This window comes from Pelobates fuscus, chromosome 6 (genome assembly GCF_036172605.1).
Source record: "Pelobates fuscus isolate aPelFus1 chromosome 6, aPelFus1.pri, whole genome shotgun sequence".
Lineage (NCBI taxonomy): Eukaryota > Metazoa > Chordata > Amphibia > Anura > Pelobatidae > Pelobates > Pelobates fuscus.
In genome coordinates this window covers 252,759,836-252,904,014 of record NC_086322.1, presented here as the reverse complement: position 1 = coordinate 252,904,014, position 144,179 = coordinate 252,759,836, and the positions used below count along the sequence as shown (strand labels likewise).

Below are 144,179 nucleotides of genomic sequence, written 5' to 3'. Positions count from 1 at the left end.
TTTTGTCCCACTCTGGGACTGATCTGGACAGGAACAGAGACCATCTGGCCTGGCGATAGTATAGCATCTCAAACGCACTAATATAGGTCAAATTATTGCGATCAGTGAGTACGAGTACTGGTGAGGCCGATCATTTGAGCACGTTCTTTTAATGCTAGAAGTATGGCCAACAGTTCTGAGTGCCATTATCTTAATTCCATTCTGCACCAGCGTGTTTCTTGGAAAAGAAACAGCTAGGATGGAGTGGGCAATATGGAGAGGTATTCTGGGTAATAAATAAATATAAGGCAGGGCCACTATATACATGGAACAGGTCCTCTGTATACATCAATGGTTTGCACAGGAAAGCAGCTAACTCTGGAGCACCGAGAGTTTGCACAGGAAAGCAGCTTGCTCTGGAACACTTAGGGTTTGCACCAGAGAACAGCCTGCTCTGGAACACTGAGAAAAGATGCCACGGGCATTAAGCACCATGGTATATATGTATGGTGGCAATAGAGGTTTAATAGATCCGGTTAATACAATAGGTAAAGTTTAGTGCAAGTTCATGACCCCTGGTCAGGTTGTTGGGCAGAGTGGGACAAGTAGCTGGGCAGATTTGGTGACACAGCTGTTGCTGGGGACAAGAGCTGGCTGAGGATTGGTTGCTGGCCGCGAGCCAGCAAAGCGCGGGAAGCCAGGTAAGCATAAAAGGTGTCAGCACAAGCGCAATCTCTGTCATCTGTTTTTGCAGGACGGGAGAAGCACGGATGGACCCCCAGCACCTCACCTGTTCCAGCCGCAGCAGGTCCTCAGAAGATCTGATGTCCCGTCTGGAAGAAATCCTGCGGTCGCCTGGAGGGAATCCCAGTTGAGAGACTGCTGAATCTTGGCGCCAGGGGCTTCCAACGCTGACAGGGAGCCTCCAGTAGCTACATCCTACCCGGCAGAGTACTTCGGACGTCTGACTGAGGTTCCGGCCAGCGGCACGTCGTACATGGCCATGGTGGGCTCATTATCCACATCTAGGTTGTTGCAGTTGGAAAGAGGCGCACTCATGCGCAGTACAGTCGGGGAAGAACGCCACCTGCTGACAAAAAAGAGTATGCACGCCAGTGAAAAAATTGGTTCCAGAAATTAAAGAAAAAGCTCCTGGAAAGAGGAGAAGATGTAAAAGAAGCCTGCCCTCCTCCCCTGTACCTGTTCTGGGTCAGGGTAGAGTAGAGGGCCGGGCTGAAGACATCCTGGCGAGAATTGAAGAAAGTTTGGATGATGGGAGTGCGTGTCATCGGGACGACATGCCAGTCCTAGAAGAAATGGAGGTGCAAGGCAGAGCTGGTACTTCAGGCGGTGAAAACTCTGCTGAACTGGCTAAAATTAGTGAGGCGTTAGCAGTGGTAACTGGAATGGTGAAGGTCTTTACAGAAAAAAGTCCAGCTCAGGCTTGGGGTAGTAGGAGCATTAGTTCAAAAAAGAAGGATTTATTAACGAATATTGTAAAAAAAGAAGCTCTGCCATGTGAAAGTTCACCGTTTTCACTTAACGGCTCATGTAAAAGAAAAAATTTGGAAAGGGGAATATATTGATTTGCTGTCACTGTTGCCTTCAGCAAAAGATTTTCACAGAGCAAAGAGTGACAAGGATGAGGAAAAGCGTAGATTGATCCCACGTAATTTTAATAATGGCTGCAAGCATTTTGTATTTTCTCATCCATCATGGGAGAAATTATGTAGTGGGCTTTTCCAACATGTGGAAGTGATATTAGAGACATTGAAGAATTTTGGTGGATTGGCTTGGTTTACCTATGATGAACTTTTCAGACAGAAACTGGCTGTCCACTCTTCCCTAAAATGGGGAATGAAGGATGTTGGTCTTTGGCTGAACCTGATGCTGCCTCAAAGATTGTCGGTTAAACCAGCGGCTAATGTTGGCACTTCTAGCACAGTAGGAACAATGAAGAAAGGCCTATGTTGGACATTTAATGAAGGGCATTGTAAATGGCCCAATACGTGCAGGTTTAGGCATGAGTGCTCATACTGTGGTGGAAATCATTCAGCCTTTCGTTGCTTTAAAAGAATTGCGTCAGGATCCAGTCAGGGAAAGGACCATTTTCAAAAAGGCTTGGACTCCAGTGCAGCTGGAAAGGCTGCGTCCTTATCTTCAAGCGTACCCAAACAGGGAGAGAGCGAAGTTATTGCTTCAAGGTTTTAAGATTCCACTGTTTTCTGGTTCAGGTTGTTCAGTTGTTAATAATTTAAAATCCGTTTTGCAGGATGTTGAAACTGTCAGCAGAAAATTGCAAAAGAAGTTAAAATTAGGTAGAATAGCGGGGACTTTTGACCGCCCTCCTTTTGCTAATTTTCTCCTTTCTCCTTTAGGTTTAATTCCTAAAAACGAGCCGGGGTCATTTAGGCTAATTCACCATTTGTCTTACCCTTCTGGTAAGGATACATGCTCAGTGTCCTATGCATATTTTGATGATGCACTCAGATGCATGGGCGTAGGAACCCAAAAAATCTGGGGGGATAGCATTTTTACTCGCCGGGTATATTCTTATTCCGTAAACTAGGAGTTGTTTATCCCATTGTACAGCGCTACAGAATTTGCAGTCGCTATATAAATGATTAAATAATAACATTAAAGGGTCACTACAGGGAAGGGGTTTTACTTACCCTGATACAGCGCCGGGATCCTCCTGATTAGAACCACCCCTACCTCTCCCATGAATAGTAGAACTACCCCTACCCCTTCCATGCACAAAAGAACCCCACCTACCCCTTCCACACATATTAAGCCCCCTACCCCTTCCATGCATATTAGTACCCCCCTAACCCCTTCCATGCATATTAGAACCCACCCTACCCCTTCCACTCATATTAGTACTCCCCTAACCCCTTCCAATAATGTTTCTACCTCCCCCTCCTCCCATCCATATTAGTAGCCCCCCTAAACTCTTCCAATTATTTTTCTACCTACCCCTCTCCCCCTATCCTTATTAGTAGCCCCCCTAACCCTTTCCAATTATTTTTCTGACATGTTAACTAACGCCAGTGCTGGAGTGCTGCCGTGTTTACATTAAAAGGCATGCAGGGACAGGCTATAGACACCATAACCACTACATTAAGCTGCAGTGGTTCTGGGGACTATAGTGTTTCTTTAATGTGAGGTAAATTAGAGATTAGTGCCACGAATAATATGCTAGATTGCCTACTTACAACCAGATGAGGATGATGATGGGCTCTAGCTGCAGTCTGGCTCCACTGGTCTGGTGTAGAACAGGCTCTCTGGAGGCTATTTGTAACTGTAGTCACAAAAATCAATGTTCTGGGAGAACGGGAAGCAGCTCCATTTTTTGGGGGCCCTTTACACAGCTCAATGTCTGGGTCGCAGGGTCCACCTTCATGTTCCACCAATGAGTTTGTTCACAGAGGGTGGAGTGTGTAGGGGATGTCCTGATATGTGTGTAAGGAATGCATTGTGTGAATTTGTGTTTGTATGTGTAAGGGCTGCAAGGTGTGTTTCTGTGTATGTACGGGATGCAGTGTGTGCGTCTGTAAGGGGTGCATTGAGTGTGTGTACGGGGTGCATTGAGTGTGTGTAAGGAATGCATTGTGTGTTTCTGTGTGTGTAAGGGTTGCATAATTGTGTGATTTTGTGTGTGTGTGTGTGTACGGGGTGCATTGAGTGTGTGTAAGGAATGCATTGTGTGTTTCTGTGTGTGTAAGGGTTGCATGATTGTGTGTGTGTGTGTGTGATGGATGTCAATCTCTCTCCCTCCCTTGTCACTCTCTTTCTCCCCCTCCCTCCCTTGTCACTCTTTCTCCCCCTCCCTCCCTCCCTTGTCACTCTTTCTCTTTCTCCCCCTCCATTGTCACTCTTTCTCCCCCTCCATTGTCACTCTCTCCCCCTCCCTCCATTGTCACTCTTTCTCCCCCTCCCTCCCTCCCCACTTTCTTTCTCCCCCTCCTTCCCTCCCTTGTCACTCTCTTTCTCCCCCTCCGTCCCCCCTTGTCACTCTCTTTCTCCCCCTCCCTCCCGCCCCACTCTCTTTCTCCCCCTCCCTCTATTGTCACTCTTTCTCCCCCTCCCTCCCTTGTCACTCTCTTTCTCCCCCTCCCTCCCCACTCTCTTTCTGCCCCTCCATCCCCCCCTTGTCACTCTCTTTCTCCCCCTCCCTCCCTCCCCACTCTTTCTACCCCTCCCTCCCTCCCCACTCTCTTTCTCCCCCTCCCTCCCTTGTCACTCTCTTTCTCCCCCTCCCTCCCTCCCTCCCTCCCTTGTCACTCTCTTTCTCCCCCTCCCTCCCTTCTCACTCTCTTTCTCTCCCTCCCTCCCTTGTCACTCTCTTTCTCCCTCTCCCTCCCTCCCTTGTCACTCTTTTTTCTTCCCCTCCCTCCCTCCCTCCCTCCCTTGTCACTCTCTTTTTTCTCCCCTTCCCTCCCTTGTCACTCTCTTTTTTCTCCCCCTCCCTCCCTTGTCATTTTCTTCCTCGCCCCTCCCCCCCCTCTATTGTAGCGTGGCCGAGCCCTGTATGATCCGCGGGTACAGGGAGATTTTGTTTCCTGTACCCGGCCGGACTAAAAGGAAGTGCACACTCAGTGTGCACTTCCTGTTAGTCCGGTCAGGTACAGGAGACAGATGCTCCCTTTACCCGCGGACCATACAGGGCTCGGCCACGCTACAGTGAGGGAGTGACAGGGGGGAGCGCTGAGCGCTTCCCTCCTGTCAGCCCCTCTCCTCATGCTGCGCCCGGGTGGTGCGCCCTCATGGACGCACCAGCCCGGGCAAAGCTGCAGCCGCCTGAGGCTCTCTGCAGAGCGCTCGGGCGACTGCAGCATGAGGGGGGCCGGCGGAGCTGGGGGGGATTTCAACATAACCTGTGCCCCCCGCATGATTTGTTGGGGGAGATGCGTCCCCCCCCATCCCACCTGGTTCCTACACCCATGGTGATAACTTCACTGGCCACACCTCAGATGGCTGTTAGAGATCCTTCCTGGGTCATGGCTGCCTAAAATGCATCCAAACATTCAGTATCTCCTCCCTCTGCTTGCAGACACTGACCTTTCCTCATAGAGATTCATTGATTCAATTCATCTATATGAGGAGATGCTGATTGGCCAGGGCTGTGCTTGAATTGTGCTGGCTCTGCCCTGATCTGCCTCCTTGTCAGTCTCAGCCATCCCTACGGGGAAGCATTCTGATTGGATCAGGCTACCACTTCTGATGATGTCAGCACACTGCTTGTTTTTCTGAGTCTAACAGCAGGCAGAGTTACAGCTTCAAAGTTGAATACAGTAAGATTTTTACTATATTTATGGAGGCATGAGGGGCCCAGGGGGTTTAGATGGTGGTTTTAACACTATAGGGTCAGGAATACATGTTTGTGTTCCTGACCCTATAGTGATCCGTTAATGTTGAGACCGGTTTATATTCTATTGTACATTATCTGGATGATTTTTTGTTCATTGGTCCTAGTTCCGATTCTAAATGTGTTATGTTGTTAGATTTTTTTCTGTAGTTTAGCCAAATGGTTTGGTATTCTGTTAGCAGTGGAGAAGACAATGGGGCCAGTGACACGTCTTCAATTCTTAGGGATAACAATTGATTCCGTTGCCTTTGAATGTAAACTGTAAAGATTTCTACGCTCAAAGAAAAAAACGGTTTCTTTTTAGCGAGCATAAAAGCAACAGTAAAGCAGTTTCAATCATTGTTAGGCCTATTCGCATTTGCAAGTCGTATTATGCCTATAGGAAGTATTTTTTGTAGGTGAATGGCGCTGGCTTGTGTAAAAAGAAAATCAGTTCACTGTTTCGTAAGGATTTCTGCAGAAATTAAAAAAAGATTTGAAAGTGTGGGATCAATTGTATCAGCAATTTTGGTATGGGGTAAAGAACTGCAGAATAAACAAATTTTGTTCCACTTTGACAATAAGTCAGTGGTACAGGTAATTAATTCTATGCATTCGAAATGTTGCTTTGTTATTAATTTGTTGCAAAATCTAGTGTTGTAATGTTTGAAGCATAATATTTGGTTGAAGGCTGTGCATATTCCGGGTATTGAGAATAAGTTAGCTGATGCTATTTCTCGTTTTCAGCTCAACGCTTTCAGGAGTTTAGTGCCGGAAGCAGAGGAAAAGAGCGTGGAATTGCAAAAATGCCTTTGGCAATTAATATGGGAAGAGCCAGGCAATTTCTCATGAAAGCACTTGCACAGGGCAAGTGGAGTGCATATGTGTCAGCATGGAATGAATGGTATAAATTCCATAAACTAATCCGGGTGGGTCCAGTAGGTGGTTATATAGAAGCTGCCTTCTCTTTTGTGGTTCAATGTATTAAAGGATCACTATAGTGTCAGGAAAACAAAGCGGTTTTCCGGACACTATAGTGCCGTCCCCCTCCCGTGGCGCTGAAGGGGTTAAAACCCCTTCAGTTACTTACTTTAATCCAGTGCCTGGCTCCTCTCCTCCCCCTCCGACGTCAGCTCCCCCGTCCGACGTCACTGGAGCCGAATGCGCATGCGCAGCAAGTGCCGTGCGTGCATTTAAAGTGTCCATAGAAAAGCATTTCTCCGGAAGACAGCCACTAGAGGCTGGATTAACCCCAGATGTAAACATAGCAGTTTCTCTGAAACTGCTATGTTTACATGTGAAGGGTTAAAACCTGAGGGACCTGGCACCCAGACCACTTCATTGAGCTGAAGTGGTCTGGGTGACTATAATGTCCCTTTAACAATGGTATATCAAAAAATGCCATCTCCAGAAGCTTAGCAGGTGTAACATTTTTTTTTGCGGCTTTTAGGTAAACCAGTAGTAGTGAATGCATTTATGATTAAACAGTTGTTAAAAGGTTATTTTAAAAAGGTTCGAATTGCTGACGTTAGGCGGCCCATAACATATTCAGTGTTAGGAGATTTGCTTGATGTTTTAAACACTGTTTGTTATTCAAAATTCAAAGTAATTTTCTTTTCAGCAGCATTTTCTTTAGTTTTTTTTGCAGCACTTAGGATCAGTGAGTTGGTTTCATTTGTCAAGTAGGCAGATGGATTCATTTGACAAGTATCAAAGAAAGCAGAGTTTGCCCAGTGGAGACATTGCGTGCTTATTTAGCTGTCCGCCCTGTGGTGCATGGTCCTCTGCTGGTGCATATCTCAGGCTCTCCTCTAAGACGTTTTCAATTCCAGAGGGTTTTGCAGTTATGTTTTGAAAGACTTAGTTATAAAGGCAAATTTACTACTCACTCCTTCAGAATTGGGGCAGAAACTGAAACAGCAAACTTAGGCTTTGGAGCAGATGCTATTAAATAAATTGTGAGGTGGGAGTCAAACTGTTTTAAGTTATATGTGCGAAATGACATGATGTAATGTTTGCTTTTTCCTCCTTTCACTCTGTTAATATTTTCCTCAGGTATCGTAACAAATGTTTGGGTTATAGGTCATTCCTTTGTTAAATGGGCCATGCTAAGGGCAGGAGCAAGGATATATGAACTGAATTTGGACTTCAATCGTATATTGGAAAGGTGTAGGTGGTCTGCGAATTCACCAATTAATGGAGCTCATATTAGCGTGTGCAGCGACTTGGCGTGCTCCAGATATTTTTTTTTTTGTCAATCTTTCTTTTATTAAGGCATACAAGTTGGGTTACAGAATGGAGAAAGTGAAATATACAAGTGATACACAGTGTAGGGCCGGTACAGCAATAACATTAATGTTGTACATTTCCGCGACATTTATGCCTCATTTTTGTTTTTATGTTGTGTAACGAAAACATATTATATACAGGCTTGAAAAACATGCAATGGTACGTGTGTGACAGTTCCACTATATACCATGTTTTAACATTGCGAGAAAGGCATCAAGCCTTAACTATGAACATGGGGATTATGTTGGTAAGGTCATTCAACATACAGGCATTTTTATATGGAGGGAGGATATGTTAGATATGCGGGACACATTTGGTGTACAGATTAGACGCTAAAGACATGGTTCATCAGGTGAGTTGGGCTCGATGTATGCAATGCAAGAGGTCCGCTTCATGAAGTATTAGGTTAAAATTGCCATGGAAGCATATCATAGAATATTCAAGATGGGTTATTTTTAGGCATTTACACTAAGATCCGAAATGCATTTGTTGATTAACAAATCCAAGGAAAACAAAGCAAAACCAAAATCGAAAGCTCCTTGTAACGCCTTTCTGAATCTTATATGAGGCGCTTGGTTCACATACCTCGCTAAACATATTGCATTTTGGTGGGGCTTACAGAACTGCAGGTTAATATACCAAGCTAAACAATTACTAGGCTAGCATGAGTAGCAAGAGCACCTATGAGGCTAGGTATCGAAATAAAGGGTAAAGATAACATTGTTAAATAAAATATGCTTTTGTAACTGTAGTGGTCACCTCCGTTATCCCGACACTACATTTGAATTAAGGGACTGCACGCGTGTGTGTGCGGATGGTTTGCTAGCATCGTTAGTATAATTTTGAGACGGTACTTGGAGCAAAGCTAAAAGTGTTGTATCAGTAGGAGTGTGTCATCTATGGGCAAGCGTGGCCTGTGCACTTGAGAGGCGCTGAGGTGGGCTCGACAGCCATTGCTCAGTGCCTGCTTGGGGACTTTAGGTGGTGTGCCTCTCTATATGGTAGAACTCATTATGTTAGTACAGGTGTGGAGTATATTATGCATGTAGCCAAGATAGGTAAGCCTGGGTGCCTACTAGCTCTATGGAGCTGGTCGTTACAGTGCCACTAGCCTACCCAGCAATGTGAGCACGTCTGTTAAGGCGATTCCTGTAGTACTCCATTAATGGAGGGACTTGTGGTATACAATTGATGTGTGTCAGTATAGGTGGACTGGTACACGTTGGTTGGGGTTGATTTGCCTCTTACATGTAAGTGGGAGAGAGTGAAAGAATACCAAAAATGTAACAATTAGGAACCCGTTATGTGAGGTCTGGCTGAGTAATGCTAACAGACAGGTTATACATGTAGCTTTCAACAATCTGGCTTGGAGTCTTAGGACTGTGGGTGGTCACATTTTTCGAAGTGTGGCATGCTTAAGAAAAGAAAAGGGAAGAAAAAAACGAGTTCGTATGGAACAGCGTGAAGACGTGCAATGCTGAAGCCATGTGATTGTCAGGGACCAGGAACCAGACAGAGACAGAAGTAGAAGCAAACACACCTTTATTAATAAATAACAAATAATAAACAAAAGCAAAGTCCAGGAATCAAGCAGGGGTCAGTCACCAGAGCGGGTAGTCAGACAAGCCAGGATCAGGAGCACGGAGAGCAGCAGAGTCAGGAACAAGGCCGGAGTCAGGAACCAGGAGCAAACAGGAAACACAGGAACAAGAAGACTTCTGGGAAACAGGAAACCACGCAAGGGCAAGGAGGTTCTGGGCTTAGCTGCTTAAATAGGCAGAACTGATTAGCAGCAGGGTTGATTACTACTCACAGGTGAGTAACCGTGGCAACAAGCAGAAGGAGCTGATAGTAATTGCAACTGAAACTCAATCACTGAAACAGAAAAGGGTTGCTGTTTAAAACAGCAAAGAAACCCTGACAGTGATTAGGTCCAGCAGGGTTGGTGACCAGGCCAGCATGACACGGGTTCGGTGATGCTCTGTCCAAAAGTCCCGGTACCATCGAGCCAACCCTGGGTAGGGTCCCAATATGTGGGAGTTGGTTTCCAGGAAAAAGTCCAGGATAAAAAGGGAAAACTGGTATAAGTCCTCTGCCATATGTGTGCTTGTCCTCGGGACCGATAGTCTCTGTGGTCGCCCATCGCTGTTCAGGTGGTGATGGTGGCGTATGGGTCCGGTGTGAGGCCCTGCGGGATGAACGGGACGGTCTTGGATGGGTCCCAGCTGTGTTGCGGGGATGCTTGGCTCTTCTGGGCTTTTGGTTGGATGGAGTCCAGGGTGAGGCCTAAGGATAATAGAAGTGGTGCTGCATCGCTTAAGTCCCTTATCTGGTGTGAGTCAGGACCCTGGTGGTCCGTGAGTGTGTGAGCTTGTCGCCAGCGGTAGTTGATGCTCTTTTGGCGGAGTAGGGTGGTAAGTGGTTGGAGGGACCGTCTCCAAGCTAAGGTGCCGCTGGAGAGGTCTGCGTAAAAGTTTAGGGTCCTGCCTTCAAACTGTGGAGGCGTCTTGCCCCGCAGGGCATCTAGTATCGCCATTTTGTCTGAATCTTTTCGGAGAACTATTATGGTGTCTCTGGTGGACCCAGTGGGGGCCTTTGGTGACTTGGGGATTCTGAAGCAGTGTTCTGGGTGGATGTGCTCTGCTAGCGCTGGTGGCAGGATCATGGCGAGCAGGCGTTTGATTGTCTGTGGAAGGCCTGCGTCCGTGATGTTCTCTGGGAGCCCCCTGAGCTTAAGGTTATTTCGGCGCCTGGCATCCTCGATGTCGGCCATGCGGTCGTCGTGAGAGCGTTGTTGCAAGCGCAGTTCATGCACCGCGTGTTTGAGCTCCCGTATGTCCTCGGAGTTCGTTTCGGTTCGATTTTCTAGCGTAGTTAGGCAGCTAGACACCCCTTTTAGATCCCCCCTCAGTGCAATGATTTCCTTGTGTATGTCATCGTGATGGTCTGCCAGCATTTGTTTGAGGATCGCTACTGTCACTGGAGTGGAGTCTGGAGAGGCATTGGTCGGTGGTGAGGGCCGTCTGGCTGTGTGGACCGGTAGGTATTCCTCACCTGAGAGATCGTCGGAGAAGTCTGAGCAGCCTCCGTGGAGCGCCGCCATGTTGGCTTCGTTTGCGCCTCAGGCCTGCCGCCACATGTCTCCTATAGTCAGTCCCGGGCTGTTTTTCCCCGGGATTTTCTTGCCGGTTTTGCGACCCATATCGTTGGGGTGTAGGTCTATGACTTTTGCCGTGGTTTGGGTGCCGATTTGTTGGGATTTTGTCCTTTTTCTCTCGTTTGGGCCACGGAGCTCCGGAATAGTGCGACTGTCTGTCTCGGCTGCTAAGCCCCGCCTGTGCTCCAGATATTTTAATAATTTATAGGGGGGGTAATGATATAGGTGTAGTTAAATCCATGCAGTTATTACGTAATGTAAAAACATATTTGTTTGTAATTTAAAAAATTATTTCCTTACACTATAGTTTGGTCAGAGATGGTCCAGCGCTGGCGATGGTTAGTGAACCGAGAGTTAAAAGTGCTGGAAAGGGTGAGTAGAAAGTTGAATATGGCAATGTCAAGATTTTTGCCATGGTTGGGAGGGTTTTCACACAGGCATTGCGAATTAGATCAGAATAAACAGGGCCTTTTTAGCAAAGACCAGGTTCATTTGTCAAATATCGGTCTGGATATTTTTAATCTGTATCTGCAAAACATGATAGAAAGGGCCTTGGTTGTTGGGGGCCCTCAGCTGGGATAGTTCTACCCCAGCTAAGGCGGTGGGGCAAAGTCATCCTCAGGTTCAAGTTCTGAGGAAGGATATGTGTTAAATGGTTGTATATAAAAGGCGGTCAGGTTAACTATGACTGACTGGCAATTAAGTGATGGTGAAAGTGAAAAGTTTTGGAAGTAAAATGAAAAGTTTATGTGAATATGTTACCGTTATCAAGTTATGGTGGTATGCCCCCTGTTCAAGCTTTAATAAACACCACGGCCTAGCCCATTAAAATAAAATAAACTGTGTCTGTGTTTATTGTGTGGTCTGTTATTTATGCGAAATATTGCCTACCATACATAAAGATGCCACAGGCATTAAGCACTGTGGCATATATGCATGGTGGCAATAGAGGGTTAATAGGTCCGGTTAATACAAGAGGTAAAGTTTGGTGCAAGTTCATGACCCCTGGTCAGTTTGTTGGGCCGAGTGGGACAAGTGGCTGGGCAGATTTAGTGACACAACTGTTGCTGGGGACAAGAGCTGGCTGAGGATTGGTTGCTGGCCGTGAGCCAGCAATGCACAGGGAAGCCAGGTAAGCATAAAAAGGTGACAGCGCGAGCGTAATCCCTGTCAGCTGTTTTTTGCAGGACGGGAGAAGCACGGACGGACCCCCAGCACCTCACTTGTTCCAGCCGCAACATGTCCTCAGAAGATCTGATGTCCCGTCTGGAAGAAATCCTGTGTTCGCCTGGAGGGGAATCCTGGTTGAGAGACTGCTTAATCTCGGCGCCGGGGCTTCCAACGCTGACAGGGAGCCTCCGGTAGCAGCATCCTACACGGCAGAGTGCTCCCGACGTCTGACTGAGGTTCCGGCCAGCGGCACATGGTACACAGCCGGAAAGAGGCGCGCTCATGCACGGTACAGCCGGGGAAGAGCGCCACCTGCTGACAAAAAAAAGAGTATGCACGCCGGTGAAAAAACTGGTTCCAGAAATTAGAGAAACAGCTCCTGGAAAGAAGAGAAGATGTAAAAGGTTATCTTTGACTGACTGGCAATTAAGTGATGGTGAAAGTGAAAAGTTTTGGAAGTAAAGTGAAAGGTTTATGTGAATATGTTACCGTTATCAAGTTATGGTGGTATGCCCCCTGTTCAAGCTTTAATAAACACCACGGCCTACCCCATCGAAAAAAAAAAATTGTGTCTGTGTTTATTGTGTGGTCTAAGTTATGTATGCGAAATATTGCCTACCATACATATAACAGGATACCAGCAAGTTCTGGAATACTGAGGGTAACACAGAAAAGCAGCAAGCTCTGGAACACAAAAGGTAACACAGCAGGCAGGGAGCAGACCTAGGGCAACATTAATGAGTTGGCAAACACTAACTAGGAAGGAGATATTTGCAAGGTAGGGCCAGCTGGGAACAGAGTCAGATCTCTGATTAGTCTGGGTGCAACAGCCTATAACAACACCACAGAAACATAGTGGCATTCTGAAGTACTGCCTAGACTGATGAGAGTAAACAGAATCCTGAAACCTCAAAACCACAGGCCCTTATGTTCCCTTGCTTTCGGGTTGTGTAGCACAGAAATGGTAATCCCTCCATACTGAAGCTGCATCCTTAAAGACACTTCAGTATGGCGTAGCATCAGGGTGCGATGTGGTTTTTCTTTTTTGCCGATGACCATGACCCCAATCTTGAATAACCCTTCCCGGGCTGGTTTCGCTTTCTTGGGTGTTTTCATGCCAATCATTTGCTCCCTGGGGGCGGGTCGAAACTATTGGATTCATTTCTTCAGTGACTCCTGCCAAACTTTCTGGAATGGTTTTGTTACTTGCAGTTTTTTTATTTTTTCGCCTTTTTTTCAGGGTATCATCTATTGGAATGCAAGCATACCAATGCGAGTGCAGCATATTGGTCCAATGCTAACTTCTCCTGCTGGCGGAGGAACCAGATTTGTGGGACATTCTTGTCACTAAAAATGAATCTATCAATATCTCCTGCACAGAAGGAGAGGGCAAGAATTGTGAAGCACAATCTAAACTCCTAAACAAATATGACATCTGACCTGTGGGCAGGGCCGCCGCTACTATAAGGTGGAATCAGGGCTGGTGCTTCCATTAGGCCACTTAGGCAGTGGCCTAGGGTGCAAGCTCACTGGGGGCACCGCAGGAGATTCGAGTGTATGAGTGGTACTGCCTGATCGCCGGATGCAGAATAAGCAGCTGGACAGGGAGACGCCCCCCTTCCCCACCCTTCCGAAGCCCTGGTCCGCAGTCACAGGCCGCCCCTGGTGCAGAGTCAGAGGAGGGAGGACTTGGTCTGTACTTCCTGGCCAAGTTCTTGCTCCTCGTACTATATTAGAGTGTTGCCATTGGAAACCGCGGCAACGCTTTAATACAGTTCCTGGCGCTGGCTGGAAGGAGCTGCATTTCCCACCGGACCACCAGGCAACACGGTAAGGTAAAGGAAGGGGGAAGAAACCTTTATTTTTTTTTGTTTCACTAAAAAATATATATTATCCCACTACATCCTCTAAAGCCCACTGCTGCCCCTATCCCCACCATTGTCCCTAACCCTCTATTACAGCTCCTAACCCCCAACTACTTTACCTATCGTTCTAAGTAGACATTCTAAATTAGGTGTCGGGGTGGTCCTTGTTCGGGAGCCGAACAGAACCCGTTAGTATGAGCAGGCAAAACACACGAATACATCACAATTACATATAGAAACATGGGGAAACACAATTAACAAGGGGAAATTGTAGGAATAAACATTGGGAACACCAAATACAAGGCAAAAATTATATGAACACTCAGTGGGCATGGTACTTGGTGGTGGTGGCCCGCCACACTCCCTACTACTGTCTTTTTACACAATTACAGCCCTTATCCCGCACTACTGTACCTATGCATCCACTACAGCCTCTATCCCCCACTATAGCTCCTAACATCCACTACTGCCCCAAACACCCTCTACCATCCTTAACCCTGACAGCTGCCTTTAAACCCTCACTATTGCACCTAAACCCCATCTTCCACTACTTCCAACATTTATTTCCCACACAGCACACATTGCCACACACAACACTCATAGCGGCACAAACTCATTACACACAACTACTCACACTGCTGTCATGACATGGGTGGATGATATGGGTAGGACATTGTGATGTCACAATATGGGGGGTTCAGCAAATATTTGTTTTGCTTAGGGCCGCAAAAATCCTTGCACCTTGCAATTCAGTGCTAGTACTCTCAAAGTGTCAAAGCTACCAGGGGAAGCCCCACTCATGGCACTGCTTGCTGGCCTGCATCAGGGCTTGAAGGCCTGAAACTTTACTTTCTACTGTGGGACTCTGGTTTGCCCCTGGTTGGCATAGGCTGATCTGAAATCCTGGGCTCCATATTGCCCAATCACTACTGAAGATGTTGGGGAGCTAGCTGTTTGATACCCATTACTACTGATGCAGCCTTGTCCTTTATTTTGCTCATCTTATTATCCTCTTGTGTTCTTTTTAGCTTATTGTCATTAGTTACTTTTCACCACAGACGACTAGCTTGGGACCTCCTCGGGAAATTACTCTTTCAGACCCTATGCTGATATATGCTTGTCTTTCTTAAAACAGTGTGCAGATTACTAGGCATGCTAAGATTTAAACATTTTATTTTAAATCTTTCTTTTATTGTGGCACATGCGTTATGGGGTACAGAATAAGAAGAGGAGGCATTGTGGGGTAACACAGGTCAACAATAACAATGGTATGCAATACACTCCTAGAATAGGTCGCTATAAATTTTTTCTTTTTAAGACGTCATGTGTATAACAGAAGCGAATCAAAATAAAGTATAATAAGGAGAACTAGCAATGCGTAACAGTGTTAGAGCAGCTATCCTAGTGCAGGCCCAAGGTTAGCAATAAGTCTATCAGTGTACCTCATCCTAGGTTATGTCAATCAGCTTAAACCTTTGATATATATCAGGTAAGGTAGTTGCCGGACACCTTGTATTGTTAAGAGATAGGAACATAGCTATGGTTTCCTGCGGGTATTAGATCTGGTCACTAAACGCCAAAAGCAGGCTCGAAGTACTAGCGTAAATGGTATGTTTAGGGGAAAAGAATAGCATGTGTACGCTTAGCAGGCAGGTAGGCTACATATATTAACCCTTTCCTAGTATGATTGGAAAAATAGTGAAGCATCTGGCTGTGAATTACTGGTAGTGAGTATCAGAAAAAGCTAGGTTAGACATGCATTGGGCAGTAGGAGTTGTGCCTCTAGTTGAAGCTTTATGGCTGTGCGATCGCTAAATGTGAACATGAGTGAATAGGCGAGGCACAGCAGTCCTGCGCTTTGCTTATTTTAGACATTGCTAGCAAGAGGGAAAGCATAAAACAAAACAGGCTATAGGAACATGCTGTAAGAGCCGCCAGTCCATCATGGCAATGCAGGGCAAGAGCGGAGTAACGAAGTGGCTGTAGTTGTTGGAGGCAACATGGACAGTTCAGGTGTCGGTTATGCATAGTGCAGTCCGTTACCGGGGTTTCTGCGGACAGATCCCGCTGGGCTATCGGTCACCTTCAGCCAATACCTCTGCGGGGAGACGCTGACGTTTGTACCTGAACTATCCCCATTGTTGGGGCGAGGGGCAAGGGGTGTGGAGCCGCCCTCCTGCCCCGGGTCGTTGGTAAGGCCACCACCCGTGATCCACAGACTCGGTGACTCGATGAGGCCGGGTCTACCCCTTCATGGGCGTCCTGGAGAGCCTGGTTGTTCTGTCGCCGCCTGCGGCGGTCAAGCTTCCGGCGGTGTGGTCGGTGCTGCGGAATTAGTCTCCGTGTGGCCTTCGGCCCAGGTAGGCTGCCAATGTGAGTGGTGAGCGCGGCTCTGCGTGAATCGCCCGAGCGCGGCCCCTTCCCGTTCTGCTCCCTCTGCTGTACTGCCCCCTGTTCCGGGGTACGGGGTGTTTGTTTGCTACGTTGCTCCAACTTGTCCCAGAAGCGCTGTAATATGGCGTCTAATTGCGTGGAGTAGTGCTCCGGTAGAGTGAGCTGCTTGTCTGGATCCATAGGGGGGGGAACGGAGGTACAAGCTTGGTCTTTCCGCGGCTGATGGGCACAGGGGAGCGTCCGTCTCCCCCGCGCCTTCCGCGTGTGTAGGCCGCAGATGCCGATGCGGAGAATTCATGCATTTGGGCGACATGTTTGGTGTCCCCCGGTAGGTCCCAGCTTTGTCTGTCTCGTTAGGGACTGAGATTTTCTCGGAACCGCCGTATCGAGCAGATTACCGTCTCAGTTAGTCGCTTGGTGCGGGAGCCCCAGGGAGACACGTCTGCACGGCTCAGCGGTCAGGCCCCGCCCCCAAGATTTAAACATTTGATACTGCTGTTGTCACTATGCAATGTCATGGTTACTGATAAATTGTTATTTGCTTGCACAACAAGATAAAGAATTATAAAAAAAAAACATAAAATATATATATTACATTATAGAGTGTTCCTTTAAAAGGATTAAAGAACTTCTCTATATTCCAATTCAATAACCATATTCAAGCTATGCACTGTCACCCAACATAGGTGCTCCAAAAAACAATTATTTCTAGCGTGTTTAGGTGGTGTAATTAACTTTTCAGATATTTTTAACAAAGTATGTGGAAGGTGGGTGCAAAAAATTACACCACAGCTTGAATATTTAAGCAAAGGTGTTAAGCGTATTTTCAACAGACTTTAAAACATCTGTGTCAGAGCAAACAGAGGACCTATATTTCCAGTGACTTTTTCACCTTTGTCAGATTGTTTAAAGAAACATACTTTGAAGATGAATGTGATCCTTTTTTTCTTGGTTATTCCCCATTACACTATATTATCACCTGTGTTATGATGTTCCAGTTATAACAAAAGGGACGTAGTTTCCATTGAGCCATTTAGGCGATGGCCTATGATGCTCTCACTTGGCAAAGTGGGCACCTGCCTATCCAGGTGTCAGGTGCCAAATCTGCCCGAATCTACTGGTTGGTGGAGAATGGGCAGTGAGGGAGCTATGTACATACTATGCTCCTACTGCACTTCTGTTTCCTGTAGTGTGCCGGCAGCCGGAATATGATGTCACCCCTGCCTCTCCAGCACTACAAGGTGCAGATGGGAGTTGTGCAGGAATAGCATAGAGATCCCAGCTACCCCACTGGATCCCAGGGAGAGGATGCACTCCAGCTCTCCCTGTCACAGGTAGGGAGGCTTGCTGGACCTATTAATGAAGAATCCAATTAGTTCTGCTACGGCACACACAGCACTGGAGGGTAAGAAATAGAAACACTTTCATTTTTTTTCTAATCGCTTTAACCTCTGAAGATAAAACAGCGCCCAGGCATTTCAGATGAAGTTATGAGGGGAATGAGAGAGTTCCTTTGATTTACCTTTGAGGTGAAGATAAACCATTCAAACACAGGTCCCATACTTTGTAAAAGTGGTTACATGTATGTATCATGCACTAGAGCAGTAAACCAATCAATCTCCATCAACTATTTTTTAATTTCCTATACTTTGGCTATAGCCATGTAGAATAATTCAGCTAATTTTAAAATGAAAGGCTGCCTTAGTGGTTATGATGACAAAAATGCTCTGGCACCATTGCAGCATAATCTGTCAAACCATTTTAACACCGTTTCTACACTTGGGTCCTTCCTGGTGCCTGTACTGTACCTGGCCTTTATTTAGTTAGAGAAACCAAAAGTCAGTTTTGTTTAGTGGAAGGATTTGTTTGACTCATTTATTGAATGAGAGCACTCAGTTTATACTTTATATCAAAACAAAAAAAGGACACGTGGAGGGAATGGCCCAACCGAAAATAATGTGTTCGAGGTTCACATCCCCAAAAAAATTAGCCGACTGCATCATGTCACTTCTGAATTTGGACCAGCTGTGTTTTAAAAGTGATATATATGAGTTATGGTAAACCAAACCTCCTTACCTCTTTTTCCCTTGTAAAACAAATTGGTCTAGTTTGGATTGTATGGATTAAGAGTTCTATTATTTTAAATCAAACATGTCAAACTCAAAGGCTAGCACAGGCCAAATAAACAAGGTTGAAGTTTATGCGGGCTGCAAAAAAAACCCCCAAACTTAAATTTTCATAGAAATATAGGTTATACTGAATCCCCCCTCCTCCCTTCTACTTAATCCCAGCACCGCCCTCTACAAAACCCCGGCCCCTGTTTTAAAAAAACAACAACAAAAAAACAAACAAACAATATTAGCCAACAAGCAGACAGCACTCACATTGCCACTGCCTAAAAGTGACTCCGGAGTCAAGCCTCTGGTATAGCCCCAATGGCGCCGTCCGCACCGTGTGCCAAAGCAAATCCTCCCTCTATTCCTTGAGCCCTGTGAAGGTGGAGCACGTTGACGTCACGACTGAATGTGACGTGGCGTTGTGTTCCTCAATGCACCTCCAGGTCCTCCGCTGTCCAGCCGCGGCCATTGCAACACTGACCAACACACACTCACTGACAGACACACGCACTGACAGACACACACACACTGACAGGCACACGCACTGACATACTTAGGCACACTGACAGACACACACTCATTGACAGACACACACACACTCACTGACAGACACACACACACACACACTGACAGACAGACAGACACACACACACATTTACACATTCTTGCACCCACTCACAAATAATTTTATTTATTGCTCCCTATCTTTGAGAGCTGGTGTGGGGCTTCTCTCTGGGGTCAAAATAATGATTTTGATTGAGACAATGAGTCTCAGCCAAGAAATGCTCAATTTGTACTGTTGTATTAAATTGGCAGTAGTTCTTTGAAGGAGAAGTATATAATTTAGATGATTCACATTTGAGATATCACAAGGTATTTTAACTCTTAAATAGATGAGATGATAGGGTTTGAATTTTTATATGCTTGTTTGTAGGGGGAGATCCTGAAGGTTTAGGCTGAGCTATTCTTTTATATTATTTTTACAGTGATTTTTCTCATTGAATGTTTCTAGAAATGTTTGGTGTGTATGGCGATATAAATGTACTTTATTGTCCAATATTTTCATTTTTGGTATTAATAGTTTTACTTGTTTGTAATATAATTTTTATATAGCTCAGTCTACTTACTTTAGATTTCTTATTCTTTCAAATGTAAAAAGTATATATCCTATCATGAAATGTTCATACCTAAAGTGCTTTCAGACAGGGTGGTGCACTTTGTAAATTAGGTTATCTTCTAAAGTCCTGTTTAGTCAATGACTCTCTTTGTAGACCATATGATTTTTTACAGCATCTAAGGTTACATTGCAGTGCTCTGTGATCAATTGAAAATGATTTCACTTATGTGCACATTGTTCTATTAAAAATGAATCACCTTTATAACAATATTAATGAAGAAGATGGAAGCAAAAAATTAAAGGAACACTATTGGGTCAGAAACACAGGCATTTATTCCTGACCCTATAGTGTTAAAAAACACCATCTAGCCACCCTGGCTCCCCTTACCTCCCTAAATATAGTAAAAGCTTACTTTTATTAGTCTGTTGCTGCTGGCTCTGCCCCTGATCTGCCTGCTTGGCTGACATAATCAGAAGTGTTTATCTCAGCTAATCACAATGCATTCCCATAGGAAAGCATTAGATTGGCTGAGACTGTCAAGGAGGCAGATGAGGGGCAGAGCCAGCACAAGCCAAACACAGTCCTGACCAATCGGCATCTCCTCATAGAGCTACATTGAATCAATGCATCTCTATGAGGAAAGTTCAGTGTCTCCATGCAGAGGGTGGACACACTGAATGTCAGTGCTGCACACTGTGAAGCAGTGCCCCAGGAAGCACCTCTAGTAGCCATATGAGGAGTGTCCAATGGAGGTATCCCTAGGCTGTAATGTAAACAATACATTTTCTCTGAAAAGTTGTAGTTGTTCTGGTGACTATACTGTCCCTTCAACACATTTCACACTCTTAAAGTGTAACACCCCTTTTTGTCCATTTTAAATGTTGGTGGTATGCAAAAGTGCTTTCTCAGCAATTGCTACTATTATAAGATATAAACCTCAGAACAATTTGGTCTGTTCCCTGAGTCACAAAATTCAGGCCATAAAGAAAACATTATACCATAATGCAGTGGAAGTAAGTAAATGCAAATTACTCTGCTACATTACCACATATTTTGCCATTCTTTATTTTAGTTGGGCATAGTTTTATACACAGATACAGTCAGGTCCATAAATATTGGGACATCGACACAATTCTAATCTTTTTGGCTCTATACACCACCACAATGGATTTTAAATGAAACAAACAAGATGTGCTTTACCTGCAGACTTTCAGCTTTAATTTGAGGGTATTTACATCCATATCAGGTGAACGGTGCAGGAATTACAACAGTTTGTATATGTGCCTCCCACTTTTCAAGGAAACAGCCGCCTCCAGGCCCCAGTAGAGACTACAATTGAGGGCTAATGGGCCATGGAGGGGGGGGGGGGGGGTCATTTTAGCAGAGACCATCTCATTGTCCTTTAGAGAGTGTGTTAGAAAGAATTTCCTCCAGGTCCCATTAGAGACTACAATGGAGTCTAATGGGGCCTGGAGGGGGGTCTCTCCAACATTCTGGTTCCTATTCACAATATAGCAACACAACATAGCTCGCTGATACCCTGGCCAAGTTGGCTCCTCTTACCTTAATTACTGTTGCTGGCTGGCAGTCTGTGGGCTTGCTGGAAGGCTGTGGGCTTACTGGCTGCGGCTGGCAGGCTGTGGGCTCGCTGGCTACTGCCGGCAGGCTGTGGGCTTGCTGGCTGCGGCTGGCAGGCTGTGGGCTTGCTGGCTGCGGCTGGCAGGCTGTGGCTTGATGGCTGTGGCTTGCTTGCTGGCAGGCTGTGGCTTGCTGGCTGGCAGGCTGTAGCTTGCTGGCTGCGGCTGGCAGGCTGTGGGCTTGCTGGCTGTAAGCCTGTGGCTTGCTGTAGGCCTGTGGGCTGGCTACTGGCCTGTGGGCTAACTGGTGGCCTGTGGGCTGGCTGGCTGGCTACTGGCCAGCCTGTGGGCTGGCTGGTCGGCCTGTAGGCTGGCTGGCTGGCCTGTGGGCTGGCTGGCTTGCTGGCTACTGGGGCACTTGTAGATTATTTAAAGAAATAATCCATGCACAATAACCACTACTGCTCTGTGTAGTGGTTATGGTGCCAGGAGGGCCGGACCCCCCTCCCAGAGTAAGTAGTCAAACCGTTTAAGAACAGTTTGACAACTTACCTGGGGTCTGCTGGGCTATGAGGCTGTAGTAGGGTATAGGAGCAGTAGTGCAATGTGTGAGGGGTGCAGTGTGTGTGAAAGGTTCAGTGTGTGTGAGGGGGTGTAGTGTGTGAATGTGTAGGGTGTGTGGGGCAATGTGTGTATGAGGGGGCTGTGTATGTGTGTGGCAATGTTAGTATGGGGGGCTGTGTGTGTATGGGTGGGCAGTGCATGTGTGTGTGTGTGAGGCAATGTGTGTAAATGTGTATGGTGTGTGTGGGGGCAGTGTGTGTGTATGGGGCTAGAGTTCACTAGGAATCCCTGGTGGCCACAGTGTTGAGAGTGAACTCTAGCCCGTAGCTCCAGGGCTAGAGTTTACTCTCGCAAGAGCCGTAACGTTGCCGTGATAACCGCGGCAACGATCTGTGCTCGCGCAAGAAGGACCCAGAGGAGCTGCAGGCTGAGCTCCCGGGTCCTCTCTTCCTCCCTCCCCTGCCGGCTGCCCGCATGGTGCCTGCGGACAGGGGAGAGGAGGGGAGGGGGGGCAATTGCCCTCGTCTTACTCCCCCCTCACTCTCTTCTTACTCCCCCCTCCCTTTCTTCTTACTCCCCCTCCCTCTCTTCTTACCCCCCTTCCCTCTCTTCTTACTCCCCCCCATCTTCTTACCCCCTTCTTACTACCCCCTCCCTCTCTTCTTACTCCCCCCTCCCTCTCTTCTTACCCCCCTTCTTACTCCCCCCTCCCTCTCTTCTTACTGAAGAATGGCGGGCCCCCCTCCCGGCCGGGACCTCGGACCATGCCCGAAGTGCCCGACCGGTCAGTCCGCCCCTGGCTATATATAGTGTTCCTTTATAATTAAAAGTAGTGAAATTTCAAAAAATAAATTAAAGCCCCTATTGTTAACTTCTAGTTATTTATTGTGTGCAAAAAAAAAACCTTACAAGAGGCAGTTTAGCTTTATAGCTATGAGAACAAAGCTGTACACATGACTGAAAGTGAAATGATCAGTACAAACATGCCTATTGATAACCAGCACATTTTAAAACCTTCACACAGCTTTATAACACTCCCAGTCATTAGACACTACCGAGCGATGACGTCGGCAGCAATGTGTGAATCACATGACCCCTCCCTCCTTCCCCTCACTGCGGCATTCCACTCCACTGGGAATTAGGCACGGTCACGTGACGCTGCTTCGTCGACAGCACCGCCTGCCATCTTAACTGCGGGCGAATGGTGCCTGAGCCATTGTAACACATAAGAAGCAATAAATAGAGAATGCCCAATTGCTATGCTGAATAGCCAGACCGAAGACATGGACATATATAGCGTACTAGCGTGTGTCACAGCGCGTTCCTGGACTAAATGCTGCGTTTATGGTTAGTTTTATGTTAAAATTTAAGGCTGTAGGCTTTGCCCGTTGCCCTCAGTAATAATGGCGAGTGGGCGGTGTCAGCGAGCGTGACGTCAGGGGCTGTGTTAAACTGAAAGGAGACAAGGGGCTGCTGATGCTGTGCTGTGATCTTCAAGGTAATGGGGGTGGAGGGTATCACTTATTACTAAATATATATATATACAGTACAATACAGGGTGACTGTGTGTAAATAATGTCAGAATTAGGGCTCAGCTCTCCTCTCTGGGGCCTGGCTGTCATATAACAAATGGGAATTACATGGCATTACTGTGATAGGAGGCAATGTGTGTTATATATATTGTATCTGTCACTGGTATGCTCCACCAATGGGGTTATTGATATGGATTTAGACATGCTGAAAATAGTCATTACTGTAAGATATATATATATATATATATATATATATATAGTGATTGTTTATGCCAGTATTTATATATAATATCTATCTGGTGCTGAATTGCAGACATGATGGAGTCTTACATTAGTCTGTTTTTATGAATAATATCTGAGTGGTTGGTTGTTGTTTCTTCTTATTTCTTCACCATTTAGGTGTCATATATTACATGGTGGTTAATCTTATGTAAGGGATTATAGAACTGCCATTTTCCAGTGTGTATATATATAGTGTGTGTGCATTATGGCGATTCATTCACTGCAACAAAACAAAATGCTTACTGTTCGTGTTAATTGTATGTGTGTGGGTTATTCACTAATCTCCAATCTGAATGGCAAAATTGAGGCTAAAATAGCCAATTAAATGGATATTTATTTCATTTTTTCCCAATTTTGCTGTGTTTTCATAAATATTGTGATTCAGATTTCAATTGTCTGCTGTTAGCAGTTTAACCCCTTAAGGACCAAACTTCTGGAATAAAAAGGAATCATGACATGTCACACATGTCATGTGTCTTTAAGGGGTTAATGAATAATATATGTACAAAATGTCGAGCATGTCCTAATGAAAATATTTTAGACCGACACTGACAGACTTGTTTGTTGGTGAGAATTGTAAGGGAATTGGTAATTTAATGCCAAAATAGCTGAATCAGCAACATTGTTGATTTGGAGATTTTTTTTTTTTTTTTTTACAGGTTTGACTATTTTGACTCCCCTTTTTCCTGCCCCTTCCCCTGGCCACTAAACTCCCATAAGCAATGTCACCATTAGATGGGCTTTGCAAAATTAAATCAAATTCACTTTGATTTCCTGACAATTCTTAGTTTTAATAACCCTATTTTCTCCTTTGGCATGCTGGTCTTACTGTAGCTGGCCCTGCTTGCATGGCTGACATCATCACCCTTGCCGAACTTGGCCAATCCAATCCTTTCCCATAGGAAAGCATTGGGAGCCCATTTCTCATTCGTGACAGAGCACTGTTCAAATCAGCATCTTCTCATACTGAATCAATGCATCCCTATGAGGAACATTCAGCATCTACATGCAGAGCATGGAGACACTGAACATAGGTCTTGCACACAGTGCATCACTGAAATAGGAAGCACCTTTAGTGGCCGTCTGAGTGACAGCACCTAGAGGTGTTACTTGGCAATAGGTATTGAAAGTTATTTTTAAGGCCAGATACTGATACCAAACTCATAACTGGTACATCTATTCTTCTTCCTTTCCCTGCCTTTTACCTGTGGCCAGGGAGGGGGACATTACCCTCCCTGGTGGTCTTGTGACTTTGTGCAGGCTGCCAGGGCGTTTCCACATTAAAGATGGACGTCTTGACCTAAAGGTTTTTTTTAACTATTCATTTTTATTTTTTATAAATTTTAGATAATGATTAAAATGCTCTATATAATAATGGCTTGAATGCCGTTCCTTGGCTGCAGCATGCCTACTAGTTTCTGATTGGTATATGAGTAAAATTACTTTTAACTGACACAATAGGATTTCTGACATAGTAAAGCAACACAATTACGAACATTTGTAATATTTTTTTTACTTTAATGTTCTAAAATTACTTCTACATTTTTTTAGAGAAATAGATGTAAGATTTGATTTGGTCGTAATGTAAGACACCCACCCTGTATTGACGAGTTTAATAGCTTACCCTGGGACCCAGAACATGCTATCTTCATTTTCCGGCAGGTCCTCTGTCCAACTCTCGCAAGCCTGCAACGCTTTGATGGCCGAGGACTTGTGAAAGCTAGAGAGAGTAGGCTGCCTGCTTTGTCAGCTATATTGGCATCATTATAGGCTGATACCAATATTTGCCATAATGCTCAACATCAGCTGATAATATTGGCCAGACCAATAATCTGTCGATTCCTACTAGGCAGTAATGGAGCATGCCTTTTCTCTGGAATAGCTTGCAAAAGCCGCACCTCTCCTGTCTCAAGCCTTTGCAAGAAATCCTCTTCTATCCAGCCCAGACTTTCTGTGGCTGTCCAATTTTAAATTTCCCAATGCAGCTCAATAAAAAGTCTTTGCAAAGCAGGTGCTCTGTGCAATTTCCTGCCTCTTGAGTTTAGCTCTACTGAGTTAAGCAACCTGGAAGTAACAGGACCGGTTGTCTGTATGTCTCCTGGAGGGGGAGCGGGGTTAAAAGTGCCAATTTCTATTGCAACTGTCAGTTTTTGTGTAGAAAAAAAACTCTCTTTACTTGTAAAGTGTGTGTCAGCATGATGAAGTGACCATTTAACAAACCAGAAAAGATGGAGTATCACAGGAAAATGCAAAATATTGACCAAAATAGCCAAATTTAAAACAATTGTTCAACTTCATTTATTTTTATATTTAGTTTGGTTATTTTATTTTGGAATCAAATTACATTTGCCTTGTCAATTCTCAACAATTCAGCTCAATGAGTGCTTCCCATTGTTTTAAAAAGGAACTGATCTAAAAAGGAGGCATGATCTAATTTTATCTTATTTTTTAAAATTATATTTCCATCTTGCTTAAATGGTTACTCCAGTTTCTTAATTCACTTTATTTTTCATTTAAGTGTGTGTGTATATATATGACTGTATCCTTGTAGTCAGGCTGTAGCTTAATCCAAATGGCGGGTGCCAGTCCCAGAGGCATAAAAATGCATACAAAATTGGAAGTAGGAAAAATCTTTATTGGTTTACCATAAGGATCATTGTGATCAACGTTTCAGTCCCCAACTAGTACTTTCATCAGGATTATATATCTCTTTAGGTCTCCCTCCCTAGTTTGTCGCATGTATATCCTTTAAAAAATACTATAAAATCTATTTGAAATGCAGTGTCAGGCCAAGTTCTCCCCGATCGGTTTCACTCATTTGCCGTTATCACGCAACCTCATCTTCCGGGTCATCCTCCAATCAAATGCTTCTAATAGAGAAGCTTTGCCTTCAGTGTATGTGTGTCGAGCGCCACTAATACACCAGTTGGTGTTGAGGAGGGGAAGGCGGGAGGGGGTGTGGGCTGCAAAAAGTGTGGACTGCTGGTAAGTGAAGGGAAGTAGAGTAGAAAGGACACATCATATAATATAGGGAGGCGGAATTAGGAAGGAGTGGAGTGAGAGAGGGAATTGCTGTAGATTGTGCGCACACACAATCCACAGAGCTTCTACTTATAGTGCCCAGTGATGCCTGCAAGGGAAGAAGCTGATTACATATGTTGCTAGTGAGTAGTACGTGCTGAAGACGGACATCATTTTTGCACAGGACTAATGTTAAGCAGTCCAGAGCAGAGTTTTGGCTAGCCTAAATCACATGTGCTGGGGATGCAATTAGAACCTGGCACAAAGTGCTGACTTTTTTTTATATTGGCAGCATTTCAAGCAGAAGATTGTCTGCCCCACGACCTCTTCAAAAAAGCAGAAATGGCCATAGAGGTTAGAGTAACCATTTAAAATGTACCTGAAGAAATCATTACTTTGAAGAGGAACTGTAACCTCTCTGGAAGATAAGTATTAGATTAAGTGACATAAACCAAGCAAGAGATAAGTACAATATGCACTTACCTTAGCTACAACACATGATGCCTTGGGTGTGCGCATACATATTGGCAGAAATGCTTTATTCATTATATATATATATATATATCTCCCGACAATACCGGAACGATGGAGAACCTGAGACTGGGGGCGGAGCGCGGGCGGGCTCGGGACCCTCCTAACATGGAGCTTACTTAAGCCCTCTCTTACCCTCTTTCTGCTCCCCCATCTTCTCTCCCGCTCTCTCCCTCTTCACACTTGACATCCCTCCCTCATACCCAAACTGAGACCAGATCAATTTGAGGTACACCTGACAAAAGGGGGAATCTTGCCTCCCAATCCATATTACTTTGAGCAGGCACCACATCTTATATATATCGTGACACACAAAACTCCACTCAACAGAACAACTACACCACATGAGGACACACAACACACACACACATACATAATATACCAACCAAAAGCATAGAGCCTATAAGCATAGAACAGTCACTCTCTACTACTCGCTACACCATTTACACTTCTCCCAAGTTAAAGACAAAAGTACCTTCCCCATTAGACCACATGTAGGGAAAAATGCACCAAAACGAAACAAAGCACATTAAAGGGGACGATAAAATGCGAACCGTACACACCGCAGGCTCCAAGCCCAAAACATAAACAACCGAGAACGACCAAGAGAATAGGGGACAAAAGCAATGGCGCCCACTGGAGGCTTAGGAGGTAAAGAGTATAGAAAAAGTTCTAGAGTTTGCCCAAAAGATCCAGGGGTGCAACCCAAAACTCAAAATGTCGCTTTACCCGAAGACCTATCAATAATGCATAAAACACAAAAGTACCCTAGTTTTGATAATACGATAGAGACCTGCGAGTGTACAATGCAATTCATCTTATGTGTATTGATTGTGAGAATCACTTTTCAATAAAAACAGATTTACAAAAAAAATAATTATTTATTCATGATGACTCCGTAACACTGCACTGCGCATGGAACTGCAGGAGTTAAACTAATCTACATGTTATGCCTTAAAGGGAATGCAAATAAAAAATAAATAAAGTCCATCTCCTCACCTGTCGGTTAGCTTTTATTCAGTGACAGAGGAGAACTCTCCTACAGGCATATCTAGAACAGTTGTCCCTGAACTAGTCCTCAAGACAAACCTAAAGATCCATATTCCTGTAGGCGCACAATTGAGAAATACATAAGTCCTCCAACTCTTTATCACAGCAACTACAGTACACATGCTCTCTAGTAGATGTGATTTATTGAGATGCTGATGCACTAAAGCCTGCATATTGGCATCATTGGGGAGGTGCCCCCTGCTTGGGGAAGTTTCCTTGAGTGGTTTCAATCGCTTGGTAAGGTAAAACGGAACAATGTGTGGGTGTTAAGGAGGATAGAGGTATTCACACTGAGAAATGTTAAATATCTAATGTATCTTCATGATAAACTATATATATATATATATATATATATATATATATATATATATATATATTCATTGTTTTAGGAGCTGTTATCAGTTAAAGTGAACCAGTCCTGAATGAGAATATTATCCTTGGCTTGTAGACACATTTGGAAAGGTCCAGGAGTGAACAGATGTGAATTTTACACTAACCTGAAAGGCACATTTCACCCCTGTGAAAGCTTCAATAACTTGCTTTTTGTAAAGATGGAACACAAATATTGTATAGATGGAAGTAAGGATCTTTTCCCGTCACCTGCTCTATTGACAGCTGATAGGGTCATGGATTAGATCATAAATGGAGTCATTTTGGGTCTTTCATATCCCTTGTGTTGTATTCTCATACATACTCTAGAGCAGGCTTACTGAATATATTTGTATAATGGTATCAAATCCCCTCAGAGGTGCCGTTTTTCCAAACTAAAGAGATTTAATTTTTTTTTTTTTTATTCTTTATTTTTTTGTGCAGGTAAGTACAAAATCTTTGTCAGGACGCCACAACCGCGTACGTATATGTATAACTTTACAGATTAGATAGTGGCATGAGTTTCTTGCACATTTTTAACGAATATAATAAGGGTTAACGTTATGATTCTATAGGTTAAATATTAAACATATTCAATCAAGTTTTTACTGTGACAGTGAAAAAAATGAACTGTTGCTGGCTTTCGTCTATAGGTTAAATATTAAACACATTCAATCTAGCTTAAAGGGAAACTCCAGTGCCAGGAAAACAATCCGTTTTCCTGGCACTGGAGGGTCCCTCTCCCTCCCACCCCTCAATCCTCAGTTGCTGAGGATTGAGGGGTGGGAGGGAGAGATATAATATGAATTGAGGAAAAAAAAACCAAATAAAAACGCTAACTTTGGCCAACGTTTTTGACTTAGTGGCTACTATAAAAGACTGGAAATACCCCATTTTGAATACCCTGGGTTGTCTACTTTTACAAATGGTATGCCATGATGGGGTTAATTTTCATTCCTGGGCTGCTATATAGTCTCAAAGGCAACATAGGCCCATCAAACCAATCTGGCAAATTTCAATGTGCAAACATGGAAAAGGGGAAAGCCCTACATTTGACCCCTGTAGGTTTGCAAAAACCCATAAGACCTTTTAGATTGGGGGCACAGTTTACTCTGGAGATGTTGCTGAACACATATTGGGGTGTTCTTTGTCCGTAACAAATAACGGAATCCTTGCCTAAAGTACAATGTGAGAGAAAAATAACACAAAAAAATGACTACCAAAAAGTTTGACAAAGACTGGTTGTAGAATTTTTGTGCATGGAAAGTGTTAAAATACCACCATTTGAAATACCGTAGGGTAGGGTACTTTAAAAAAAATATATGGTTTGATGGGAGTAAATTACATTTTCTGGCTTTAAAAATTGCCCAAATAGGACATGGGTGCATGATGACCAGCTGTGAAAATTTGGGAAAAGTTGGAAAGCACACCCTCTAAATAAGGTATTTTAGCGCCCAGAGAACCCGACACACCTATACATGGGTGGTATCATTGTACTCGGGAGAGGTTGCTGAACACCTATTGGGTGTTCTTTGGCAATAACCCTAAAGTTCTCAGTACATGTATTCTTAAATTGCTATGTGTGTAAAAAAAAATCACCAATTATTATTTTTTTTTTTTGTAAAATGTTGGCATAGATTGCTGGTAAAATGGTTGCATGAAAAGAGTCAAACCCCAAGTTTAATACCTTAGGTTGTGTTATTTAAAAAAAAAAAATACATGTGAAGGGTTATTCAGGGATTCCTGACAGACATCAGTGTTACAATGTAACTTTCGTTCATTTTGGGAAAAAAAAAATGGTTTGGAAAAAGCAAAGTGCTACACTTACCCGGGGTAGCTCAATGCGAAATCTTTGCAAGACAGGTGCTCTGCGCAATAGCTGCCTCTTAAATTTTTCTCCACTGAGTTAACCAAACCAGGAAGTAACAGGACCTGTTCCCTGACAACCAAGGGTGTGTAAGAAGGTTCATTTATAAAAAGTGCCAAATTCTATTGAAATCTTCACTCTATGTAAAATAAAAAAAGAGGTTGCACTTCAGCAACTAAAATGCCTTAGATGTGTGTAGGGCGCAAATCCAGCAGTGTTAATTGTGGATTAATAAATTTGCATTTAAAACAGCATTCCTCATTTATAGAATTGTCTATCTATCAGATACTTCTATTTAATTTATCTACTCTTCCACTAGTACCTAGATATACGTATTATGCTTGTATGGCTAAGTAGATATTTTTTATTTTTAAAGGCATGATTTCTAATTCTGTGTCAAGACAAGAATGAAACTTATTGGACTTTGTTACTGTACCAAGTCTCGGACCGCCTCAAGAATGTTTAACTCTGGCAGTGCTTGATTACCATGGTTGCAAACCTGAAGAAGTATACGTTTCCTTAAAAGGTTGCCATAGCTGTTTATGCTAAAAGCAAAGTGTGCAACCTGTAACCTTAACTGTGAAATTGGCATTTCTAAAAGCCTCAAAGGCATTCCCTGAGGCAAAAGTATTGAAACAAAAATATTTAATTTTCCTGGAAAATTACACGATTAAAAATAAAAAATAAAAAAAAAACAGATGGGTTTGCACAAAAAAAATATATATATTTTGCAGCAATTACATTTTGAATGGCAAAATTTAGGCAAAAATAGCTGATCTGAGCTTGACTGTCAGATTTTTTTTTTTTTTGCAATTTGGATTTGAATTCTCTACTCTACTGAATACTGAGCACCACATTTGTGGAACGACCTCCCGCACAAATTAAAATCTTCCCTAAGCTTAAAGTCCTTTAAGAGATCCCTCTCTACATACCTCAAAACAGAATGCACCTGTCATGGTTGATTATATATTTCCTACCTGTTCTATGTTAAATTTTGTATATATTGTATATTAATATTGTTTTTGTATTTTATTGTACACTAACTGTAACAATGCAATGATTTGTGGACCCAGGACATACTTGAAAACAAGAGAAATCTCAATGTATCTTTCCTGGTAAAATATTTTATAAATAAATACATAATACCCCAGTGTGGGAGTGATATGGATTGCTGTTTTTTGCAATACAGGTGCTTACCTATGCTCTTTATATTCTACATTGATAATTTAGCTCAAGCTGAAAGAACTCTCATACATAATTTAAGCTCTTGGAAAAGTGTCACCGGAGGCCGACATGTTTAAACACCATTTTATTTATGCATTTCTTTCCACGACACACTGACCTGATAGCATTGAAGCATGTAAGAGGTCATTCTTTCTCAAGACATAATTGTACTTGAAGGACGGACAAGAAGAACTTGTAATTCTCGTCCTATTACATAGAGATGTGTTATATACGTGGCAAAATATAGTACTTTGTCTATTACAAGCAAAGTGTGAAATGCAGGCATTGTTCTCTGTAAAAACAGTGTGCGGAGCCTGAATATTCTTTTATAGCTTTGGCTATACACTTGTCGACATTTCCATTTCAGAGAAACAACTGTGTTTACACTTTGCGAAGAACACATCTTTAGTGACTGTCAGTCACTAGAAGCATTGGATTGGTCCTGGGATAATCCAGACAGATGATCTCTCATGGGAGTGAGAGTGGCTGCCAGGTTGCTATTTGTCCAAGGGACTTGTAGACAAGGGACATTGACAGGGCTATTTGGTGAGCTTTGAATTTTTACAAAATTAACCTAAAAGGAAAAATTGAGAAAAAAATAGATAATCTGGAAAAAAAAAATTCAACTCTACCATAGTCACAACATGGCTATTTATGCCTCAGTTTTATCATTTGGATTTATTTTGTTTTGCGTCTTACCCTCTGCCCTTCCATTGTCTCCCCCTTGCGGTGTGTGCTTGCTGTTTGTCATGTATGTGCTGTGAGTGCAGTCTGTGTGTCGTGTGCTTGTGGAGAGTACTGACTGTACTTTGTACAAGTGTATGTTGGCTGTATGTCGTGTGTGGTGTGTCCTGGCTTTATTTATTTTTTTACAATCTTTGTTTTTAAGTAGACATAGTTTTTCAGTTTACACAATAGAAGAAAGTGTCAAAATACAGAAGAGTCGCAAAACATAGTAAGCAACTCTTATCAAGAAAAAAGGAACTTGACCAATAATCAATGAATGATTCCCAGGAAACGCCAATAGTCATAGCATTGGCTCGCCTAGGAGGCATGAGCAGTGAGTTTTTGTCAAGTTGGAATAAGGTAATGAGGTGCAGCAGTGGTGACATTCACTCCGGCAACGTAGCCGAGGTGTGTGTGTGTTGGCTGTATATGATGTTTGTGTTTAGTCGTTCAGTCGTGTCAGACTCTGTGTGACCATATGGACCATAGCACGCCAGGTACATCTGTCAGTCACTGCCCCTTTGAGCTCCAACAACTTCATGTTCGTGGCTTCAGTGACCTCATCTATCCATCTCCATCTTTGTCGTCCCCTTCTTCGTGTGATTCAATCTTTCCCAGCATCAGTCTTCTCTAGAAAATCCTGTCTTCTCATTATATGGCCAAAATATTTCAGCTTTAGCCTCATGATCATGGCTTACAGTGAACAGTCTGTCTTGATTTCCTGTAGTACGGATTTATTGGAACTTCTTGCAATCCAAGGGATTCTAAGCAGTTTTTGCCAACACCACAGTTCAAAGGCATCATTTCTACGACACTCAGCCTTCTCTATAGTCCAGCTCTCACATCCTTATGTTACTACTGGGAATACCATAGTTCTGATTACGGCAACCTTGGGGGATGCCAACAGAGAGTGGTTGGGGGGGAAGAGGCAGAGTCAGAGAAAGAAACACTGAAAGAGCGCTGGGAGAGGTAGGAGGAGCACCAGGAGAGAGCAGTATCCTGTAGACCAAAATTACGGAGAATGCAAAGAAGCTGTTGATGATCAACAGTGTCAAAGGCAGCAGAAAGATCAAGGAGAGTTAGGATAGAGTAATGGCCATGAGATTTAGCAGCAATTAAATCGTTGGATACTTTGGTCACAGCCGTTTCGACAGAATGACCAGCGCGGAATCCAGACTGAAGGGATTCAAGCAGAGAGTTGGTTTCGAGAAAGTCAGTCAGTCTGGTGTACACAACTCTCTCGAGGATCTTGGAGGCAAATGGCCGTAGCGAGATAGGGCAGTAATTGGATGGGGAGTTGGGGTCAAGGCTGTTTTTTTTCAGAATCATATATTCAGCCTCTTGATAAAAATAACAAATATAATATCAATAAGAACTATGCAACTATCTTATACCTAAGGCAGAAAATGTTGTAAATGTAATTGCTTTGTCTTTTATATTTAATTAACAAAAATACCAATAAAGAGAATGAAAAACAAAAAACAATTATATTGGGTAAAAGCAGAAGTTGTACGGGAGCTAAGAATAAAACCATTGTTGATAGTCGGAAATAATGATAGCTTTAGTTTCAACTTGGAGAAGTGGTTATTTTGTAAATGACTGGTTTCTACCTAAAATACAATATTAACTTTTACTTATTTAAAATAAATAGTTAATATGGGAGGTGGTTTAGCTTGCATTTTTTTTTCAAAGTGGAAAATCCCATTTGATAGTTCTGTACTCACTGTAAAGCAACTAATACCTGTATGATTTCTTCCTGGCTGGTTATGACTTTGTGCGTCTTCCGAAATACACAATTATAACTCGGGTACGTAATATGTGAATTACTGCTATAACATCCCTTTTTGTACCTAATTCTCATATATAATGTGTTTTTCATTTTCATATAGTGTAATAAACTATACGCTCCTAGAGTCAGGAAAAAAGTTTTCATTTAGAAGTGACAGGCTTTTTTTTGTAGATGAGCCCCCGTTCCTAGACAAAACCTAGATTAATATATATATATATATATATATATATATATATATTTAATGAGATGGGAGTGAGCACTGAATATCAATATGTTTATCAGCCAAATTGTAGGGTAGAAAAAGGCTTGATAAAATATGCAGCTATAATCTCTAAAAATGTTACTCATTTTTATTTTGAAAAAATGTATAGTTATGCTAGATCAATAATCATTGTACTTTTATTTTTGTATTGTTTTTTTTTTTTTTTTTTTTTGCTTTCTCCTAAGTTATCTTTTTCCTAAATTATAAATGTAGTGTGGCTTCTTATTAATTTTAAAGGGACAGTCCAGGCACCAATATAAGACCTATGTATTTAATGAATTTATATTTATTGGTTTTTGTTCAATAATACAGTTATAGTATTTGTCAGCCCATCACTCTGACCATTTCTTCCAACATGTTGATGTTGAGTTATTTTTTAATTTTTGTGCTGCTATAGTTGCTGTTAAGAACTGTTCGTGTCATTGCGATGGCTCATCTTTTCCCCCAGCCGTCACCAGTGGTTTTAGGGAAAACGAACCGTTTCTGTGGAGCTTCCTCCATAGACTTTAGTGCTGCATGCGTGAATACAGTGCTGATATCGGCTACTGGTAGCTAAAGAGGGTGCGTAGGATTAAATGGCGGCCCCCACGAGGGACGGATTCAGATAAAGAAAATTCATGAAAGTAGAAAACCTCCCTTTATGGTGTATAGTGTGTCTTAATGTGACACTGTGTTTCACTAGTTTGTCAGGCTTTTTGTTTTTGTTTTTCACATTCTACACATGGCATTTGTACCAGGTATTTTGTAAATCTTCTGTGTGTCATGATGATTAAACCTTTTGAGTAAAACACTACCCCAACGTATGCCATTGCCACTATCTTGTGAGGTTACGGTCTCATGACCTGACTAGTTTAGTGTTTACAGTTAGAATTTTAGTAGATGTATTTGATAAGCCTTTGTCTCATTTTTAGGTTTTGTAGCAGTTTGACCATTTTTGTACGAATTTCATTTAACGTTTTTTATTTTTTTTAAAACATTTTTTTGGGGTATCATTTTATTTCCGTGTTTTTTTTTTTTTTTTTTTCCAAATGGACCTTTCAGTTTAGCAGTTTAATTTGTAAACTTGGTGTGTGTGCAACTGAAATAAAAAATCACAAAATTGTGCTCAGCTGTGTCCCCTGAGTACAGAAGAACCCTCTTTGCATACCCAGGTAAACTACTACTTGCATGCAGCTCATCTTTGTCTGGAGCCACTAATTCTAGTCCCAGCTGACAGATGGGAGGCCCTGGAATTGAGTTATACTTGGGGTACCCTTGTTACTAGCAGGGAAACCGTTTCTGTTGGCAAAATACTACATGACGGAATTATTCAGTCATGGGTCCTTAAGGAAGGGAGGTCCATAATGGAATAATTCCATCATGTGTCCTTAATGGGCTAATCTAAGAACAGCATAATTCTAAGACATACAGGCCCAAGTCTGCCCAAAATTGTAGTTCTACTCCCAGACAATACTTTTTAGTTGGAGTTTCCAAATATGGGGCAGCATCTGTGTCCCAGGTAAGTTGTCAAAGAGTTTGTAAGCTGTACTGGTCATAGTACTGGAATGTTCCTTAAAGGAGCAGCTGCAAAAAAGTTACTGCCTGAGTGTGTATTTGCAGACTGTGACATGAGTAATTGTATTGTTCTTAGATTAAAGGAATTAAGTCCTCCCCCTCCCAAAATAAAATAAAATATCATTGTCTTGTGGTTTATCATGATTCAATCAGTTTCATTTCCCCCCCCATAATACACGCATTGTTAGGCGGCTAATTACAAACCGGGTGCATATTTATTTATGTACAGTTCTTTCTGATAATAAATAGTTAATTTAAATTTATTTTTTTTTTATTTTTTTTTCATTTGCTGTGCAGATCAGCTGCTTAACTTGTGATGTCCTTAAAGACCATGGAGTTTTTTTTTATTTTACTTATTGATTGTATGTTCTGAAGTCCCAGACTAAAAAGTCCTTTCATTACCATTCGAGACACCAGAAATACCACAAATGTTTCTGGTTAGCAACCGAATTTTAAAGGGAAACCTCCCATGGAGCAAAGATGGAGCTCTGACGTTAACTTGTGTCCAATCTCGGCAGATTCAGGCTCTGTCTCGACTAGAGCACATGCACAAAAGTGCAACATTCACGTGGCATCTGGCAACTGAAGAGCAGCATGGCCGCGAGGGACAGCGTGCTATAAGTAAAACTTTGTTCTCCTGCACATCACCGCCACTGAACCCTGATCAGATCTTCCTGACAACCACTAGTGGTGTTTCAACTTCCAGAACCAAAATTCCATCCTGGAGTCAAGTACAGCTGATTCCACAGTTGATTGGAGGATCGCTGTGTTTTTGCCATACATGCCTATTTCCCATCCATTGCTTCTCTAGAATTTATTTTTGCACCTTCATCAGTTGTCGAAGGGAACATATAGTCCTAAAATAACTGTTATTTTTGTGACAATAGGTTCTCTTGAAATATAGGGGATCTCTAAACGCACTATTAAAAATACTGAGTGAAGATTGAATTTAAATGTAATTGGCTTAAAATATGTGAATTATGATTGAAGGTATTGCTTTACTTTCATTTTAGGTTGGGGGGAAAAAGTATTATGCTCTTGAACCCTGTATTTGTGGAATCATCTGTTATGACGAAAATTAGAATGTGATTTCCTAAGTATGATTTTTCTTTTAAAATAAACACGGGATACAAAATTAATAAAAGGAATGGAACATTATAGTGATGAAGAAAGATTAACAAATTTAAATCTCTTTAGAAAAACGGCGAGGGGATATAACATTATACAAATATATTCAGGGCCAGTACAAAGCATTGTCTGGAAATCTTTTCATACATAGGACTATACATAGGACACAAGGTCACACGCTTTTAGACTGGAAAAAAGGAGATTTAGTCTAAAGTAAAGGAAAGTAAAAACAGTAAGAGCAATAAGGATATGGAATTCTTTGTCTGAAGAAATGATTATCAGTCTGTACAGTTTTTTTTTTTTTTTAAAACAACTGAATGCTTACTTGCAAGGACATCATTTTAGGGATATCCTTTTTAATTTGTGGGGTTATAGCTTCTTGATCGACCGATAAATCTGATTGCCATTCTGGGGTCAAGAAGGATTTTTTTCCCCTAATTTGCTGCAACACTGGAAGTACTTCAACCTGGGTTTTGTACCTTATTTAGGATTAACAGCAACAACAAAAAAAGATGTGATAAAGGCTGAATTTAATGGACACATTTCTCTTCAGCCTATGTAAACTGTAAAACTAGTGATTATGTCTGTTACTAGCGGACTGATGACCGATATCCTTGTTGCACAAAATGGAGATTGGGCAGCCGGGAACTAGCCCCAGGCGCAAAATTGTAAATATCTCTGGATGTGCAATGTTTCAAGCAGCTCTCAGCCTCCCCTCACCGGCTCACAGGCAGTGAGGGAGGCAGGAGAGGACCCGGGGAGCTATTGCCAGCAGCTCCGCCGGGTTCCTCTCGCGAGATCTGAGCGTTGCCGCGGCAACGCTCAGATCTCGCGTGAGTGAACGTTCACTCTCCACTGGACCACCAGGGATGGATGGCAGCAGCAGGATCCCCCCTCCCAGGCATAAGGTAAGAAGGTAATACAAATAATACAATAAAATGGGTGCACAATGTGGGGGTGATTAGGGACTGATGCTCAAACACCTAAAAAGTGGTATCCCCTACACCACTTAAAAATACATAGTATACATACATAAAAAGGTGGAGCTCAATGCAGCAAATATTCTGAAAAACAAGATAATGCAGCAAAATAGTGTAACACAGTATATGTAAAATTTGGTTTAAAAATATATAATGGTGTCACTCACAAGCCTGGAGTCATACCGTCATATGACTCCGGTAGTATATGCCTCTGGACCATTCAAGGTTGTCCAAACCCCTTCTGTATGAGGTGTTTTCCTTTAAAGTGCTGTAGTTCTTCTTTCCAGTGCTTTGGAATAATAGATACACCAGGTCCAGGATAGTGAATCCAATAAAATGCTTTACTTCTTTAAAATCAAAGAATAAAAATAAATAAACGAATCTGTGCCAGGTAAATACCTGGATAGACTAAGTAGTCCAATATCAAATGTCCAAAACGCGTTTCGCCTTGTTAAAAGGCTTCCTCAGTTGGTTGTTCTGTCTCTTCCTCCCTTCTCCTGTTTTTAAATCGCCCGCTTCAGGTTGTTAATTGTTTGTATTTCCGGTCTCTCATTTCCGGTTTTTCGTTTCGTGGAACGCACGTGCGTTCCACTGTGCGTCCTTGCTTCCTGAATCATCATTCTGGTGAAACGCACCTTGTGTTCGGTTTCCGCTTCCGGTTCCGCGGTCAGTGGAACGCACTTGCGTTCCAGCGAGTGTTATCACGGACACCTTTGTTTTACCAAGGTAAAACAAAGGTGTCCGTGATAACACTCGCTGGAACGCAAGTGCGTTCCACTGACCGCGGAACCGGAAGCGGAAACCGAACACAAGGTGCGTTTCACCAGAATGATGATCATCATTCTGGTGAAACGCACCTTGTGTTCGGTTTCCGCTTCCGGTTCCGCGGTCAGTGGAACGCACTTGCGTTCCAGCGAGTGTTATCACGGACACCTTTGTTTTACCAAGGTAAAACAAAGGTGTCCGTGATAACACTCGCTGGAACGCAAGTGCGTTCCACTGACCGCGGAACCGGAAGCGGAAACCGAACACAAGGTGCGTTTCACCAGAATGATGATTCAGGAAGCAAGGACGCACAGTGGAACGCACGTGCGTTCCACGAAACGAAAAACCGGAAATGAGAGACCGGAAATACAAACAATTAACAACCTGAAGCGGGCGATTTAAAAACAGGAGAAGGGAGGAAGAGACAGAACAACCAACTGAGGAAGCCTTTTAACAAGGCGAAACGCGTTTTGGACATTTGATATTGGACTACTTAGTCTATCCAGGTATTTACCTGGCACAGATTCGTTTATTTATTTTTATTCTTTGATTTTAAAGAAATAAAGCATTTTATTGGATTCACTATCCTGGACCTGGTGTATCTATTATTCCAAAGCACTGGAAAGAAGAACTACAGCACTTTAAAGGAAAACACCTCATACAGAAGGGGTTTGGACAACCTTGAATGGTCCAGAGGCATATACTACCGGAGTCATATGACGGTATGACTCCAGGCTTGTGAGTGACACCATTATATATTTTTAAACCAAATTTTACATATACTGTGTTACACTATTTTGCTGCATTATCTTGTTTTTCAGAATATTTGCTGCATTGAGCTCCACCTTTTTATGTATGTATATAAGGTAAGAAGGGAGGGGGGATAACTGATCTGCCCCCACCTCCACTGGACCACCATGGAAGGCAGCAAGGAAGGATCCCCCCTCCCTAAATAAAGTAAGAAGGGAGGGGGGATATTAAGTAATGTACCCCCACCTCCACCCCCCACAATCACCCACACTCATACACAGCACACACAGACATACACAGCACCCACACTCATACACAGCACCCACACTCATACACAGCACCCACACTCATACACAGCACCCACACTCATACACAGCACCCACACACATACACAGCACCCACACACATACACAGCACCCACACACATACACAGCACCCACACACATACACAGCACCCACACACATATAGCACCCACACACATATAGCACCCACACACATATAGCACCCACACACATATAGCACCCACACACATATAGCACCCACACACATATAGCACCCATACACATACACAGCACCAATACACAGCACCAATACACAGCACCAATACACAGCACCCACACACATACACAGCACCCATACACATACACAGCACCCACACACATACACATACACAGCACCCACACACATACACAGCACCCACACACATACACATACACAGCACCCACACACATACACACATACACAGCACCCACACACATACACACATACACAGCACCCACACACATACACACATACACAGCACCCACACACATACACACATACACAGCACCCACACAAATACACACATACACAGCACCCACACACATACACACATACACAGCACCCACACACATACACACATACACAGCACACATACACAGCACCCACACACATACACACAGCACCAGCACACATACACACAGCACCCGCACACATACACACAGCACCCGCACACATACACACATACACAGCACCCGCACACATACACACATACACAGCACCCGCACACATACACACATACACAGCACCCGCACACATACACACATACACAGAGCACACACACACATACACACATACACAGCACACACACACATACACAGCGCACACACACACATACACATACACAGCGCACACACACACATACACATACACAGCACCCCCACACACATACACATACACAGCACCCCCACACATACACAGCACCCACACACACATACAGCACCCACACACACAGCACACTAACAGTACCCTCACACAGCACACTAACAGTACCCTCACAAACAGGACCCTAACAAACACGCACACACACAGCACACTACCAGTACCCTCACACACAAACAGCACCCTGACACACAGTACATTCACAGCACCCTCACAAGCACGCACACACAAACACCCTCACCCACATAGTACACTACTAGCACCCTCACACACATAGTACACTACTAGCACCCTCACACACACATCACACTAACAGCACCCTCACACACACATCACACTAACAGCACCCTCACACAGCACACACACAGCTTTGTGTGTGTGTATATATGTGTATGTGTGTGTGTATATATATATATATATATATATATATATATATATATACATACACCGCATGTGCTTGTGCTTTAGGGTGCACACCCTAATGCAATAGGCTGCGCACGCCTATGAGTAACACGTACTTTTCTGAAGTCTTACTTGACATAGGCAGCTAGTGATAGTGTAAGAGCGTCAGTTAATGCTCTCATCCAATAACTGTTGCTCAAGGAAATGTTTCCACATTTGCAAGTAGTCAGAAGAGAATAGGTCAGACTGGTTCCTAGGAAACTCCTCTAAAAGGGACACTACAGGCACACAGACCACGTCTGCCCACTGGAGTGGTCTGGGTGGCAACTCCCATCACCCTTAATCCTGCAAGTGTAATTAATGCAGTTTTTATAAAAGGCAATAATCACCTTGCGTGGTTAAGTCCTCCTCTAGTGGTTTCCTTTTCTAGTGGCTTTCCTATGGGGAAAATTTGACGTTGGAGGTCCGTAGGAGGTCTGGTAGGCAGCCACTGGGGGCAGACTTAGAGCTGCAATGTAAACATTGTAGTTTCTCTGGAACTGCAATATTTTACATTGCAGCACTAGGTGCAAAATGGACACTGCACCCACCCAGACTACTTCAAAGAGCTGAAGTTGTTTGGGTGTCTGCAGTGTCCCTTTAATCAGGCAGTTGGAATACGATGATGATGAAACAGGGATTCTTCCTCCATAACCTCTACAGGGAGCATTACTAGGCTTGGTGCTTGAACTGTCCCTGCACAGAATTGTGAACATTTTAGATAGAGATGCACAAATCCTGTTATGAAGATTAAATCCTTAGGCAATTTCCAAGGAAAGCTTTCTTCACTAAGTAACTAAGTAAACTGTCATTTATCTACCACCCCCTCTCCCGCCCCCCCTGAAAAAAATGTTAATTTTTTTTTACATTGTAACCTGTAACCTCTTGTTAACTGTGGAAAAATGTCCAATAAAGTATGTGTGTGTCCGTCCAGTTTTACTTGCTCGGTGCTTGTCAGTAATAGTATACAGATCTCTAAAAAATAAAACTTGACTTTTATTGCTTACAAATCAAAAAAGCAACAATCTAACAAACTTTCATCAGAATCCTGATCGAGTTTCATTTTTTGGACCGGACCTTGGAGTGCTATCTATTTGGAGATCTGTATACACCATTCTCATCCACCTACCTTGCCAAATAAAATATCATTAGACATGTGCTAAATGTAATCATTTTGTTAGGGGCAGATGAAATAGCTCCTGCCTGGGACTGTAACTCCCACTAATATCCGGCACCATTAGGACTTTACTGGCAGATGTGACATTTAATATATGGATAATGGGCAGCAACAAAACAAACTTGGTTATACAGCAGTGGGATCCATCTTCTGCATGCAGTTTTCCTAGGATTATTGTAGACAATCTGTTAAGAGTTTGTAAGTGTGTTTACGTATACTTTGTAAAATTTGTATATTTATACTATTTTTTTTATTTATTTTTTAGGTTAAGCATTAGAACCAACATACAAAACCATGGGGGAGCTTTTCCGAAGTGAAGAGATGACCCTTGCACAGCTTTTCCTCCAATCGGAAGCTGCATATTGCTGTGTCAGCGAACTTGGGGAGCTGGGAAAAGTGCAATTTCGAGATGTAAGTGCAATGATAACACCCAGGACATACTCAATGTAGCCATCCTGGTAAAATATTTTATAAATAAATATATCTTATGAATAAATGCACACTGTACAACATAAAGGAAAAAGTACTTTCACAAATGCAGCCTATTGTGTTTCAATTTTGTGTCGCTATACCCCACTCCCTGTAGCATGTAAGCTCATTGAGAAGGGCGCTCAACCCCTCCTGTGCGTCCAACGTGTCTGTTTGTACAGCGCTATGGACTTTGTTGGTGCTTTAGAAATAATATTTTTTTGATTTTTTTTCTATACTGCTTGAACAAGTAGGCTGGCTATATAACCGGATCACTAGCGAGACTAACAGGCTAAGCTAGACAGGAAGTTTTGTGTGATTGCATTGTGACGTGCTCATCGTGTGTGGGTCATGTATAATACGATCTAGAGTAACAGGTGCCTAAAATAACATACAATGAGTGGTAACTAGCTACGCTGAAGGTTATTTCACTGAGGTCCGGAGTCTCATTGATAATGCATTCTGCTCCCTAAGCATTATAGTCATGGTTGTGTGAGACAGCATGTCTAAAATGAAATAACAGCTCAGTAAAATGGTGGAGAGAGTGCTGGAGGCGTGATACAGTTTGACTCTTTCATCCGATGCCCTCTGTTGGGAAACGCCTTGAGCCCGCAGGTGGGCCAGGGAGGGACGCTGCTGCACAGGTGTTAGTGAAGGTGTCCCTCCGGCCCCAGGCTGGTGTACAGGCCTGCATCTTATGGCCACAAACTCAGTTACTTCTGGAGCCCGACTTTCCTCCTCGTGTGGGAGTTTTCGGAGGGCCTGGTGGTCTTCTGCCACCTGCGGCGCATAGGCCTCTGCAGATGTGGGCCATGCTTCTGGGTCTTCACCCTTATGGCCTTCATCCCGGGTGGGCTAAGCAGAGTGGGAATGGGTGGGTGTATTGATGCTGTCCCCAAGGGTATCTCCCTCATACCCCGCTCACCTGTTGTCGGTAAGTTTTGCTGCTTGGTCCGGGGGCGGCTCGCTGCCGCTCCCAGTGAGTCTATCCTGTTGGTTTGGGAGCAGGCTCTGCCGCCATCTTAAGTGCATCGTGTGCAGTCCTCCGGATTCTGATTCTTGGCACGTCCGCCCAGCCTTGAAGCTAGGCTCCGCCCCCCATCAATAATTATTTGACATTGTTTAAGTAATGAACAAATGTGGTAGTTAGTAATTTTGGGACAACTCAAAGGTTGTTAGATCTGGGCAACAAATAAAGATTAAGAGAAAAAAAAGTAAAATAACGGGCCTAGGGACATTCGAGGTTGCTAGGGGGGCTATTAGATATAGTGTAGTCGGGAGGGGGGTTAAAAAATAAATAAATCGGGTGCAGCCATGAAAGTACCGCTTTAGAAAAAACAAAAAACTTTTATTTTATTGAGTGAAAAGTTATATAATCAATGATCGGCATTCTACATCTGTTAAAACCTTATGTTTGTATGTGATTACCTATTTACTAATTGTATGTTGATGTTATGTGTGTTATATGTTTTCCTTTATTGCTTGTAAAGATGGCCTGCAGTTCCCACAGCTATATGAAGAAAACTGCATTTAGCTTAAAGGCTTCACTACAGGTCTACAGTAAAGATTCTTATCCACTTACCTTGCCAAATAAAATATCATTAGACATGTGTTACATCATGTCAAGTCTAAAAGAAACTGGTTTGTCCTTTCACTTCATTCTTTAGTTCATGCTGTCACCTAAGCCACGTTTATAAAGTTTCACCGAGATACAACTGTTGTTTTAGCAACCATGCATTTTAACTTCCAAGTCTACTTAATTGTCTTGCGTTACAAGGATAGGCATGGCTGAAACCATTCAAAGTAGAACTGCACGAGACTCCGAATTAAACAGCCACTGACAGTGCTCAATGTCCAGAACTAAAAAGCAACCTGCTTTATAAGGAGTGGACACCTGGGGAGGCCTATAGTAATGATATACCTGTATCTTAAAGGGTTAGTTAATTTTAAAACATCTACTGCTTGAATATCTAGGTGACTTGAAAATAAAAATAAACAAACAGGTTGGTACTGTTGAATTTTCTAATGTTAAAGGAATCCAATAGTGCCAGGAAAACAAAGCCATTTTCCTGGCACTATAGATTTCTAAGGTGCCTTCCTCCCTCGTAACCACCCTCCTGTGGTGCTGAAGGGTTTAAAACTCCTTCTGTCACTTATCTGAATCCAGTGCCAATGTCCCTCGTAGCTGGGTCAGGCTCTGCCCACACTCCTACTTTACCGACGTCAGATGGCGGGAGAGACCTAATACGCATGCACGGCAATGGCTGCGCTCGCACTAGAATTTACCCAAAGGAAAGCATTATTCAATGCTTTCCTATGGGGACAAATCTTTTGCTGGAGCTCCTCAATTCAGGAAGCCCTCTAGTGGCTGTTTGCTAGACAGCCACTGAGGGCAGACTTAGAGCTGCATTGTAAACATTGCAATTCTCTGAAACTGCAATGTTTTACATTGCAGCAATAAGTGTAATATGGACACTGCACCCAGACCACTTCAATGAGCTGAAGTGGTCTGGGTGCCTACAGTGTCCCTTTTAATTTTATTCTAAACTTTCATTAATCAATTGTATCACAATTAATGAAAGCATTTGTTCAGAAGAAATGTAAGTACCATTGCCACCTACCAGCTGATTGTAGTGGTTAGGGTACAGAGGAATTTTGGGGGCTCTCCTAGTTTTATCAAACAATTTACAACAATAACTGAAGCTGTCCCATTACCCATAGTGTGGCCACTGTTGTTCTTCTCGTGTAATGCAGTTTACTTTTTTCAAAGAGAGGTAAAATTATTTATGTCATGTAAATCAATACTTGTTGAGTTATAATGTAATTATTCTTGTGACTCCTTATTTACCTGGTTCTCTTTTGCCCATTATATTGCCTATAATTAAACCAATATTCTTCTTGTTAATGAAGTTCTCTAATGTAACTATGGAATGGGTTGTAGACCGTTTAACAGGAACTGTGATGGAGTACAGGTACTCCTCACTTACCGACCGTGTTCTGTTCTTATGACCCAATCGTAGAACGAATTGGTCGTTCAGTGAGCAGTTGAGGGATTCCCTGCTCTGGTGTGCTTGTTTATGTTCAGGGAACTTTCCCCGAACATAGACAAACGCACCATAGCAGGGAATCCCTCTAATCTGTGTTCGGGGAAATGTACCTGAACATAGTTTAGAGGGATTCCCTGCTCTGGTGCGTTCGTCTATTTTCGGGGAAAGTTCCCCAGACATAGATGAACGCAGCAGAGCAGGGAATCCCTCTAATCCCCACGACAGCTTACTCCCACGCTAGAGAGCTGATCGTAAGTGTGAGCCGTTGTAAAATGAGGACCACCTGTAATGTGAGGGAGGAAAAAGTAGGGCAAGGGGAATGTAATTTAGTATTATGGAAAGTTTTGTTTAATAAAATGTTTCTATATGTCCTGAATGCTGTGGAAACTTGTTGAAGTGTCCTGCACAAAAGCCTTAAAGGGACACTGTAGTCACCAGAACAACTACAGCTTAACTGAATTTATTCTGGTGTGTAGAATAATTACCTTCAGGCTTTTTGCTGTAAAACTGTCTTTTCAGAGAAAATGCAGTGTTTACATTACAGCCTAGTGATAACTTCACTGGCCACTCCTCAGATGGCTGTTAGAGATCCTTCCTGGGTCATGGCTGCCTAAAATGCATCCAAACATTCAGTGTCTCCACCCTCTGCATGCAGACACTGAACTTTCCTCATAGAGATTCATTGATTCAATTCATCTCTATGAGGAGATGCTGATTGGCCAGGGCTGTGTTTGAATCATGCTGCCTCTGCCCCTGATCTGCCCCTTTGTCAGTCTCAGCCAAACACCTGATAATGTCAGCAGACTGCTTGTTTTTCTGAGTCTGACAGCATGCAGAGTTACAGCTTCAGGCTTGAATACAGTAAGATTTTGCTATATTTATGGAGGCATGGGGGGCTAGACGGTGGTTTTAACACTATAGGGTCAGGAATACATGTTTGTGTTCATGACCCTATAGTGATCATTTAAAGGGTTTCTCCAACCAAAAAAAACCATGAGGGCTTTTAAATAAGGTTTACTTTCTCAATCAGTGTGACGTCATGGGAGTCACGCCGAGATCCAATCAAAGGCTTCTTGTAGAGAGGAATTTAGCAGGCTCGGAACGCATGCTCAGAGCTCGCAAGAGGAAGGTAAAGAGGTGGAGGCAGGACAGGGTAGGAAAAAAATAGAGCTGAGGGAATAGAGATACAATCGGTGTGTGAGAGCAAACAAGACAAACAGTTACATCTGGCGGCAGTGTGCCCTGACGATAGACTTAAAGTATGCCCAGAATTAACAGGCTGTCTGGAACTCTGTCACTTGTGCTTGGGTTGAAACTAGCCCCCAGCACACAAGTGCTAATATTCAAGCAGAAACACTGCACATCAAGACTCCAACCACCATGACCACTTCAAAAAAGCGGATGTGGTCGTGGTGGTTGGAGTAACCCTTGAAGCCTATTCATAAAATCAAAAACAAACCACAAAACGTTTCATAAAGCTGATGCTTTACGTTTGATGATTATATCTATATCTGGGTTTAGTAAATGTAATGGTCAAAAATGAAAGTCAATACCTAAAGGCTTTGCCATAGAATAAGCCATTTGAAGAAATTACTTTTGTCTTGATTATTTAAAGGGGCACTCTAAACAACATAACTACTACAGCTCACTTCATGGGTTATGTTGCCTAAAGTGTCAAGGTGCCATCCCATTATTTATCGCATTGTTCAGGAACATATTAATATAAACTGGGGCTATTCTGGCACCTAAAGGAGGCCCTCACATCACAACTGTATTAACAATGTCAATTTGTTGGAGAAATTGGACAGCAGTCTTTGCCAATCAATGCCGCTACTGCAGAGTTGGACAAAGCTGGCATTGATAGTGCAGAAGTGTCTCCATGTGCTTGGAAGAGTACTTGTATGTGTTGCTACGCCACTCTAGTCATTAGAATCACTACAGCAAGCTGTACAAGTTATGGTGCTTAGAGTTTTTATTTGATTACACCACTTATATTTATTTCCTCTAAAGTGTGCAGTTCACTGTAACTTTGTTCGACTAGTCACATATTTGCTGTAAGTATCGCCTTTTAGCCATCATGCAATTGTAATATGAGCTGGATAATTTTGTTTTGTCAAATCCGATATTAAATATGAACCCCTCTTTTTGCCATTTTCTTTTTAAGAATAACACTTTAGGCGCCATAATTACTTTATCTCACTGAAATGGTAAGCTCTCTGAGTTCTCTGATGCCATTGCTAAAATTTGCAATTTAGTGAATAACCCTGAAAGAGTTACTTGGCCATTGAATGTGAAGAGTGACTTTTAAAGCAGAGCTTGACAAAGTCCTCAAAACTTTAGGAGCCAGAATCACAGGTTAGGATCCAAGTAAACTATTAATTGTTAAATGGGCACTGACATCTAGCTGGGAAGAGGCTCTCTCTGCTGTCTCTTTTGTTTGTCTCACTTTTATGGTGTTTCCTATTCTGTAATGACTTTACCAGTCAAGCTTCCCATTGTGCTTTCAAACCTTGTACACTTTTGTGTTTTGTTTCTTAAACGTTTTCTCAAAAACATAGTGCTCATTAAAATGTGTTAATGATTGGACCTTTTATTTTATATTATATTTTATTTGCCTCTTGCAGTTAAATCCAGATGTCAACGTTTTCCAGCGAAAATTTGTTAATGAAGTACGAAGGTGTGAAGAAATGGACCGTAAATTGCGTATGTATCCTTCGGGATTTACCATTAACAGAGATTGTCATATTGTAGATTTGTTTTGCTTCATTTGTCAAAGAGACATAAAAAAAAAACCACTCCTGTTATTAGAACTTTGTCTATATAATATTTTTTGTCTTATTTCAGGCTTTGTGGAAAAGGAGATTAAAAAAGCCGGTATCCCTATTCTTGACACAGGGGAAAACCCTGAAGTTCCCTTCCCCCGAGACATGATTGACCTTGAGGTAAGATTGGAGATCGTTGCTTCCTCTCATTTTGGCCATTCTTAAAGAGGAACTGTCACTAACCAAAAAGTAAAAGTTAGCTATAGTCAATATTAAAATTATTTTAAAACTCTCTGTAGTATTTTCGTTTATATACTTTGCTAAGCAAAGTCTAGCAAACTGTGCAAAAAAGTTCTCTCACAGTACCAATCACGGTGCACATAGTCGTACGTCCCTCCTGGAGGCACAGTGACCCAAGCACACACATGTGCCTTAAGGCAACGTGTGATGGCAAACTCTCCACAACACAAGTGCAGCGGAAGTAGGTTTTTTTTTTCCTTGCTTCCGCTGGTGTGTTCACACCAGTAACTTCTGAAAAGGTGTTTACGGAGGTGAAGGAACGAGGAACTTTCAGTTCCACTTTAACGCATTCCTGTTATTACCAAATGTTTCATAAAAATATATGATAATAAGCCAGGGGTTAACAGAAGGCAGAGCTCCACTGACAACTCTTGTCCAATCCCTGCAGCCGTCACAAGTGGCTGTGGGATTTGGGCATTGTTTTTCTCAACGCAAGACATGATCTATGGAAATTCCCGAGGTCTCGTGGGTCCTCCATAGAGCTCAGTGTTACACTCTTGTGGCTCCTGGCAGTTGAAAGGTCTGCAGAAAAAAGATGGTGGCAGCCACGAGCAACAAACTACCTTTTACTGCACCCCATGGCTACCGTACCTTAACCAGAAATGCCACCTTCAGGGCTTTTTGCAAAATATGTCCCATGAAAGTGGCACATCCACATTAAATGAATCCTTATTTACAAAATTAGAGAATAATTGCCCTTCAGGTGGACATACTCTTGATATGTGCTAGTAAATATATGAATTGAAAGATATCCCTCTGTGAACACTGCCTCTGCCAGTTGCATGATAACTCCTATAAATATAATAAAAAAAAAAAAAATTAAAGTTACAGCCTTATTATACGAAGAAAAGGAAAATAATTAACCTAGAGCCAAAATTTAGATATCACAAGGAAGAGGGCACAAAAAAGGGGGGTAACCCGTAAATGGTAAATATCATAGAGAATAAACAAAAAAAAAGAAAAAAATGCCATTCTACCTGTGTGTGATTTACTGAGAAGATTATAGGCTTAAAAAGTAACTTTTAATAAATAGATCTAAAATAAAAATATATTAAAGAAAAATCATATGAACAACAGGAGTGGGTGGAGACTATACAGTGAGTAAAACTCTGACTACTTATACAAGCTGTAAAAGTGTATACATAATAACACTAATGCTGAAGCAATACTGTTTTGCTACAATATAACATCAGTGTATTCCCAAGTAATAGAAGTGATACTATATTATATATCACTAATCGCTGTAACAAGAGGGGGGAGATAAGACGACTGCTAAACCAGTGCTGTCAATAGTTAAAAGATTTATTAAATCCCTACATGATAGTACAACTAACGGCATGGGTTAGCTCCACATACAATAATTGATAATGTTCTATGGTGCTTAACCTCAGAAAGATCCAAGATAATGGTTCAGCTAAGACAGATTTCTGACAGACGGCGATTAGCCAGTTAAATATCACAAAAGCTGCCTAGATCATAGCAGCGTATTGATAATAAATAAAGGTTGCTGTCAATCAGTAAAGTGTAAAATAAGGGGTTGCTGTCCTGGCTCCGTTTTTTCTGCAAGATACCTAGCAGTATATTCTAGTGTAACAACGGCTGCCTGCACTGAGTTATCTTATGCTTGACCACAGTGGAGCACAAAGTGGTAGCTCACCTGTGAAGGACTGCTGACAGGCAGCAGTTAACCGGTTAAAAGTCACACAAGTTGCCTAAGTGCTAGCTGCATCTAAATAATAGGTCAAAGTATAAAGAGAGGGTTTGCAAACAGTTTTGAACAGGTTGCCTAGGTAGTAGAAAATATACAGACAGTGACAGAGGAAGGCGTATAGAATAAAGATTCCTGAGTCTTGTGCCTTCGAGGGCACCCCTTAATAAAATGCTTGGTCTTATCAATCTCCCACCCATGAACATAATAAAGGAAAAAGAAAGAGAAATAAAGTATGTACAGAGCACATAAAATTAGTGTTAAGAGTCTCCAATATGCACTCCTGAGATGCTGGACATGAAAGAACTTGATGTCGGTAATTTAGCAATTGATAAGCAGAGAGTTAGGTGCCGACACCAATAATGTGTCAGTATGTGTCCAGAGCCCCTGACGTGCACGTTTCGCCAGTGAGTTTTCGCCTCTGATGAGCTTCACTGGCGAAACGTGCACGTCAGGGGCTCTGGACACATACTGACACATTATTGGCAGCCGTTGTTACACTAGAACAGGGGTAGGCAAACTACGGCACTAGTGCCATGCACGGCACTCGAGGTGCCTTTGCACGGCACTCAAGGCTGCTAGAGCCAAACAGACTCTGGCCTATCAGGAGTCCCAATAAAACTTCAGATATCTGCTAATCCGAAAAGGTGGTGAAGGACAATCATCAATTTATGCATTGCAGCACGTAGAGGAAGTGATTTCAGATCACTTCCTCCCAGCACTTGTGAATGGGAATCCACACAGTAGAGCAGCACGCAGTTGCTGTTGCAGCTCCTGTCCTTGACATGTACCTGGCCGGCCTGGTCCCCACTGGAACCCAGGGAAGCCACCCACACTGCTAGATATACATAGAAATGCAGAATAACCCTCCCCTCATACAAATAATACGGACAGCCCACACACAAATACACACAATCCGCACAAACGCAACACCACTAACAATCCACATACATGCACACTACTCCACATGCAGCCTCTCACATGCAATACCCCAAACAGCCCCACACACTACCAAACACACAATGTGACATATCCATCCACACACACAATTCCTCAAGCAGCCCCCATACACAGCTTATATTCATATGTATCATACACAATACCATAAACTACTCATGAACATATACAATATAATAGTTCATATACGCAGGGCTGTCTTTAACGCGGGGCAAACAGGGCCGCTGCACCGTGAGCCCCGCTGGCCTCAACTATTTCTCACCCCCGGCCGGTAATCCACACACTAAGGAGGCCCACTGGCTGGCCCGGTGGGCTTCTGTCAGCAGGGGTCTGGTTGCGCACTGAGGCACTTTAACAGCGCGAGTGGGCCCCTTGCTTTTCAGCAGCAGGCTGGGAGGAAGGGACGGCCGCGCATCACTTTCACCCACAAAGAGAGGAGCGCGCGGGAAAGAAGAGTAGGCAGAGTGGAGGGGGGCTGGCCGAGAGAGCCAGACTCCAAATCCCAACACCTTCAGCCACCAGCAGGAGAGGTAGGAAACTGGAGGGTGGGTTTTAAAGTGTAAATTTTGTGTGTGTTAGTATGTTTGTGCGTGTGTGTGTGTCATTATATCTGTGTGTGTGTCATTATATCTGTGTGTGTGTCATTATATCTGTGTGTGTGTCATTATAGCTGTGTGTCAGTATGTCTGTGTGTGTGTGTTAGTATGTCTGTGTGTGTGTCAGCATGTCTGTGTGTGTCAGCGTTGGGGTGGAGGACGTGCTTGCACGCCTGGGGAGGGGGGACAGGTTCCAGGGGGCCCCAAGCAAATGCTTTGCCCAGGGTCCAGTCAATATTAAAGATGGCCCTGCATATATGCACATATACAGCGATACAAAGCAATTACTGTAAAAATAACACAAACAGAATATGGCAGCATGCACACCTCAATTTAAAAAAAAATAGGACTGCACGCTACAGGACATCACAATCCTATATCGGCACAGTGCTGCTAAAAGGTTGCCTACCCCTGCACTAGAATATACTGCTAGGTATCTTGCAGAAAAAACGGAGCCAGGACAGCAACCCCTTATTTTACACTTTACTGCTTGACAGCAACCTTTATTCATTATCAATACGCTGCTATGATCTAGGCAGCTTTTGTGATATTTAACTGGCTAATCGCCGTCTGTCAGAAATCTGTCTTAGCTGACCCATTATCTTGGATCTTTCTGAGGGTAAGCACCATAGAACATTATCGATTATTGTATGTGGAGCTAACCCATGCCGTTAGTTGTACTATCATGTAGGGATTAACTTATCCATAAATCTTTTAACTATTGACAGCACTGGTTTAGCAGTCGTCTTATCTCCCCCCTCTTGTTACAGCGATTAGTGATATATAATATAGTATCACTTCTATTACTTGGGAATACACTGATGTTATATTGTAGCAAAACAGCATTGCTTCAGCATTACTGTTATTATGTATACACTTTTACAGCTTGTATAAGTAGTCAGAGTTTTACTCATTGTATAGTCTCCACTCACTCCTGTTGTTCATATGATTTTTCTTTAATATATTTTTATTTTAGATCTATTTATTAAAAGTTACTTTTTAAGCCTATAATCTTCTCAGTAAATCACACACAGGTAGAATGGCATTTTTTTCTTTTTTTGTTTATTCTCTATGAAAGTTACATCCTTATATCCATTCACCCCTACTCTGTGTCTAATATAGATCCTTCTATAGCATTGAGAGTGTAAGGAAGCTGTGTATTTGCACTTGCGAAGGGTAGTTGCTTGAAGGTATTATGAAGGTGTAGTTATTAGAAGATATTCTGTAATCTAATCAAAGCTCCCATTGAAAACCAATAGTTGACCAAGACTGATTTAGCCATTTATTGGGGATAACCAGAGGTGCCAGTGGTTTTTTTTGTTTTTTGGGTTTTCTTGTTTCCTTTACTTTATTCTAATCTTTTAAACAACATGATCATAACGTAATAGCGTTCTCATCAGGTAGGGTGGTGTCTATTAGAAATAGCTTGGACTACCTTTTAATGTCTCGTTTTTTAATTTTTCTAGTTTTTCTCATTCCTGATATTTTGAAATATATTATGTATCCTTCCTACTTCCTTTTCACTCCATAAGTCATTGTTCTATAATTGGTTCTACACATTTAATTAACCATAGATCTTTATCACATGTAATTTCTCAACTGATCTGTTTATTTTGAAACTTTGCAAACAGGCAAATTTTGAGAAGATTGAGAATGAATTGAAAGAGATAAACACCAATCAGGAAGCACTGAAGAGGAACTTTCTTGAGCTCACGGAGTTGAAATACATTCTACGCAAAACTCAGCAGTTTTTTGATGAGGTCAGAGTTTCTATGCTCCTTGATTCCAGTACTTTGTTGAAGGAGAATAATTCCCCAAAAATAATGATGGGTTATCATTTACATTATCGTGTGTTCTACTGTTTGCAGTTCTTTTTCATGTGTATATTTACAATGATACATGCAGTTACAGAGCTATAAATGTATACCTTTAAAGGGACACTATGGTCACCTGAACAACTTCAGCTTAATGAGGTTGTTAAGGTGAGAACTATAGCTCCCTGCAGCCTTTCTCGGAAATACAGAAATATTTCTGAGAAATACAGTGTTTACATTGAAAGCTAGGAACACCTCCAGTTGCAGTCACTCAGAGTGAACCAGAGGGACTTCAGAGTTGATGGGGGCATAATATGCCTCCATCCACTCAGATCTGCTGTGCACGAGCATCCTGTGATTCAGTATCTCCTCCCTATGCATGCAGACACTGAACTTTCCTTATAGAGATTAATTGATTCAATTCATCTCTATGAAGAGATGCTGATTGGCCAGGGCTGTGTTTGAATCATGCTGGCTCTGCCCCTGATCTGCCTCCTTGTCAGTCTCCGCCAATCCTATGGGGAAGCACTGTGGTTGGATCAGGCTATCACATGTCAGCAGACTGCTTGCTTTTCCTGAGTCTAACAGCATGCAGATTTACAGCTTCTGGCTTGAATACAGTAAGATTTTTACTATACTTATGGAGGCATGAGCGGCCCAGGGGGCTAGAGGGTCGTGTTAACACTATAGGGTCAGGAATACATGTAGTTGCACTGGTGACTATAGTGTCCCTTTAACTGTATTATTCAAAGATTTTTAAAAATTTTTTTTTGGCATTTTTGTTTCATAGCTAACCTTGAAATATAAACATTTCTTTTGTTTTTGGAATTGGGAGTAAACTGTTTGTTCTCCCCTTCAATCATTCAAACTTTTTATATAAACAAATGTGTAACGGAGCTCCGTGTACTCCGACCGAGTACCCTCCGTTGATGGATGCTCCTAGCGCTCTCAGAGGACTCCAAGCACTGCAGACGACACCACAACCACCGCAGGCTCCACAACCGCCGTAGCTTAACTGGAGCCGCGCCGTCTTCCTTCCACCCTGGATCGACTTCTGTCCTCCAGGACCGTGTGGGGAAGACCTCTCCTCCAGGAGAGCGTATCCGGAACAAGCTCTTACAAGAGCTAAGTGATTAAGAGCTCAGGGGAATATGCAGAGCATAGCAATCCCCAGTGTGATATAGCAGTTCCCTCCAATAACGAGACAAGGCTACGTATTGAGGGTCAGAAGAGGTCTGACATGCTGGAACACCCAGCCTGGCTTTTATTGAGGTTACATGCAAATAGGACACTCCCAGGGGGAGGCATAAAATCACCAATCACACATCTGGTGCAGCCCACACATTTCCTCCCCTCAGATAAACAGTTAAACCAATTATTACATACAATAAAAATAAAATTTTTACACACACACTGTAACTTTAAAACCATACATTCAATTTCAATAAAAGTTGCATATTCAGACTCAGCATACATCAAACATAAACCCTTCCAAAAATCAGCCAAATCCCTCCAGTGGATCAAAAGTTAGCTGGAAGTCCTTTATGACCGACCGCAAGCACAATTTCCTGCCCAAAACAGTTCCATAGATTTGGGCTGTGCGGTCGGTCAATTTCATGCGAAAAAACGACTAAGTCCCATTTCGAACGGGACTTAGTCTTTGGAGCTGCAAGTTCCGTATGGGAGAAGGTAAGGGTCAGCGGTGTTCGGCAAAATGTGTAGCCGATTTCAGTTCCACAGAATCTTTAGCATACACCGCTGACCGCATTCGAGGAAACCAAGATGGCCGCCGCCACGTGCAATTGACCGGCAGTAACCTCACAGCCTGGGAGGTAAATTGCCTGCACACTTTAACTTCTGGGTGGTCTGCCTGTGTGGTACTTGGTTCAGTAAGCCCTATTTACTGAACCAAGTGTGGGAAAGCCAGGAACAAGTTATTTTACCGGTCTGGGGACATAGTCTTAAAGGGGCATTGTTCAGCAAAGTCACAATATGTCCCCAGATGGTTCTTAAAGGGCCATACACACCCAATAAATGTTAATAAGTTTTCAGGGGCACAATCTTCCAGGGGCCATAGTCATGAGGCAGGAGGCTGGCAAACATGCTTCTCCACAATTCCACAAGTAGTGTGCCCTTACATTTTACCTTTTTTTTTTTTTTTTTTTTCAAGACAAAAGTAAAAAAAAAAAATAGTCAGGACAGTTGTGCCTTGTTTAATGCACCTACAGGGGTAATGGTCATTGATAAGGCCCCAAGGAGGCCAAAATCATTTTCCAGGTTTTTCTTGCAGAAGAGGCCTATGTGTATTTCAGTTATGGACTGTCCTTTTGGGATAGATCTGTCTTATGCATGTGTCATAGATTCCCCTCTGTAAGACACAAGTGAGCTCAATCAAGCTTATTAAAAACCTGGGCAAGGACAAACTGAGTGGTGAGCTAAGTTTTTGTTCATTTTCATAAATATTTTGTCAGGTATCATATCCAGTGTTGTGTTTCAGATTTTACCTGTAGCAATATGCATAATCTGTTAAAGACCACGGGAACTAGCATTATTTTACCAGGAGATAACCAGTTGGTATTCAGGTAGTAGCACTTTGCCTGTCTCACCTTCCAGTATATTTATTTATTTTATTAGGTTGAGAGCAATTGTACACATGAAAAAATTCTGATGGTAGAAAACACGTTTTATCAATGCAAATTTTGGTTCTGGTTTATCCCAACTTTGTATGTGGTATTTGGAACTTAATGTAATTATTTGTGTATATGTATGTTTAAAAGACGGCTTGCACTGCATATTTAAAACTATAGCGTGTATTAAAGTGTTAAAACATACACTTATGAGCTAGTGCACTACAGGAAATAGGGAAATTTGGCCTCAAGTTATTTAGAAAGAAAAATAGGAAGATAACGCCTCTGTCTGTCAATGTGTTTGCATTGCATGGCACATTATTCTCGATAATGAGAAATCCCCCACCAAGGTAAGATTTTCCCTCCGAGTGACCATATCTTAACAACCCCCTTCTTCAAAACGAAACATTGGACACATTCAATAAGCTATTTTCTTCTCTAACATGTAGATTCTTGATTTGCCATAAAAAAAACGAAAAAAAACAACAAAAACCGGCAACAGTTCTGTTTTTTTAAACACTAACAAAAGTGTACTATCCTCTGTAATGGGCTTGGTTCCTCTGCCTTTTGATGCATCATCACTCAATTTCTGTTATTTTCATTATGACTCATTTTCTCTCTTCATGTTTTCCAAACTTTCTAACTGCCTTGACATATCTATTTTCCATGCTCTGCTATTTTCCATTTTTTATTTTTCCTTTTTTGTTCCACATACCTTACCTTAACTGTCTCTAGCTTCTGAACCAGCCATAACTCAAGAGGCCTTGCATTCATAGGATAGTATTGTCAGTTAAACTTCTTTTTTTAGTTAGTGTGTTCTAGGAACAGTTTAGATGGTCCATGCATTATATTAGGGGAAAAATAATGAAAAAATACACCAAGCATTATTAGTAAATCTTAAAGTCGATGAAAAACTGAAACATGACCCCACACCTACTCCATTGGTTGCACCACGTGCTTAGTTTAGAGCCTCAACATACAGATATACATTTTTCGTTTTCTAATTTACATTCAGATCTGTGTATGTGTGTGCATATATGTATAAATGGTTCTGATATGTTAAAATGCCTAGTGGTTCTTAAATATGAAAAAAAAAAATGACTAATTATTGTGACGTGATTTTCTATTCCTGAGAGTTAACTTTTTTCTTTGGAATGACGAGGATAAAGCAGTTTCCAAGCATACAGTAATATTCTTAGATGGGATATAGGGGGATGTAAAATAGTGGGTGCATTGTAACTTCATAGTAATTAAGGTAAGTGCATGGTGAGCCCCACCACCAATTCTCTGGCTTTACTGAGTTTACTGGGAGGTAGGAGTGTTTAAGCCAATGCTGTTTATTCTTTGAATTGTTTGCTGTACTGAAAATGGCCCTGTTATGTTCCATCAAAACAGGTAACTATTCTGATTGGTGCTGAGGCTTTATTTCATAATCCAATCAGAATAGCCAGAGTTATTCATATGGAAAGGGTTAATGGCATGCAGGCGGTATCCTGGCTTCTTCCTCCAACACGACTTCTTTACACGACTTCTTTACAGCCCCTTCTGTCTATGTTTCCTCTGTCATTCTAACCAACAAGCCGGCTGTATCCTTTAACCAATTAGACCAGGACTGTTAACGAACACATTTTCACACAAATCCACGTAATAAAAAAATCTAAATATGTAGACTTGCTCACAGTTACAAGAAATAAAATGTACTGTTGCATTTGTCATCCATTGCTCATTAGGAAACTATTTTCCCAGGTTGGGCTGATTAGCTCTCAGTGTGATAATGCACTGGGTGGACATGCATAGCTAGATCTGGCTGACTGTGTAATGAACTGGATGTGTAAAGAGAACTCAAAACACCCAAATTACAAAAATTTAAAGAATCCTTATCCAATTTTATTTAGGGAATATGCAGAGCAGATTTAAAAATAATCAACAGAAAGAGTAAGTAGATTTTCAAGTGATAAAACCTACTGATCACAAAGCCACTATATTCTGAGAATTAAACATGGCCTTTGCCTTTTACGTGTTTAGGCAGCTCTTTCTTTAAAAAAAAATAAAAAAAATGAATGCATTGTTTGAAGATCTAATGATACTAACTTGACATTGCCAAGTAGAGCAGCACTGTTATTAAAATGTTCTTAACCAATTGCCTCCCCAACTGCTGATCACCCTTTATGGCTCTTTACCACCTTGAAGCACGTACAGTATATGAAGAGATACTTTTGGTCACCTCTAGTATAAATTAATAATCATAGCATATTAATATATTTTTTTCTTGTTCTATTTAAGCAGGCTATAGAATGTTTAGGTGGAATTATCATTTGTTTGAGTTACGGTTTTCAGTATAGAGGTGGTAATTTTTTCAAACCACCCTCCCCCCTCTCCTCCCCAAAAATATTTTTTTAGAGCAGAAATGTCAAAACGATATGCCAGCATTAAGAGGGGGATAACTTACCTGTAACTCTTTTTACCTTTTGTTGTTTGATGAATCATGGTCTTGTCCCAAAATTATACTAAAAATACCTCAAGGCCACCTTGGTATCATGATTGGAAACATGAAATCCGTATCCCCATATATGTTATTTAAAAAAAAAAAAAAAAAATACTTAAAGATGGGCAGAGGGGGGAAGGGGGTGGCATGTTTAACACTTAAAGTTCTTTCTAAACTTTGAAAACCAAAGAAAAATGTTACTTGCGAACACTAAGTATTACTGACATCCTTCTTTAATGCTCACGTTAGATAGGATACAGCCTCCTTATTATGACCATAGTGATCTGTGTTTTGTGGCTTATATGAAATGCATGCCCTCATATTTCCATTAAAATTATTTAATTTCCCAATTTGTCATTTAAAATTTTAAGTTCTTTTTTTATTTATTTACGGTATTTATTTTTATCTTTGTTTCCAAAAAAAGAGTGTGCAATTTTGGCGACTAATGGAAGTTGAAGTTTTATTGTAAACACATAGTCTGTCCTCCTTATTTTTATTCCATAGCAGTTATTCTGCACTGTCTCCCAGTCAGTGTTTGTACCATTTTTTTTTTGGTAAATTATAGTGCTCTCTTATTGCCATTGCTACCCTTGTTTTTTTCGTTTTTTTTTTTTAGATGCCAAGGCATTTAATATTAAGGTTTCCAGACACATTTGATTTGGCTTTATTTAAAATTCATTTCATGCAGGCTGCCATATTTTATAGCTTCCTTTGTTCAAGGATCTCTAATTGGGGTAATTAAAGAGACACTCCACTGCCCAAACACGGTTTAGTAGATCTACCCTCAATGGAAGCATGCATCCATTTTTTAATTGGGGGTATATCGAATACAGCTTGCAAACGTTGCAGATCTCTTGTCTGAAGCCTTTCAAAGCCCCCCTGTTCTATCCCAGCCCAGGCGATCTGTAGCTGCCCAAACAAAGCCTTCCCAATGCAGCTCAATGAGAAGTCTACTCAAGGCAGGTACTCTGAGAAAAAGCCTGACTCCACTGAGCTAAGCAACCAGGAAGTAACCGGACTGGTCGTCTGGCAGCAAGATGTAACACGGTTTATTTATAAAAAAAGTTTGGTTTTTTTTAAATGCCCTTTTGCTAAAATAAAAAAGGACACATTTTTTTACACATGAAGTGCTTTAAAAAGTTTAAGTAATTTAGGGGTCTGGAGTGTCCCTTTAAGTTGGGTAAGGATAATCAATTTGCAGTAGTTTTTTTATACCATATATAGACCATTTATAGGGAACAATAAAAATAACTTTTCCAGTAGTGTTTAAAGCCGTTCACACTTTAAATTGCATAAATCTGTTTATGATATCAGTTGAAAATGACCTAGTTACTCTCTAGTTACTGAATTAAAATAACACATTTTTTCCAAGATATAAAACTACATAAATAGTTTGTGTGAACACGAGCACTCCAATAGCCAAGGTGAATTTTTGGAAACTTTAAATGGAATAATTTTTTTGAAGCACTAGACTACGTTTAGATTTTTTTTAAATGAAAATTTGTTTAGGGAGATTGAAACTTGCATGGAATGAGGAGAGGAATTTGAAGATACATTTAAATGTACATCAAATATAAATTTGCTATTGGTAAAAATATAAATCCTGGATTCCTTAATTTTAATTGTCGCTTCATTTTATTTAATGGAAATCTGTGTCTATGTTGTCTAATTTCTACTTATCCCATGATGGAAATATTTTCTTTTTACGGGGCTCAGATATATAATGAGATGTCTGTTTCGTGTATATTGAGCTAAAAAAAAAAATACATTTCCATGCTGTATTATGTTTTAAAGCAGTTTCTTGATGTTGTGAATAGCTTTTTGGAGAGGGAAAGTCTTGCTGCAAAATCCTTACAATTTGCAGCTAGGATGAATCCAGAAAGATTGTGTTCTTATTTTGAGGCTGCACCCAGAACCCTTTGCTGTCAACCCTCCCATTTTTCTCTAATAGTCTACAAAGTACCTCCCTTCAGGATCTATGTATTAAGGTGCATTTGTTTTGGGGTTTTTTTTCCCCACGTTATGTCTTGCAATTTCCCCCCCCCCATTTTTAAACCTTTTGTGTTGAACATTTAACACCTATGTTACGAAGATCTTCATATCAGATCTGCTAGGAAAATGTGGAGAACGCATTATATAGGCTATCCAAAATCCCACTAAATATTATTCATAATATGAACAAAAAAACAGATCAATTTGAGATCTGAGTATGTGTGACCTTAAAACCAGTTGACTTGTCAGGTTTAAAGCACATGGTCTCCACTATGATTTCTGTGGAAGTCCATCTTGCCAGTTAATCTGTCCATGTCGAACATCTAAATGTTTTTAAATGTAAACCCTATTCACAATTTCTTCTTTAATGTCTACTAACTTAGGGAAAGTAAAGGGAGTTGGGTATTATTCTGTGTGCTTTCCATAATACATAGATCCTTCTCTCTTGATCTGTATTTCATCTCTACCTAATTTTCTTGCCTGCCCCATGAGGCCCCTGCATGCCACTAACTGGTTTGATTAGTTATTAATTGGTTTGTGAATTCAGGCTCAATTGCATCATCATCAGCAGATGGCGGATCCGGACCTACTGGAAGAATCCTCCTCACTCTTGGAACCAAGCGAGATTGGAAGAGGAACCCCACTGAGACTTGGGTATGTACAAGAACTGCCACTCTCATTATATCTGACGTTTCTTGACATATTAGTCATATTTCTACCCAGAAAGGACATGGTAGCTATGGCCCATTGCATCATCTTAAGACTATAGAGAGGTTCACTCTTCTCATTAGTGCGGATTTTATTTAAATTACAAATCATTAAAATGTGATTTAAATCACATCTTTTTTTAAAACACAAATGTAAAGCCTCATTCTTGCTGGTTGTTATAATGACATTTGCAATCAGATGAATGTTTAATAGTTAGAATAATAACTTTTTAGATTATTTTGTTATATCCAAACTGGTTTTGTTATGTCCCCATTACAAATACATAGATCATGATAAAATTATTGCAGGATGAACTATCTCCAGTTTAATAGGTTAAAGGAACACTATAGGATCTGGAATACAAACATGTATTCCTGACCCTATAGTGTTTAATCCACCATTGAGATGGATTGCCCTTCATTAGCCCGCTTAGAAAATGCTAAAACCTAATTTCCAGCGCCGTGCAGGTCCGTCGACGTTGGACTCGCTCTCAATTCACCTCCTTGATGACATCATCAGAATTTCCGATTTTGAGCCAATCCAATACTTTCCCATAGGGAAAGCATCTAATTGGCTGAAATCGGCAAGGAGGCGGGATAGTGGTGGGGCCAAACACCATTTTGGCCTATCAGCACCTCCTCATAGAGATGCATTGAATCAATGCATCTCTATGAGGAAAATGCAGTGTCTCCATGCAGTGCGTGGAGACACTGAACAGCAGTGCTGCTACTGTTTAGCACTGCCCCAGGAAGCACCTCCAGTGGCAATCTGAGTGGCCACTTAACACTGCCTTTTCTCTGAAAATCCAGTGTCTGCATGAAAATGCCCAAAGGCAAGGATTATACTAACCAGAACAACTACATTAAGTTGTAGTTGTTCTGGTGACTATAGTGTCCCTTTAATCACTAATATTTGGGGAACAACTTAAATAGCTTTATTGAACTAAAACTTTAACATATATAGCATATATTATTTTCTGTGCTTTACCTCAATGTTTAACTGTAGTGAAATATCTTCTAAAAGTGAAACCCCATTGGTTTGCCCTTTTACCTGGGTCAAGGCTTCGCTGATCCTGGTTAATACACATCTGGCTTCAGCAAAACAAAGAGTTCCAGGCTGGTTAATGGCGTATTAATGACACTGACTGAGATGGATCTCCGTTTTTCTCCCATCATCTGACAGCTCTATAAAATATCACCGAATGTGCAGAGTTTCATTTTGAAAAGCTGCACATGCAGACTCCAAACAACGTGACCATGTCAAATCACTGATGTGATCATGGAACTTGAAGTTAAATTTTAAGGTAAGGTGTTAATTGTGTGCAGGGGTGTGGAGGTTTTATATCGCCCAATGCACTGGACTGCAGTAGACCACCAGACATGGGGAGGCGCGACGAGCCGCAGCTGCTCCTCACGATGCACAGAGCTTATGGCCGCTGGGATGCAGCATGATGATTGATATTATTTTGGGTCGGGACAGGTAAATTGGGCTACCACATTAGTCCCTTAGTAGATTTTTTTTTTTTTTTTTTTATCCACACCCCTTGTGTGTAGATATATATTTGCAGAATAACAATGGTATTGAGGTCTTTTTGCAGTGAAAAAGTGCATGTTAATCTCTGGAGACAGAAATTGACTTATGTAACTTAGATTAATTGAATTAATTTACAAAAAATATAAATATAGCATGAATGCCTTTATGTTACATAACTAATCCATATTTCGTAATGTATTACCTTTGGACTATAATATATCTTAAATAGAAAAGTATCCTAGATAGATTTAATTTTTCCATTCACAAACATTTTGTATAAAAAAAATCTCTACTAAAAAATAATTCTTTAACTTAATTTTTTTTTTTTTTTTTTTTTAAATCCACCCTAATACTTATCTATTCAAATACATGAATGTGAAGAACTGGTATAAAATATATTTCATTACTAAAGTTATTGTTGCTACTGAACGTAACATGCGTACAAAATACATGGTAGAAAACATTTTGTTATTTCTCTTAAGAATGCATTATGTTCCTGGGATTTGAGCGTTTAAACACAAGCTACACCTTATTATACACACTATACTATCTGCTTGTCCATGTCATTTAAACTGATCTTTATCTTGTGATGCTATTTCAGTTTCGTGGCAGGAGTAATTAACCGGGAGAGGATACCAACTTTCGAGAGGATGTTATGGCGAGTTTGCCGTGGCAATGTCTTTTTGCGTCAGGCAGAGATAGAAAATCCACTGGAAGATCCAGTCACGGTAAGACAACAACACTTGTTTTTTTTGTAGGGGTGATCAGTGTTTTGGGATTTTTTACACTGTGTAATGTATAATTCTTAGAAAATCTTGTGAGATGAGACAAATATAAAATGAAATCATGATTTTCCAAGTTGGAATTTATGTCTTAAAAAAAAAAATTGGGTCATTTTCCCTGACAAATGTTACTGGTCAGGCATCATACATAATAAACTGACATGGAGATTAATTTAAAATTGTATACCACAATATTCAAATTAGAAAAACGCTCTACTTAAAAGGACACTATAGGCACCCAGACCACTTCAGCTCATTGAAGTGGTCTGGGTGCAGTGCCCCTGTCCAACTTAGAGGCGCTTTCGGGCTATGAGTCCCAAAATATTTTCTCTCTCCGGAAAAGCATATCATATAAAAAATGTAAATAAATGAAAACTGAAATTTGATTACTTATTCCCCCCCCCCAAAAAAATAAATATATATATATATATATATGCTCTACATACGTTTTAGTTTGTGTTTTTATATAAATATATATAGTGTAAATGGGATTAGCAGGAAGGGAGAGGGGGGACATTAAAGCTTTCCCTTGCAGGTGCGCTGCCTGCAAAAGAGACGCTCAGTAAATCTGTCACCAGTGCACTCTTCTACTACAATGACCACCTTGGAGTAAATTTTAAACTGCACTTTTTTTTAAATTTTTTTTATTATAATTCTTTATTTTTGAGTTCAGGGATGAAGTGTTACATTTCTTGTGCACACATTGCTAATATACAGTACATTTCATCAAGTTGGTAATTGCTGCTCCTATTATACATTGACTCATACAGTGTCCAATTACGGTGCTTTTTAGGAAGTCATCTGCTGTGGAGTCTTGTTAAACTGCACTCTTATGAGTTCATAAAATTTTACTAAAAGGAGAATTTAAAGTGAATTTCAAATTTTGGGACCCAGGCATCGAACCTGTAGCAGAACTGACTTGGAGAATTTTTCCAATTCAGCTATTTTAGTCTTAAGTTTAAAATTCAATTTACATTTTCACGTTACAAAATAAACCTGTTAGCTGTTTTCTTGTATAGTGTTGTTTCATTCTGGTAACATTTTGTAATCATCTCATTTATTGTTAGATTTCCCCCTTTATAATATTGTAAAGCGCTGCGGAATAAGTTGACACTGTTTAAATGCTGATAATGTTTGGAGGAGGTGAAAGTTGCGTATTATGATAAAGTGGTTGGTATGCATTACAATGTCACTGCACTTTAATTTGTTCAGTGGTAAATGTCGCAGATAGCAGAGTATCAGAAAGTAGGGTTCAGGTGTATTTATGTTGGTATTCTTTTAGGTCTGTGAGAAATGGAGCTGCTTATAGGTATTTGAAGAAGAGGGCCTCCATTCTAGGCAGAATTTGCAACAAGAAATTATGTATAGATAGAGATAAACATATGTAAATTCAGATATATGGGTATAACTCTATCCAAAACAGGCAAGAGATTAAATCACTAAATGGAAATAATGATATCTCTATCAAGTAATCTTTTATATTTTTATTAGTGAACATATTATTTTATATTAACTATATTATCAAGCAATTGCCAACATGAACATAACTGACTACATTACAGTGACACTCTGTGTGGAGTACCTGGGCACTGTCCTTCCTTTCAGTGTTTTGAAAGTTTAATGCTAAACTAGAGTTCTTAGCACCCCATCCCTTCTGTGCTGCTCAAGCTAATGACAAAGTGTCAGCTGACTGCTCTCAGCCTATCATAAAAACCCATTGCTGGTATGAATTGGTATGGCTTAAGAAGTGTCTATAAATTCTGCCGTAGCCATACCTCCTGTGGAGTCTTGATTGTGGGCAGCCAGTGACCCTCATTCAGTGTTAAAGTGATTGAAAATGGTTTAATACTAAATGGAGGGATAGCGCAATGGGATTACAGGCATTATGGCTAATTCCGTGAGGTTAAATATTTATCATGCATAAAGTGTCCCTGTAAGGAAGGTTCCATTTTGGCAACTAATGGTTGTAGAAGCGCTAGACACCAATATAAGGAAATAGCCTGTCAACATGTAAGACATTCTTCAACAAGTTTAATCTATCCTAGGAGCCTAGGAGAGTATTCTAAAAGTGGCCTAATTTATTCTTGTTGCACAACTATTTCTGTTGTGGAGACATCCATGAGAACTAGATTTGCATCCCATTATGCAAACCTGCTTATGGCAAGAGTTGAACATTTCTTCTTATCCAGTTGTGACATCGAACCCCAGGCCAACTTCCCCTACTTTAAAGACATCCTGATAATTTGGACAATGGGGCTGTCTTCTTGAGTTCTAAAATCAATTGTAGCCCACAATCAAACTCTGCCTCAACCACTTCACCTATTGGATATCCCCATTTGTATAAAATACTGTACAATACTATCTCAAGCCTTCTGACAGATCTTAATTTTTCAAACCTGACTGCTTCATCCCAAACACTCCATTATTTACAGTGGTAAGATACAGCCAAATCTACCTTCAAAACATTGACAGGAATGAAACCTCCAGACACCAAAAAGGATATTATTAAAGTAAGGTTAGGCATCGAGAAATCTAAAGAAACCAATTCAGAGCCACCATAATAATTTTTTTTTTAAAAGTTCATCTTATTATTACATACAATCCACAATAAGAGGTGTTAATGTCAGTAATGCTATTCATGCTGGATGCCATTGATACTGGTCACATAGAAATATATTTATATTCTGTATTACCAATACTGCTGGAGGGAGGATTTTTAATCCCCAAACGTGTGACTCAACCCATGGGGTGATCCACAGTCCGTTAGCAACATAACCATTGCACCGATCTGTATTGCTTTTTGTGCTTTGTCATTTTTAAGGTCGTGTAAAAACTCCCATTTCAGAATAACTCTATGGTAAATCTGTAACTCCATCTAACTGTATGCTTTGCCATTATCCCAAAGCTTTTGTCCACTTAGTGAATCTTCCCTAGATAGTTCATTTCCTCTCTTTATTATAAAGGGGGCGATCCTTCATCATGCAGACAAGGAAGTGTTTGCAGGGTGAGATCAGTCCTTTCTAATTGTCAAAACTGACTTCCTTAAACATATCACAATATCCAACACACAAACGCAGGAAGGTCTCTGGTCAGTCCGTATTCTGGCAGCGCTGTTAACTAGTGCACTCCTCTCCTGTCCTGTACTTCCCCACTTGGGGCTAATCCAGTCATATTCCCTGGAATTCTTTCAGATTTTCTCTTGACAAAAAACATTTAACGAACAAAACACAAACATTATCAGCCAAGCCTCTCTGTGATATGCATTATAACATCATAAAAAAAAATATTTCTATAAAAGGTCACAAAGGAACGGCTTTTCCAGATTGTGAGTCTGGATAAGTACTAGGATATCCTGTGCTTGAACCCTAAATTTTATAAATCCTAAAGAAATAGGGTGTCATAATTAAATGGTAAAGAAAATCCCACAGCCAAATGTCCATGTTCCATGTAGGACTGAATTAATTGATGACTAAAAGTAGTATGACTAAAAGTAGTATTGATTTCAATGTACAATCTGGCTTGATTTAGACCTGCCCAAAGTACATTGATATGCATTGTGGCTACTTCTTAATGAACATAGTTCTTTCCCTTTAGGAAGGAAGAGGTGAGGGTACTAACACGGAGCAGTGTGGAGACTAATATTCTCTATGTATTTGTGTAGAAACATCTCCAATGTGCTGTCAAGCTTAAAGGACCACTATAGTGCCAGGAAAACAAACTCGTTTTCCTGGCACTATATAGTCCTTAGGTCCCCCCCCACCCTCAGGGCCCCCTCCTGCTGGGCTGAAGGGGTTGAAACCCCTTCAGCCACTTACTTTAATACAGCGCCCGGCTCCCTCGGCTCTGGTCACCTCTCCCTCTTAGACGTCAGCTACCAATGCGCATGCGCGTGCATTTAAACCGCCAATAGGAATGCATTACTCAATGCTTTCCTATGGACATTCTGCATGCTAAATGTGACACTTGCATTGAGCGTTGTGGAAGCGTCTCTAGTGGCTGTCAGGGAGACAGCCACTAGAGACTGGATTAACCCTGCAATGTAAACATAGCAGTTTCTCTGAAACTGCTATGTTTACAGCTGCAGGGTTAAAATCTGGGGGACCTGGCACCCAGACCACTTTATTGAGCTGAAGTGGTCTGCGTGACTATAGTGGTCCTTTAATAATCTTGTCCACAGCACACTCCTAATGCTAGACACTATTCAATGCTATCCCCTGGCTGAATCTTATAATAACTCCTATATCATGTGTAGCCGGTCAAGTTAATATCTCTAAATTGCGAGATGGTCTAGATCAGGGGTAGGCAACCTTCGGCACTCCAGATGTTGTGGACTACATCTCCCATAATGCATTTACCCTCATAATGCTGGCAAAGCATCATGGGAGGTGTAGTCCAAAACATCTAGAGTGCCGAAGGTTGCCCATGCCTGGTCTAGATCATGCATGTATAGATAGTTTACTATCCTTTGTAGGAGGAGATAACATAAATGTAATTGTGCTAACTCCTATCTCACTTAGCCAGCAGTTTCACATGAATAGCACACAAGAGTTAAACAAGGATCAGGTTAAATAAAATGTTAATCATCCTATTATAGTGGTGTACCCCATTCATCTGTAAATATGAGAGATTACACAAAGAAATTCATATTAACATCCCCACCCTCTTGTAGATTCTCCCCATTGTAAACCGTAGAGATCTCCTAAATAATGGGAGGAATCCATCTATAAGTACCTCAGTTGTCCCCTACGGTGGAACATCCGTTCTATAATCTTCTGTGTAAAATCACACTACCACAAATTGCTACCAGGCATCCATCAAGTGCAAATTAAAGTGCTAAGGCACGCGTGTTTTGGTGCATCGTTGCACCTTTGTTAGACGCGAATGGCAGCTGAAACTGTTCAGGTTTATAAGGGGATCCCGATCCCTCTTACTTCCATATTGCATCAATCAACTATTATGGAATGCCTGCTTCCACCTCCAACGTTCAAGGTAACACCTGCGGAGTTGGAGTCAACGATTCATATTTGCTCGTTCTACTCCGAGGCGTGGATACCTTACCATTACACCTTCCGAAGTATTGATAGACCATTTGGGTTTTCACTTAGCTGGCTGTAAGCCCAGCACACCAAGAGTTGTGGCTAAGCAGAACCGAATGACTCCTATAGGAGTCGTGGGAATAAATCTTAGGTTAGTTTGTTTGTAAGGTACTCCCTTCATTATAGGTGGGGAAACAGTCCACATCAATATGCTCCCAGAACATAGATCTGAGCTTCCAATAACCCATCAAGTCAGTCTTCCGAAACTGCTCCCACACTAAAGAAGAGGGGCTCCTATCTGCTGCCAGCTCCAACCCCACACCCTACAAAGGATGCTGCCAACACCGTGAATATGAAATAATTAAAAGTGTCACCATCCCATCCAAAGGGTAACCGCACAAACTCCAATAAGTGTTAATTCCCCAGACTAGTTAAAAAGAACCCAATCATGCTCTTAACATGGTGTATTTGCAACACATGATTACTCCGTTATATATATATATAAGCTTGTAGATATCTTCCACACTCTCTAAATGGCTAACCTAGATTACCTACAATATATTTAAATGAATTATTATTGTAGATTCCTTCAGTCTTAAAAGGAAAAACCGATAGGAAAAAGGGGGTCCTAATTTTACTAAGATGGAAGCTGAAGGATACATGGGCCCATAAAGGTAAGTAGGTATATTTCTCAGATTCGTATAGTGATCAAATGTAGTCTGTAACCCCACGTCAAAAGAAACCAGATCTTATGATTCAAGGGTTCAACTAGTCATCTGCATTAGTCTGAAGTTACAATATAACTCCACTGGCCACTCCTCAGATGGCTACTAGAAGTGCTTCTACAGTGTACAGCACTGCCATTCGGTGTCTCCACCCTCTGCATTGAGACACTTAACTTTTCTCATAAAGATGCATTAAAGAGATACTGATTGGCCAGGGTTGTGTTTGACTTGTGCTGGCTCTGCACCTGATCTGCCTCCTTGACAGTCTCAGCCAATCCTATGTTGTGATTTTCTCAGAGAATCACTTCTGATTAGATCAGCCAAGCAGGCAGATCAGAGGCAGCAGCTGCAGACTTGAATACAAGTAAGATTGTTCTATATTTAGGTAGGCAAGGTTGGGGCCAGGGGGGCTAGATGGTGGTTTTAACACTATAGGGTCAGGAATACATATTCATACAAGTGTTCCTTTAAGCTGCAATAGTGGTGGAGTGGATATTGAATGCCTCACTCTAGGGATCAGGTTATACTAGATATATCCTGTCAGGTCTGGACTGGCATGGGATGAGGCCAGCTGGGGAGCTCACAGGATCCATGCAGGACTGGAGAGAGGAGGACCCTAGCAAGCAACTCCGCTGGGTTCCTCTCGCGAGGTCAGAGCGTTGCCGCAGTTACCATGGCAACGCTCTGATATCGCGACAATCAACTCACCACTGCGACCACCAGGGATTCAAGGGATTCACTTCTATGTCTCCCCTCCCAGGCAAAGGTAAGAATGGAGGGGGGACACTTCACTCCTGACACACTGCTCCCTTCACACAGACACACACCTACACACAGCACCTTTCATACACACTGCACCATCCACACAGACACACACATACACACTGCACCCTTCATACACACACTGCACACCTCTCTCACACAGCCTTAAAATGCACCCCTCACACACTGCAGTGTTCACACAAACTGCACTCACACTCTGAACTCTTCACACACACATACACACACTACAGCCTTCACACACACACACTAGACTCCTCTTCACACCAAAAACACACACACACACACACACACCCTTCACACACTGCACTCATCACACACTGCAACTTTCATCCACACACACACTGCACCCTTCATACACACACACACACACACACTGCACCTTTTATACACACACTGCACCTTTCAAAATGCCCGGGCCGAATTTCTTTCCCAGTCCGACCCTGTATCCTATAGAGAGGCAACAATCCTTTTGCTCTAGGTCTGATGGTGTAAGGCAATTTCCATATTCTGGGAATCCCATTAACAAAAAAATATCTATTTGTCCGATATTAACACCATGCCTTGGTGTACTTTTAGTTATTCGTTTATACAGTCCTACATGGAATAATGACATTTGGCTGTGTGATTTTTCTTTACCAGATAGGGGACCTTAGAGTCAGGATTACTGTATGATCCAGCACGTAGAACTGTATAGCACGGATAACAAATAAGTAACATATTAGCGGTCCTTAGAATGGCCGGATTTAACGTACATAGAATAGTCAAAATACTAGCCGAGTTCAGGGAACACAGAAAGGGACGCATCGATGAGGAAAGCCAGGAGTCAGGATACCAGAATATAGAGAAGTCAATAAACAAAGCCAAAGTAAAAAAAACAGGTAGAAAACTATAAACAGGAACGCGCTCTCGGACAACCACAAGGGAAACCACAACAGGTCACTGAGTGGAGGTCAGACTAGGTTTTTATACCCATCCTCCCTTTCCCATTGGTCAGACCGGCATTTTGGCTCCAAAATGTGCGGTGTGCGCACCCGCGGTCACGTGCGTACTCGCGCTCACGTGCGCTGGGTTATTTCTGCCCGTGGATGTGCAGCGGCCGGCGCCAGACTGTATACTGAAACAGTCAGGACTGCAAGCTTCCGGCCGCTGAGCACCAGGTGAGGGAAAAGTGTCGGATGGATATGTGACACTTAGTTATAAGACACCCCCTTTATTTATGCAGTATAATATCACCCATCAGTTTTCCCGAGTTTTAATTTGGAGGGACACATACTCTTATGAACAGTACATATAGGGTGTGATAATTAAATGAACACTGTAGTGAAATGGAACAGAACATGTTTTCTGGCAGATGGTGACTGCGCAAAGCATCCTGTAGGACTTCCATCTGCACTCTTTTTATCCTTTTTTGATGCTATACATTTTCTACTAATCAATTAATCTCGTCCTCTTACTGCCTATTATTGGCAGATGTTGTTCAAATCTCTCTCTCTCTCTCTCTCTCTCTCTCTCTCTCTCTCTCTCTCTCCCTCCCTCTCCCTCTCTCTCTCTCTCTCTCTCTCTCCCTCTCTCTCTCTCCCTCCCTCTCTCTCTCCCTCCCTCCCTCTCTCTCTCCCTCCCTCCCTCTCTCTCTCCCTCCCTCCCTCTCTCTCTCTCCCTCTCTCTCTCTCCCTCTCTCTCTCTCTCTCTCTCTCTCCCTCTCTCCCTCTCTCCCTCTCCCTCCCCCTCTCTCCCTCCCCCTCTCTCTCTCCCCCTCTCCCTCCCCCTCTCTCTCCCTCTCTCTCTCCCCCTCTCCCTCCCCCTCTCTCTCTCCCTCTCTCTCTCTCCCTCTCTCTCTCTCCCTCTCTCTCTCTCCCTCTCTCTCTCTCCCTCTCTCTCTCTCCCTCTCTCTCTCCCTCCCTCTCTCCCTCTCTCTCTCCCTCCCTCTCTCCCTCTCTCTCTCTCTCTCTCTCTCTCTCCCCCTCTCTCTCCCCCTCTCTCTCCCCCTCTCTCTCCCCCCCTCTCTCTCCCCCTCTCTCTCCCCCTCTCTCTCCCCCTCTCTCTCCCCCTCTCTCTCCCCCTCTCTCTCCCCCTCTCTCTCCCCCTCTCTCTCCCCCTCTCTCTCCCCCTCTCTCTCCCCCTCTCTCTCCCCCTCTCTCTCCCTCTCTCTCTCCCTCTCTCTTCTCACTTGACCTTTATCCCTCCCACCTCTTTGGCAAATATTTTCTTATAAAATATCTATCTGCTTATGCAGCCTCTCTAATATTAGAAACACTGCCCATTCATCTCGCTCTCCACCCTTCATGTTTACTAGGCTTGACTACTGCAAACCCCTTTACCTTGGCTTTAACCACTTAATGATACAGTGTCCGATAAGTCATATTACATCTTCATAGTCCTGGGATGACCCAAGTCATGAAGGGATTACATTTGAAGTTCAAAATAGCACTGCAGTCTGTATCCTCCCCAACATATTTAACCCTTACTGTAAAAGTTCCATGTGGATTGGGGTTATATTAGAGCACATTTTTACAGCGCTTAAGCAAAAGGTATAAAGGCATGATAGCCCTGCGTCTTAGGGTGTCCGGTACCCACAAGCCCTATGGATAGACCTTCCAACCATTGCTTCCCAAAACAATCTTCAAGTTAGAGAAGAATATTAGGTTTTAGGCTTTTTCCAATTCTCTTTCAGCTGGGAGACTGACAAACCTGGACCACTGGTTTGCCTTGAGGAATGAGTTGAGAACCATTGTCTTAACCTAAAGTATTTAGGAGGGATGCTGTGGACTGTAATGCCCTTCACACTCTGCTAGGATTTATTTTGGTTCAGAAGGATTTGAGTCATCATAAACAGCATCTTGAGTGTCGGTGTGTTTCCTAACCTAATGGGTAGTGAAACTTGTGCAGTGGGATGATATGGTACCTCTTAACCTATGTGTGTCAAACTGTGTATACACACATACACACACACACACTTGCAAACAAGAAAAAAAGTAGACACAAAGAAGAACTTTGTATAATGCCATAAAAGTAATTATGTCCATCTTACTGCCATGCTTTTTTTTTTCTCAAACATGGCAGATTTAAATAGGTACAGTGCTCTGGTTTTAATGTGATCAGTGGTGTATGCACAATTATTATTTTGTATGAAGCACACTCAATAAGAATTCTATATGACTAGATCATCTAAAATTTTTCATCATTCTCAAAAATGTACAGATTATTTCCAAAGCGATAAGTTCTCATATTTCTTATGGACTGGCTAGAACCATTTAAAGGTGAAAAGGCTGATTTTGTAATATTTGTGGAAAGTCTATCTGCAGATACATCTAGTTTTTACATTTCTTTCTTTTTTTTTTCTTTTTGAGCTGAGTCGTGTGATAAAGTATAATGCGGAGTCTGGCAAGTAATCCAGATATTCTGTGCATGAGTCATTGTTGTTAGGCTGCTTATCTACAAAGAACATTTGGCGGGCAGTGCCCCAGAAATGTGAGATCAAAGATGTATGCTTTATGGACGGACTGCCTGTCTCTGAAGATAAGCAATTAAGTGGTGCCTTGCCTGGCTCATATGTTAAAGACCCCCTCTACATGGTCAGTGCATCAGATTACGTCTATGCTCAAAGCAGATACGCAGATCATGTGTTTGCTTAAAGGAATACTATAGCGTTAGGAATAAAAACTGAAAAGGCTGAGTTGTGCCCTAAATCTATTGTCCAGACCATCACCCAGTGATTGAAGGGTTAAAAACAAAAAACCTTTAAACCCTTAACCTCTTTCCAGGTCAGAGGTCCCTCAGCACTGACTCCATCTCCGCCTCCTGCAATGGGGGGGGGAGGACTTAAAGTTCTTGCACTGTGAGCACTGCTCACTCCTTGGCTCTTTCCCATGGGAAAGCATTGAACCAATGCTTTCCTGTGTAGTTTTGCAAGATGCTGGATGTCCTCATGCAGGAAGCGCCTCTATTAACTGTGTGGTAGACGGCCACTAGAGCAGGCATAGGCAACCTTCGGCACTCCAGATGTCTTGGACTATACCTCCTGTTGGGTAGTCTAAGGTTTTAGTATGGAATATAGATAAAATATTATCTGATGATACTCACACACATAGAACCTTCGGGGACCCTGTAGTTCTTTGTTTTAGGCGGTGATATAAACACTTATGAACGTCAGATGGCAAATAAACAGACTTTGCTAAAAAAAAATGTATACGTTTAATAATACACACTGTAAAATACAAAGCAACAAAACAATACAATTATAATCAATTTGCTATACAATATAGGATTTCAAAGCAACAATTCAATTAATTTACTTGACAAGCCTAAAAGTCAACATTACACCTCTTTTCATCTACAAGCTTATCAGCATAGGACAATAAAACATATACAAACTTCACAGCACACATAATTAACAATATGGCACCCCTTGCATTAAGTAAACTGTTATTGGTTTATTAAAGGACCACTATAGTGCTAGGAAAACAAACTAGTTTTCCTGGCTCCATAGGGTCTTTAGGTCCCCCCCCACCCTCAGGGTCCCACTCCTGCCGAGCTGAAGGGGGAGGAAGGAGTTAAACACTTACCTATTTCCAGCGCCAGGCTCCCTCTGTGCTGGGGACTCTCCTCCCTCTTTTGACGTCATCCGCTGAATGCGCATGCGCGGCAAGAGCCGTGCGCGCATTCAATCAGTCCATAGGAAAGCATTTCTCAATGCTTTCATATGGACGGCAGCGTCTTCTCACTTTGATTTTCACAGTGAGAAGCGCCTCTAGCGGCTGTCAATGAGACAGCCACTAGAGGCTGGATTAACCCTATTGTAAACATAGCAGTTTCTCTGAAACTGCCATGTTTAGAGCTGCAGGGTTAACCCTAGATGGACCTGGCACCCAGACCACTTCATTGAGCTGAAGCGGTCTGGGTGCCTATAGTGGTCATTTAATTCGTTTGAATATCAACCAACCCTGCCAAGTATATACCATCAGTTTAACTACAATAACCCGCAATATATAAAGTTTCTGATAGTCTTAGTATTGAACTGATATACATCTAAAGAAGGAATCAAAAATGCTCCAACTTAAGTTATATCTGACTCAGACTGCAGGTAGAATGAGATATAACTGTTCTATCAATAGGATGGGATCAGTTCACAGCATGGACACATAGGGCATTTAATAGTCAAGTTAAATTTTAAATTTAAAAATAGAGAAACCTTTATAAACCTTTATGATTAATTCAATTTAGGATTCTCATCTCTGAGTGCTCTGGTCTATTGCCCTTAGTCAGTCAATCTCATGATCTCTTAGCCCTCTGGATCTCCTTTGATCTTTTAAAGATGATCTGAAGATCTTGAATCTCCCTTCTATGATTTTTTTTCTTCCTATTTAACCATTATTTCCCCCTTATCAGTTCCTGCCCTGTAAATGGGCAGTACTTGGGACTTAAATCTGTCTTTTGATTGGTTATGGGCGTATCTTAATATTTAATTATTAATGTGAACTTTCAGTAGATGGCACTATTTCCCTAGGTATGAAGACCTTAATTAGATCATTGATGACTTGGTTAAATTGTTGAATAAATGACCTTTAGTTCACCTATACTGGGGATATTCTAAATTATTTTAATATTGGTCTTTGGTTATGTAAATTCTTTAACCAAAGACAGGTTTGGTTATATTTATCATTATACAATATGTCTATATCATTTATTCATCTAACCTGTACAAATAACTGATAAATACATTAATCTATACAAAAATCAAATGATATTAATATATATATATATATAATTTCCTTTTACCCCTAAATCAGTCAAGGATGGAGTTTAAACATTACTGTAGCAATCACATACTTTAGGGTACATTTGTAGATCATGCATGGTTTCAGTATATTTAATCAAGTTCTATTCCTTAAAATATGGAAGCGACCTCAGACTTTGAGTCTTGTGGCTGGCTGACAAACACTCTGGATTGCTTGTGATGTTTATGCACAAACCATTGCATTGTTTGTATACCCCTTTGAGGCTCTGTGAGTTTGATAATCTCAGATTGTAAAGTCCAATTTAGTCATTTTTCATTGTTCTTGTTAACCTTACACATATATCTCACAAATTAAACTGTAGATAAGTATTTCTCCGGTTTACTTCTTAGGGTCCCTAAATACAAGGCTATTTTGACCTTTGTTGAAACAGCATTACGTAATGTCCAGGCCAATCTACCAGCATCCATGTTTTCTGAATATTAGAAATGATCACAAATAAAAACAGATTTACAAGAAATGATCCCGCACCAAATAGCACAACACTCCCATGATGCTTTGCCAGCATAATGTGCGTAAGAGCATTATGGGGGATGTAGTCCACAACATTTGGAGTGCGGAAGGTTGACTATCCCTGCACTAGAGGCAGCCTTAACCTTGCAATGTAAACATTGCAGTTTCTCTAAATCTGCAATATTTTACATTGCAGTGTTAAAGGAACCAGACCACTTCAAGGAGTTAATGTGGTCTGGGTGCCTATAATTTCCCTTTAAGGTCTTTGCATGTTATCTTAAAACATATGTGTGACCTCTGCATACATGCTGCTTCTCAAAGCTTACCAACCAAAGTTCCTCACATATTTGTTACATCAACAAGAGAGAAGATTTTGGCTTGGCAATTGCTTAAAAAATATGCATGCTTTTGTTGCTTTGCGAGATCATATAGACACTTACTTTGAGCAGTAATCTTGACACACATTGTTTTAAAGGAAAGGTAATTTGCAACTTTTTATAAAAACAAACAAAAAAAACATAGATAAGATTTGTGCAGTGTCACATAGAATGAGATTGGGAGTACCTTGGGAACAGTGGCTGTGATTGCATACAAGTCGTGGACCGTTTGTCAATAACCCATGAAAATATGCAGTGACTTACACATGCAGTAGTGTGGTTGAGTCCTATAACGTAATTTGCCATTAGCAGTTTGGCGGCTATGGAAGGTCTTGAACGCATTCACAGTTAGCATATTGATTGTAGCGGAGTAGTGGGGGTTAATCCACAGTATCTCTGCTGGTAGTCAGGATAAGCAGGTAAAACACAGGTTGCGTAGTAATAATCCCTTCCTCCCAAGAACTAGACGACACATAGCTTGGAGGTCAACTGAGGTCTTAATTACAGGTCACAGTATTTATGTGGTTACAAATGTAAGGGGTTTCCAAAGTCACATTACAGGGATTTTACAACAGTGGACTACATGGGAGACTGATTTTACAGGCAGATTTCCCATCATCCACTGCTGTACCAGAGAGATAATTGTCCCAGAATGCACTGGGAATGGGATTATCTCCGGGTATAGAAAATACAGACGTTTACATTAAAATACATAACTTTGGCAATTTCCCTCATATTTCACCTAATGACCCCTCATTAGATTGCAGGGATCAATCGGTACAATATACCGAAGTACCGCTCTGATCCCTGCGGAAACAACCGAATGCAGCTCACAATATACATTCATACGAACGGGGTCTTAACAGAGAGAACTCACGAATGGGTTTAATTTCCCAAAGGCGAGAGATTACCGAATGCTATGGAGGTTCAGCGGTGTTTAAAAATCGAGTGACCGATTTCGGTACCAGGCACTCGACGACCAAACACCGCTGAAATCTAACAAAGCAAAGATGGCCGCCGCCACGTGTTCGGTATACGAACGGCGGCCACACACAGAACACTGATTAAAACATGGATACAATGTTTCGGTTTACTAATAAACGACACACGACCTTCTGGGGTGGTCTCTTATTCGGTATTTTGTTCGTTATCCCCTGTTCGTGAAGCTTGAAACCTCGTTTAGTGGTATTCGTATGCTTGAAACACACGAATACATAGGAACATTAGGTGAAACCTGAATATGCAGATACAGTTAACAGGGGTTAGGTTTCTCCTGGATGGAGACACAAAGGAAGCAACAGTCAGGCATATATATGCATAATAGTCTTTAAGTGGCTAGATTTGCCACATTGACATGTACTTTTTCAAGACAACATGGGCAGCTTATTTGGTTCTGTAGTGGTTAGGTGGTTGATGCCTGAATTACAAATACCCAAGACAAAAAAGGAAGATTTTTTTTTGTTGTCATGAGGAACTGTCTGAAAAATAACGACCACCTCAACCACTCTTGGAAAACCACCTTGAGAAAGAGGATCACAAAGTCAAAGCTTCACGACATGAACTTCACTAGCTTTTTGCTAATGCACAAAAATGTAGAACTGAATCAGCACGTCAATAACTCATTCTCAACAAAATCAGACACTTCAAAGACAGAGCATGTGTTCAACCCACAAGATCTGTTGCCAAACATAGAGGGGGTTCCATACTGTTTGACTATTCATCTTATAGTAATTAAGTCTGATTATTGTTCCGCATGAAATGAGATTTTATTCTTGGGTTTTTGTGTTTTAGATCTGGTTTCTTTTTTCAGTCCAAATAGACTTTGTGTAGGATTGTTACTAGGCAAACGTACAAACATTAAAGAAATGGCAAGTGACCATCTGGTAGAAATAGCGGAGTTTTAAACTTTCTGCGGAAGTGGCTTTATGAATTTAAACCCTGCGATGTACACATTGGAGGGTTAAAACAAGGGGGACATCAAGATAAAGTGGTTTGGGTACCTATAGTACTTATTTAATGAAGCAGTTTTAGTTTGTAAATCATGCTCCTGCTATCTCACTTCTCAATTCTCTGCCATTTAGGAGTTACACAGACAACATGGACAAAAATAATACTTTTCAGTTCATTCTTACAGCACAGTGTGATTACTTAAAAAAGTTCTTGTCTCCTGTTCTGTCAATTGAAGTTTAATCAAACATGTTAGACTATAGCAGGCAATTAGCAAAGCAGAAGTTAAGAAATTCTAAAGTAAACACCCTGTGCAATTACAGGAAGTGTGCAGGGAGATTGTTTATGCAGCCCTATCCATATCTTATCTGCCTTTGAATTACAAAGTGATTTAACTCCTAAATTATTATTATTATTTTATTATTTATATAGCGCCAACAAATTCCGTAGCGCTGTACAATGGGTGGACTAACAGACACATAATTGAGATCAGACCACTGGACGTACAGGAACAGAGGGGGTTGAGGGCCCTGCTCAATGAGCTTACATGCTAGAGGGAGTGGGGTATAATGACACAAAGGGTTAGAGTAGGGGAATTAAATAAGTAAATGACGAATTGAGCAGTGAGACTGCAGGCGTTTGATCTAAATACCAAAACCACTTATTCAGTTGTTTCGATGCTAGTGTCTATTTAGTAAATTAACAACCATTCACTAATAATAATAAGTAGACCCTGAGATTGCCCCAGAAATGATTGACACAACCACTGCTTGAGGAGAGGCATCAATAATGGCAAGCTTTTGAATACATTGTGACAGGCCCAGACAGGGGTCAAGTCCTGGGGAAAAAAGTGTGGGAACTCACCCAAGATTCCCGCACCCCCGAATCCCCCACCAAAAAATTCAATAATTTATACTCCTATGCATATAGTGCAGTGCAGGGTGTGTATAATGCATGTAGTGTGTTTGTAGTGAATGCAGAGTATGAATAATGTATGTAGTGTGTTTGTAGTGAGTGCAGAGTGTGTATAATGAATGTAGTGTGTTTGTAGTGAGTGCAGTGTGTATAATAAATGTAGTGTGTTTGTAGTGAGTGCAGAGTGTGTATAATGAATGTAGTGTGTTTATAGTGAGTGCAGAGTGTGTATAATGAATGTAGTGTGTTTATAGTGAGTGCAGAGTGTGTATATTGAATGTAGTGTGTTTGTAGTGAGTGCAGTGTGTATAATAAATGTAGTGTGTTTGTAGTGAGTGCAGAGCGTGTATAGTCAATGTAGTGTGTTTGTAGTTAGTGCAAAGTGTGTATAATGAATGCAGTGTGTATAATGAATGCAGTGTGTGTAGTGAATGTAGTGTTTGTAGTGAGTGCAGAGTGTGTATAGTGAATGTAGTGTTTGTAATGAGTGCAGAGTGTGTTTAATTAATGTAGTGAGTGCAGAGTGTGTAGAATGAATGCAGTGTGTGTAGTGAATGTAGTGTTTGTAGTGAGTGCAGAGTGCATAATGAATGCAGTGTGTATAGTGAATGTAGTGAGTGCGTATAGTGAATGTAGTGTGTTTGTAGTGAGTGCAGAGTGTGCATAGTGAATGTAGTGAGTGCATAGTGTGTATAATGAATGTAGTGTGTTTGTAGTGAGTGCAGAGTGTGTATAATGAATGTAGTGTGTTTGTAGTGAGTGCAGAGTGTGTATAATGAATGTAGTGTGTTTGTAGTGAGTGCAGTGTGTATAATAAATGTAGTGTGTTTGTAGTGAGTGCAGAGTGTGTATAGTGAATGCAGTGTGTTTGTAGTTAGTGCAAAGTGTGTATAATGAATGCAGTGTGTGTAGTGAATGTAGTGTGTTTGTAATGAGTGTAGTGTGTATAATTAATGCAGTGTGTGTAGTGAGTGCAGTGTGTGTAGTGAATGCAGTGTGTGTAGTGAATGCAGTGTGTGTAGTGAGTGCAGAGTGTGTAGTGAATGTAGTGAGTGCAGAGTGTGTATAATGAATGTAGTGTGTTTGTAGTAAGTGCAGATTGTGTGTAATGAATGCAGTGTGTTTGTAGTAAGTGCAGATTGTGTGTAATGAATGCAGTGTGCGTGTGCTGGAAGATGCGTGTGTGCGGGATGATGTGTGTGTGTGTATGTGCTGGATGATGTGTGTGTGTGTATGTGCTGGATGATGTGTGTGTGTGCGTGCTGGATGATGTGTGTGTGCGTGTGTGCTGGATGATAGGGGGGAAGCATTTTTTTTTATTTATGTGTTCATATTTTTTTATTCCCCCTTCCCTGCTTCTTACCTTGCCAGGGAGGGGGGAGATCACCTGGTGGTCCAGTGGTATGGTGGAGAGGGCCAACCGCTGCACACGGGGGCCCAGCACACTCTGTGTTCCCTCTCCAGGCCCTTTGTATATCTCTTTCTTCCTACCACAACCTTTGTGTTTCTCTTACTTCCTCATCAGCCCCTTTTGTGTGTCTCTTTTCTCCTCACAGCCCTTTTGAGTCTTTCTTCCCCCAGCCCATTTGTGTGTCTCTTTCTTTGCACCACCACTTTCTGTGTCTCTTTCTCCCACCACAAGCCCCTTTGCCTGGCTTTTTCCTCCCAAACCATACAGACATAGATATACAGGTACAAATACATACATGCACAAAGGCACAACCATACAGACACATAGTCATAAAAGGAACACACAGTCATACAGAGACAAACAGACGAAAGGCATACAGAGACATACATAAACAGACATATACTGCTTGTGATGAGAGGAGGAGAGGGATGACTGCTAGTGATAGGGGGATAAGGGATGGCTGCTAGTGATGGCAGGGAGATAAGGAATGGCTGCAAGTGATGGGAGGGAGAGAGGATGCTAGCTGTTGGTAACAGAGAGAGGAGGATTGCTGCTAGTGATAGGGGTGAGAGAGGGGTGGCTGCTAGTGATGGGAGGAGAAGGGGGTGGCTGCTGGTGATAGGGGTGAGTGAGGGATGGCTGCTAGTGATAGGGGAGAAAGGGGGTTGGCTGCTAATGATAGGGCAGAGGAGGATGGCTGCTAGTGATAGGGGTGAGTGAGGGATGGCTGCTAGTGATAGGGGAGAAAGGGATTGGCTGCTAATGATAGGGCAGAGGAGGATGGCTGCTAGTGATAAGGGTGAGTGAGGGATGGCTGCTAGTGATGGGGAGAAGGGGATGGCTGCTAGTGATAGGGGTGAGTGAGGGATGGCTGCTAGTGATGGGGAGAAGGGGATGGCTGCTAGTAATAGGGGAGAAAGGGATTGGCTGCTAATGATAGGGCAGAGATGGATGGATGCTAGTGATAGGGGTGAGTGAGGGATGGCTGCTAGTGATGGGGAGAAGGGGATGGCTGCTAGTGATAGGGGTGAGTGAGGGATGGCTGCTAGTGATGGGGAGAAGGGGGATGGCTGCTAGTAATAGGGGAGAAAGGGATTGGCTGCTAATGATAGGGCAGAGGAGGATGGATGCTAGTGATAGGGGTGAGTGAGGGATGGCTGCTAGTGATGGGGAGAAGGGGATGGCTGCTAGTGATAGGGGTGAGTGAGGGATGGCTGCTAGTGATGGGGAGAAGGGGATGGCTGCTAGTAATAGGGGTGAGAGATGGATGGCTGTTAGTGTTTAGGGGAGAGGAAGCATAAGAGGAATACAAGTGAGGTGGCACTGTTGGACCAATAAAACACAGAGCTCCACATGAACTATAAGATTTAGCTCTGTGGAGCTCTGTGCTGGATATATAATTATTTAATGAAAAAATAAATAAAACATGGCTACTTACTGTTGGTGGTGTAAGTAGCTGAAAAGAGATCTTCTTACTCCTCCCTGCTCGGTAATCCTCTAGCAGGGCCTGACAGGAAGTGAAGTTAAATGCCCCGCCCACTGCAGGCTTCACTCCTCAGTAAACTACCGCAGGGGAGAGTAGTGTGAGCAGGCACATCTCCTGCATCTTGACAGCCATCATACCAGCAGCAGCAGCAGCAGCAGCAGCAGACAGTGCATTGTGGGCGGCACTATGCTGGGGACTGGGAGAAATGAGGCAGCACAGCGACATTGCACCCCCTGGGCCAGTCCTGCAGGATCACTAGCGGGAACGGCGTTCCTGCTTTGGAAAAAGTGCAGGAACGCCGTTCCCATGCGTTCCTGCAGGACTCGAGCCCTGGGCCCAGACTTGCAACAGCAAGGAACAGGAAGGATTTTGATACATACAATGCAATGAGTAGGGGGTGGGGATAAATGACCTGTAACATATTCTAATAACACATAGAGTCAGCATAATGATGCATTATACTTCAGAAGAGTAACAAATGATCTTAAAAACACACTAAATTGCACTTTTTTCTTTTTATTTTCTGTGCTGCTGAGAAGACTGATTTTTAGTCTACATGGGGAAACCACCCAAAGCAGGACTACCTCTACGGCAACATATGCAGCTGCCCAGGGCTTTGGATCAGACAGGGGCCAAGAGCTCCAGCTCTCTCTGTGAATTGACGGTCCATGAGCCATCAGGGAGATCAAAAGTTCTCCATTTGGAGTTGTGTGGTGTGCACCTCAGGTGCATATTACTTTAAGAATTCCCTCACAGTTCAAGTGCTTCTAAAAGATTTGGAGGGTGTCAGACAGCATTCGTAGTCATTTACGGAGTGCCTGCACTGCAAAGCTCTCCCCTTCCTCCACGCATTAGACTTAGCCATTACACTCAACCAGCACATACAACATTCAGTCATCCTGTTCACACAACAGAGCCCAAGGCATCGCCATGGCGAGTTATATTGGAGGTTTGAAACCACCACATAGTATTTCTTGTGGTTCAAGATTTTTATGGTTGGGAGACAAGTCTTCCCAATTTGTGTGTCTTCACATTCAAGGGCACTTGTGGGCAACCTGTTGCCTTCCAAGGGCACTTGTGGGCAACCTGTTGGTACCCAAACCAACAGGTTGCACCTCTACCAGCCCAGGATTTATGGATTATCCAGCTGTGTCTAAGGTGTTATTTTTTCTCTTCTAAAACAACTTGGACACAACTGGGTATCCCTAAGTCCTTGGCTGGTAGGTATGCCTGGAAGACTGGTTTGGGACTACAGTGTCTGTTGCATTAGCAGCTGGGAGGTGGAAGGTTGTTTTGTCTTCTTCCAGTACATGGTTCTTATTTGCCTGGAAAGAAATGGGCAAAGTGTTTCATCACAATTTGTTTTACATTTTGCAGGGGGACAGTGTTCACAAGTCTGTTTTCATAATTTTCTTCCAAGGAGACCAGCTGAAGAACAGGGTTAAGAAAATCTGTGAGGGGTAAGTGATTCTTTAAAAAAAAATATTGTTAACACGTAATGCACATTGACAAAAATTTAAAATAAATAAAAGGACACCAACTTTGGAAATACCAGATGCTGCTAGTAGACAGGCAGCTGCAGAAAAGAGCCCCTCATAGAGTGAAAGAGGGTTCACCAACCAGGAGGTTATCTAATTCTGTTGAATAGTGTCTGATCTTATCCCGTAAACTCTCCAGCTAGAGGTTATGGGATATTTAGTTTAGCCAGAGATATGGTTCCGTTACTCATTGTAATTAACAGTATAAGTGTATCGCTATTTTGAAGGTGACTGTACCTTCATTTTATCAATTAGACACATTTTTCCCCCCTCCTAAATAGGTTTCGAGCTTCTCTCTACCCTTGTCCAGAGACTCCACAAGAGCGGAAAGAAATGGCAGCTGGTGTGAATACACGAATTGATGACTTACAAATGGTAATACTTTGAGGAGCACTTTGTAATGGAAATGAACTAAAACCTTTATATTCAGATAAGCTAAATGGTAGTTATTACTGACCAAACCATTTTATCTTTTTTTTTTTTTTACCAAGGTGCTGAACCAAACAGAAGACCATCGTCAACGTGTTCTGCAGGCTGCTGCCAAGACAATCAGAGTGTGGTTTATTAAAGTGCGAAAAATGAAGGCCATCTACCACACACTGAATCTGTGTAATATTGATGTAACCCAGAAATGTCTGATTGCTGAAGTCTGGTGTCCAGTTTCTGACCTTGATTCCATCCAGTTTGCCCTCAGAAGGGGAACTGTGAGTATTTATTTTACCCTGCTTCTTCATTATTTTTTATAAAGTGTCCTGTGGTAAAGGAGGCCCAGCTTAAAGCAGTCCTGTCACTTTCTGGAGTCTACTTATTTGGTGACATGAGGTATGATGGCCTGTAGGTTCCATGCAGATGCTGTTATGAGCATGTCTTAATGATTTTAAAAATTGTCACAAAAGTGTTTCTAAGTGACAGAGATGCTTTAAGAGAGGGAATGTAAAATATAAACTTAAAGGGATACTATAGGCATCAAAACAACTTTAGCTTAATCAAGCAGTTTTTGTGTATAGACCATGCCCCTGAAGTGTCACTGCTCAATTCTCAATTAAATCACTTTTGTTTCTGTTTATGCAGCCCTAGCCACACCACCCCTGGCTGTGACTCACACAGCCTGCATAAAAAAGGTGTCAGTTTCATCATCAGATGTTAAATTGCTTTAGCAGTTTTTATCTCCTGCTCTGTGTAATGTATGTGTGTGAAATGTATTCACACACACAAGGCTTGTGCAGGGTCTAGGAGACTATTAACAGAGTAGGAGATAAGACGTTTTAAATTAAACAGACTGTGAAATACAGGAACCTAAAATATATGTGCAGTTTCAGAAAGTGTTTAGGAAGGCTGTGCAAGTCACATGCAGGGAGGTGTGACTAGAACTTACATGCAGGGGCATGATGTATACACCAAAACTGCTTCATTAAGCTAAAGTTGTTTTGGTGACTATTGTGACCCTTTAATTACATGTCTGTCTTCTTTAACATGTGCACCAAGTTTACTAGGTATTAGTTGCTTTGTACTATGTCTAATTATTCTTACAGTAATTCTAATTCTAGTCCTGTCAAGGCAATCTGGACCGGAATTATTATCTCTATCTGTTGCTGCATACCATATGTTGTAGTTAGGTGGTAAAGCCAGCAGCAGATTCCTCTATTCTGAACAAACCAGGTCAAGAATATGCCTGGAAAAATACACGCCCACTACACTTGGCATGCCAATGCTGTCTGGGACTGGGTTGCACAAAATTAATATTTTTAATGGAGGAGTGTAAATTCCTAATTATCAAGGGAGCAGGAGAGCGTGTTGACTCCCAAAACTCTTGAGAACATAACCACTACTACGAGCTGTATTTCTTAATTTGATTGTTATTGGGTACTTATGAAAGCCTTTGAGAATTATAATTTAACGCAAAAAAATCACATTGATGACCAAAAAGAGTAATCCTCATCAAATTAAAAACTGGTAGCAATGTTCTGGTCTTGTGCTAACAGTGTGCAATGACTAGGGTGATTTTCAGGAAGCCCAGCCGTGCCAGATGTTTTATACAGTTTCCTCGCATGTTACTTTTCTGTTAATATTTTCGGTACCATATGGATATATTTCTTCCTTCTGTAATATAAAGCTGGTGAGAAATAACCTGTATTTTAAAGTCCTGATAACTGATCCGACCATCTTTAGAATGCATTATAACTATTAAACCAAAATGTACACTGACCCCTTATGCCCCCTGTAATGAAAGATCATTACTTCACATGTATATGTAAACAAAATCTTGTTTTCAAGATGTTCTTACATAGAATTTTGTGCAAGATTGTAGAGCCTCAAATATAAATTGTGGTTTTGATTTCTCTGCAATATCTTACACTGCAAATGTACTAAAAAAAGGATATGTGTTTCATTTAGGAACACAGTGGATCAACTGTCCCTTCAATTCTTAACCGAATGCAGACCAACCAAACACCACCAACGTACAACAAGACCAACAAGTTTACTTATGGCTTCCAGAACATTGTGGATGCTTATGGCATTAGTAGTTACCGTGAGATAAACCCAGGTAAAATCAGATGTATTTAATGTACGTCTATATTATAAACATAGAATGTGACAGCAGATAAGAACCATTTGGACCCTCTAGTCTGCCCAATTTTCTAAATACTTTCATTAGTGCCTGACCTTATCATATAGCTAGGATAGCCTTATGCCTCTCCCACACATGCTTAAACTCCTTCACTGTTTAACCTCTAGCACTTCGGCTGTAAGGCTATTCCAGGCATCCACTACCCTTTCAGTAAAGTAATACTTGATATTATTTTTAAACCTTTGCCCCTATAATTTAAGACTAGGACCTCTTGTTGTGGTAGTTTTTGTGGTAGTTTTTCTTCTTTTAAATATAGTCTCCTCCTCTACTGTGTTGATTCCCTTTATGAATTTAAATGTTTCTATCATATCCCCCCTCTCTCGTCTTGAAGTAAATCCATGTTGTCTCTGATCCTGAAATCCATGTGATTTTAGATGTTTAACAATCCTATCCTTTAACATGGTTTCCATTACTTTCTCCACTGCTGAAGTAAGGCCTACTGACCTATAGTTGCCCGACTCTTCCCTACTACCTTTCTTATGAATGGGCACAACATTCGCTAACTTTCAATTTTTTGGGACTACCCCTGTTAACGATTGGTTAAATAAATCCGTTAATTGTTTTGCTAGTACACCACTAAGCTCTTTTAATAACTTTGTGTGTATTCCATCAGGTCCTATTGACTTATTTGTCTTTACTTTTGAGAGTTGAAATAGAACCTCTTCCTCTGAAAAACTCACATGTAACAAATGACTCATTTTTCCTTTTCCCTAACTGAGGTCCCTTTCCTTCATTTTCATCTGTAAATACCGAACAAACATATTCGTTGAGGCAGTCAGCTAGACTTTTATCCTCTTCTACATACCTTCTTTCTTTTGTTTTTAATCTAATACTTGTTTTACTTTCCTTTTCTCATTTATGTATCTATATTACCCTATAGATTAGTTGATATCCATGCGAACATTTACTTATACAAGTTGATCTTTCCTCTCATGCAGCTCCCTACACCATTATTACTTTCCCATTCCTATTTGCTGTGATGTTTGGGGACTTCGGCCATGGGATCCTGATGACACTGATCGCAGTCTGGATGGTTCTGAGGGAGAGCCGAATTCTTTCCCAAAAGAATGACAATGAGGTATGGTACCTGTCCAGCCTCATAGCTCCTTGTATCTATATTTATTATTAAAACAAGAACTTTCAAAGTCAACTCTTTTCTTCTCAACTTTTACGGGTTTTGTAAAGAGGACAACCTTTTATCAGTAGGAAACTGTAAAAAAATAAACACATCCCCCCCCCCCCCCCCGTATAGCACTATTTCTGTCCTTTAAGTACATAGGTTTTGAAAGTGCTTCTATCGTCAAGTGAAAGTAGCACATGTCAATGTGTGTGTGTGTAGATTAGTATTTGTTCTCAATAGAGTTAGTCCCTCTTTTAAAAAGAGTTAAATAGACTCATCCCATATAAAATCTTGCTTTGCACATATGTTGATAGATGGGGTAGCAACTTTTCATCTTGATTTATCTTTGAAACAAAATAAAAGAAGACGAGATTTTATGCACACAGGTGCATTGCACCTGAGGAAGACTAAGAGAGTGGTCAAAACACGTTGTGCTTATTTATCTTTTATTTAAAATAAAGATTTTATTTATACTTTTATTTTGGTTCCTGATTTTGTCCAGACGGAATTTGACTTCTGTTCCTCGGGGACCATCATAACCACAGCATCGATTTTGGTGTATTCTACACGCCATTACAGTAGAGAGCCAACTTATATGGCTCTCTAGATTGTGAGTGCTCCAAGTTACATATATTGGTGATATGCATATTGCCCTATGATAGTTTTTTATATATTTCAGATTTTACTACCATTTATCAACTGTATGTGCAAAACCTCCTCTTCTTTTATCCAACTGTATGTATGTAAGTGGTTTTAGGGTGACTAAAACACTGGTTTGGTTTTAGACGCACTGGGATATACTTTTATATTTTTATTTATATAATGTTTAGCGCCACTTACCCAATTTTTGTGTTTTCTAAGAAAGAAAATAGTTTACAACATTTTACATATACATTGTTTCAACTTTGTGTGTTTTTTTTCCCTTTCATCTTATTTCTCATATACAGCTCTTCAACATGATATTTAGTGGACGGTATATTATCTTGTTAATGGGTCTGTTCTCTACCTACACTGGTCTCATCTACAATGACTGTTTCTCAAAGGCTCTCAACCTGTTTGGTTCCTCGTGGAGTGTTAGGCCAATGTTTGACGACCCAAAAGCAAACTGGTCGTGAGTATTTCCCGTTTAAAAACTAAAGTTATGAATAAAAAGTGAATTTTAGGCAAATGTGTAAAGTGGAGCAGTTGGCAATAATATCCTGTTGGATTATAGAACTAACGTGAAAATCTCCATCAGAATTACTAATTATGTTTGTAATTGTCAAGCTCATTAGTTACAGGCACTGGAAATCCATTTCTGGTGCTCTGAGAGTCCCGTGCCTCTGTTTGAAAATAGCAGCGAATTGTAACACTGACTGCATAGCTGATATCGGTAGCTAAAGGGAATAACATTAAACAATAGAGAAGGGTATCCATTCTCATAGATGTTAAAACAAACACACAAAAAAACACACACCAGCCCATACTCAACTCATAATGCAAAATCAACAAGAAATATATAGATTAAAACTTAGTTATTCATTTCAGGCTCATGTAATGGAAAAAATTTATCTATATCTAAAATTTTGAAAAACACAGATTTTGAAAACTTAAAGTGTTTTTAATATTGTTGCATATTGCAGGTGGTTTTATTGTTGCCACTGAACTAAGCAAACCAGGAAGTAACAGGACCAGTGGTCTTACAGCCAGGGGGTGTAACAAGGTTAATTTATGAAAGTGCCAATTTCTGTTGAAATCTGCCATTTTTTTTTAATTTTTTTTTTATTTTAGTTTTTTTTAATTCATTTTCCAAGCGTACTCACAGCATAGGTAATGCGAGATTACAGCACAAGTATTTTGCAGTCTCATACAATACAATATAACAGTTGCGTTGGTACATCTTGGAATGAGAAGGTAGCGCCTTGCAGAGTATTTAACATGGTATCCTTAGTGGCGAGTGAGATTGTTGCTTACAGTTTTTTATGATTTTATATGTTTGATTATAAATAGTAACATAGTTTCATTTATAAATGTAACAGGTAGGATACTTCACAATAGGTGAGGTAAGTTGTCCTAAACAAGAAGGTTAGTTGCAGTAACTGTTTGGAGGACCAAGACTCATGTGTATGGATTTTCGGTGGTGACGGTTGAAGCTGGGGGCGGTGTATAGGCAGTTCTGTTCTTTCGAAGTCAGTTAATTTGTTCTGTCAACAAACTCGTCTCTAACATGTTCCATCCCTCTTCTGGGTGGAATCTAGACTCCCGCTGGGAATTGGAAGTCAGGGTACTATGGGTCGTGAGTTTGAGTGGGGCTTATGGTTCGTGAAGTCGTTCCATGGCTCCCAGATCAACTCAAATTTCCTATACTTCCCTTGTTTAAATCTGCCCTTTTTGTAACATGAAAATAGAGGAAACCTGCTTCACACACACAGCACTAGGGATCTGACGTTTCCCTTAATGAAGCGGTTTTGGTGTATTGATTATGCCCCTGCAGTCACTGCTTAGTTTTTGCCATTTAAGATCTAAATCACTTTGTTTATGTAGTACTAGCCACACCTCCCTTGGCTGTTACTCATATAGCCTCCCTAACTTCCTAAAACAAACAAAAAAAGCTAAATGTTTAGCTTCCTTTTTGATTTTAATTTCGAATTTCATATCCCTTGCTCTGTTGACAGCCTGCTCAGTCTTCTCTATGTGATTAAAGTTCTCTTAACGTGGGAGGTGTGGTTAGGGCTGCATAACCAAAGTAATTTAACTCCTAAACAACAGAGAATTGAGCAGTGAGACTGCAGTGGATTGATTCCTATACCAAAACCGCTTCATTAAGGTAAAGTTGTTTTGGTGCTTAGGGTATCCCTTTAACTATTTTGATTTCCTAATGTATAGATGAAATTAGCATCTCTACAATAATGGTTTAGATATATTTTGTCTATCAATGCTATCTTTCTCTTTGCTTTACGAATTTATTTATTCAGATGCATTTTATTTTTATCAATAGAGATGACCTTCTTAAGCATGCATCTGTTCTGCAGTTGGATCCGAATGTTACTGGAGTATTCAATGGACCATACCCTTTTGGCATTGATCCGGTAAGAACTGTAAAATGGACTCTAAGTATTGCTTATGCACACATTTTTCAAGAATATAGAATTGCGCAATGTAAGGCAGGGTGGTAGATGGTGTTTCTGGAATACATATTTTGTGTTCCTGGCTCTATAGTGTTCCTTTAATCCAAAAGTACATCCACAGACTTTTTCTTATTTCTCCTTTTGTCTCTTTATTTACATCAAGCTATTAGCTAGTTTACTAATATTTAGAATTGTTTGATCAGTGATAATACCATGATTTCAAAATGTAAAATTATGCATTATAGCTTGACAGGAGAAAAAAATTTGCTCTTTCACATTTATTCACATTTAAACAGACGTACTATAAATTTGAGTTTATTCCCTAATTATAGTGAATTTTAAACCGAATTACAAACCTTGGGCAAAATTGACTGCTTTCAGAAAATTTCCCAAAGCTCCTATAGCCACGGCATGACTGACGCAGCCTAAACTTTAAAATTCATTTTTTAGTTCACAGAACATTGTCGTTTTTGTATGTAAACTTTGTTATGCAAACATTTTTTGAAGGCTGTACAGTGTAGTACATTGTTCCTCTATGCTACATATTCAAATATCTTAGTTGGCCTCATGTTCTACTTAAGTAAAGCTTGTTTTGTTTTATTTTACAGATCTGGAGTATCGCTAGCAACAAACTGACCTTTTTGAATTCTTTTAAAATGAAAATGTCCGTGATTCTCGGCATCATACACATGATTTTTGGAGTAACACTCAGCCTCTTGAATTATATGTATGTATTTTGGAAACTTTTCTCTGAGATGCTAATATGTAGTTTAGGGATTATAAGTATATGAGTATAGAATCTATCCAATCAGTAAAACCTTTCCTTCCATATTGACAAGGCCAGACATGATCCTTTTGCCAGTGCTTATAATAGAAAGAGGGTTGATCTAATTTTGTCCTCCTGCAGCATAAGGCACTTTATTTTAGGATTATGTGAATTATGTTATCAGCTTTTATAGAGAGCCAACATATTCTGCAGCGCTTTGCAATTGTTAAAAAAAAAAAAAAAAAAAAAGCATATTCTAATTCAAAGGGGCACCAGAGTCACCAGAACAACTACACCTTATTGTATTGGTTCTGGTGAGTATAATCATTCCCTTCAGGCTTTTTGCAGTAAACACTGTCTACCCCTGATCTGCCTCCTTGACAAGATCAGCCAATCCAATGTTTTGCCATGTGTAGGCATTGTGACTGGGTCGGATCTCCACTTCTGATGATGTCAGCAAAGCAGACAGATCAGGGGCTGAGCCAACATCAGCAGACTGAAACAAAAGTAAGATTTTGCTATACAGGTACTCCTCACTTACCGACCGTGTTCCGTTCCTATGACCTGGTCGTAGAACGATTTGGTCAGTAAGTGAGGAGTTAAGGGATTCCCTGCTGTGGTGCGCTTGTCTATGTTCTGAGAAATTTCCTGAACATAGACGAATGCACCAGAGCAGGGAATCTCTCTAATCTATGCTCGGGGTAATTTCACCGAACATACATTTAGGGGATTCCCTGCTCTGATGCGCATGTCTATGTTCGGGGAAGTTTCCCTGAACATAGACGAATGCACCAGAGCAGGGAATCCCTCTAATCTATGCTTGGGGAAATTTCCTTAAAAACACGGCTAGTGACTGTCATTTATACAGCCACCACAGGTGCTTCCTATTAAGTTTCTGCAATATTTAGCAGTACCGGTGTTCGGAGTCTTCATACTCTGCACGAAGATGCTAAACACTCCACCATACAGGTGCATTGGTATAATGTATCGAAACAATGTGTTACGCATGCGCATTAGACCTATGAAGAAGCATTGGATTGCTTTAGATAAGCTGTACGCATTGGCCACGGCATAAACATTGTGGTGTGGGATAGTAGTTAAATTAATCTTCTTTATTTTACAATTACAGTAGGTCCCTTAAATTTAAATGGATTGGATGTAACTCTAACGTTCGTTTCTCTTTTATTTTGGGTGTAGTGTACATGTGAATTTGTTGTTTTGCTACATTATATTCATGTGACAGTGTTATGTTGTATAGTATTTGCTTTCGTTGGTCAGATAAACTTTGTTAGTATAAGATTGATGTGATGATGTTTTAACATGCCATCAACTATTTGAAATGTGTGGTTATTAGAAATGAAAATGCCTTGAAGTCCATCTGTTTTTTTACTTCAATAAGGCAAAATGGTTCTGTTTAGTGTGTTATTGGTCGACATTTTGCTGAACTAATAACATCAAGTGTTGTTAAAAAGTATCAGAATTATGAGATTGTGATCACATTAATCGTGCATCAGCAGCCATTAACATATTGATAATTATCTGCAATCCAGGTCCATGTTTAGAAGGTTTTTCTCCAATATTGCTTTAAATATAGAATCTTTAAAGTTTATGGTGTGTGTGTGTGTGTGTGTGTGTGTGTGTGTATATATACCAAAAATGTATACCACGTGCTTAATTAAACGTACTGATTTGAAATTCAAGTGGCTGTGACTAGAGGCGTTGTACAATTTGTCCCAATCAGTGTTTTTGTTTTATACGTACCTCTTTAATGTATAATTGTAAAGGTTGACTCCTTCTCTTTTGGTTTTCATTTTAGATACTTCAAGAAGCCCCTGAACATATACCTGGGTTTTATTCCAGAGATCATCTTCATGTGTTCACTTTTTGGATACCTGGTGATCCTTATAATTTACAAGTGGTGTGCCTATGATGCAGCCACCTCCATGACAGCTCCAAGCCTCCTCATTCACTTCATAAATATGTTCCTTTTCAGCTACAATGACCCAACGCTTCCTATGCTCTACAGTGGACAGGTATGATCATGGCCTTCTAAAATAGAAATTTAAGGGACAGATGTTTTCTGGTTGTCTATTTTTCTCTTGAGTGCCTTCCGGTGAAGATTCTTAATATTGCATGTCCCAATATGATTAATTGGATTTCCTAGAATACTGAGAGATCCCGAGAACGGGCCATATAGATTGGCTTAAAGGAACACTAAAGTCACCTAAATTACTTTAGCTAAATAAAGCAGTTTTAGTGTATAGATCATTCCCCTGCAATTTCACTGCTCAATTCACTGTCATTTAGGAGTTAAATCACTTTGTTTCTGTTTATGAAGCCCTAGCCACACCTCCCCTGGCTATGATTGACAGAGCCTGCATGAAAAAAAAACTGGTTTCACTTTCAAACAGATGTAATTTACCTTAAATAATTGTATCTCAATCTCTAAATTGAACTTTAATCACATACAGGAGGCTCTTGCAGGGTCTAGCAAGCTATTAACATAGCAGGGGATAAGAAAATCTTAATTAAACAGAACTTGCAATAAAGAAAGCCTAAATAGGGCTCTCTTTACAGGAAGTGTTTATGGAAGGCTGTGCAAGTCACATGGAGGGAGGTGTGACTAGGGTTCATAAACAAAGGGATTTAACTCCTAAATGGCAGAGGATTGAGCAGTAAGGCTGCAGGGGCATGTTCTATACACCAAAACTGCTTCATTAAGCTAAAGTTGTTCAGGTGACTATAGTGTCCCTTTAACACACCCAGCACCGTAACCCCCTTACCTGGCTTCCTGGGTGTTGCTTATGGCTTCCACTACTTATGACAAAGAGATTATGGCTCTCTGTCTAAGCTAGACCCAGCAGTGCAGGGCTTAGCTCATTGGATGAGAGTGATCACCTCATGCTATCAGCCAGTAAGCAGGTGAGCTGTTTGTAAGTAGTGTATCAGCGCTCAGCTGACCCAAGGTTAGGGGTCAAATAATTCTAAAACATTTTGATTGCTTACAATGGGGTCCCAGGGCATTCCTGATATTATAACCACTACACTGTTCTGTAGTGGTTATGGGGCTTTAATGGATCAATAGAAACGGTGGGAAATTATTCATAAAACAGCCTTTAATGATTGATGAATGTTATTTTACAGTTGTGAGGCCGCATGAAGCTGCAAATACTAAATAAGCAGGATATTCTTACTTACATAGGGTCATTAGGAACCAGATCACAATGGCATAAAGTATAATCCGTTCATAAGGGGTTAATTGTGAGAGTATGTAACAGGTAGCAAAAGGGTTATTGGGAATATTGTATAAAAATAATGGCAGGGAATTTCTGGTGCAATGAAATAACGCAGTTTTAAAATACGGAATACGGTTACTAAGGACAAGCTGCAACTTTTAGTTAATTCAACTTTAAAAACAGGAAGAGATACTTGGGAGTTAGGTAAAGTAGTGGGTCTGGGGTTACAGTATGGTCTGAGATATTGGTAGCTTATCAAGTCCCAAACTATAGAATGTAAGCTCGATTGAGCAGGGTCCTCTTCAACTTATTGTTCCCGTAAGTTTATTTGTAATTGTCCTATTTATAGTTAAATCCCCTCTTATAATATTGTAAAGCGCTACAGAATCTGTTGGCGCTATATAAATGGCAATAATAAATAAATTGTTAAGCCAGTGAAATGAAAGGAATACGAGAGATATGGTGTCACAATATGTTTCTGAAAAACTGCTTGATCCATCATTACCACCCATCATTGTGTTGGGTTTTATATACATAGCTTATCCTATCCAAAGTATGTATTTTCCTACAATCAAAATGTATGTTATCCAATGTTTATTATTATTTTTTAGTAATTTATTTATTCTTTACGGTCAGTTTTTGTATTTTTTTTTTTCTTCGCTTTCGATTGCATGACACTGTATGTATGTGCTATAGAATAACTTGTCAATAAAAATATTTTTAAAAAATAAAATAAAAGTCCCAATCCTAAGTTGTTAAACCAGTAACCCCCACCTCCTAATCTTCCACTCACCCTGTCTGTATATCTCTGTAAATATCCACAGTATTGACCAGCAACACCATTAAATCTCTTTGGAACACATGGAACCATGTTTGATGGAATAAAGTCACTTTCTGCAAATATTAAATGGTGGTATTGGTCAATATTGTGGATATTTGGATATTTAATGTTAATTTGGGGTGAGCAGTGACCCTCTGACTTGGCATCTATATTAGCAGGGTGGTGGTGTATGCAACCTCACATTAAGTTTTTAATGATTGTGTCTCACAGGTGGGCTTGCAATGTTTCCTGGTTGTTTGTGCATTGATCTGCGTGCCTTGGATGCTGGTTGTTAAACCGGTCATTCTCCGCCATCAGTACTTGAGAAGAAAGCACTTGGTGAGTATCTGTTAAATTTAAGTTATGCATAGCCCACATGCATTAACACTTGCTCTTCAGCACATTCATGTGTAGAGGGCAAGGGGTCAAGCGCACATTGGTGTGTATTTCTACAGTTGACATGCAATAAAATTATTCACTCTAAGAGCCATGTAGTGTATCTGCAGATGTGTGTTTTATTTTATATATTTATATTATATACATATATGAAACCAGGGGGCTGCACTCACCTGAACATGCATAAATGGGGTGCTGCTGGAGGCCAATTTATACAATACACAAGATCCAGCACACTCACTTATCCACTAAACTTCAACTTCAATGTTGGCAGATTTTATTAGTTTTTTGTTTTTTTTTAAACACCTAATCTAGGTAAAAATAATGGAGGTTTAGTTACATTATATGATCATACATTGCATAAGCCTGCCACAACATCAATGTACCCCATCTTTGGCAGGTCATACACTAACAGCCTAATGTCTGCTCTTATGAGATTAACCCACTTAAGAGAGAGAGAGAGAGAGACAGCAGTACTACCACTAGCTGATGTTTGCAAATGTTTGCTAGATCTACTTGACCTCTGATCGCTGTAGTCTGGCATCACATGCCAGTGCAATTTTTGAAGGACTCCCAGTTAATAAGAATATTGTTCAGAAGTCCATCTACCTAGAACAGACCATATTTGCCCTTAGAAACCCATGTGTTGACAACGGAGAGCCCTACTGCATTAGAAATTATTCATTGAATATCCGGCTATTTCGTTTGGTCTTATGGTGGTCCATAAATCACATATGTACTAATTTCATAGATATTACGTTTTTGTTTTATTTTAGATCACAGCATTTCCAGATATTATATTATCAGTGCTGCTGTTTATTAGATATGAACTACTTTTAGAGTTTGATCACTCCACCATTGATCTAATCTAGAATACACCTGTCACTGTGCAGTTATTAGTGTAGTTTCATAGCTGTGCTATTATCCATGGCAGCGTATTGTTTACCTTTGTTGTTAAGGCTCGTATTCAGTTTTGGGAGCTTAGACTGAAGGTGGCATGGCAAGGTGGTCCTATAGAATTATTTGTTTCGTTTATTTTTCATGCTTTATGTACTTCGAGGAGTAGATGCTGTATGAAAACTATTTTCCGAATTACCTCCACAAAGTGGCTTTCAGATGTCTCATTATGACATTTTAACTTTCTGGATTCACTGTTTGGCTCTTAGAGGGGTAAAAAGCAAAAAAACAAACAAAAACATTTTACTTACCAATGCCTCCTTTCTAGTATGCCAGTCAGTCGGTATTATGCTTGCTTTCATACTTATATGTTTTGGTTAGTGGCCATTTTCAGTCGATGTAAAAACTGCAGAACAGGTTTCTATAAATAAGAATATGCTTAGGGCAAAGGTTCCCAGACTATTCTGGGCCAAGGAACACTTCAATAAGAGAAAGATGTACAAATCACATCTATTTTTAACCATCAGCAGCTTATAAACATCATCTCTTGAATCTAGCTAAATTCAGTCTGATTTATAAGTATTTGCCGGTTGGGTATTAAAATGTTAATGTTGTTACTCAGTGTGTTTGCGGCACTCATTAAAAAAAAGCTTCACACACATTGGTGGGGTACAACACACTGGTTGAAAACAATTGGTCTAAAGAGTACTTCATTTTTCCTTACTCCGTGGGTCCTCTGGCAAGTTAAACTAACCCTGGCTCACAAGAAAAGGCACTGGCTTGTAAAATATTTTCGTAACCGTGAAAACAGCATATTCCATTAGATTTTTAACGCTTTGCCCATATAATCTGGAAACCTCAAAAAATATTTATTAATATAACTGTGATTGTGTGCAATCTTATGTATATCGCAGTTAAGATACATAATAATATATATCTCTTAACTGCGAGAATGATAATGTGTACAATTTTATCACTTCTAGGGGCTTACGTCCTATTTTACGTACATCTTAAAATATTAGACATGTTCTTGCAATAAATCTATTGCATATCAATGTATTCACAGTATATTTAAGACTAATGACGCACACCTCTGCATAAAATTTCATCTAATTACTTCATTATATGGGCACAATGTTTTAAATCTACAATTATGTGAAAAGTTATCATTGTGAAAAGAAATGTAAATAATTTGTTTATAAATATTGTTTAAAATACTTTTCAATACACATATTTGAAAAGAAATGTAGATAATGTTATTTAATGAAGCATATGTACATCTAAAGGGCATTCATCACGCAAATAACACATCATTTAATCAACCCAGGGTAAAAACCGGCCTATCTATTGTGTTAACATTTTTCATGCTGAATCAGGAACATTAAACCATATAATTTGCATCTTTAATGTAAGGCACTATGATAGCTCAAATTACATTAAAAAAGTAAAAATATATATTTAGCAGCTGGAATAATGTGCACTGTATATGCCGTTTTTTAAAGGAGAATGCCAAGCACCATGATAATTGCAACCCGCTGTAGTGGTTATGGTGCTACAGGGCTTAAGATCAGTTTGACTATGTACTTGGGTCCCACTTGGTACCTGCTGTTGACTGCCCTACTGCTGGAATCTCTCGCAACTGAGCTAAACCTGGCAGTCCAAAGCTGCACTAATTGGCTGCGTTGGCACAGCAAGGCTTAGCTAAGTGGAGTTTAAGGGATACCGTAGTGCCATAGTGCTCTACCTGTTTCTCCCCGCCCGGGTGAGGAAAGGGTTAAAAGCCCTTTATTTACTCACCTTTTCCCAGCACCGATGTCCCATCTGACGTCCTGCGACGAGCAGCGCTTATACTGGAAACGCTGCATGTGCATTAGACCTCCTCATAGGAAAGCATTGAATAAATGCAGAGCGTGAGAACATCCAGCGTCAGATACCGGACCGATCCGGTAAAAGAAGCCCTCTAGTGGCTGTCTGATAGACGGCCACTGTGGGCAGACTTAGAGCTGCAATGTAAACATTGCAGTTTCTCTGTAACTACAATGTTTAACGTTGCAGCACTAGGTGCAAAAGGAACACTGCACCCAGACCACTTCAATTAGCTGAAGTGGTCTGGGTGCCTACAGTGTTCCTTTAAAGAAAGTTTCTTGTAGAAGCTTGCTGCACAAGGGAAGGTGTCAGGACCCAGATAGGTAGTCGAACAATTCTAAAACGGTTTGACTCTTTGTCGAACAATTCTAAAACGGTTTGACTCTTTGTCGACCAATTCTAAAACGGTTTGACTCTTTGTCGAACAATTCTAAAACGGTTTGACTCTTTGTCGAACAATTCTAAAACGGTTTGACTCTGGGAGGTATCCTGGACACATTGGCACCATAGCCACTACAGCAGGCTGTATTGATTATGGTGCAAGGAGTGTTCCTTTAACTGACTGTCACCTCGTGGCAGATTGTGCTAGTGGATAAAATTGACCGCATTAGCTCACAGGCCAGCCATTCAACAATATTGACTAGCATGACACGTCAGTGGGTGCCAGTCTTTTACTGTTCCCGCGAAATACCTTTTGTTTTTTTCCTTGTTACTGGTAGGTTTAGGGTATAGTTAGGTTTCACTTTATTGATCGCATTAAAAAAATAGACTTTCTCAGACACGGGAGAGCTGGGGAGAACTGTCAGGGATCTATTCATATTGAAGTAACTTTTAAATAAGTAAATGTGTAATAGAAAAATAACATTTGGCAGATAATTTAAATGCTTTTAAGCAATAACTTTCAATAGGCTTTAGGCATTATGCTGTTAGAATGTTGGGCTCACATTTACCTCCTAATTTTTCTCAATTTCCGTCTGTCGTGTACATTTCAAACCTTACAAAATAAGCAGCTAGTTAGAGAAGACCATGTGTATGCTGGTAAGTATTGTAGTTTATCTGCAAATGCGAGGCCCTGAAACCACTGTCCCAAAATGTTAGCACAACACACAGACCGTTTTTCTGCCCTGCTAATCGTGTTTTCCTGTGATGGGTATGCTTTAAGTATGTATGTTATATGTGTTTTCATTGCATGTTAACCTGAATATCTGTATATCGCTCTATATAATGTAATAAACCTTTATCTATCATATGTGTATATGTATGTGCTAATAAAAACCACCAAGTCTGATTTACATGGATTGTGTATTATACACAAACAATATTTTGATCATTTCTCATTCCATGTTACATCAACAGCCACCTTTCCAAAAATGGTTGCTACTTTACAGACATATAAAAATAAATAAGTGATAAAACCACAAAATAAAAAGTAGAAGATAAGTTAACCAAAATAAATTACCAGTATTAAAAGTCTAATTGCTAAAGGACAGGCCAAGAGAAGAATTGCCCTAATACAGATTTACTCAGAATTCAAAGTAAATTTCAAATGTTAGGCCACAATGGCCGAATTAGAAGACATCTTCAACCGATATTTTCAGTGTGACCTTAATTGTGAAATTCACTTTAAATTCACACTTTACTGAATAAGCCTGACACAGTGTCCAATTTGTATTCTTTCCCCCAGATTATAAATGTCTTTTTATTAGCGGTGTTAACAAACAGTTAAAGCATGTCACAATGCAAAACAATGTTTCCATCTGTTATTTTTAATGGATCATAACTATAGTTTTCTATATTCACTATATTCCCTCTGCTTTATTTACTGCTTTATTTATACCCACACCCTGAACCTATGTCAGTTCCCACTCACTGCTGCCCTATCACTAGTCTTTTATTGCAGTGAGCAAAAAACTTTTAAGACCAATATGTGGGAAGATAATTAAATATTGATAATTTTATCATTGCACTATTGAGACCGTATATGAAAATTACATACATATATACATATAATTAGCTCTATGTGTGTACATAAAAGTGTGTGTGTGTGTATACATGTATGCATCGACATACATGTATGTATCTATAAATGAAAAAGGGAATCTATTGTGTACTGAAGATCTATTTATTTTTACCAATAAATGTCTAGTAGTGTTTTAAAATATTGGTATCACAAGTGCCTTCTTGATAGGTTTAAAATAATTGATCTGGGATCCCTGATTTATAGTTGGTTTTATTTTGTAAGAGCCATATGCAAAATATGTGCGCAGTCACTGCAGACGAGTTGCCTCATGAGATCACATGATTTAACAGGCTCTCCTGTATCTTGTTTATAATTTGGTTATTTAAAAAAAAAAAAAAAAATGAAAAATTGCATACATTGGATAAAAAAAAAAAAATAATGCAAAATAAGAATTTGGTCAAATGTTCTTTGGTTATATTCAAGTTTGATTATAGGTTCCCTAAAAATGTGTAACCCTCTGTTCCCAAATAGCTGTCAGTTTACAGTAAATGTACACAGTGTCAAGATATATCCCAGCATGTTCTCCAGTTCCAGGGATAGAATGCAGTAGCCTTTTTTTCCTGGATTATTTTATAAATTAATAAGGTTAACACCACCTCTGTCTTTTGGGATTGGGTGAAATGGAAGTGCTTGATCGCTTAAGAGGAAGGTGACGTTAACGCTATTAGATTATAAATCAGGGTATCTTTGTAAAAGATAAAATTATTTATATAGAGGGATTTTTATAGTGAACTTCTTTGTGTGATGGAAGTGGGGTTATGATTGGGTGGGCAAGAGGTTTACTGTGCACCTTTAAGGCTTGTAGGACAGTAGGGTCTATGACTTTTTGATATTATAGGATTAGGTTGATGGTTATTGGGGGATAATGGAGTGTGATGATTGGCAAGGGTCCACACCCTGATTTATAAATCCCCCCCTCCCCCACCCGCTTACCCAGGGAACGCATAACTTCGGAGGCATCCGCGTTGGTAATGGGCCTACAGAGGAAGATGCCGAAATAATTCAGCACGACCAGCTGTCCATGCACTCAGAAGAAGGAGAAGAGGTAATGACCTTTTATACTGTTCCTTAGACCCTTGGCTGCCAGATGGGATTGCAATATATTGTAATGCAATCTGTTGCATTCTCGTCAAGCAGTTAAAAGTGTAATCCTTCTGTAAAACAAATATCCCCCTTGTTTTGTATTCATAAAATTGCTTTGAAATATCAGTCCCTCAAAAATGATAAATCTGTACAACTGTCCTCAAAACAGCTAATTTTGAGGTATAAATACAAAACATGCTTTAGATTAACATTGCCCCTATTCTGGGGTTCTAATAAACACAGAAAGTCTATAGCTATTAATTGATTCATTCCAACTTTCTGCAGTATTACCTTTACATTGATGGTCATTATGTGGAATACATTCTATTATTTATTGAATGATTTAGTATGTCCACATTCCCCATCTACGTCTTTTTTTCTCTTATCTATCTGGGCAATGAATTCTGGGAGCAGACCGTTTGAGTATGATCTATAATAAATCTCTGTAGTATTAACACATGATGTACTGCTGGATAATTGCTGGGACCATTCTTTTAGCTTTCTATTCTATAACGCGTTGATAACCTAACCATATCTCACAACATTAAAAGCAAGCAAATGTTTCATTTAGACACAAACATTCCTTGTATCCTATTCTAATTCTGTTTTATTGAAATTTGCACCCGGAATTTAATGTAGTATTTTTAGAATATTTGAATTGATATAGAAAATAAAATTTTCGGTGGGACTGAAGCTTTAAAGCATATCTAACATTTTAAAATAACCTGATTTTTGTTTGTTTATTTTTTTTTTTTTTTCACGTTGTAATCTGGATTTATGTTTTCAAGCCTGCCGTGGAAGAAGTGGTAAGAGCACAGTCCGTTGTGCATGTACACAGTCATAAAGATCATACAGACATTTTGTAATTATTCTGTGTTTAATTTTTTCTTTTTTTTTTGCGTATCCACAATCATTTGTTTTATTTTAACATTAATCGTTTAATTTTAACAGGCTACAATTTTACTTCATTTTTTTTTTTTTTCATCATTTGCTTGATGTGCTTCGCAAGAGGTTTATAATATTCACAGCAATCTATATTAAAAAATAATTTTACCGCAGCTTATAAGTGCTTCGCCATCGCTTCTCAGAGATATCTTTAAAAGTGCAGTTTCCATAGTCCTTGCATTTAAATAACTTTTAAAATGAACGTTAAAGGGAAAACGGTATACAAAAATAGTACAGTAGTCTACATTTTTAAACATTTAATAAATGGATGCAAAACAGCATTAAATGTGTGTAAATGCAAATTTGTCACGTTTTGGGTATATTTTCATTAAATATGAAAAATATTAATACACACGGTTACAGTGTGGACATTAAGAAGAGTACATCTTCATGTAGAATTAATAAGAATGCAATGGGACTGCACTTTTAATGCAAGTAGCGAAATAATAATGTGCTGTATGCATAAATATAAACACAAAAGTGGATATATTTTGTAAGTATGTGAATTTGGCTGTAATTGTGTTTTATGTGCGCTAAAGTGCTGTGATTTTGTTTTCTTGGATCAGTGTGTGCAAACGTTCTCACTAACACTTTTGAAGTGAAATTCCACTGCCCAAATACAAAATACATTTTATAAAATCCCCATTTAGTAGATCAACCCCCCAATTAAACCGTGCATGCATTTAATTAGCATTTCTATATCTAAACAAAACTTGCAGCTGCAGATATCTTGTCAGCACGTGCTCTGGGCAATTGACTGCCTCTTGAGTATAGCTCCAATCCTAGGAGATAACAGGACCGGATGATATAACTAGGTTAATTTATAAAAAACTAGGTTAATTTATAAAAATTTTATTGAAATCTGCACTTTTTGTAAAATGGGGGGGGGGGAGGCTGGACTGACACACTCTTCACACAGAAAGCACTTAATCAACCAAAGTGCTTTAGGTATTTGGAGTGTTCCTTTAAATCTGTATACATAGATATGTGAATAATCATATTAGAGAAAAAAGTAGATGACTACAGAACTAGAGAAACCTAGTCCTGGAGCCAAAGAAGGACTGAGTGGGCAGCACATAAGGGGCCTAACCCCGAGCGGTAGTTAATAGAGAAATTCCAAAGTACGAGGTGTTTGGAGAGGAGAGCGAAGGTCCAACTACAAAATCACACTCGGCTGAGGGTGTGCCCACATGTGACGAATGTTCAACTACAACTACAGTATTTCCCGATACATACACACAGCACAAAAAACTGTGGCAGCACACCGCTTATAAATTAAGGGAATTTAGTAAATCACTGCAGCTGTAATGGGAGGCAGGAACAATTAGTTACAGTATGTGTAGCGTGGTTTAATAATGATGGTAAGTGTACCTCTCATTCTTACTCTTAACTACAAGGAGAGATGGAATGAATCTCTGCAGCATTATTCACAATCAGTCCTACAAATCTGATCTTTAAAATCCAATGGAAACTTACGCTGAGGCAGTAACCCACTCGATCTGACTACTCTTCACAGCTGGATTTAACCGTTGTCTTTTTCACAGGAGAAAAATCGGTTCAGAGATTAACCTTTTCCAGTTATGAAATGGGACTACAGACCTGTCAATCCACAGGGGGAAAAAAAATGTGTCAGTCAATCATGCATGCATCATGCCATACAATACTGAGAAGTAATAGTTAATCTAGTGTACATGTTCTCATTTTAAATAATATGTAAATTTGAGATGAGATTTTTGCTTTTTAATTTTCTCAAATCGAAGGGCCAGAAGAATTTATGGTTTGACTTGTTGGTCTGTAGGGGGCATGATGCCTGGTTTATTCTTAAAGGGATACTATAGGCATCCAGACTACTTAATCTCCATGAAGTGGTCTCGGTGCCATGTTCCCCTCATTTTAAACATGCAGCTGAAGCCATTGCCGTTCTGCAGGAATGGCAGGTTTTCCTTGCAGGGTTAACCTGCCTCTAGTGGCTGTTATACTGACAGCCATTAGAGGTGCAACCACAAAATAGTAAAACTCCTTTTTTATCAGATGGTCTCAAGTGCACTCTAGCCTCCTAATACTTTTTTTTATGGGATGGCATTGGATTGGCTGAGATCATTGAGGAGGAGGAAACCAGCCGCCAGACCAGTGTGGTGTGGGATGTAAGGCAAGTTAACTTTAGAGGTTGCTATGGCACAATAGTGTTTCTTTAATGGGTCTTTGTTCATCCTGTATAGTATGGATTGATGTGTTCACCTATTTTGGTCAGTTAACAGATGAATAATCGGGAAGGGGTGTTTCCAGTGATACGAGTACACTAGCAACGCCCATAAGGAGCTGACCTGATGTTTATTCAAGCTCTTTGACAGTCCCCTCACCCCACCCAGCTGAAGGGCTCCCTGCATTGTCCTAGCACCCGCTGCACAGGTGTAGCACATCTAATGCACTGTGCTGCCCGGGGACAGTTCCCTGGTGTCCCAAGATGCCGAAAACCAGAGAACTAAAGCAGGGCTGGGGCCTGGTCCCCAAAATCATGACCTGTTCGTATGTTCACTTGGAATAACAATAAACTGGTTATACGGCAGATAGAAAAAAGGCCTTTAGTCTACTAGTTTATGGTTATTAAACTGCTTGTTAATGTTTCAGATCATGACCCAACCTTTAAAGTCCACTGAGAGTTAAAAGCCAAACTTTTTGTGTCATGGCTCTCTTTGCCTTGCCTCATCCTATGATTTGGCCCATGCATTTAGCAGTCTTCATAGAACATTAGCTTTCTGCACGTCGGCATTCTTCATTTGTAAGCTCCTGCTCCTTTCATCAACTGACACTCCGTATTCCTACCCCTTCTCTTGTGTCCCATTCCTTCCATCCTTCATCCCCCAGCCTTCTCCCCGGCGAGTTTCGGTAGTGGTTACCAGTGAGGAAGTAGATAAAGATGAAATGGAAGTTGAAATATTTGTCCAGTCAGTAAGTACAACGCCATCTACATTCTGGATTAAATAAAATTACCCACCATCACTTATGTTGTATTTTTTTAAAAACGGTTTTGAGTTATGCACCTACAGCATCTATAGCACCTTTCTTTGGGTCTGGACTTCCTAAAGAAATTTCCATCACTGGTGAATATACTTTTCTTTTTGGTACATTTTCATTTTCTTAGCATTGTCATGCCCAAATCACCCTAACTATGCTCTGAAAACTTGATAAATGTGCCAAACAACTCTTCATCGTACCTGTTCACCCATTCTGGTTCTGGGAGTTTAAAAGGTTTTTCTGCTCACATGCCCATTTCGTCCACTTATGGAAACCTGATGGGCACCACCTTTGGCTCTTGACAGTAATGCCTGGTTTAGTTCTAGATATAACCTTTCCTTACTCTTTGCATTTCCTGCAGTTCGACTTTGGAGACACAGTGGTCCACCAGGCTATTCACACAATTGAATACTGTCTGGGATGCATTTCCAACACTGCTTCTTATCTCCGACTTTGGGCTTTGAGCCTGGCACATGCTCGTAAGTAACAATTCTGCGTAGCTCTAGTTAAGTTATTGTTTTTTTTTGTGTGTGTCATTTTTATATCTAATAAAGTGTTTATTTAGTCAATGAAATGGCATTGTAAGAAAGAACCGCTTAAATTCAAAAGTGAAGCAGTAGAGCAGCACTAGAAAATGGACACCGTAATCTGTAGGAAACGTAGTAGTAAATGTTGGGAAAAGAACTAGAGTATCGGAAAGGTTAAGGTCGGAGAAGAGTAAGAGGTTAAAGTGAGAAAATAGAATCCTGACAGAACATAATAATAAATGGCAGTCCGGTGAAAGACTGGTGAGGTCCATAAAGCTGTATATTGAGTATATGTGTGCGTATGCATGTGTGTTTGTAGTTTAAATTCCCTCAAGAAAAACATGACACAGTCCAGTTTTACTAGCTTGCAGATTGGTTAAATCTAGCAGATTTAAGTGCTGAGTGTTTTAGGCTTCTCAACACCAGAAAAACGAGAAGCATAGCTAAGCATGCACGCATCTGCACAGCAGCCCACTCAGTAAATTTAGGGATACAGTTTGTATATTATTGTAATTATACTCAAACGAGCTTACAGTATAAATGTGGAATGTTCAACTGATTTGACTTACACCGTTTTATGAATTCTTTTGTCTTACAGAATTGTCTGAAGTCCTCTGGACTATGGTAATGCATATAGGCCTACATGTCAGAAGCTTTGGAGGAAGTATTCTGCTGGTCTTTGTGTTTGCTGCATTTTCCACTTTGACGATAGCCATCCTTCTGATTATGGAGGGACTCTCCGCTTTCCTTCACGCTCTCCGTCTGCACTGGTAAGAATTACTCCTATTCACACAATAGGGAGCATCCTGGCAACTTTCTGTCTTGGGGTGAAAAGAATAATTCTCTTGATTCTTGTGGTCGAAAATAGACCTCTTCACATAGATTATATTTATCTACAGGTTTATTACATCTGCAAAGAGGCATTGAAGAGTTCAAAAGATTATGCTATACAAAATCTTGGTTTACGAATATGTTAACCCACCTAAAATGTCTTCCTTGTCATTTAAATATTTAATTAAAATAATCCGTAGTACATAAAACAAGGCTCACACTGTGCTGCACAAATCCATTGATAAATAAATATACAGTCAGAATAAAGCTCTTATTCGTTGGGCTGGAGTAGTGATGTGTAGCAACTACTCAATGTTTCCTTCTCCACAACGGCCATTACAAGTATAACTCCAGTTAATGACGGTCTTCTTTTCATCTGGTCATCTCTTCCTGGTTTTTGACACTCACTTTCTGACCCTATAAAAGCTCGCCACATGAAAAAAAGATAGATCCTGGAGTTACCACAGTACTCCAAAAAGGCCATAAACTAACAAGGTACAGGTGCTGCTATCCCACCTCACTGTGGTTCCTGCAGTGATACAGACGAAAACTTAGTTCTGGGAGTCAACTGATTTTATTTAGGCCACACTTGGCTTTTATGCACAGACCCCTGACATGGGGTCTCCAACACAACATTACAGGGTTTTCCTTCCCAGGGTCCTTTGTGCCTGAGAGATAATTGCGTGAGAAAACTATAACTCTGTTATCTATCAGGTACAGAAAAACATACACAAAATATACAGTATTGCTAGGAAATAACTAGGAACCCCACAAAAGTTACGTCCCTAAATAGCTCTGATATGAGTGTACAACTTGTATCACTCAGATCCGTTCTGCAGAATTGGATTGCCACCGGTGTAAAGATTTGACCGGCCGGATATGAGGTGATAGCCCAAAACAATTCCTGGGAAATAGGTGGCCGGTCTCTGTTCGGGAATTTGTGTGAAAACCATGCAAGGGATTCTCTTGATTTCAGGGAGCAAAGTCAGTAGTTCGCATAGTTGGTTAGGAAGTAGAACGAGCAGCGGTATAATCTTTACCGAGCTTCGTGCGAGTGCCTAGCCGAAAAGAGTTCCAGGTACTCGACAACCAAGTGTCGCTGCCCACTTTCGAGAGACAAAATGGCCGCCACTCTTTTGCCAACCACATGTATACGGTTACACGAAATAGCCACCATGGGGAAGCATTCATTAATTACTTCCCTTGCGGTTTTGCACTTAAGTTACAGGGTGAGAACGTTTTAATGGGGTACTGGGGTGGTCCTCGTTCCGGTGTCAAACGCAGTGTGTTCAGATCCCATAATTCCCAAACGGATAAAAAGTAAAACAAACTAAATTAGTGGTATGTTCCACCACAACATACAGACAACATTTTGAAATAAAAGGAGGGAAGCGCAACCAATATAAGGTGGGACTGGGAGGCCACTTGTCAAATAGGAGCAGGAAAGTTCTGAGATGTGGGTATAATAATTTTTATGATATATATCATCGTTTACTGGATATTGTATGATTGCTCTGCAAAGGAATACACATTATACTTCAACATCTCCATTGATTGCGTGAGTCTGGAAGTGATCTAATTTGAGAAGGGAATCTCAATGAAACATAACACTGTTACTTGTGCACATATATCTATTGCTCATACCAGTCATACTCCTGGTCTGGAGAAATCCTAGTAAGAGCATGTTACATTTGTTCCATGCTTTCTCCTTACTCAACCTACTTGCATCATAAATACTTGATGTGCTTTCCTATTTGGTGAATGAACATAGTGTTTAATGTACAGCTGGGGGAGCTCAATTTACATTTTAAAGGACTATATTTTTTTGTGACACAAATGTTCCATAGAGTTTGTGGAGCGTTACATAAAATGATACTGAATAATTATATTAATGTGTTTTTATTAACATGCTTTTATGGTTAACCCATCATTATTCAGAGTAAGTCTCTCTTAAAGAAACACTACAGGCACCATAACCAATACTGTAGTGGTTATGGTGCCAGAGATGTGCTCATGTGCCTCCCCTGTCAATGTAAGTAATCACATTTTTTTGACAATTTACCATAGGTCTGTTGGATGTCTCCCTGCACGGAGCTTCTATTTGTATTCCCTAAGCTAAGCACCACACTGCAGGGCTGCCTCAATGGCTGAGTGAATCATGTGAGCGCTCTAGCCAATGAGCGAAGTACTGCACTGCCAGGCTACCTCTGTGCAGAGACCAAAAAGGCAGAAGTTCCTAAGCTGGAACTTCCATTAGCTCATTGGCTAGGAGCATCAGCTAAATGCTCTCAGGCAGTGAGCTAAACTCTGCATTGCAAGGCTTAGCTCAAGAGAACTTATAGAAGGTCCTGCTTAGGAAACGCTGGCTTTTCGGCAATAGTGTTGGAGGCAATGAGGAGTGCCCAATGAACTATAGAGTGCAGGGAGTGTTTTTAATAGATCATTTATGGGCAGGAGATTATGATTAGACCCAAAGATTTCACTGAGAGGTAACGGGGAGATACCGTAATACATTATTTCAGTAAACCTTTAAATGTGGTGGTAAAACCACCTAGAGGTGCCTTTACATTACTCTGTATCTTTATACTGTATTATCTTTTTCTATGCTTTTTATATTCAAGACATGCATATATCTGTCTGTATCTCACTGTATATCTATTTTTATGAGTTTACCAAAGCTGAATTCCAAATGCATGACCATTAAAGGTTTGTTCTGCATAGTTGATGCCCCATGCATACAACTTTGTTCACTATTGTACATTTAGAAGCCTGTTACTAACTCGTTATTTGCAGTTAATTTACTTGCTTTGCTCTAATTTCATGTTTCTGAAAATTCTGAGAGTGACTACAAAGCTCTTTTAAGTAGTGTTATAGTGCCCCTTCTGGCATAAATTGCAACAAAACCTAAATCATGTCTTAAATTTTATAAGGCAAGCTTTAAATGGCACATACAGTACTTTGAGGGGTTTTCTTTATATGTAATGATAAGAAGTCCCTTAATCCCTGATGGACAGTTAAACTGGCTGATGTGCTGGAACTTGCTAACAGAGTTCTGTACCTGAAGCTTGTGTAGAGCACCGTGTGAGAGAGCACACTTCTTGTTAACTCCTCAACTTATACTTTGTTTGACCTGTAGCCTGCTGTTTTTACTACATGCAAGAAAGCCAGACACTTGGAATAATAAAGTTCTCATTTATACTGAGGCAGTATGTACAAACTAGAATTCATAGAACTATTCTGCTGGCTGGAAAACCAAGCAGTAACTACACCAGGGATAGTCATTCTGGTCCCTACCTAGTGGGCGGTTTGGGATTTGTGGTGGGTTCTGCAGAAAATGCCCGGTGCGCCTCGATGGCTGTGGGCCAAGGCCGGCAGGGGAGATCCTTTCATCTCCTCTGCTGGCCCATGCAGAGCCAGCCTTGTTGTAAGCCCTCTTTGGAGACCAAAGATCCAACAGAAGGAGGGAAGGGCTTGGGAAGCTCTGTGTTCCTCACGCGAGCAGGCTGGTCAGAGCTATGCCGCGAATTACCATGGCAACGCTCCGATACAGTCCTGTGCTCGCTGGAGGACAGGAGAGTCAGCTTGCAGCCAGAGGAGCTGCAGGCTAAAGGGAACATCCCACCGCTGGACCACCAGGGCTTACAGCATTATGTACCCCTTCCCTGGTAAAAGGTAGAAAGAAGGGAGGGGGAGACATTAAGATTATATTTTCACATCTCACCCAGTTATAGACCCTATGAACCTTTCACACACACACACAGAGACTGTCCCCTCACACACAGCTCACACTACCCCCCTCACACACACACCGGTCCCTTACACAAACACTGCCACCCTCACACACTGCCCTCCCTCTCATTATTTGAATCCTCTTAACACTAAACACCCTATGTATTCTAACACCGACATTAAACCGTTTTTACCCTAACCACTTTTTAATTTGGACACTGGATTTTTAATCCAGCATACATTTACATAGCTACATACATTCTGTATACTCAAATAATCAAAAATAATACAAGTAAAAATATTTAGATATTTAAAGAAAATTAGATTTATTTTTTTTTACTGCAATTTAGTCCAGTAAATAAAACCTGTCTTTTTTATTTTTTTAAAAAAATGTTATTAATGTTTTTGGAAACCAGCCACAAGACCGATCATCATGATGCTGCAGCAACGCTGGGAGTGCAAATACATACAATAATGTTGTCTATTTAGCTCACGTGTTGAGATATTTATTTAATGTACTCCATTTATGCTTCAAACGTGTACGATTCTGGAATTATGTACAAATTTCCGATTTACTTAAAATTCATATTGAAGTATAGGCAGTTCAGACACATGTAGATGTTGGTGTCAATTGTGCAATACCAAGTATAAGAGAATGTGGACATTAATCAAGCACAGAATTTGTTTTTCCTTATTTGGGTCGAAAGTCTGAAGTCTGTGGCAAGCAGCCAGTGTTCTTGTCCTCCTCTGTATATATAACCTCTTCTCTTGCTTCAGCATGAATAGATACATTGTTTCGTTATAATATGCAAAAGACAACAGACAAAGAAAAGATGTAGCAGGTCTTCAGATGTAAACATTCCGGAGACCGGCTACATCACCTGGAAATATGTATGGCAATGTTGTGTGGATAATAAACTGGCTATAACATATATGGCAAAAACTGATAGAGACAAATATAATAATAATAACTGATATTAATAAAACAAAAGTATATACAAGGAATACTGATACTCCTACGCCACCCACAGGGATAAATATATTAGGGATATAGTCCAAAATTCAAGTATGAAGTCTATAACCAATCCTAAATTACAGCTTTAGTAAAGAAATACTAAATAGGAGTGGGTCCATTATAATAGAAATACCCTAATACTAAGTTCCCTCTGTTCAGTGTCTAAAAGATTCCTGTATCTTGTCACCCTAATAATATAGACTGTGTAGATGTACAGAAAATGAAAGCTCCATCTATAGGGTTAAGAGTAAATCTTAAATTAGGTACATCTCAAAGCAATCAGCTTCTTAGGTGCCATAAATATCAAACAGGAAATTGCCCCTCAAAAGGAGCCACAGGGAGAGATGGAAAATAGTATAGAATGAGAAAGTCAGTCTATAACAGGCTGACAGTTTAAATTATAAAGCCTCTCTCCCTGGTAAACTAGCTAGACAGGCATAGGAGTAAAAGAAAAGTAAGTGAAAATCCAAAAAACGAAAATTCCATAGTTAAAGTGTAAATCATGGTGCTAAAGTGACCAGTGCTCATATAATATGAGAAGAACGCCCAACGCGCGTTTCGGTGCCTTAGGAGATGCACCTTCGTCAGGGGCCAACATAAGACTGATAGATAAGTCTCTTAAATACTTTATGTGCCAAAAAATCACCAGTACCTACATCCAATAGGGTCTGGCGGATTGTCCCACATGTGCAGCTGATTGCGATCGGTAAGTCCATGTAGCGTGTATCCTCGCGAGCCACGTGGTACACGTGGGGGCGGAGCTGCATGACTTGTTGAATAGCCCGATATACACAGCCTTACAGGGTGGGTGGATGTCCCGTCTGTTCGCCGCCAAAGAGCTTGGAATAGGCGGAGACTGGCAAATAAGGGGTTGTCTATGCATATTCACCCGCCCATATGGGCGGGTTCAACGCATCAAACTGACAGTTTTAGACTCCGAAATATATCTATAAATGAATGGATATAAATCCTATATTACACCTCTTGAAATACTGTGTGATAAATATATGCCTTAAATAGGTGGGATCCATGTGTAAAGTCAGAATTTCCTGCAGAGGAATCTGTGCTATTAATTAAAAGTATCTGTGTGTAAATAGTTATGTATGTTTATGTGTCTATAGCCATCAGAAAACCCCCAAAGTTTTTGGTGTTCATATCCAGATAGATGTAGGTAAGATAAGGAAAAATATAGAAAAAAATTATACTAATATGAAATAATAACTAATAAACACACAACTACAAGTACTATATTACAAAATTTACAAGTGCATCAGGCATATTAAACAAATTTACAAGATATATACATACATTTACACAATGTGTATATAGTATTGAGATGCTTGGATTATGGTGATTATAACTCAGACCCAAGTCACACTATGCTACATTAGTCTGATATAAAGGGTGTATATGAGAAGCCCTCATTTAAACGAAGGGGTGAGAGGGTTTTGAGCTTATAAATCCAAAAGCTCTCCCTTTGGAGTAGTCTTTTGTCTAGATCACCCCTCCTTGGTCCCAGTGTAACTCTTTCAATGCCACAGAATCTAATCCCTTCTGATGAACCGCCATGGTGTCATTTTAAGTGTTTGGAAACTGGGGTGTCTATCAATCTTTTGGGGTTAACTGAATTCACATGTTCCCCTATTCTAAATTTAAACTTGCGAGAAGTTTTACCCACATAGAGTTTGTTACCTGAGCATGTAAGTAAGTATACTAGGCCTTTGGATTGACAATTAAAAAGTTTTTAACTATAAATTCCTGATTGCCTGATGAGTCTGGAAACGTTTTGGATGGTCGGCGTATAAACTTACATGCCTTACACTTTCCACATTGGTAAGTACCTATGACTGAAGACTTCAGTCATGTTGTTTTTTGAGGTGCATTTTTAAGGTGACTAGGAACCAAAATGTCCTTGATATTGCGTCCCCTTCTTGCTGTCACTGATGCCCTGGGTGTAATCACCCTATGTAAATGTGGGTCTTGGTGTAGAAGGGGCCAAAATCTATCCAGGATCTTCATGATTTGATTCCAGCCTGCATCAAAATTCCCTATACATCTAATGATCTCTTGTGCTGATTTTAAATTGGTCTTTTCGACTAAAAGGTCTGTACGTTCTACAAGTAGTGCAAGTTTATATGCACTTTTTAGGCATCTATTTGGATATCCCTTCTGTTTAAACTGATGCTGTAGAATCTTGGCCTTAAGTTTAAAGTCGTCTATAGTGGAACAGTTGCGTCGAAGACGCAAATATTGACCAATTGGAATCCCTTTTTTGAGTGAAGGGGGGTGATAGCTTGTCCAGTTCAACAGGTTATTGGTTGCTGTGGGTTTGCGAAAGAGTGTAGATGTAAGATCTCCTTCATCTGTCAATGTTATGGTGATGTCTAGAAAGTTAATTTTCTTCCCACCAATTTCACTAGTCCGTCTCAAATTGATGTCATTGAGATTTAGGAGACTAACAAATTCTAGGAAGAGATCAGAAGTATCCGTCCAAATAATCAATACATCATCGATGTATCTTTTCCATAATTTAATGTGTCTTGTGTACTTTTCCATATTGTCATTAAACACCATGGTACTTTCCCACCAACCCAGGTGGAGGTTAGCATATGAGGGGACACAAGCCGTCCCAATAGCTGTCCCTCTCACCTGGTGGTAGTATTTTCCTTGGAAAATAAAGTGGTTGTGTGTCAAGATAAACTGCATTAGGTCTCGAACAAATTAATTGTGTCTTATCGAAACCACCGGTTTTCTATCCATGAGTGCTCTAAGATGTTGCAATCCCACATTATGTGGTATTGAGCTATAAAGACTCTCGACATCAAGACTACATAAAATGGCATCACCATTAATTGTGATTCCTTCTATGATATTCAATGTATGCTTAGTATCTTTTAAATGTGAAGGAAGCTCAAAAACCAATTTCCTCATAATCTGGTCAACATACAGACTAGTTTTGGGTCAAATTGCCTCTGCCCAAAACAATTGGCCTTCCATTTAGTATTGGTTGCTGTTTATGCACTTTTGGAAGAGCATAGAATGTGGCAGTGACAGGATTTTTTACAAATATGAAATTATATTCCTCCTTTGAAATCAAGGATAGGGATAACGCGGTGTCTAGAATTGTTTTTAATTCCGCTAGATATTTCTTGGTAGGGTCACCCTTAAGTACTTCGTATGTATCACTATCTTCAATTAATCTGTACACCATTGAAACATAGTCTGATTTGTTTAAGATGACAGTGTTACCCCCTTCATCAGAGGGTTTAAATATCACCTCATTCATTTCTTTGAGATGTTTAAGGGAAGTATTTTCCTGTGGAGAGATGTTACTATTAGGCTGAATCAAGAGGTCTTTATGGTTAATTTTGTCAATTTCATTGCATGTTAACTCCACAAAAAGGTCTATATATTTAAACTCAACCAAGTGTGGGGTGAACAGGCTTTTTTTCTTCAAGTGTGTAAACGGTGGTTGTAAATTTATAGATCTATCGCTGCAAATAAGTAGATCCACTAAAGTGTCTAGTACGCCGATGTCTGAGGCTTGTAGACCTAAATTATTTGCTCTTTTTTTGTCACGAATGCGGTGAACCTTGTGTAGAGCCAGTTTTCTTGCAAATAAGTGTATGTCCTTTGTCCAGCTAAACTTATCAAAGTTAGAAACTGGAACAAAGGACATACCTCGTTGCAGAAGTTGTAATTCCGTTTGAGTGGGAGCATATGAAGATAGATGAATGATTTGGTTAGAATCAGGGGCCTTATCTAGTATCTTTTCCTTCTGAACTGTTGGGGAGGTCTGCCTCTGTTCCGTGTCTGTGGAGCTAGGTTTTCTTCCATACTTGGTTGTCCTAAAAAAGATACCCCTCTTTTTAGTATACTTCTAGTATTTTGTTCAAATGGAATCGAAGTACCTCCCTTTGATGAATCTGAATCTGAACCACTAGTCTCATATTCGGAAGTTGAAATTGGTTCAGAAAAACTCTTCCTAAAACTTCTATTCTTCCTATTTACATTTCCACTTTTAAAGTCATTATTGTCCCTAATAAACTTGGAGTGTTTCCGAACTTTTATATTTTGTTGGAATTTGTCAAGGTTGTTCTTAAGTTTCGTTTCTAATGATTCAAAGTTAGGTTCGTCTTTAAACACTGCAATTTTATTGATTTGCTCATCAACTTCCTTGTTAACTCTTTCTAGTCTTTTTGTTTCAAATTTACACAAAATTTCTATGAACCTCTTAGAGCATATTCCTGCCGCTTCCTCACACTCTTTGGTGAATTCTTCCTCCTCTATGTGTGATGCTGGGATATTTTGTACCCTCAGTCCCCTTGGGATTAATTGTTTCTTTAGATAATTATCCAGTGATGCAATTTCCCATCCTGTTTTAATCTGTTGTTGAAACAGATTAGTCAGGCGGTTAAATGATGAAACAATGTCATCATTATTAGGGATGTTAGTTAATTCCTGTTCTGAAAAGACTTGGTCTGTATCTCTACACTAAGCATCTCTTTTTGATTTATCAAATATAAAACTTGCCATGATGCACAAAAGCAGTACTGTGGTATTGAAACCTTACTTATAATGAGAAAACAGACGGGACATCCACCCATCCTGTAAGGCTGTGTATATAATAATAACAAAGTATTTAACCAGGAAAGGTACATTCAGATTACTCTGGTTTCCAAGTACGTGCTGGGGATGTTACCTTAGCCAGGGGTAACATCCAGGGGTAACATCCAGGGGTTGTTACGATCACCCAATTTAATGGTGTTATTATCGGGCTATTCAACACGTCATGCGGCTCCGCCCCCACGTGTACCACTTGGCTCTCGAGGATACACGCTACATGGACTTACCGATCGCGATCAGCTGCACATGTGGGACACTCCACCAGACCCTATTGGATGTAGGTACTCGTGATTTTTTGGCACATAAAGTATTTAAGAGACTTATCTATCAGTCTTATGTTGGCCCCTGACGAAGGTGCATCTCCTAAGGCAATGAAACGCGCGTTGGGCGGTCTTCTCATATTATATGAGCACTGGTCACTTTAGCACCATGATTTACACTTTAACTATGGAATTTTCGTTTTTTGGATTTTCACTTACTTTTCTTTTACTCCTATGCTTGTCTAGCTAGTTTACCAGGGAGAGAGGCTTTATAATTTAAACTGTCAGCCTGTTATAGACTGACTTTCTCATTCTATACTATTTTCCATCTCTCCCTGTGGCTCCTTTTGAGGGGCAATCTCCTGTTTGATATTTATGGCACCTAAGAAGCTGATTGCTTTGAGATGTACCTAATTTAAGATGTACTTTTAACCCTATAGATGGAGCTTTCATTTTCTGTACATCTACACAGTCTATATTATTAGGGTGACAAGATACAGGAATCTTTTAGACACTGAACAGAGGGAACTTAGTATTAGGGTATTTCTATTATAATGGACCCACTCCTATTTAGTATTTCTTTACTAAAGCTGTAATTTAGGATTGGTTATAGACTTCATACTTGAATTTTGGACTATATCCCTAATATATTTATCCCTGTGGGTGGTGTAGGAGTATCAGTATTCCTTGTATATACTTTTGTTTTATTAATATCCGTTATTATTATTATTTTTGTCTCTATCAGTTTTTACCATATATGTTATAGCCCGTTTATTATCCACACTACATTGCTATACATATTTCCAGATGATGTAGCCGGTCTCAGGAATGTTTACATCAGAAGACCTGCTACATCTTTTCTTTGTCTGTTGTCTTTTGTTTAATCTGGGGTTAAACCCCTTTTGAGATTCCTGGAGTCTCTCCGCGGTACATGAGTCACTGGGGTGTACAAATTGCTTTCTAAAATCCCTTTTGGGATAGAATATACGGGTACACACCCAGAGTCTTAGCACTCTCTCTGTTTTCTCGTTATAATATGCATACTATTTAAACCTTGTTTAAACAGTGATTTATTAAGATTCAGGGGTTAGCCAACAGTAGGATTCCCCAATTTACATAGGACTATCCTCCCATGATGTTCCGGCAGAACATATACAGTACTTACTAAGTATCCTGTGCTTTGTAGCAGCAAGAAATTGAAAGGTTTTAATAACTGCAATAGATAACACATAATACTCTTTATCAAACATTGTTCAAATTTGCCCAAGATGACAGATATGGTTTCATAAGCACTTTATAAGCAGCCAGTATAAACAGGCTATGGTACATGGTTCTTCAGGGACATCATATGATTTTGTTATATCTCTAAAGTCTCATGTTCTTTAAATATATCCTCTGGCACCAGTCAACACAGCTAGTCACTCTTTGGACTTGCTCGTTTTCATGGACCATCCTCCTCCTTACTTCAGCATACTATGCAGTGTAGTTATAGTAATAAAGGTTGAACATAGAGTAAAATTCATCAAATTGAAAATGTTAAATCCCTTAATTTATGCTGTTAATCCAGAAGAATTTAATGATTTCCAATGATTTCACAAAAAAGGGGGAAATTATTTCTTGACCCCATAGTGGCAATCTTATTTCTCCTTGAATAAACAACTTAACATTTTATATTAATTACATCCTTGAATATTCTGTTTTGGAAAAAAAAAAATAAAGACACACTAATTAGATAATATTCTCTTTCTGAATTGTTTCTCATTAGATTTATAGATGTTTTTTTAACCCCTTAAGGACCAAACTTCTGTAATAAAAGGGAATTATGACATGTCACACATGTCATGTGTCCTTAAGGGGTTAAGGCCTGGATGTTTTATTTAATGTTTTTCCCCCAAATACAGAATATACAGAAACTTGAATTGGGGCCCACCATAGGAAAATCTAATTGAGTTGTTGTTGTCCATTCTTTTGAAATGTACAGAATACACTGGTCATGAATTTGAGAAAGTAAGCAATCTAATTTATTTTATTTTTTATTTTTTTCCCATGCAGGGTGGAATTTCAGAACAAATTTTACATAGGAACTGGGTTCAAATTCCTGCCATTCTCCTTCGAGAGCATCAGAGAGGGCAGATTTGATGACTGAGTACCAACTCTGCTGGACCTACCTAGCCCCTGTGAAGATGTTCTTAGTTAATTGTGTATTTGTTTACTTGTGTGTTTGAAAACTTTGAGCAAAGGCCCATTGAGATGCTTAGTGTTATATTGAAGCCATTGTGTTTGAACTTCATGTTCTTTAAAATCACACATTTCCAGCCCATTTTAATGCAGAACTTGTCAGTAAATTCACTTAATTTGTCGGTGAGGAAAAACTTCAGCGTTGTATTTTCACGGCACTGATACACAAACGTTTTGGTGAGCGCCAAAGTGAAAAACAGTAATTGAGAGCTGCACAACTTGTTCAAAATAGCACATTTTGCTGTGTTTAGTGCTTCCCCTTATATATTGTTTAAATGTTGATCCTTACCCTTTTACAGGATAAGCATATTGGAGAGCAGCTCTCACACCAACCACAACTACACTTGATTTTCTTTGAATGACACTCCTGTCACTATTTATTATTTCCACCCTTAAGTAATTATCAATATAGTGTCCCAGAGCTCTTCCTCATTCTCAAATGGGTGAAAAATAAATAAATAAATGGTCCAAAGCAAAAGGATGCCCTGATGGCAACTTCTTTTGGGGGCTCGGCCATGTAGCAGTAGATAAAGCTTAAGACCACTCTCTCTGTCTTGTGATCAGATCACAGGCCTCAAAGCTAAATGTGAAATCCAGTTTTATAAACCCATTCTCATTCCTTACCTCACTATTTTGTGTAGTAGTTGTAAAAATCTTTGGCAACAATTACAAATCTGTCAGTTTCCATTCTTCATTAGACTTAAATACCCAACACTAGGAACCATCAAACACCTTGCTAAGGAGAGCAGTGATAGAGTGCCAGGTTGGACATTATTTCATGATCACTTACATTTTGAAGGAGGGAGTTGTAAAAGACACTTAAAGACACTTAAAATCATAGATTATTACATGTGGTGTTTTATTGGACCACCTTGCAGTAACATGGGACTCTGTTCATAAAATTGCGTAATGTAACTTGTTATAAGATAATTAAGTCTTGTGCTGTAAGTGGTGAATAACTTGTACCCAGCAGAAAGTGATCAGACTGTTGTGTTATCACATTAATGATTCCACATTTAATCATATTCAGATCTACATGCACTGACGCAAGTGATCCTTCGCCTAGGAGGCACTTAGAATGCAGAAAAAAGAGCAAATGATATGTCTGCAATCATCTGTCAAAGTATGTGCATATATTAAACTAATTTTAAGCATTGATTTCACTTGAAATTTTTTTTCAAGTTCAATACTTACATTTAAAAGGAACCTATTGTCCTGAAAATAACAATAGTTTTTCAGGACTTTAGGTTCCCATTCTAGCAGTGTGATCACTGTCCACCACCCTTTGGTTTGTAAAATGAAAGTAATAATAAAGATTACTTACCTCATTTCCAGCGAAGAGACTCGTCCACTGCAGCAGCCAGCTCTGCCTCCATCAATGTCAGCATCACTGTTTACATCTCATCCAATCCAATGCTTCTCATGGTGGATGAGCTACAAAACAACGTGTAACTCCAGTCAAATACTGCTATCACGAGCGTTTGATTGAAGAGCAGAGTTTGACTTGATTGTGGAGGCAGAAGCACCTGCAGTGGCCGACAGGAAGACTGCCACTGGAGGTGTATTCAATAATTCAATGTAAACATTACTGTTTTTATAAAATGGCAATATTTTACATTAAAAGGTTAAAACTATAACGAAATTAGTGGCAGTATTATTAGAAATAATAATTATGGGGTTCATAAAAAAAAACAAAAAACCTGCGCAACCTATTTACAATAGTAAATTTGCAATAGTCATTTTATTGAGAGCCGAAGGCTGCTGCAAAACCTCATGTAAAGAGGATCTCCTCATATTATACCAGAAATACTCACCGTCCTGATATGTTTACACTAGTGATTATACATATTAATGTAGTATAAATTCTGTAACTGCTGTGACATCTGTATATGAAGCTTTGTTCATGCAAATAAATCTTTAATTTATGACGTCTGGAAATTTGTCTGGGGTTTTCTTTTTTTCGGAGGTTGTAGGGGGGGTGTTAAAATATCTGGATAAAGGGGTGGAGCCTGGCCACTGATCAAGCAAGACGTGTGCTACATTGGCTCCTGCGACTGACACCCTACACAAGGCATAACATCCGAGCAAATAACTTGCCCGACCGCAGAGCAGAACCAAGCCTGTTCCCGACATACCGGTGATACTGGGGATACCTCTCACGAGCTTCTCCGCCACTGGAAACTCTGCCTCGAGGCTCTGTGGCCTACCAGCAACCGGGCGGGGGAGAGGCGGACGCTCTCCTACTGCCTTGCCTGGCGGTAAGACGCTCAAACAAGGTCCCCCCCCACCTATGTACTGGCGGGGGTCATCCAGGTCCCCACTGGCTAGCCTAAAGAACTCACGCTGCACCCAAAAGACCGACTCCTGCCACATGGAGACTCTGGCTCACCCACCCAAGATGGCGGACGAGTCCCCTGAACAGGGGCATGTGCTGCACGGGAAGTAGCTGATACTGCCAAGCTCCACAAACAACATACTGCAACGCATAGACAAGGCATTTGAGAGATTTTGGCAGCAACTGGAAGCTAAAACGCTACCCTCACAGTCCAAGACTAAGAGACTTGCATCGGAGATTAAGCAAAGGCAGGGGCCTCGGAGGACCCGACCTCCTTGTGGGGAAATTACACCAGAACAATCTGACACTAACCCGCAGGAGCAAAGGGCCAAAACAGCTACTACCGCGATACCGAGACTACGGCTACGGAAACAAAGTACCCGTATCAGGCGCCAAGCAAGCAGAGACCCTCGCGGCACTTGGAAGAAAATGGCATCGACCTCATCTGCGGCCCAAACCCGCAGAACCCAGCGACAGACTCCCAGGCAGGCTGAAAAGAGCACAGAGGATGCCCTGATACACCTACCGTGGGCCACACAACACAGAGACTCTCCCGCGATACCGAGCAGGGGCAAAGGCCACAGCAGAAGTACCCCACGGCAGCACTCCACAGACCAGGACTATGTACAGCCACAGATGGGCATTGGTTAGCCACAAAAGCAGAGTCTGCCTCGGCCATAGGCCTCCCTCCACGCTAGGCCACACACAGCAGCATTATAATCAGCTAGCCTAGCCTGATACTTATAACAGCTGGCCGAGCAGGCACACAGTGCAATTATTATGCTCCATTGTTTTTTTATTTTGCTTTAATTTTATTACCCACGTGGCATGAGTAACTTTCTTACACCACAGCTAGCCACACTTGTAATGCAGGGAGTCCCATTTTGTCATGCACGTATAATTGACGCCGAGGGCCAGTGGCATAATATATCCAGTGTTAATCCTAGCATGTTATACTATGTTTCTCTTAACATTACTTAGCTCCTACCTAACATATACCATGCTTCAAGCAATACCTTACTTTTCTTTAAACTTGTAATCACTCAGATCTTATATTCAGATCCACAGTTAAGCCTGTTTTATCATACCTATAAAATGTGCACTCTCCTCATGTGACATGACAAAGTATCTCGATGTATGTTCATACTATAGAAACAAAAACTGTTAACTATATATAGTATACAGAAAAGAGGGAGCCAGACCATTAGACAAAAGCTCTAAAACTGGAAGGGTATAGGGATTCACCAAGAACCTATAAAACAATATAGATAGATTGTAGGTACTATAAAAAAATAGTAAGTTATCCAGGAGCTTACTTAGTGGAATAAATAAAATTCGGAAAGTGAAGAAAATGGTCAAGGATTATAGATTATAAGACATCCTTAAGTATACTTCATATAAATGTCTAAAATTTCTAAGATTTAACCATTAGATGTCTAGTGCAGCTATTGGATAGATAGTAGGACAAAGTTATCTAGGACCCTAGTTATAGGAAAATAGAGGGACTAGGGTAAACTGTAACCTTTCTGCCCAATTATCATAAAAATAAAGGATACAGTAACCAGATGGTTTAGAGAGTGCTTACAAAGTATCCACTACCATCTGTTAGAACAAATTACGGTATATATAGAGAAATCCAGCAAATCCAGTACGTCAAACTGGTTGCTTTAGGCAATATATGTATATCGCTGGAAACAACTGTGAGTATCAAAGTAATTATTTATAATAAATTATTAAAATCCAAAATGAAATAAAAATTATATCCACAATGTTAATGCCAGTCAATTGCGGGTAAAAATGGAAGACAACCTTGTATACAGGCTTGGATGGATGCAGATGCGGTTTGTAATCCGCTCACCCAGACTCTGATCGCCGGTGAGGACAGCGTGCGTTCCACCTCGAGCGTCACTTCGGGGAAACAGTACTGCTCATACGGCGGTGTTAGTGATGCGTCTGGAATCCGAGGTGAGTAAGTCTTCTGCAAAAGTACCCTGGCTGGCTGGAGACCGTGTGGACACTCCTTCAAATTACTTAGCTCCTACCTAACATATACCATGCTTCAAGCAATACCGTACTTTTCTTTAAACTTGTAATCACTCAGATCTTATATTCAGATCCACAGTTAAGCCTGTTTTATCATACCTATAAAATGTGCACTCTCCTCATATGACATGACAAAGTATCTCGATGTATGTTCATACTATGACTGTCACTGCCGTCATGGCATCTCAAGCCTGTATGTCGATCGTTGCACAACAAAAATAAAGAATTTAATCAATCAGTAGCTAATGGAAACATATAGTTCTGAAATTAATATGTTTGGGGAACTGTAGGTTCTCTACTGTTCACCACCTTTTGATTTTAAAAATAAGTGAGGCTAGTTATTACTCACCTTGTTTCCTAGTTTGTAACTCATCTATCCTCTCCACTTTTGAAGACATGAACATGCCTGTTTATCTTCTTCAATCCAATGATTCTCAGAGAACCAACTGCCATGCTCCTCCAGTCAAATGCTGCTATTAGCAAGTTTCACTGTGTTCTGGAGGAGAAAGCATCTCTGTCAGGAATACAGCCACTAGAGGTGTATTTAACTCTGTAATGTTAACGTTGTAGTTTCTAAATTTAAAATGACAGGACCACTTAATTGAGATGAAGTGGTCTGGGTGATTTTAGAGGTCCTTAATTCCTTAAACTAACCCATTATTATTGCCATTTATCAAATATCAACCTATTACACATCACTGTACAGTTATGGAGAAAAAAGACGTGCAATATATACAGACCAATACAAAAGGTAAAGAGGGCACTGCCTGGGAGTGGAGATTAAATACAAAGTGATAGGGACAAGACAACCACTAGAGGGACTTCCGGCTGCTTAGACGACATTTAGTCATCTAAATGATGCTCGTTGTCCTCACGCTATGCATGAGGGCTTCCAGCGTCACCGGAATTCCCATAGGAAATAATTGATTAACGCTTTCCTATGGGGAAATCTTAATGTGAGCACGGCCATTCTTGCGCATGTGCATTAGGTCTACCACTGGCTGACATCGGCGCTGGATTCAGGTAAGTGACTGAAGGGGTTTTAACGAGGGAGGGTGGCACTGTAGTGCCAGGAAAACGGATTTCTTTACCTGACACTATAAAATCCCTTTAGGGTATACATATACGCAATATTTGCGCGGATCCCAATTACAGGGACACTATAGTCACCAGAACAACTACAGTTTATTGTATTTGTTCTGGTGAGTAGAATCATTCCCCTCAGGCTTTTTGCTATAAACACTGTCTTTTCAGAGAAAATGCAGTGTTTACATTACAGCCTAGTGATAACGTCACTGGGCACTCCTTAGATGGCTGCTAGAGCTGCTTCCTATCTCAGTCTTGCCTAGTATGCATCACTACTTTCAGTATCTCCACCTTCTATATGCAGACACTTAACTTTCCAAATAGAGATTCATTGATTCAATTCATCTCTATGAGGAGATGCTGATTGGCCAGGGCTGTGTTTGCCTTGTGCTGGCTCTGCCCCTGATCTGACTCCTTGACAGTCTCAGCCAATCCTATGGGGAAGCACTGTGATCGGCTGAGAACAGCACTTCTGATGATGTCAGCAGACAGCTTGCAGGTCTGAGGCAGGCAGGGGCAGAGCCAGCAGCTTCAGGCTTGAATACAAGTAAGATTTCACTATATTTAGGGAGGCAAGAGAGGGACAGGAGGGCTAGATGGTGGCTTTAACACTATAAGGTCAGAAATATGTGTTTGTGTTCCTGACCCTATAGTCTTTTAGCTACTGACATTTTTTTTTTATTCTTTATAATTCTATCTAAGGTTTCATCATTTTGAGATTTAACTCAATATATAAATAAAAACACTTTTTTGCATTTATTTCTGAGTGCGGTATTAAGTACTTTTTTTTGGAAGTAATCAGTTGGTGGGTCACCTCAGTACCAGCACCAGTTAAATAGTAGATTGCCAACATGTCTATATGTTTTTTGTGTCATAAAACAATATAACACCCACAACACCTGAACAATAAAAAAAAAAAAAATGAAAGGGAGACTGAACGCATTTTGCATCTGTAACAATGCTTCCTCTTCAGTGCCCATAATCAAAATAAACACCCAATTTCAAAGGACTAGAAGGAAGGAACTCTTCCCCAGCTTTAGTCAATCAAATTATAAACACCCTTTCCGTGCGCCCGGTAGGTTTAGTAAACAAAATTTTAAATTATTCCATTACAATGAGCTAAGGTTTTATTATAAAATCCAGTTCTGAATCCACCTAACTTTTCCCGCATATTTTAACATCAGAGTGAAATCCTGCAACATTATAACAAATTTGCTCATTGTAATACTTTTCAAACCATCAAGTATAATAAAGACAGTTGGTTCTTACTTTATCCTCATGGTATATACGATACACAGACAATGGCAGTCAACCTAAGCTCCATACTCACTAATAATTAGTTAGGTCTATCAAATAAATTCAATTCTACATTCTAGTGGAAGAAAATATTGTAGTATTTAAAATAAATAATCCTAAAGGTTAAAAAATATATTCTACAGAAACAACATAGCTAGCTGGAATAAAGCCTCCACATGCATTGCTGAGTTTACAACATATTCTACACTCTTGGTACACTCTTAGGGAAGAGCAGTCCTATTCTGCCACCTACAGTTATATCACTATTTCCAATATTCACTATATGACAACACCGAATTTAAAACGTAAAGATTTCCGATTGAGCATCTATGGGATGTGCTGAGGCACCAAATCCGATTCATGGAAGCCCCACCTAGCAACTCCCAGGACTTAAATCATCTGATGCTAATGTCTTGGTGTCAGATACCACAGGACTTGTTTAGAGGTCTTGTAGAGTCAATGGAGATACTGATAAAACCTGGACTGTTGGTGGTCCATGAGGACTGGGTTGGAGAACACTGCTTTAGATGACTGCACCGGGGCACTAGAAAATGCCTTGAAATTAACATTTACCTCCATATATTCTACAGAAACAACATAGCTAGCTGGAATAAAGCCTCCACATGCATTGCTGAGTTTACAACATATTCTACACTCTTGGTACACTCTTAGGGAAGAGCAGTCCTATTCTGCCACCTACAGTTATATCACTATTTCCAATATTCACTATATGACAACACCGAATTTAAAACGTAAAGATTTCCGATTGAGCATCTATGGGATGTGCTGAGGCACCAAATCCGATTCATGGAAGCCCCACCTAGCAACTCCCAGGACTTAAATCATCTGATGCTAATGTCTTGGTGTCAGATACCACAGGACTTGTTTAGAGGTCTTGTAGAGTCAATGGAGATACTGATAAAACCTGGACTGTTGGTGGTCCATGAGGACTGGGTTGGAGAACACTGCTTTAGATGACTGCACCGGGGCACTAGAAAATGCCTTGAAATTAACATTTACCTCCTAGGTGTTGTTATGGCTCACAGAATAACATCCCCTGCTTGCCTTCTAAATCTGCAGGGGTGCCGGGAAAGGGGATACGGAATGTCCCATGGTAGCTTGAGTCTTCCTTTGTGGGCCACAAATGCCATTGTAAAACGTGCAATGTCTACTGGGCAACTAGATTATCCAGTTTGTGGCAAGTGGCAACAATGCGATCCCAGCCTGAAGGCACTCATAGCAACCCCAAGCCAATTGTACTACTAAGTGCAATAGGGACACTGCACCCAGATCACTTGAGCTGAAGTGGTCTGGGTGTCTATGGTGTCCCTTTAAGGGTAAGTCCATCGTCTGAAGCTCCATCCTTAAGTGGATAAATAAATTCAACTGCAGCTATAGCTTTCGATTTTAGTCAAAAAAATTACAATTCTGTTTTCAATTTTCTTTTTTTTTTTTAAATGTTTTATTTTTGTCATGCAGATATATGTAACAACGTTCGCAAGGTACCCCAACCTCACAATATTTTTCAACAATAATAACAATAGGGTAGTCATGGTTGCGTGCACATTTTTCATATTTTTGTTAGTTGCTAGCAAGGGATATAGATTAGACAAGAGATATGTGTTAATCGTTAAACACAGCGCAAAAAATTTCAACATATTGACTCAATTGCATGGCATGCTTGAACGGTACACTTTTATATAATAGCAGTCATGAGACACAAGCTATCCTGTATGGTGATTTTCTAAGATGAAATGCAAAGCCTCTGATTCCTGGCTAGTATAAAAGAGAGAGTTATTGTAGGCTGAGTGCCAGCATGGTAGATGGATATACGTTGCAGTGGTTATGGCACCGCTTTCTAAATATTAGCTTGCCAGGCTTAGCTAAATGGTGCAGTACGTTATGTCTAATTGAGCCTGGGTAGGAGACAAGCATTGTGATTACCTGCAACAGATCTGTCAAATGAACCAAGAGTGAAATTGCAGCACATGTGAGATAAGACATATAAGAAAAGATAAGCTTATTTTGTTTTTAGGCATTAGCTATAGCTAGTGCGTTTGTGGGTGCTACGGTAAGATTAAGGTCGTAGCGATGATAGGCACACAGAAAATATAAGGTATAAGCACCAGCAAGAGGCACACAATAGATAGAGGCATAGTGTAAGGGTTTACACATATCGTGCTATGAGGTTTTCAATAGTCTAGGTCTGTGAATGCACGGGCTATCTCCATGCTCTGCCTCCATGGCATGCGGTTGCATCCTGTGTCGCTCAGCCTACCCCACTTGCGGGCCATGTTGATAGTGTCTCCATGTAGTTTCCGTCTTCGATTTCGCGGTTCTGTGGCTGATTGTGTCCCAGTGGGTGTTTTGGGGGGCTAATTCGGTGGTAGCGGGCCTGCCCAGAGCCTCCAGCCCGGGCTGTTGCAGGGGTCACTTCCCTGTGTCCTCGGGTCCCTGTACCCTTGCGGGTGTGTGGACGTTGGGTCGGATATTGATCCTGTATGACTCCCTCCCCAAAAGGAGTTTTTTTGCTCCGGGCAATCGTTGGAGTCTGCGGTGCTCTGTGCGGTGTGGAGTGGTGTCGTCGACCTCGCGTGCACTGAGAGTGTCGTGCAGCGGCCATTTTATGTCCCCCTCGTGGTGGTTTAGTTGGTCGGTCGCCATGTTTAATTTCGTCGAGTGGTTGCAAGCGCCTTTCCAGTTTAAGCCAAAACGCTTCAAAGATTGCGTCTAGCCTTGCCGTGTAGTTGGTTTGCGCTGTGTGGTGGACGGTCGATGTCATTGTGCTCTCCCCAGGGCAGGTAAGTGCCGTTGTAGCAGTAGTCCCAGGGGCACTCTAATTCTGCAGGATTTCAGGCTGTTTCACGTTTTTTTTTGTCCTCCACGAGGACCGGGATATCCCCCACCGGTCCGGGGGGGGGGGGGGGCAGCAGGGTTGCTTTTGGTTCTCGCTTGTGAGCTTGTCCCCTGCTGGGGGTTCGGCCGTCTCCCCCATACAGCAGGCTTTGCTCCTGGTTAGGCCGCATGGCTGGCTCTTGCCTTTGTGTTGCGTATCGGGTCCGGGCAGGTATCACCCCGTTCCTCAGATTCTCCTGTGTCTCTTTCAAGGAACCTTGAGCCATTTGCGTCGCTCGGTAAAAATAGTGTGTTTTGTTCTCCGTTGCTGGAGCCCTTAGAAAACACAACCGGCCATCTTGGCTATCAAGCCCCGCCCCCCGTTTTCAATTTTCTACACATAACAATTTAGTTAAGACTGTGTGCTGCTGTGCTCATTAATACAATATTCAATGCATCCCCCACTTTCTGTCTCTCCTCATATTCTGCCCCCACACCTTCAACTTTCTCAATATTTTCCCTCACCTTGTGTCCCTCTCTCCAGGTTTTTCTCATTGTCTGTCCCTTTCCCCAATAGTAGTCATTCACTCCCTACCAGTTCTTGTGGTAGTGTGGCCAAGCAGCACGGGACTGATAAGAGTGAAAATTCGGTTTGGCACCACCTGGTGCTAGGAGGTAGCAGTGATAGAATATCAAGTGTATCCTGGACTTCTATTGCAGCCCAGGCACCAAAGTGAGGAGTCCTGACTCTCACTCCCATGCCACTCGGCTGCAATATAGCTGTGCATACACTAAATAATCATTTTTAAAAATTGCAGAATTACACACCAACTGGTGTCTCTGTTTTTTTGTAATTGTGTGTGGTCACAGGTGTTGAGGACACCAAATGAATGTATCTTTTCAACCAAACAGAAACTCCTGACAGTGTATTAGGACTGAGTGTAGCAGTGTTAGTTTTGTCAACTAACAATTTTGGTCAACTAAAATTTTTGAGATTTAGTCGACTAAAACTGGAGGGGCAGAGCCTGACACCGCATCGGAGCAGACGCCATTTCCCTGAGTTTCGTGACACCTCACCAAAACCCGTCAAAAAACGCGGGCATCCAGCGCAAAGGCAGGTCTCCCTCACCACTGCTGGACGCAGTACTCCTTGCGGATCACACAGATGCCATTTTTTCTGGATCCCAGCACGAAAACTGTGGTGGTAAGGCCTACCGCGTAGGCGGACAGCAGAGGGAGAGTAGGGAAGGGCTCTGGTCATGGTACACCCGGAATGCACAATCTACAAACTGGGCAGCACAGCGCAGGTGAGATGGGTCGTAGATCCCAAAAACAGACCCCACACATCGCAAAGATATCACAGCGGACTATTAGTCACATGCTCACATGCCCAGTGTGCCGCAGGCCCGAACTCCCCGTGAGGCCTCACTTCTACCCTCAGAAGTGGAAGAAATGCAAGATAACCCCCCACTCAATGGCACCCTCACTGGTAGCGACTGACAGTGGCCACTAAAAGGGACATACAAACCATGCTGGCAGGCCTCCAACAGAACCTTAAACAGATGTGGGAAGCAGATTTGGCGGTACTCACGACTGAGGTACAGGCCTTGACCGCATGCACTCAAGCAACAGAAGTAGAAGTCATAGAACTTTAAAAAGGCCTTCACGCGATTAGTGACACAGTGAGACAATTGCAAACCGTTCAGGGGAATCTGTCCAGACAAGTTACCATACTGTACATCAGGGGCAGACAAAAGAATATTAAGATCAGGGGGGTTCAGGAGTCAGTGCCGCTGGAGGAACCAAATCATTTAGTCCGACACAACAGGCCAAAGCCATCCCTTTTGATGGAGTCTACAGAATTTCCAAATTGCCAGAGGCCCCCAACGCAGCTCCACCATCCTACGGTGCCAAACAATGTCAGATAAACTGGGGCTGTTGGCAGCACTTCACGGGAAGACTCCCTATGAATTTGAGTCATGCCGACTCTCATTTTTCCAGGTCTTAAGTAGAGCCACACTTCTTTGCGAAAAGAAATGCAATCGATTACCCAACCTCTTCATACAGCATGAATCTCATGCAAATGGGAGACTCCCAGAACCTTATAGGTGACAAAAGATGGGAAATCCTATAAGGCCACAGACCCTAAAGATGGCCCACCTTTAGTAGAAGCGCCTTGGACCGCAGACAAGGCAGCAGTCTTCATGCCCAGAGAGGAAAAAATCGCAATGACATGACTCACATTCCTTCACCTGTTGTTTTTTTGTTTGATCCAGCCGATCAGCTTTAGTAATTTATGTTTCTCTTATGTTGTTTTATGCTTTCGCAACTTCATCGGTTAAATTTACAAAGTTCGCTGTCCACAACAGGAGAGCTACCCCTCCTAAGGTCAACCTCACCTGCTCCGGTGACCCTCCCCTCACCCGAAGGTAATGGGGACTTAATCACACAAAGCTATTAGGGCACATCCTGCCCCGCCTAGCACGTAGTACTACCACACATACAGGGGCAGCATGCCGACTAAGCTTGGCTACACAATCACATTTATGCTCTTACCTACATAGGCCTCCAATAGCAGTGCTTCACGAAACGATGACGATACCAGGCTCGACATAGACCAACCAAAACTACGAGCAATCACAACAAAATCAGTGCGATACATCCCTAATGTAACAGTCGGTAAATCAGGCCAGAGTCCAAGAAATCAGTCAGTAGCAAATCAAAGATCCGGCAAGAAACATCAAACAGGCAAAATGACCAGATACTAGGTCTTAGGCAGGGCTGGCTTTTACAACCTGCTAATTAGGTGCAGCTGACCCTAATTGGAAAAGGGCTGCAAGTGGATCAGTGCTGCTTAATCCAGGGCAAGGTGGTCAGGAAGCAGAAAAATACAAACAGAAACTGAAGCCAGGTCTCTTAAAGGGGCGGCCACGCCTTGCTGTCTGCAGGGCTCGGGCTGTGCCGTGACAGAGCCCCCCCACAAGGAACGACCTCCGGATGCAAACAGACAGGGCTTCAACAAGTATAGTTCAGGTTCTGACAGGAAATCCAGGTCTGTATAGGCATCAGAATCATCAGGATCTGAGAGGTTTGAAACATTTTGCAGATTGTTATTCTTTGAGAAGGCAGTGGAGGCAAGGAGGCGAGAAGGGGATGCAGCTCTGGCCTTAAAAGCCTGCTCAAAACCTTTAGATCTTGCCTGCGGACCACGGTTCCATTGGAGGCAATTACACAGTCTGGGGACAGATCCTCTGTGTTAGAGCAGGAAACTTTAGGGGAGACAGAAGCTGAGGATTGGAAGGTAGCCACAGCAGCCTCCTTTTGAGGCTCTGGAACAGGAGCAGGGTTAGCCAGGGCTGTGATGGTGCCATTGGTCTGGTTAGGTGGTATTTGCGGTCCAGTAGCATGCAGAGTTGAACAAAAAAGAGGCCATGATGGACTCGTAGGATGGTGACACATGGCTATGTTTAGGGCGAGGAGGTCGTATCTGGCAATAGCTTATGTAGTGGCCTCCCTTGCCACAATAGAAGCAAAGGCCTTTGGCTCTCCTTCTGGCTTTTTCATTTACCGTGAACATGGTATTCAGTGTTCCAATTTGCATGGGTTCCTCTGTGGCCATGGTGGGGATAGGGGTATAGGTCTCACCAGCAGGTTTGGAATGTTGATGGGGCAAAAAGCTGGTTTCAAATTGCTCCTGCTTTCTTTCTCTGAACCGGCGATCTAGCTGGGTGACCAGAAGGAACAGATCTTCCAATGAAGTGGGTACCCCAACTCTGGCTAGTTCATCTTTTAATGCCCAATCTATATTGCTCTATTAGACCAGTCTCATTATAACCGGTGTCAGCAGCTAGCTCCCGGAAAGCTGTAGTACAATCCTCCACTGGTCTTCTCCCTTGCCTGAGGGCAGTGTGTGCAGCAGAGGGTCTCAGGGTGTCATGGTATAATGTACGTATTGCTGCAGCAAACGAGTCCCATGAGTCCAGTATTGGACTGTTGGAGTGCAGGAGTTGGTGTGCCCAGGTTTACCTGACAGCAGGGCAATTGTAGTGCGAACCTTCACATAATCTTTGGGGTATGTGCGTGGTTTTAAAGTGAAGAGCAGTTCACAGGCTGTGATAAATGATTGCAACTCAGTCTTTTTCCCAGTTAACTTGTCAGGTAATGCAATAGAGGCGGCACAACCTAAGCATCATCCCCACACTCACGACAACAACCATCTACGATAAATACCTAACAACTCTACAGGAGGGTGAGACAAGGTGACTCTACATCACAATCCCCCACTTGTTTTCTGACAAAAGGGAAACATTTAGGCCCAAACTCACCTAAGAGGTTGGGATCAACAGATAGATCATGGTTCCTTCTCCTGTGCACCTAAATCGTCCTTCCAGAACAGAAATAGATGCACTGACACACATAGACAGGTGACCATTGAACCCCCCCCCCCAATTAACATGTCACCTCTCGTTACAACATCCTAGACAGTTCTGTCTTAATTAAAAATTGTGCGAATTGTATTCTAACCACGATATGTATTTAAGGTGATTTATTACTTAAGTAAGTGTTCTTGCTGTCATGGTGACACACTTATGTCTGTTATTCTTTGCTTCCACAAAAAAAAAAAAAAAAAAAAGCTAGACTGAAACTAAAACCATTCACATGACGAAAATACGGCTAAAACTAAAATGGCATTTTAGTCAAAAGACTATGACTTAACTAAATTGAAATTTGCAAAATTCACACTGCACAGAGGGGCTGTGGAAGGGGCAAAAGAGACAGACCAGGGCTTGGGAGAGAAGCACCTAGAGGGGCTGGGGAAGGGGCAAAGAGAGGCTTAAATTAAACCAGTTAGATTTTAGTTGTGTCGACTAAAATCCACTGGAGATTTAGATAACTGAAACAATTCAGATATCGAAAATACGACCATGGGCGTAGGAACCCAAAAAAATCTGGGGGGGATAGCATTTTTACTCGCCGGGTATATTCTTATTCCGTAAACTAGGAGTTGTTTATCCCATTGTACAGCGCTACGGAATTTGCAGTCGCTATATAAATGATTAAATAATAACAACATTAAAGGGTCACCACAGGGAAGGGGTTTTACTTACCCGGATACAGCGCCGGGATCCTCCTGATTAGAACCACCCCTACCCTTCCCATGAATATTAGAACCACCCCTACCCCTTCCATGCACAAAAGAACTCCACCTACCCCTTCCACGCACATTAACTCCCTACCCCTTCCATGCATATTAGTACCCCCCTAACCCCTTCCATGCATATTAGAACCCACTCTACCTCTTCCATTCATATTAGTACTCCCCTAACCCCTTCCAATAATTTTTCTACCTACCCCCTCCTCCCATCCATATTAGTAGCCCCCCTAAACCCTTCCAATTATTTTTCTACCAACCCCTCTCCCCTATCCTTATTAGTAGCCCCTCTAACCCTTTCCAATTATTTTTCTGCCATGTTAACTAACGCCAGTGCTGGAGTGCCTACATTAAAAGGCCTGCAGGGACAGGCTATAGACACCAGAACCACTACACTAAGCTGCAGTGCTTCTGGGGACTATAGTGTTTCTTTAATGTGAGGTAAATTAGAGATTAGTGCAACGAATAATATGCTAGATTGCCTACTTACAACCAGATGAGGATGATGATGGGCTCTAGCTGCAGTCTGGCTCCACTGGTCTGGTGTAGAACAGGCTCTCTGGAGGCTGTTTGTAACTGTGGTCACAAAAATCAATGTTCTGTGAGAACGGGAAGCAGCTCCATTTTTTGGGGGTCCTTTACACAGCTCAAGGTCTGGATCCCAGGGTCCACCTTCATGTTCCACCAATGAGTTTGTTCACAGGGGGTGGAGTGTGTAGGGGATGTCCTGATATGTGTGTAAGGAATGCATTGTGTGAATCTGTGTTTGTATGTGTAAGGGCTGCAAGGTGTGATTCTGTGTATGTACGGGATGCAGTGTGTGCGTCTGTAAGGGGTGCATTGAGTGTATGTACGGGGTGCATTGAGTGTGTAAGGTTGCATGATTGTGTGAGTGTGTGTGTGTGTGTGCACGGGGTGCATTGAGTGTGTGTAAGGATGAATTGTGTGTTTCTGTGTGTGTAAGGGTGGTATGATTGTGTGATTGTGTGTGTGTGTGTGTGTGTGGTGGATGTCAATCTCCCCCCCCCCCTCCCTGCTTCTTTCTCCCCCCCCCTCCCTGCTTCTTTCTCCCCCTCCCTCCCTCCCTGCTTCCTTCTCCCCCTCCCTCCCTCCCTGCTTCCTTCTCCCCCTCCCTCCCTCCCTGCTTCCTTCTCCCCCCCCCTCCCTCCCTGCTTCCTTCTCCCCCCCCCTCCCTCCCTGCTTCCTTCTCCCCCCCCCCTCCCTGCTTCCTTCTCCCCCCCCCCCTCGCTGCTTCTTTCTCCCCCCCCTCGCTGCTTCTTTCTCCCCCCCCCTCGCTGCTTCTTTCTCCCCCCCCCTCGCTGCTTCTTTCTCCCCCCCCCTCGCTGCTTCTTTCTCCCCCCCCCTCGCTGCTTCTTTCTCCCCCCCCCCTCGCTGCTTCTTTCTCCCCCCCCCCTCGCTGCTTCTTTCTCCCCCCCCCCTCGCTGCTTCTTTCTCCCCCCCTCCCTGCTTCTTTCCCCCCTCCCTGCTTCTTTCCCCCCCTCCCTGCTTCTTTATTTCCCCACCCTCCCTCCCTGTTTCTTTATTTCCCCTCCCTCCCTGTTTCTTTATTTCCCCTCCCTCCCTGTTTCTTTATTTCCCCTCCCTCCCTGTTTCTTTATTCCCCCCCCTTCCCCCCCCTGTTTCTTTATTTCCCCTTCCTCCCTCCCTCCCTGTTTCTTTATTTCCCCTCCCTCCCTGTTTCTTTATTCCCCCCTCCCCCCTCCCTCCCTGTTTCTTTATTCCCCCCCCTCCCTGTTTCTTTATTCCCCCCCCTCCCTGTTTCTATATTCCCCCCCCCTCCCCTCCCTGTTTCTTTATTTCCCCTTCCTCCCTCCCTCCCTGTTTCTTTATTTCCCCCCCCCCTCCCTCTTCCCCCCTTCCTGTTTCTTTCTCTCCCTCCCTCCCCTACCTATGATGTAGCGTGGCCGAGCGCTGTATAGTCCGCCGGTACAGATAGCTTTTGTTTCCTGTACCCGGCGGACTAACAGGAAGTGCACACTCAGTGTGCACTTCCTGTTAGTCCGGCCGGGTACAGGAGACAGATGCTCCCTGTACCGGCGGACTATACAGCGCTCGGCTACGCTACAGTGAAGGAGTGACAGGAGGGAGCGCTGAGCGCTTCCCTCCTGTCAGCCCCTCTCTTCATGCTGCGCCCGGGCGGTGCGCTCTCATGGACGCACCAGCCCGGGCAAAGCTGCAGCCGCCTGAGGCTCTCTGCAGAGCGCTCGGGCGGCTGCAGCATCAGGGGGGGGGCGGCGGAGCTGGGGGGGATTTCCCCATACCTGTCCCCCCCGCATGATTTGCTGGGGGGGATGCGTCCCCCCCATCCCCCCCGGTTCCTACGCCCATGAATACGACTAAAACTAAAATGGCTTTTTAGTCAAAATACTATGGCTAAACTAAATTAAAATTTGCTGCCAAAATGCAGACATTCAGTCAAGTGAAATAGATAGCAACATGAATATATACCGAGTTTAAAAAGAATGGTGTAATTTTGACAATCCTATAACATTATTTGCAGAAATGTAAGTATATATGTATATATTGTCTCTATTGTTTTATTGATTGATTACGTTCTGTGTACAATCTCTATCACTTGTATGGTTCTCTTGATGTTAAGTTCTTATGGGGGCTCTGGCCAGGCGGAAGTGTTCCTTTAAATAAATATGGGATACATTTTCTTCAACTCGTCCAGATAGCACTCTTTATATTGGCTGGCTGTAAAGAATTGCAGGTTTTGCAAGCTATTTCTAGATTTACCCACAAGAAAAAAAGGTAATATTAAATGCATGAATGTTTTTGTTTGGGGAATATTTACTAAATGGTGATTTTTTAAAAGTATTTTGTATTTGAGCAGTGGCGTGTCCCATTAAGCATTGCTCCTACCCTTCAAGCTGCTCCCACTTCATCAATGCATCACTGACATCACAATCAACCTCACAAACAAAGTTCTGATGCTGCTCACCTTCATTGCACTGTACAGCAAGAGACAGCGCAGTAAGCTTACAGAGCAGCAGATATTTTCTTATTTCGTATTACATATATTCTGATATCTGAAAAACTTACGATGGATAGACAGAAGACACAAAACAGAGAGCCAACTGAGTGCCAGAAAATGGAGCACCAGGAGGATAAGTCCTGCATCCTGAGCACAAAGAGTTTTAGCCAAACTCCAATTGTGAGATTTAGACCAAAAGCTGTCACTGGAGAGCCATGTCCTCACGAGGTGGGGGAACGTTACCAGCTTTCATATAAGATGGGAATTGGAGGATGTCGCCTGATCCAAGACATTCTGTCCGCTCATGGGTTCCAGGAGGCTGAAGCCACCAGCACAAACTTCAATGTGCTGTGGACAGGGCCCCTCCAGAAACAAAGTCTCATAATGAACCTTTCCAGCTTTCAGCGAATTAATCACTTCCCCAAATCAAATGCCCTGGGCCACAAGGATCAACTGTCCAAAAATCTTCAAAAGCTGAAGAAAAAACACGGGAACCACAGTTTCGACTTCATGCCCGAGAGCTATGTGCTTCCTGGCCAGTACCGGGAATTCTGCAAAGCTTTATTAAAAGATCGAGGTACTTGGATTACAAAACCAGTATCTTCATGTCAAGGCCGTGGAATAAACCTTATTAGAAACCCACCTAAAATGATTGGGAAAGATAAGATCCTGGTCTCAAAATATATCAGTAACCCCCTCCTTATAGATGGGTATAAATTTGATCTCCGCCTCTATGTGCTGGTGACATGCTATGATCCTTTAATTATTTATTTATATAAGGAAGGAATCACAAGGTTTGCCACGGAAAAGTACAAACTGACAGAAAAGACCTTGAGCAACAGGTTTATGCATTTAACCAACTACAGCGTAAACAAGGAGAGCGCATCTTTTGTGAGAAGTCAGAATCCAGATGTTGAAGACTGTGGCAGCCAATGGAGCTTCAGTGCTCTGTTGCGTTACTTAAAGAAGAACGGTAAGGACACAGCAACCCTCACCTCCAAGATAGAGGATCTTGTTATAAAGGCAATTATATCTGCAGAGGAAACAATTACCACATCATGCAGATATACACTTCCTCACAAAAGAAACTGCTTCGAACTCTATGGCTTTGATGTATTGATCGATGAGAACCTGAGTCCCTGGCTAATGGAGGTTAACACGTCTCCATCTGTAACGTGTGACGATTTCCTCAATTTAAAAATCAAGAGCAATCTGGTTGCAGATATGCTTTCTTTAGTGGGTGTGGAGTGTAAGAATCCACTGGAGAAAAAAGATAAATTGACCTTAGCTAACGCATACGATGAGGAGATCTTTCATTGGGTTAAAGACCAGGAGGAAGAGAGGAGAGGGGGATTTGTAAGGCTATTCCCCAGGAAAGACACATGGCAGCGCTATGGCCCTTTACTGACATACAAGGTCATGAATAAAGCCCTGTCTAAACATCTTTATGAAGAAAAGCCTGCAATATATGGAAAGAGCAGCAGTGGACCCCGACAGAATATAGAGGTGTATGAGGCAAAGCTGCCTCCTTTAACCCAAAGCATGATAAAATACCAGGAGAAGACAAACAAGTTAGTCGAACTTTCAAAGACACTTCAGAAGAAAGCTGTAAAAGCTGTCCCAGTGTTGGTAAACAGAAGACCAAAACTTGAAAAACCATCTTGTCACAGTGGAAGGGACAAAGTCCCAGAGCCAGGGAGCGGAAGATCTATAAAAAAGTTAGAAATCTCTTTCCACAGTAAAAGTGCAGCTGTTCCAGAGGTAGGGAGCAAGAGATCAGGAAAAAATGTGGAAACAGCTCGCTGTAGTGGAAAGAAAGTTGTCCCGGAAGTGAGGAACAGGAGACCAGGTAATAGTGCTGTAACTTCTCTTTGCAGTGGAAAAGAAGCTGTTCCAAAGATAGGGAGCAGAAGTACTGGAAAAGTTGTGGAAAAATCTTGCCGCAAAGGAAGTGAAGTTGTCCCAGAGATAAGTAATAGGAGACCAGGAATTATTGCGCAAACATATCACCGCAGTGGTAGGGAAGCTCTCCCAAAGGTGGAGAAAAGGAGGCCTGGAACTATTTTGCAAACATGTCATCAAAGTGTAAGGGAAACTGGCCAGGAGTTGAAAAGCGGAAGACCAGCTGGTCCAAAGACTAATGTTTTGGAGGCACGCCTTGGCTCAGTCAGTGGTGTAAAAGAACCAACAATGATTGAGAGCGACAAGACAGAATGTTTGTGGCAACAAAACGAGGCACTTAAAAAACGTTCCCAACATATTAAGGACATATGTGATGGCTTTTCCTCTTATTACAAACAGGCATTCTTAGAATAACATGTTTATAGTGGACTCGGGATGCAGGTAGGTCACTATCTACTTAAAAACAGTACATACTATTCCAAAGTATTTTTGTAAATAAGTAAAAAAAAATTTATAATAATTATAATTCCTCTAATGCACAGCCTTGCACTAAACTCATTTTAAAAAAAGGTTTATTTGTTTACCTGAGATCCGCTGGGTGCTGCCCCTGCCTTTACTACATCCATTAGAGAATCAGGGGCTCCTGAAAATCGCTTATGTTAGCTCTACTGAGCTAAGTCCTTCAGGTAGGTCTAGATCAAACTGAGGGCATCAGCTGATGTCTCTCAGCCAATGAATTGACCGACAAGTTTAGTTTAGACAGAGAGCTTCTGGCTCTCTGGCACAAGTAGTGCAGGCAGGAAGCTGCACCATAGACCACTGGGAAGAAGTCAAACAGTTCTAAAGCACTATGACTCCTTAGAAAGATGTGGGGAAAGTGGGTTTATTTACTTAACACTGAATTAACTGTGTAAATTAAAAACTGAATTGTAAAATGTAATCAGAAGCTGCTAATATAGAAAAAAATCTACAACGCTGCTATTGTTACACATTTGGGAAGTAGGTTTTCAATCCAAAGCAAATCTTTTTTAGTGTGTAAACCCATAACTAGTTTAATTTGTAGAATAGCTCATTTGCTTAGCTTTTTGATGCTGCTAGAAAATATTTGTGCAGATTCAGGGTGTTGCCTCCAGCGCCAGTATCAGCTCCCCCCAGGCGGCATCAGCCTTCCTAAATTTCACACGCAGAGTGCCCCCGGGTAGAGCGGTCAGTTGATGCTGTCAGCTAATCAGTGACTACTCAGTCACAAAAGACCCGCACTGGAGGCAACTTCGGGGTTAAACCATTAGAAAACGACTCCTTCAGGTAAGAGTAAGCCTGGGGGGCCTCCTAACAGCATATGGCACCATAACAACTTCATTTAGATGAAGTTGTTATGGTGTCTAAACTGTCTCTTTAAGAGACTGGGTAGAGGATAAAGGATTGTCTCTGCCATGACCAAGCTCTGACGTGCTACAAGATTGCAAGTTTGAGGGATTATAGAAAGACACAATTAAAAAGGGCATAAGAGGAGAGGCATACAGGGAGCTTAGGACAAGAGAGGCATAAGTAAGAGGCATAAATCAACATTCTCTCTACTGTTATGAAATGAAGAATACTTCTTGCCTAAAAACACAATGAATATTGCATGTTGAAGCTTCAACCATTTCAGGGTTAATTTGAAATACTTTGGTTAAATATAAAAATAATTCAATCTAACTTTTGTTTTTATCTTTAATAGTGACTTTATTGTGATTTTCCTACACCCTGCTTAGAGGAGCAGTATAAAAGCAGCTTACAGGAGCCTTCATTCGAGAGAAATAGGTAGGTGTGACTATCAGATTGCTTAAAGGAACACTTTTCTGCAGTTCGTTTTGGCCTAAATCAGGTGTAGACAACCTTCAGCACTCAAGTTAGTGTAAACTACATCTCCCATAATGCTCTTACAGCCATAATACTGGCAAAGCATCAGAGGAGATGTCGTTCACAACATTGGGAGTGCCAAAGGTCGTGCGGCACCTGCCACAATGCGCACGTGATGTCACGGTTTGGTTATGGTAGGAGAACCAGGAAGTAAGATTCCCAGTTCTCATACCTAGAGGGCTTGGAGGCGTGCCTTGAGGCAGCGCTTCTAAGCCCTCTAATTAGTTACCTATAGGGCGTTAAGGGTATGAGAGTGGGACAGCACTGCAGGCACTATGACAACTTCATTAATATAAAGTTGTCAAAGTACCTACGGTGTCCCTTTCAGCACTCAGGTTGATGTGAACTACATCTCCCATAATGCTCTTACAGCCATAATACTGGCAAGGGATCAAGGAAGATGTAATCCACAGCTGGAAAGCCAAAGGTTGTCCACCCCTGGCCTACATAATGACCAATTAATCATAATTGACAGATTTTATTGCATGTTTAATAAGTAGATATCTAATCATTGAACTACAAGTCTCAGAATCCTCTTATCTAGCAGAACTGAGTATGTGCAAAGAGTTAGCTCTTCCCCAGACAGTGTGTAGATAAACATGTAGTGCCCTAATCTGTATTTTAACACCTGCAGTGCTGTGTAAACTAGTTCCTAGCAATTTAGTTTAACCCCTTAAGGACCAAATTTCTGGAATAAAAGGGAATCATGACATGTCACACATGTCATGTGTCCTTAAGAGGTTAAATATTTCTCAATATTTCTCACCTAAAACCACAATGAATATTGTATTTTGGAGCCTCCTCAATCATTTCGATGTTAATCTGGAATACTTTGGGATGAAAAAATAACGAATTCAATCAATCTTTTGTGTTTATTTTTAATAGTGACTTTATTGTGATTTCCACGCACCCTGTTAATAGGGAGCAGTCTAAACGCAGCCTAAAGGATCCTTCATTCAAAAGAAATAGGTAGGTATGACTATCAGGTTGCATAAAGACAAACCCTCACAACTTGTATGCATTTTAGTTTTGGCATAAATCAGGTGAAGACAATCTTCAACACTCACGTTAGTATGGACTACATCTCCCATAATGCTCTTAAAGCCATGATCCTGCAAAGCATTAGAGGAGATATAGTCCACAACATCTTGAGTGCCAAAGGTAACTTACCACTAGTCTTAATAATTACCAATTAATATAAATGTATATATTTTGTTGCATGTATAATTTGCAGAGATTCTGAAGGTTATTTTGCATTCCGCATCTGAACCCTACCTCCTCTTTTCCAACTCCTCTATTCTGTCCATCCCTGCTAACATACTGTTTTCAATAACACTTTTGTTTATATCTATAGGAAACACAACTTTTTTTCTGGGAATAAAAAAATCAGCTTCAGGATACTTCATTCATTCATATAAGGTCAACAAGGGATCTCAGAGAGCAATAGGTAGGTATGACTTTTAGGTTGCGTAACTGAACACCCACACAACATTTTTGCATTTAGTTTAGGCCTAAATCAGGAACAGGCAGCCCCCAAGAAACACTGTAGCATTAGGAATACCTATCTGTATTCCTAAGGCAGCAGTCCTGATGCCCCTTAATAAATTGTCCCCCCACTGCATTTACAAATTAAAATCAAATTTAAAATAAAACAAATTAGTCACCTTTCTTCAGCTTCAAATCTCCTTCGGTGCTGCCGGAACCTCCTCCTTCATTGATGTCATCCTGGAGGCGTGTCTCCAGAATGACGGTCCAATCTTATGCACCATGTCACAATGCGCCTAAGATTCTGGCAAAGATAATCCTGATTCTTTATGGCTGACCATGACGTCATGATGTCTAATAATTGAACTATAAATCTCAGAATCCTCTTATCTACGCAGAACTGACTATGTGCAAAGAGATAGATCTTCCCGAGACAGTGTGTAGCTAAATAGGTAGTGTCCTAATCCAGGGCTCGACAAATGCCAGGCGCCAGGTCACCATGGCAACTAGAAATTTCGCCCTGGTGCCTGGGATTTGTCAGCCCGTGGTTAAGCTGGATGTAAATTCAGAAGTGGGGGGAAATCAGCAAAAGGGGGTTGGGGGGGCGGGAGGGAAGAAGGGAGAATTCCTGCGTGCTACGAGTTTCTATGATCTCATCGTCTACTATCTAGAAGTACGGTGTGTTCTTAGGTGTATTAGTGCCTATATGTTTAGTCAAGTCCTCTTTTTCTAGTGGAGTTTTCTCCCTGTGGGGGTCGCTGGTGCATCAATTGTGTGGTATTGCCATATTTATCAGGGGTGCGAGTGCCCAGTGTTTCAGGGCATTGGTCTCCTGACTATCGATCAGTTTGTAGCCAGTATTGTATCCAGGGATCCCATACTTGTAAATATTTATTTATTAAGTGTTCTTGCATAGCAAGACCACTTAATGTTATCTCACATATATATTATTAAATGTTCTTGCATAGCAAGACCACTTAATGTTATCTCACATATATATTATTATTATTATTATAGCCAAATTTGCCACCCTAACTCCTCCCACAGTTTTTACACTACATAGACAAAAATATACCAAAATGTGCAGATTGTTCCCGATCAGATTGCTATTACTTTGTGGAACGTTTCGCCGAATGGTTCTCGGAATATCGTCGTTCTTGTGGCGAAATTTGTCCCATAGGAATGAATGGCAAAGCTAGAGTGGGAGATGGCAAAAGCTGAAAAATCAGGACATGATTTCTAAACTGCCACCACTCCCTCATTTTCAGGCTCACCTACACAAATCTTATATCAAAACGTTCAGCTATCCCTGCTGCCACTAAAAATGTCCACAGCTAAGCCATAGTCCTTATAGTTTTCACAATATGACCATATGTTTGCACTTTGGGCAACAACGTTGCAATTAACCCCTTAACGCCGTTACGACGTTCTATGCCGTCACGCTTTAAGTGGGCTTTAAAGCCGTTGCGACGGCATACAATGCCGTAACGGCTTTGAGCCCTGGAGCGCCCGGTATACTTACCTTACCGGCGCTCCGCTTCGGGAGGACTG

General features: G+C 41.2%; 1 protein-coding gene across 6 annotated transcripts; it reads left to right on the top strand.

Moving 5' to 3' along the window:
- Window positions 1-22,986: 22,986 nt before the first annotated feature.
- Window positions 22,987-120,482, top strand: ATP6V0A1 (ATPase H+ transporting V0 subunit a1). 6 transcript variants are annotated; one of them, XM_063458954.1, is made up of 22 exons: window positions 22,987-23,075; window positions 42,492-42,637; window positions 48,366-48,444; window positions 48,586-48,683; window positions 53,696-53,824; window positions 61,530-61,636; window positions 63,825-63,951; window positions 84,308-84,390; window positions 84,750-84,843; window positions 84,960-85,172; window positions 86,863-87,013; window positions 88,036-88,175; window positions 89,165-89,328; window positions 91,195-91,285; window positions 91,933-92,051; window positions 93,907-94,123; window positions 96,378-96,485; window positions 102,263-102,370; window positions 106,219-106,302; window positions 106,730-106,847; window positions 107,494-107,665; window positions 119,409-120,482. In XM_063458954.1, the coding sequence occupies exons 2-22, from the start codon at window positions 42,521-42,523 to the stop codon at window positions 119,500-119,502; spliced, it is 2,613 nt and encodes an 870-aa protein (XP_063315024.1). In that variant the 5' UTR covers window positions 22,987-23,075; window positions 42,492-42,520; the 3' UTR covers window positions 119,503-120,482. The 6 variants fall into 6 exon arrangements, with proteins under 6 accessions (XP_063315024.1, XP_063315025.1, XP_063315029.1 ...); XM_063458955.1 differs by having other exon boundaries at window positions 22,988-23,075; window positions 61,554-61,636; XM_063458959.1 differs by lacking the exon at window positions 106,219-106,302 and adding an exon at window positions 103,197-103,214 and having other exon boundaries at window positions 22,988-23,075; window positions 61,554-61,636.
- The last annotated feature ends 23,697 nt before the right edge of the window (window positions 120,483-144,179 follow it).

Bases quoted from the DNA above. Each gene is read 5' to 3' on its own strand.
- ATP6V0A1 (XM_063458954.1), top strand. From the start codon at position 42,521: ATGGGGGAGCTTTTCCGAAGTGAAGAGATGACCCTTGCACAGCTTTTC. The intron at 84,844-84,959 runs GTAATACTTTGA...TTTTTTACCAAG, and splicing joins GAATTGATGACTTACAAATG to GTGCTGAACCAAACAGAAGA. The intron at 92,052-93,906 runs GTATGTATTTTG...TTTTCATTTTAG, and splicing joins CTCAGCCTCTTGAATTATAT to ATACTTCAAGAAGCCCCTGA.